We start from the raw sequence: 103365 nt of genomic DNA on the forward strand, positions 1-103365 counted from the left end.
GGATGCACCACTAGCTTAAGATCAGGAAAACCTTTCTTCTCTTGTCACACTCAATATCACAAACTTTCAACTAGCAACTTTGTAGAGATTATTTGCCCTGAATTTCAAATCAAATAAGACAAACAAGAAGAAAAGGAAATACAGAATTTTGGGGGGGTTGGTTTGGTTTGTTTTTGTTTTCTTTTTTTTTTTATTTTGCAGGTGAACATTGTATGTACTTAAAACTTTTGAATGAGAATTTTTATGCTTCTTGATTAGGGAGATATTGATGTCTCAGGCTAGATAGTAAGAGAGGAACATGCATTTACTTAGATTCCAGTAGCCAGACTCATGAAGAGAAAGTCTCAGATGCAAATAACAGACTGTGAGGTTGGTGCCTAATTGATTAGAAACAAAGAACTGTCAGGTATCTGGAGTGTGCAAAGTGTAAGACTGGCCTCTAATTTCTCAACTTTGGCAGTTTTGATGCCACTTGTACTTTAAATTAGTATTAATACTTGGAGGTGAAATGCAACCTTTCTCTCTTTAATCTTTCTCTCTTTAATCAACACTTTATAAATGCAGAAGCACATTTCAGATGTCAGTAATGCATTTTTATCTGGCAGTTGATTAGTGTGCATAATAAGATGGATAGGCCTGTCTGCTGAGATGCTGAACAGTGACACACAGCATAGTGCTACTTGAGGAGGAAATGATCTTTTTTTTATTATTTTCATGAGGGCTCATAGCTTTGGAAATCAATAGCTGCTCTAAGATGGATATGACATACTGCGTGGTTGGTCTAGTTCGTGTAACTTATGTAAATATTTGTTGCTAATTATTTTTGAGGAAACATCCTTTCTATGCAGAATCAGCTTTACAATCAAAGCCACTGTTGGGAGGAACACCCTGATCAGATTATTAATCAGCCCGTGAGGAAGTGGGGATTTGAAACAGGAGGTGGCAGCCTTGAGTAGTAACTCAGTGCTGTCTCTACCCAGTTAGGCTCAGATCCAAATGGAGTCAGAGCTGGGCACAAATAGCTCAGCATCTCAGCCCTTTTTCTTAAACATCACCACGGCAAGCAGCCTGGATAGTGAAGATGGCAACAACTAGCTTTGTCATTTTTGCTTGGTAATTAAAGATGTAGCTAATTAATTTAATACTTTTAATGTGAAGCTGTGAGTTTTCCTAGATTTTTTTTAATGTTTGGATGAGTGGTTGTAGCAGGAAAGATCGCAGCACACTGCAGAGGCAGAATTTAATCTGTGTTGTTCTCCTCTGGATCTGTGTCTTCTAACTAGGAAAATAATGTTGCAGACAAGAATAATTAATAAAATATGGAGTCGATTTATTCAAATGAAAATTGTGCCTATTTCTGGTCTCCTTTTTGGTATCCTGGAATGTTGGGTGGTTCTTCATCCCCTAACTGTGGTGTACAAGCAGGTCATGAGGTACTTCTATCTTCTTCATGAACTACCACACAGTAATGCCAAAATAACTTACTTTTATTAGCAATATCACTGAAATTTTCCAACCCATAAATCAGCAGAAAACCTTGCAACTACACAGTCTCAGCAGACAGAGGAACTTGATGACATCATTGTTTTTCCCCTGTGAAAATGCTTAGTTGGAAAAAGACAAAAAAAGATTAAATGAATCAGAGTAGCTCCATGCAACCTCCCACTTCTAATCTTTTTGAAGAATGTGAACAGTACCATTCACTGGGAAAAATGTAACTAAGAGAGTTCTGCAGTGTTGTTAATTTCTGCTGGATATTCATAGTAGGAATTGTACTTGTAAATTTTGTGTATGTATTGATTGATTTTTTCCTATAGCTCCACATTTTAAAAAAAATTTTTGGGGCCAAATTTCAAATTACAATTTTTTCCTTCAGATGCATGTGAAAAGTCTTCATTTGAAAGTTTGCTAAGCAACAAATCCTTCAAATAGAACAGCAACTCTGCTCTGCCTTGAAAGCACACATGCATATAAGTATTGATCCATAACAGAACTAATTTTCTGAGCTTGTTTTTTTTTTTTTTTGTCACAGTCTGTAGGCAAAAAATAGCATTTTCCTCTTTTCCCCTGTGGCTTGAATCCTGCAGTTAACCTGTGCATGCACAGATCTGTCTGCTGCACACAGACACCATTGCCTGGATGGATCTCAATGAGAGACCATGTTTTCTGTAACAGTCCAGTCCTGTTAGGCACAGCAGACATAGTCAAGGAACCTTCTGTTTAATCTTTTTATTAAGCAAATATTTCCTTAAGTTTGCATAAGCAGTTGCCCAGCCATGGCTTCCACACAATCCTTTAATAAGTGGCAGGGTGTGGTGATTACATTTCCTCAGAGGCTTCTCCTCCATGTGACTACCAAAAGTAATTTATTCCTCAGTTCATTTGTTTTATTTTTCTTCCCTTCCTTTGTCTGTCACAGGCAGGCAGATCAGGGAGTTAATAGCTGTCTTTTTAGTGCAAGAAGTGGGTGGGGGATGATTATTTGAGCCGGATTCCCTAAAGAAATAAGGCCTGTGTTATCATTCTCTGCCTATTCCAACCCTCAACGTGCAACACTAATAATGTGGAACCCCACCGGCCATTTCACTTCATGTGGAAGAGGAACAGGGGACTCCAGTCTTCCAGCTTCCTAGCAATTTATGGAAGTGGATGGCTGGGGGGAGAAAAGAGAGCCAACTACTACCTCCTAGATTAAGGTACTTGTTACATGCCAAGTTTTGAATATCAAAATACCAAAAAATTTGAGATTTATTTGGAGTCAAGATGAGCACCTCCCTTTTTGTGTGCGTTTGGCCGCTGAAACTGTGAAAGAATGTGCAAAACTTGCTTGATACAGATGATCAGTACTGGTCACTACTTTTAGGTTGAAGGCTGAGTCATAACAGTTGTTCTGTGCATTAATTTAATTTTCACTCCACAGCATCTATGGGATTGAAAAATGTGCCAAAAAGCATTTTGTTCTATGAGGAAGTGCAATAAACTTGGGCCTTATAATGTCTTTGTTGCTGGTGAAATATGCTTTTCTCTTTTTTTGAGTAGGTAGTTTTGTAGTCTTAAGGGCTCTCTTTCTTATTTTTGCTTTCTTGGAACAACAGTAGCTGCAGCCTTGGCTGGGTTAGGACATGGACAGATGTCTTGTTACAGATACAGCTGTGCAGAGGAAAGAGGTTTTCCCTCCACAGCCAAATGGGTGCTTCTAGCTGCTAAAAGCTGGCCTGTCATGGAGAAGTTTTTATGGGTTTTCCCCAATTCATACTAAGCACAGAGGTGCATCATTTTAAGCGGTTTAAAATCCTGGTCTGAGGCATGGCAGCTGGCTCTGCCTCACCTGAGTTAGCAGTACTGGCATGAGCTCTTCTGTTGGCACTCTGAAGAGTGGTCAGGAACTTCTGAGGTAGTTAATCTCACCCACTGGCACTTCTAGATGTAGAAGAAACCACCTCTACATAGCCTGAAGCCCTTTTGGTAGTTCCCAAGTATATGGCATCATGGGCAGGACTTCTGCCTGCACAAAAGGTGACTACCATTTGGGGCTTTGAATATCTGAAACAAACTGAAAGAAAAACACTGACTCATATGCTTTTACAAACCAGTTCCAGAGCAGAGTCACATTTTAAATTGGGCCACATGTGAAAATGGTTTCTTATGGTGAGAAAAACTGTAGATGTGTGGAAAAGGTATTTGAAGAACTATTTAGTGGTTTGAGGCACTAAGGAGATCTATTCTGAGAGCAACTATGACAGTGAATGGCATGAACAGATAGTTGGGGAACCCTAGCCTTGTGGGTGGCAGAAAAGTCTAAAAGAAATGAGCAAAAAGTCCATGAATAATGGAATCATTGAAGCCTGGTTTCCAATGGATTTGTGCTTCATGCAAGTTCTCCCCCTGGCCTGTGTGGTCTTTGTCTTAGATGGATTTTCTGACGCCTGGTAAGAGTGAGGCTTTTGCTACACTCTTTTCCATGACTGGAGACACCATCTGGATCTCCTCTTTTTCCAGTTAGCTGCCTACTTTCACTAAACTTGGGATGATTTTGTGTCTTGAAACTTCTGATTCATTTTCAAATTTAGTTGAAAATCAGCACTGGATTAAAATGTTACTCTAAGAGGAAGTGAAGACAGCAGAATAGGCACTCACACACAAAATATGATGACAAAGCCTTTTTTTTCCTTAGGGAATCAGAACAGTTGGAGAAGGCACTTCCTTTATATTTAGTGATTTCCAGCACTGGCAAGGTTACCTCATTGGGACATAGAAAGGGCAAATGGAAGCAGCTTTCTAAACTTAAACCTGCTTTCATCTTGTAGCCCTGTTTTATAGAGAACTGAGGGACAGGATTACAATATTGAACTCTTGTGCAGGGGCTTTGTTGGCATTTATTTGGAAGTTGGTTATTCATTAGGTGAAAATATGCTAGGAGTTGGTCTATATCTATATGTAGATTGCATTTTTAAACTGTTTCTTACATCAATATTAGTGATAAGATTAATTTTGCTTAACCTGCTAGTCATTCCAAAATCACATACATTTGTCTAGTAGGGATGAATGAGAAAACAAAATCCAGTAGCAGGTGCACAAAGCAATCTACCTGAACATGTAGGTCAAGTTTAATAGGTACGTTTTGTGAACCAGGACAATTTTCTGTAGCTCTTATCAACGTCTTCATCTTTGATCTTCATCTCAGTAGGTAAGAACTCCATTGTTTTGCTAGTGCTTTGGTTGACTTGAATAATAGTTTTCCTTTGACTATTTGAGAACATGTAGCTGAAATATCTGGTAGTGGCAAGCTGTGCTTTTGTCCCAGGGAAAAAACACAAAAGCTTAAATGGAAAAGGAAAGAGGAACCTATCAGAAGAACTGTTCAGAATAAACAGCTGTGCGCATGTCCTCTCTGTCTCTGAAAATTTCATTTAGCTCCAGGCCTGGGCTTGAATGATCTACCTCATATTTACTAGCACCAGCTAAAAATTTATTCTACACAGAGAATGTACACCTTTTTATCCTACACAGGATATGTATGTATCAGCCTTGGTAAGAAAGAAAGGTGGGTTTCATGTAGATTATGTCATTGCCTGTAAAAAAAGATACATCTTGACTGCAGAAAACAAAGGGGCTTCATCTAGGTGCTTAGCCAAGTGCAAATGTTTTTCCACCAAACAGAAAATATCTGTTGACATAACTAGGATGGAAGAATCTGTACACATAGGTGTGATAAAAAACCTCCATTGCCTCACTGAAATTCTCAGTAAAAATGTACCTTTCTGTAGGGCTTGCAATAGAATAATATTTCAATTAAACGAACTGTAACTTATGGTTCTAGAGAGTAATAAAGCTTCTACAAAAACTGTATGTACAGTACACCCTAGGATGTGTTGTCTAACAGCACAGCTCCTATCCAGGGATAGGTACTCCTTAAATCTGAGGAAGTTAATTCCTATTCCCTGCTTTTATTTCTTATATTACTCTATGAGATAGCAGACTTCTGCATTAAATTCCTGCCTTCTTGGCCTTACTTTTCCCATTTTAATAGGCAATCAGTTTGCAGGTCATGAGCCCTTCTTCCAGCAGTCCCAGTTTATAATATTGAATACCACTGAGGCAGTGAGAGCAGTATTTACCTCTGTAAGGAATTCAGGGTGCTGTCAATCCTGCCAAATGACTTTCACAACGCTCTGATACAGGTGGTGTGACCGGGGTTTGAGTGACTCCCGCCTGAGCAATTCTGGCCTTGTAAACTAGCACTGCTCAGATCTGTGCTTGCATAACCATAGCCAACATCTGAATCAGCTCCAGGGCCAAGAAGGGCAGTGGTGGTGGGTTTTCCAGGCTCCTTAGGCTGTTTTCCTGCATGGGGTATTTGCCAGCAGGTTAGAACTGAGCCTTGTGTATCATCTATGAGTGCTGGGTAGGTATGGGAAACAAGAGCTGTCTTCCTGTACAAGACCTCCTTTAGATATCATGAAGCTCAAGTGCCTTCTTTGTGTTAATACCAACAATTCATCTACAACTACCACCTGAATCTAAGTCGTTTGAGGTGATCTTTGCACTTATCAGACTATGCAGATAAACTGGTTTTTCTGATTCTGTGAAGGGAAGGGGCTTGTTTGAGTGACCTTGGGAGCAAACATGGGTATGTGTTCCTGGCTGCAGGAGGAACAAATGGTTGTGGAATTTGGAGACTGGGAGTCTGCTTATGAGAAGTACTACTACACATTCATCCTATCCTGGATAGCCTTTCTTTGACACTGTATATTGGAAGTGTCTGTGTCATGGAAAACAAGTTTTAACCACAAACTTGTGTGGAGTGTGACACTGGTGCCTGAGAGCAGAGACCATACCCAAAGCAGCTGTGGTCTTCCTCTTAACATGCTCAGTGTAAGTCACAGCATCTCAGGTCACATTTTCCAGTGCTATTTTCAATGATCCTTGGGTAGTATTTTGAATATTATCAGCTTAAAAATTAACTGTTGCCCAAGAATATTTCACTGATTTCACTGGTGAATATCTAAGAAAATCTGAAGGCTACAGGGCAATCTTTCATTTAGTTTCTTTTTTCTTTCCTCCTTGCCCTATTTTTTTCCCCCTTGAAGCTGGCACAGCCTCGAATATAGAGATTTTTTACTCTCTGATCTCATGCCCTGAACTATGACCTCATCACTCCTGACCAATTTCTGGTAGTCATTTAGCAGTACCTCTGCTAAATGGGGATGTGTAAGTTAACTGTGAGGATAGTGAAGTTAAGAAAAAGCATGTAGTTTAACTTCTAGAACCTAGACTAAAACTTTAGTGCCAAAGCATGGAAACTCCGGGTTTTTCCTAATGAAAATGAACAAAATGAATTATTGAGACAATAAAGATGATATTGTACACAGTTTTGCTTTTCTTATTACACGTTCTATTCACTTTTCTTATTGAAGAGAACAGAAGTAATTGAGAAAGTAAAATGAACCACCCTCCAAAGGCCAGCCAGCTTCTCTCACCAAATGGTCAGTAGGCAATAAACAGGCAATTCAGAAGATAATTTGTTCTCTCCATCTTTGATACCCATTTCAGGAGAGAGGAACTCGTCCCTCAGAAGAAGGAAGAGATGTAGTTTTGTATGTGCAGCTATCACTGCTTAGCTTTCAAATTAACACTAACAACCTTATCCAACCTGTTTTTGTGACTAGAACCTAATGAAAATGCAGTCAATATTTGCAAATGCAAAGCTCTGCAGCACTATTAGTGTTTCTACTATATTTCACCCTGCTCCACAGAGCAGCAGAGGAGATTTTTAATTTACCCACTCAGAATAAAGTGCTGATTTGGCTCTGTGCTTCTTGGAAACCATCTTTGCTCTGCTATTTCCTGTTATTTTCTCCAGTTTTGTATTTCAGAAGAGAATGGGGACCCACTCAAAATCTCTTTGTGTTTGTGGCAGTGTGAGGTTGGAGAGATGTAGACAGATTCCTTGGACACATGTAGATGGGTGCTATTTGCAGGTGAAAAGGGAATGAAGAGCAAGAGCACTGCAGAAAGTTTTCTCCTTTTAGCTGTGAGGCTTTGATGCCCAGAGGCCAGCAGTCACAGCAAGCAGTGCCCGCAGTGCTGACCTTGCTTGACACGTTCAGCAGAAGCTGCTAAATCTCGTTTCCTCAGACTTTCAGCATTTTTCATGGCTGTTCCTCCTTTCGTGCGGAGACACAAACTGTAAGCTGGGTCGTGCTCGCTCTGGCAGCTCCTGTGACACCTCACCTCTGTAGGTGGCCTTATTTCAAACCTTTCTGGATGCCAAGTTGAATTAAGTGCTTCCAGGATCTGCGGATGGCCTGGCAGCAACTGAATGATTGTCCATAAAACCATTTGCACTTTATGTCTTGTGCCCTTGACAGATCAGTGGTTGGGAAATTTGTTCACATGCTATCTGCACCTGCTAGCCTTGCCATGCAGGAATAGGTAATTTCCTTTCCAAACATGATTGGCTTCTGATATCAGTGGGAAATTGGCAGCTCTTCTATGAAAACAGTATCCAGTTTCCTCTTTTTGATTTCCACCGAGATAGGAAAGGAGTTGTTATTGTTATGGTCTCAGTGCTCTGTCCAAGTTCTCTTCCCCACGTAACTGCTTTTTCAGTCATTCAAAGCCAGTTTGTCAATAGTACACAGCATTGTATCTTCTACTGTGTATGAGATTGTTGCAAGATCACTTTTTCCCCAATATCACAGGCTTCATTCTAAACAGAATTGCACAACCTACAGTGAAAAGATGTCCTTCTTCTTTCGTCTCTTGGTCTTTCTTCCTCATTTCTATGAAAGAATAAGAGTGCAGAACGAAGTGTCTATCTGGTGCTAGAGGTAGGGCTTAAGAAACAACATTATGGAATTGAAGTGTACTTTTCTTTCTATTTCATTGTCATATAAAAGCATTGATGCCAAGTGTCACTCACAGTGCTTTCAGTTTTCTTCTCAAATGGCAGGAAGCTGTTGCAATGACTTCTTTGTAAGGGGTGTTTAAATCAGCAGATAGGGAATCAGTGGTGCTGGGCAGAATGCAGGCAATTGCCTCATCTCCAGCCTTAAGTATCCCCTTTGCAGGAGCTACAAAGGAGTTTTTTTGCTGACAATAAGATGGTGAATTTTGTTTCCACTCTAAACAGCATAAAGCAGCTGTGTTGGCTTTACAAGTGACTCAAAGGTTTGCTCTCCCTTTAAGTTAGGGTAAATTTTTTGGACATCCAATGTGTGCCATATATCTTTTTCCTCCTGTCAGTTAGTGGAAGTGGAGATAAAACTGTGGTTTTGTCTGTGCTTTCATGTAACATTATTAATGAAACAGGTAATCCTATTTGTCTTGAAATCAAGGCAAAGATCTCTTGTGTTCTGTCCATCTGTTCCAGACACCAACAGCATGCCCATCACCATGGTATTGGAACAGTCTGGTACACAAATAGCAATCAGCAGTTATTAACATAATATTGTTACTTGGTCCATAAAGCTAATATTGGCAGAGATGCAAGACATCACTCACTGTGAGACAGTTTCTCGGGTGATGTACTTTGTTCTGCCAGAATATGATAATATCTGTATAAAGTCAGTAAAAGGATGATTTTTTGTTTGTTTTTTGTTTCATGTGAGCAGGAAAAATTGCCAGTATAATATAAATATATCAAAAATTTGTCTTTACATCCAGTAATTTACAATCCATTGTTATCTGGTTGTAGAGCAGAATTCTTTGGAAAACAAAAGGGCTTTTTTTAATATGTATTAGATCAAATCAAACCACTAAAAGTTCCCCTTTCCTTCCCTTTTTCCCAGTTGCTGATATAGACTGATACCGGACTGGCTTTTTGCATGCAGAACACCATTTATTTCAAACTGGACCTAGACAAGTTCAGGTCTATTCAGCAGGTAATCTGTAGTGCTGAAGGACTGGCATGTGATTGCAGCCCACCAGGAATCTCCAAATCTCCCAAAATATCCTGAACACCCACAAAATTTGGATACTCCTTATTTGTCCTTACTCCCTTTCATACATCTAATTTATACATGTTCAAAAGCCCAACTTCAAATGCCTCCTTTTTGTTTTGTCACTTTTCCCTTTGATGCAACCTAAGGATTTTTTTCAGAGTTGAACACACCTGCGTTTAAAATCCCTGGTATTTAAATTTCTGGTTGAAAGGAGTATATTCCTCTGAAATGGCACATTTGTGCCAATTCAGTTACATTATTAGCCCGTCTATACATCACTTTTCTTCCCTTCTTAATCAGAAAATATACCTGGGAGACCTGTTTTATAAGCTTGTCTACAGAGACTTCTATATCACAGCAAGATGGAGCCTTTTGATCCTGCAGCTTCAGAGTGGCAGGGTTGCAGCCATGAAACAAAAGTGAAACCAAGGCATTTCAGTTCCTGGGTTTTATACACAACAATCTTTGCTTGCTCTAGAAGGCAAACTGCTGCCAAATTAAAATTTCTCTAAGCATTATAGTGCCCATACCAATGCTGCTCTAATGAGAGGGAACATCTTTACCTGAGCTGGTTGTGATGATGTCAGTAAGGATGAGCAGATTGTGTCAGCAATTATTACTCTTTCAGGGAACACGAAACTTAAAATGGTCATGGTGTTGGTTCAGTCTCCATTTTTATATCAATGACTTCTTTTTTTTTAAAGTTAACTACAATAACTAACTACTATTAATAATTAACTATTAACTATCACAATAAACTAATTTAAAAATGTAAATGGATTCTTAAGGATGTTGTTGCCAAATGGAGCCATCCATTTGTTTGGAAAGGCCAACAGGATCTTGTTATAAGAAAAGATCATTTTCTGCAAATCAGCTCTGTCTTGAACACTACTTGTGTTTAAAACTAATAAAATTAATAGAAACTAGCTTTTGACTCAGCTGAGGGAAAGAGTCTAAAGTACTGAGTGATTCTCATACATATCTAGATGCAATGAAGGGCAGAGGGCAGCATTTTTATCCTGTCATTGCCTGTTATCATTCTTAGTTATTAAGCAAGTGGTGGGTATTAACATCAACTTTGCCTCAAACATTTAGTAGATGTTACTTACTAGACAAAGTGCAGGTGCCCCATGTTATTTCTTTCAGGGCCCGTCTCTGGATGCATGCCAGATTGTCCTTTGGGATATAGCCCAGAGAGCAGAAGAAATGGGTTTGAACTTGGCAAAATGGCAATAAGCATAAAGGTACAGTTGGAACTTTCCTGGAATACTCTCTCCTGTCTTATTATCCTAGATCAGTATCTTGGCTCTCTGCAGTCAAAGGCTTTGGAGCAGTGTTATGGAGAGGAATGAGTAATTTCTGACTCAGTTTAGTGCATTTATCAGGACTGAAAAGTTACAGCTGGACTAAATGCCATGTCCACAGCTTGTTTCATGAAGCTCTTTTTGTCATGTACAGTGACTGCCCACCAATAGAAAATGAAGATGCATTGCTTCAGCTTTTATAAGAAAGATCTGTGGCAAGTTGTGTTGTATCCCTGAATACAAAAAGTTTCCAGGGCCTGTTAGGTCTCTCTGCTGCTGTGCCTGCAATGAACATTGCAACAGTACATGTTGCCACTGCACAGTCTCCCCTTGTCCTCTTCATTTGAGATAGGCTGCATCCTCCTCGGTAATCTTTCAGAGTTATGACTTACAGCATAAAATGTAACCACTAAAATAAGGCACAATTCTGAATGACTAGTTGAAGCAGGATTTGGGGGAGAATGTGTCATAGTTTTGTAGAACTGGATGCCTTTCCAAATAGCTGCTCAGAGTGTGGTGCTCATTCAATTCACCACGTGTTGCGCTGGGCACAATCTAGAAAAGATCAGACACTGCCTTGAATTAACAAGGAGGGCTGGGATCTCTGATATTGCTAGTTATGTGCTGGTGGAAAGCACAGTAGCCCATTGTGCTTTCTGAACTACAGTATTAGAACAAAAAAAAAAGCAGTGAAAAGTCATCACTGCAGAAGCTGTCACCCTTGTTCCCTTGTGTGCTCTGTCTCTTCTACGGGGCGGTCTCGTGGATACCAAAGACGAAAGCAAATGTAGTTGTCCTGATTATTTCTTGATTCTTCAAATCCCATCACACACAATAATCCTCTGTGGCTTTCTGCCCCACACGATGTTTTGATGCTCTTGATTTAGGTAGGATGTTGCTATGGCTTTTGAACCACGCATTTTAGCAGATTTTGTATTTGGACATAAAAGCCCAGATATGGAATGCATATTACACAGGGCAATATTGTGTTAGAAAACAGGCAAAATTAAGTAGTTAATCTCATGTGCTCAAACTGTCACCCTTTTTTGCAGGGTACAAAAGGAATCTCATTAGTTAATGAATAGAGGCAATGCATGCAGTGTGTAGGGAGTGACTGCATTTAACTATGAATTACTTGATCTTTGAAAAGCTTTTTTCTTAAGGTAAAAGGATCAGATAATTTCAGTACCTTATCTCAAATAATATTATTTGTAGTTATTTTTCACAATAGCAAGTGGAATGTAAATAGGTAATGGTGAATTTATAGCTCCTGAAATTATATCTGTTCTCTCTCCTTTTGCTTGCTTTCAGGAAGAAACTGGAGAGCTGCTTCATCAGTGCCAATCCAGACTGTGGTTGGTCTCATGAAAAGGATCTTATTGATGAATTAGTGCAGCTACCCTCCCAGCCATGGAAGAATACCTCACACAAAAAAATCCAGAGGTGACTAATAGTGGTAAGCAGCCTGTGAGATTTGGGAGAAACATTCTGGTTTACCTGGAAATCAACCTAGATCTAAATTACCTGCCATTGTGGATATTTTAGTCTTAATTGATGCTTTTCCACCACATTTCAGAACGTATCCTTTATCTGAACAGCTTAGTTTTCTTGTTTGTTTGTTTTTTATGTTTGTCAGTCATTACACAATACTATTTAGAATCAATTTAGCACCCTTCCATGTGTTGAGTGATTGTGGTGAGTGATGATTGCAGGATTAGCCTGCTAGTAATTAAATGTTGCTGCCTTCAGCTTGAAAATGAAGCATCTCTATGGAATTTAAGAGTTTCTTGCTTTATTTAGGTTGGGCATGTCTAAATAGTAGGGATAGATTTACCAAGTCAGAGCAGGCACAGTGCAATCATAAAATAATAAATTAAAAAAGCAAAATGAAGAAGGGGGAAGAGTAGAAAAAGAGGAAGAAGAGAAGAAGAAATTGAGAGAAGGGAAACAAATTCAACAAATCATTAAAACTTTGAATTGCATGGGAAATTTTCTACACTTTGCTGAATCTTGGGTGTCATTTCCTAATCTTGGCTTTGTGCTATCCAGATAAAGGTTTCCTGTCTGGACTCATTTTTACTCACAGATGGGTCTTCAAAATTGTGTCAAACTGTGTAAAATAGGACATGTTGCCTGTTTGTTGAAGCCTAGAGGGCTACCTGTCTCAGTAAAGTAGAGTCTGAGTTCCTTACCATTTGTGAACCCACTGAATGCTTGATTTTCATATTGGCTTTACTACTATGAAGAGTTTTACCTCTTGAATTCACTGATTAATGTTCTAAGCAGAATGAAGCCCTTTTTAATTTTTCTCAAAATCTGCTATCAAAAATCACATTATTTTGGCATTTAAAGACAGTTCTTTGCTTCTTCAAAGACTTATTAGACTGATCTGTCCCATGCTCCTCACAGGACTGTAGCAGTGTAACCTCATATCATACAAATGCTGAGCTTCTGTTTGAAATACTAGGGATGATGCCTAATCTTGAACAGACATCAGAAGGATTTTGAATAAAGGTTGTCACTGAGAGGGTTGTAAGCTGCCCTCTCTTAGTTCTGTCTGGCCTGTGTTAGGGTGGAGATAAAGGCATTTGAATGTCTTAATTGAAGCCGTGTGAGCTTTTTACCTTTAGCTCTTGTTACATTTAAGTATTCATGCTGAATAACAATAATAAAAGATTAATCCCATCTGGTTTTCTGTTGATTGTTAGTTTAATATAGTGCATGACAACTCAAAGTTTAGTCTGCCAGCCAACGAAGGTATGCAGTTATCAACATTACTGATAGGATAAACCAATTATGTAAGCTTATTTTCAAATCTCCCCAAATCCCAGAATACTTAACCAAGTAAAACCCTTGAGCTAAAATGTACCTGTTTACAGAAAGGTACAACATCAAATAGATGTTTCATTCAGAACTTTGGGTAGACTAATTGGCCTTGTTGGCTGCTTTTTTTTTCTCCTCTCTTGCCATTTTTAGGTATGAAATATATCAAACTGAAAAGAAAGTGTGGACATGAAAAACACAGTTGTAAGAAAGAATTTTGAGAGTTTTCAGAAAGATTTGAGAGTTTTCTTTGCTTGCAAGGCTGTGGAGGCCCAAGCTGTGAACAGTATGTTCTGTGTCTTGAGTGTCTAGTTAGTGGCTGCATCTTTGAGCTGTAACAGTATTTCCCAAACCCTGTGTCTAACCATTGTCTTGGCAGGACTCCAGACTAATCCTGTGGGGAGAGGAAAGTGCCTGTGGAGCTTGGCAAAAGTTGCTTGTCCTTTCCTCCTGAAGATATGCATTTGTTCCTGGGTAGTGTGGGAGGTGGCTCCTCCTTCCTGCATTTGTAGCCACCATGGAAACAGATAATTCCAGAAGACGGTCTAATAATGCAGTTGCAGACCCAAATGTCATTACAGAGGTCTGAGACTCTTTCTCCTGACACTAAATTGTACATACATCTCCTGACAGCTAAACTGTACATGCATGTGCAAGCAGTGTCACAAACCAGCTCATAAATGCCCCAAACCAAGTTAGACAGAGACTCCAAGGGATGAATAGGAGGAGAACAACATGCCAAGGGCCAAGAAAGACAAAAAGCACAAAGAGATTCAGAGTTTAGATCATGGAAAGAGTGAAATGATATTGTCAATGTCAGGCCATGAGACAAGGGAGGCATTCTGTTGTTGAATTGCATGTTGCAGGCCCCTGTAAGCATGCAATACAGAAAGTATTGAAGATGCTCTGCAAGGCAGGTGTGTGTAAAAAGGATGAGCAAACAGAGGAGGACGGTGAGCAAAGAAAAATGGAGAAGAAAGTTTTTAAAAGAAGAGGTCAGAAGAGAGCCTGGTGTCACAAAAGCTGATAGGGAAGAAAAGGGGCATGACAGCACAATGAAGGCTGAAAGAAAGCACAGCCACTGCTTTAATTTGCTGCTTTTCATTGGAAATATATCCTTTTGCCAGTTCTGGGTGCCGTGCACATGTGTAAGAACATACAAGCTTTTCAGCTTGCCAGGGTGAAAGTGCCTTCCAGAACTCTGGTGTCAAAGGCACCTACAAGACCCAATGAAACAACCTTCAGTGTGAAATCAATGTTCAATAACATCCGGTGCCAGGCAGGGAGAGGCCAGCCCAGCTGGGTGAGTAGGTGCCAGAGCATTTGGATGGTAATTGGCTGATGAATCGAACTCCTAAACAAACAGATACCTAGGCAAAGAGCAGAGCAGCCAAATTCCAGGGAGCACTGCCCTGCTATCTCTGCTGTGTTGCAAAATCTGTGAGTCAGAGGGAGAAGACAGCCCTGGGCAGCACCTGCAGGGAGTACTCTGACCCCCCACTTCTGCAAATCTTGTGTTTCTGTGAGCTTCCAGGCAGGACTCTGCCCTGATGTCTGTGAGGAGGTGAACCAAGGTCTGCAGCAGGAACAAAGGGTTCATTTCCAGGAAGGAGATGAGTGCTGCCAGCAGGACATCAGGAGACAGCACCCTCAAAGCCCAACCTCCTGTTGCAGAGTTGTGGTCCAGAGTCTGAGCTGTCATTATAAAAACAAACAGGCTAGATCCTCAGCTGGCACAAAGCCACAAAAACTCAGCATAGTAGCTCAAGCTGCATCTTCTTTATTGCTTGGGGCACTGAAGATTATGATTGAAAAGATGCCCAGGATGTAACAGATGAAGTAAAGTGTCCTGGATTTACCAGCAGCCTTAAGTAAAAGCCTAAGTTGCTTAATTTATCCTTGGAATCATTTTAGCAGCGAGCTTTTTTTACCTTTCTTGTGGGTGCTGCCATAAATGGCCTGTGGGAACAGTGGAATTGTCATATCTGGACATTTTCAAGAATATCACTATTGAGATTCAAATAGATGCAGCTGAAGCAGAGGAACTTGAGTAGAACATCTCCTGGAGTCCCTTCCAAACTTCTTTTTTTCATAATTTTAGCAAATCTGTTCAGTTGCTGTCCTAAGCTGGCAATATTACCCTGCTTCCAGAGGCTTGTGTCCCAGAAACTCCAGCTCCCAAACCCCTCTACTTCCTCCATGGCCACTCATACAATGAAAATGTAGTTTTGTCAGTTTTGTAAAATATTGTGAAATCAAGATCTGAACTGTGGCAACAGTGTGAAGTAAAACAGAAAGATACCAAAGTTAATAGGTAACCTGCTTATTTCAGTGTTTCATGTCCTGCTCAACATAATTTTCTACTTCAAATTTGGCTGACAGTTGCCCTAAAAACACAAGTGTGCTCACAGCAATACTGAAGCAAACTAGGCTTGAAGAAAGGAACCAGAACAAGGTGCTAGATCTCCTTCTAGGAGTTTTCCAAAAGAGATTTAGCTCACCACAGTTGGACATCTGCTCCCAGAGCATCCTGCTATATAACTGTTCTGAGAGGACTCCGACAAAGTAGGAATGATGAGGAGGACTCTATTAATATCAGAAGGTTAATTAATTACTTTATTATACTATATTATTTTATACTTCTAAAACTGACTTTGCTAAGCACTCAGCCCTGCACAAATGGTACTCATTTCGTGACTGTCTGCTGACAGTCCCAGCACACACACACACACACACACACTTGGCCCTGATAGGCCAAGGAAACAAATCACCATGACTTTGGGTAAACAATCTCCATATTGCATTTTACTTTTGCACAAACACAGGCACAGCAAATAAGACTTGTTTTTCTTTTCTCTGAGGTTCAGAGAATGTGAATTTCAGAAATATTCTTGGGAAGATGTGCCTTGCTTTTCTCTGTGAAGAGAAATGTGGGGCTACACTGCTATCACTTCACATCCAAGTGCTCTTGACACTCCACCCTGCCAGTACCTCTTGTCTCCTGCCTGTGACTGGGACCAGTGTGAAACCTTGGGCTCCATTCCCCTCGCTGTAGGAGATGAAAGCACAGGCCAGATGTCCAGCCAGAGAGGTAGAGCTGGACATGAGCTGGTTCCTGGTGACTCATAAACCACTAAATTCCCTCAAAGCAATGTGTGATAGTGGACCAGCTCTGTTAAACAGTTCCAGAACACCATTTTCCTGTCCATTATTATTTTCCAGACATCTTACTTCATCTGAGTATGGGTACATTTGTACTTTCCCTCCCAGGGGTACCACAGGTCCATCAGCAACTTCTCCCTTGCCCTTCAGTTCCTAAATCAAGAATTAATAGGAAGAATTTGTTGACACCATTTTAGGTGTGCTGCCAGCACATCTGAAATGGCCTGGTTGTATTCTCTAAAAACCACTGGTAGCTGACAAGTCCTGCAGAGAAATGCTGCACATGGGAGGACTGAGCGAGGCGAGAGAGACGCTGCTATTGATAAGCTGCAATCAGTGTTTGTTCCCCAGCACTCCCAGCACCCAAACAGCCAGCTGCAATGGTGTGTGCTCCTGGTGCCTGACCTTCTCCTGAGGCTGCTGTGCCTCTGCCAGCCTGAGAGCTTCCCATTTCACAGCCCAGACACTGAGAAGGGGGAGGGGAAAGGCAGGGAAAGGCAGGAGGGCAAATAAATACCTGGATTACTTTTTTCCTGATTTTATACATAGTCCAGGGAAAAGGACCTAGCAGGGGGCAAATTATTTCTGAGCACTGCTGTGCTAACATGACAGCTTTATGGGGAGGCAGTTCTGGGTCAATTCCTCCTACCTTTGGTTCAAGAGCTGTTATGCAGGGGAAAGAAAGACATTTCCAGGGTAAAATTGTGGTAGGGTGCCAGATAGCACACCTGAAACCTTCCTTTGCCCTGTGACTGTGTAGTGTCGTTATATAGCTTAAAAATATGGATGATTTCCTAAAAAGTAAGGGCAGAAAAGAAAGGCAGAATGGATCCTGTGCAGTTTGCTCCTCTCTGCAGGTGGTGCCATCCCAGTCTCACTGCCAGCCCCATGGCAGGGGGGGAACTGGGGCTCTGTACTGCAAAACCTGTGCTCATGCAGCTGTAGCATTTTTCCTCCATCATCTGTACTATTTTTCCTCCTTCCTTTCCCCCCTTACAGCTGACTGCAGCCATGGAAGAAGCTTGCTTTCTCTCTCCCTCCCATCCTCTGTCCACTTGTCCCCTCATTGCTCCTCTGGCACAGGCCTTCTGTGGCCTGGGGAGGCGAGAGATGGGAGCAAGGGAGGGCAGATCACCTGAGTGGAACCAGGAACCAGCAGAGTTCAACCTCAGAAACACGAGTTAAATGGGTCAGGATGCTGCCCCGGGGTGAACAGGACTGAGGAAGTTGGTTACAGATGGAGCCAGTCTGTGCTCATGGCTTTTCCTTGGCTGCTCTGGTAGAGCCCTACAGCCCGAGCTGAAGGAAATTCTGCAGCTGATTTTACCAACAGGATGAAATAAACCTCTCTTTTCACAGGCAGAATTCAGCTCTGAAGGTACGTGAAGAACGTCCTCTGAACTGGCATCTGATACTGCTCCCTGCATTAGATCCTGTTAGCAGGGAAACAAGTGAGGCCCCTGTGACCTCCCAGTGGTTGGTGGTGTTCAGAACAAACCACACATAACCCCTGAAGGCAGGAGGAGGGACAGGAGAGAATGTGGTAGAGGGGTATAAATCATCACTGTGATCCCAGACAGAAACCAGGCAGGCAGGGGTCCTGAGCCTGCTCATCCAGTCAGACAGGCATGCGTGCAGACACTGGGCTGCAGACAGTGACACAACAGCAGCAGGTGACCTCAGCCCACCACATGGGAAGCAGAAAGCCCCCCCTGCACCTCCTGCAGAGCTGGAGGAGACACACTTCTTCCTTCTGCCCTTATACCCTGCAGCCATGGGCTGCTATGGCTGCCACGCTGCCCCGACAGTCACACGGATTAAATACACTTTTAGACATGGAAGCTGTTATTTCTCTGAAATTAACAGCTTCCCACACTCTTATTAACCCATGCCCTACTTCAGAAATAATCTAATTTGGAATTTCATAGTTAGCTGGTGCTGATGTTGGTTTGTCCCTGTGTCTTCTCTGATTTGTCTGGGTACATTTAGCAGCACCATATGTGGCAGAGTCCTATTTATTGTGGCTTGAGAGCATTATTCCTCACAACAGAGTAAGGAATTGGGGTGGTTGGAGCTTTTTGTTTCATGGGGGTAGAGAAAAGTTAAAGCACAAATGTTTAAAATGTGAGCAGAGAATCAATTGCTGTCTGCTAAATGAAGTTTGTCATCTGGGGTATTCCTGCACATCTGGTCACCTTCCATGGACTGCCTAAAGAGAACTACCGTACCAGAGAGGAGAGAACATTTCAAAGGACTCACTGCATTTCTGATGGCAAACATCAAACAAAACGGGCATTGTTTCACAGATACACAAAGTAATGGAGAAAGGGAAGTGGAAACTTCAGCAATGACCCCCACAGAAACAACAGAACATACAGCAAGTTATGTGGTAGATTCAGCTGCAGATTGCATTACCCACGCAGCAGAGTGAGAGAGCAGAGGAAACCCAAACCCTGTGCAACCAGCACTCAGTGTTTCCTATTGCAGCCACCACACTCGGCTGACTTCGTGTAAGAACTGAACCTAACTAAAACCTCGAAGATGTGTGCAGCATGAGTGGCTTTTCTTCATCTTCTTGTGGGGAGAAAAAGGGGCTGGAGTGCAATTTCAGTTCCTCTGGGGCTTCAGCTCTAGTCTGATGCTGTCCAAGTGAAAGACACCCATTCCTGTGGGTTATTCCAGTAGTCCCTGTGCATGGAGCACCTTTAACACCTAGATGTCTGCAGTAACACCTCCCAGCTTGTAGCCCAAGTCCTGCACACACACCCCTGCACAAGTGTTTCAGTGATCTCACAGTCCATGTGGAGGTTGTTCCTCCTGTCCTTTGAGCTGGTTGGAAGATAAACTTTGGTCGTGTATTATACTATGCCCTTTGTAATGAAATAACGTCAGGTGCTGTGTATTAGTGGTGGGATTTAAATTCCCGAGCTGATTACAAGGAGCTGTTGTAAGGTTTAGCAGTGCCCTGCATGTGAGTCTGGAGTGATGTGTACTGTTCTGTGCTTGTGCTCTCTCTGATGCTGTTGAAAAGGCCAGGGCTTTGCTAGGAACAAACCTGAGAACATCAACCACTGAAGTGTCAGCAATGCAATTCGATATTCAGCGAGACTGTTAATAGTGGTTGACCAGAAACCAATCTCCCGTTCTGTGAATCTTCCAGCTTTAACAGATTGCTTGCTCGGAGATCCCGGGCATGTGGCAGTCTCTCCATGCCCACTTCCCAGCAGTCACTAGAGCACAGAAATATTTACTGTGCCTAAAGAATGTAGTGAAACGTGATTAATGCTTGTAAAGAAGTTTTGATAATAGATGCAATGGCAGATTTTTTTGATAAAAGATGCAAAAAGGGACAGTGACTTATAAATTCACGTGAAGAACACAGGCCTTAGAGGAGCTAAAGATGCCCTGTGTTGCTTCCCACGTTCAAAAAGTGGGAAAGCCTCAGAGTGCAGAGCCTCCATCGCTGCCCGCCAGCGGCGCGGAGGGGAGCGGCTGGAGGGGCTCCGGAGCGAGCTCTCCCTTCCCTGGCCGCCTCCCGCACCGCATTCCCAGCGAGCCTTGTTCCGCACGCTGCGCCCTCCGGGCTGCCTCCCCCGGCCCTCGCAGCCCCGGCACAGGCCCGGGGCTGGGGCTCGCAAAGGGAGCCATCGGGAGAGAGAACGCCCAGCCGGGAGGGACCCAGGGCTGCCGGCAGAGATGGAGGAAGGGACGGGAGGAGGGATGGGAGGAGGGACTGGGACAGCGATGGAGCCCGGGATGAAGGCCGGGATGGAGCCCGGGATGGAACCGGGGAATGGAACCCGGGATGGAGCCGGGGATGGAGCCCGGGATGGAACCGGGGAATGGAACTCGGGATGGAGCCCGGGCGCGGCCCAGTCCAGCCCAGTCCAGCCCGGCCCGGCCCGGCCCGGCCCCGCCTCGCGCGCCGAGACCCCGCCCCCGCCCCGCCCGCGCGCTGACTCGCCCGAGCTGCCACGTCTGCCCGCTGACGTCACCCGCGGCCGGCGCCTCCCAGCCAATCAGCGACGTCGGCCGCCGCTCCGAGCCGACGGGGCCGAGGGAAGAAAGGCCGGCTATCGCGCATGCGCCGCCGCCGCTGCGATGGCCGCCGGGAGAGCGAGTCCGCCGGAGGGGGCGCGGCCGGGAGGAGGCGGCGACGCGGACTCGGTTTCCCGTCGCGCCCCTCGGCCGCCCCCCGGCCATGTAAGTGCTGCTCGGCGAGCGGCCGCCCCGTTTCCTGGTCGGGCTCCGGCGGCCATTTTGGGCTGAGGCGCAGCGCGGAGGCCGCGGAGCGGGCGCGGGCGGACGGGCCGAGCCGAGCGCCGGGCGATCGCGGCTCCCTCGGACCAGCGCACCGCGGAGCGCCTGCCTCGGCGGCGGGAGGTGCCGCCGCACCGCCCCCTCACAGCGCGCTCGCCGTCCCTCGGGCCGCGGGCCCCACGGACATGTCCAGCATGAACCCCGAATAGTGAGTGCGGGACGGGGCGGCCCCGGGGCCGCGCTGGGGGCGCGGGGGGACCGCGCTGGGCTCGCGAGTCCGAAGACCCGAGCGCCCCCCGCCATACCCCCGCCCCCCGGTCCCCGCGGAGCCGCGCCCGGGCCCGAGCGGCGGCGGGGGAGGAGGAGGAGGAGGGGTGGAGGGGCGGGAGGCAGCGCGGCCGCCCGGGGGTGGGTCCCGGCGGGGTCGGGGGGGGAATGGGGTCCCTGCGGGGAACCGGCATCCGCCGCCCTGGCAGCGCCGTGGGGCGCAGCCGCGGCGATTTTCCCGAACCTCGGGAAGGCACAGCGGGGCCTTGGCTCCAACAAGTGACCGGGGGGACACCGGCGCCCTGTGAAAGCCGATCCCCCCGGCCGGTGGCGGCTCCGTAGCCAGGGGTCCACCCTTCGCTTTAGCTGCAAGTCATGTGTGTGTCACATGGCTCTTGCAAAACACTTCTTGCCTATGTAGATTTTGCAACGCTGTGACTTGATAATAGAACGCTCTTGGGGCTGTTTCCAGCTGAAATAGCACTTGCTGAGAAATCCTGGTGATGATACGAGGGGTTTTTGGGAGGGTCGTTGTGTGAGTATGGCCTTTTCCTTTAGTTGGCCTGCTCGGGAGTTGGGCTGTCTGAGCTCTGTTCCCCGGAGTTGTCACTGTTCTGGAAACTCGGGGTGCTGTGTCCTGCCCACCAGGCTGTCGGGAACAATAAACTTTATTTTGTTCAAGACTTTTTTTGTGTGAGTTAGAGGAAGGACTTGGGCTTAATTTAGAAAGTTAAAAAAAATCGGCTGCTGCGCTTCCAACCCTTCAGCCTTGTAGGGTGTGTTTAGGATCCTTTCACTGATGCTGGCTTTGCTGGCACCCCAGTTTGGGGTGGTGAAGCCACTGTCACATCTGATGCCACTGGAGTGGCTCTGGTACTAAAATCCACGTGTGGTGTGACTTTGCTGCTCTGGATGTCCATGAACGCTGCTCTTGGAAGACACCCACAGTTTTGTCGTCTCAGCTGAGGCTCCTGACTTGTGTGGCCATGGCTCCTGTGCTCTCCACTTACGTCAGTGGGGTTGGTTGCAAGCACTCTGAGTCCATGAAAATCACCTGAGGAGCAAACAAGTAGTCATCGGCTAGTGAGGGAGGTGGTGACACCCAGGAGGTACAGCCAGGAACTCGAGTTACATCTTGGCAAGATGACATCACAAACTTGCTCCTGTAGCTTTGGAAGACACCAAAACAGTAACTGGAGGTGGGAAGTGGATGAAAACCCAATAAACTGCTGGTGCCCTATGGTCCTAATGGCTCTCAAGAGTTAAATTTACCTTGCAGACTGTTGAGTCCTGTAGTGGGAAAGCTGCCTGCAGCGAGTTAGGCCACTGAGAGATGAGTTAGAGGGGGCTTTTTCCATAGATTTTTTTTCTTGCCTTTCTTGCAGTCCGCCAGCCCTCTAGACTGATGCAGAGGGTGGTTCCCTGCAAGGAGGTACTGAGTGCTGAGGTCAGTGTTTTCAGAAGGACTCATTCTCGGTGAAGAGTGCTTGGTCCTGGTGGTGAGCACAGCTGAGTTCTTGAAAGTGAAACAAAGAGGAAAAGCTGGAGTTGGAGATTAACTCGAAGTGTTAAATTGCCACTTCCTGAGAGGGTGGTGTCAGCAGGATGAGGGGAGGAGATGGGAAGGGTGTGGTGAGAGGGACAGAAAATACCTGTCACTGTGATGTGTGTACTTGGATCCCTGTTAAAACAGGAATAAGATTTAAGGGATTATGACATTGCTGCTTCTGTTCCCTGTAAAGAGATAGGTCCATTTGCCCTCTCAGAAGTGCCTTGCCTATAATGTAAGACATTCTCGCTTCCCTATCCCAGCTTCAGATCAGGCTGCAGCCCCAAATCCTTTCTCCTGGGCCAGAACTCCATCAGAAGTCAGTGGGATAACTAGTTAAAATTTCTAACTAAAGACCTACTTCCTTCAGCTTTCCTGATAAAGCTACCGGGTTAGGTCCTGCTCGTGCAAAGGTTTGAAGGGGAGTTGTGCTTCTGAGAGCTTCCTTGGAGCTTCAGGGCTGTGGGACAGCCAAGTGGACTGTCAGTTTTTAGATTGAGTGAAGGAGCTGAAGAGGGGTGGATGTGATTCTAAAATTAGTGTTTGGAAGCTAAATTCTGAAAACATCTGCCCACCCAGCACTGGGATGTGTTCCCTGTGTTCCTCCCTCCCTGCCGGTGTTTGAGTGAGCAGAATGTCAATATTGACTCTGTTGTGACTAGATCATGTCAGGTTCAGCATTTCCTGCCCTTCTGCAGCTTGCATGCAGCGTAAACATGCTGGGGGGTGCCCGGTCAGAGCAGCCAAGTGGGATCAGGAGTTAATCTTGATCAGATCTGTGTTCTGCCTGGACCTTGTTCTAGATACCTTCCAGCACAGATGAGGAAGCTCTGGGTTTTGGAGCAAATCTTGGGGGGGTTCTTTCTGCATTCTTCAGGAGTGCTTGGGAATACCAGTGAGGTGGGTTTCAGTCTTGGGTGATGGTGGTTAGTAGATGACAATTGAGTGACAACTCCTAGGTTGCTGGAATCATCTGAAAGTGTTTGTGTTCTAACCTTTCTAAACAGCAATCTGCCATGCAAAGTGGCATTGTGTCTTCTGGATTCTGTTTACTTACACAGACAGAGTGTAATCAGAGTGACAGTCATGCACCTCTTCAAAATGTCTGGGGTGGTAGAACAAAGAGTGGGGCTTGAGGCTGCTGTGAGTACCTGTTTACAGTAAACCTGCAGCTGACATCAGTGATTAAAGCCAATTCCAGCACTTCTTGTTGCAGACAGGTGACTACCTAGCCTTGTCTGTTTTGGCATAAAACCTTCCTGGCATTTAAAAAATCCCCACATGCCTCCTTATGTAAATTAGATAAACAGCACTATCTTAGAGGCCCACAGGTCCCTTGTTCCACACAGCTTTGGCCAGCTCTGTCCTCAGCTTGATTTGGAGGTGCTTTTTTTTGGCAAGAGGCAGTTACATTTAACATCTTTGTCCTTTATCTCTCTGGCAAGAGGAAGTTATGGGGAGGATTTGAAAGCCTCACTCTTACTCACCGTACCCACCTGCCTTGCTGCACATGCTCTTCCAGTGTGCTCCTTTAAACGACCCAAGTATGACTGGCTTATGTAAATGGTGAGAAATAATTGAATGATTAACCTGAATTCCCACTGTCTCCCAAGGAGCATGGAGAGGGCTGTGCTGCATAGCTCAGCCAGCTTTATGAAGGCTCCCTAAACCACAGGAGCTGAGGAGTTTTATGCTTCCAGATTTAAAGAGCAAACTTCAGTGGCTTCAGAAATGTTTGTGTGGCTCTTCAGGAGTAAACATAACATGTGTGGCTTGTTGGATGCATTGCTACAGTTGAACCCCTTTTCCCAAATATTCTGTTGGTGTAGCTCAGTCTAAAAATAGGCTTCTGCAAAGTTTTATAGCTTTTTAAAATTTTATTTGATTTAAACTGTTGCTGTACCCAAGTGCTGTCTCAAGCATCATACTCTAACAAACTGCACATTTGGTTCTTATGGCCCTAAATAGGCACCTGCTATATTTTAAAAGGTCTTGGGAGCTGTACATTTTAAAGCTTTAAGCTGTACTTGGAAAGGAAGGCACCACAATATTGGAATATGGAGTGTTCTAAAATATTAAAACCCTAAGTTCCTAGAGTCTTACTTACACTATTCCCAAACTGATGAAAGTCTTCCCACCAAAATTAGGTTTTTGTGACACAACACCCATTTCTAAGGTCAGAGACAGAGCTAACTCAGTAAAGGCTGTTTCCAGCTGTGCACCTGGTGCTGGCCCTGGTTTTGGTGAGGCTGAGGCAGGTAGCTTAAGACTGCTGTATATCTCTAGGATTCTGGAAATACTGAAGCCCAAAGTGAGAGGACAGCTCAATAGCAAAGATACCAGATCCAGTGTTTAAGGCTTCTGAGGTCTCATTGTGTTAGCTTAACATTTGTTCTGTGTACCCACTGTTACTGTTCTTGTTTGCTGCTGAAGGGTGAGAGATCTAATGGGTAGGTTTAGCTGGGAGCTGCTTTTAGCACGAGGAATGACAGAGGAAGAGAAGTTTTCATGTTCGGGGCCTGGGGAAACCTGAATTACTCTTGGAAGCAAGTGGAAGTTTTTAGGGGATCTCAGACCCACAGCTGAAGCCTTACCTCTATCAGGAAGGAGTTACTTTTTTCCCATTAATTTTACTGAAGGCAATACAGTGCTAATTTTCCTGTTTTTATATTCTCAAGGGGATTATAACATGCTACAAGCTCTACGTAATAATTTGACTTCAGGTTTGCTGAAAATTCTGTGTTTGTAGGGAACTGAGCAACACAAACTTCCAGCTGAAGTTGGAAGGAGCTGAGTGAAAGCTGAGGCACAGTGGTGGGGAAAGAAGGCAAGGCATAGGTGTAACAGTGGAGCAGCTCCTGGAGCCCTCTTACTTTACTTTGGTCTCCAGGTTGCAGAGTTTCTCCTGCTCTTGGGGACCAAACGATTATTGGGGGTGAGAAGTTTTCTGGTCTGTAGTAGTGCTTCAGCCAACTCAAACCTACTGAGATCTGTGGGTTGTGGGGTAATGTACCTTAGGTCCCCTGAACTGTTGGGGTTAGTTATCATTCTCCTAAAGCCATCTTGCCTTGTGGTAGTACATGATTTCACAGGTGGAGTGGTGAGTTCTGTGACTGTAAACTGCTAGGTATCCTTTGACCTTTTTTTTTTTTTATCCCTTTAGTGCTTTTAGCTGTACATTTTTAAGGATTTGGTCATTAGTTGCTACATTTAGCACTTCTGACTCCTCTCTAGTCTTGGCAGGAGTGCTGCAGAGACTGGAGGTTCCAGCTGGGTGTGTTCTGCAGCCTGGGCCCAGCCAGGTGAGAGGCACTTGAGCAGAGGAGTGGTGAGAGGCTGTGGTCGGCCATCTGCTGGGCAGTTATCAGCTGGGGATGGATGCAGTTTCCTGGCTGGATTCCTGCCAGCCAGAGACAATGGCGATTCTAAGGAATAATAGATGGGACAGTGGACTTCAGGCACTTCACATATCCTTAATCTTTACCTCTCCTTGCTTAAGTGAACATAAAAATATGGCTGTTGTGGTTGAGAACAGGACTTTGTCCTGGGCCATTACAGGGCCAAAGAGTTGTCAACTGAGAATGAGTTAGTGTAGTACTTGAGAAGCAAAATAACTTGTGTAAGTGGTGGGTTGTTATTTTTCTCTGTTACTTGCTCTCTAGCATGAAATTTCCCCATTAGTCTTAGGACTAACACAAAACCGCATATTTTGCCAACAGTGAAATCTTCACTACTCTTTGAATTGTGAATATAGGCTGGTCGGTGACTCTATGCTTATTCTTTAATGTTGGGAAAACTCAGCATTAAGCACAAGATCTGTCAGTTCTTCCAGTGTATCTTGAGAATTACTAATACCACACCTGACATCCCCCAGAGATGTATCCTCATCTGGAAATGACTTGAGCTTTGCTTTAATTCCTGGAAGGCAGGTGTGGTATTGGTCACTGCTCATAGTCTGTTGTGGAAGGTGGGTATTCAGTTGTGCTGTTGCATTCTGCTGGAACTTAAAGATAGTAACTTGAACTGAGGAAAGAAATGGCTGCATTTGGCAGCTCCGTGGTGTTGGTGAAGCTGGGCAGTGGAATCAAACATCTAAGTCCAGAGAAGCAAAGATAATGGCCCTGGAGGGCAGCAGGCTGTTACCACCACCTGTGTGTAACCAGAGTTCCTCAGCCGAACAGGGGGGCTTGCATTCAGTTGCAAGGCATGGTTTTCATCTCAGCTAGACCACAAAGGCTGAGGCAGGACTGTGCTACTGCTGCTGATAGTCCCTCTCTTATCCTCAGAGTAACTTCCCAGGGAGGCACAGTTCCACACAACAATGCTGTGCTCAGAGCATCTACCTCACACTTCCCTTACCGAGTAAATTGTGAATTTCTGAACTGAATAGATGAGCTTGGAGTTGTAGGTGATTTCCCTAGCAGTGAGTTAATTTACCCATCTCAAAAGTCATAATATACTGGCTGTAAGGAACTTCTTTCTTGACAGTGTTTTTCATTAAGTGACCTATTTTTTTTTTTTCCTTCTGCAGTGACTATTTATTCAAGCTACTTCTGATTGGAGACTCCGGTGTTGGGAAATCTTGCCTTCTACTTAGGTTTGCAGTAAGTGATCATGCTTGGCAACTGTGTAAAAGAGGTACTTAGCAAGAGCTTCCCTTCAGGTAGCAGGGCTGATGTCTGACAGGCCTGATAATACCAAAGAATAAGTATAGTATTGCAGACTCCTCCTGTCTTTTAAATTTGTGTCTATCTGATGTAATTGTTTCACTAAATTGGAAAGAAATAATATCAATAATATGTCCAGCTAAGATTAATTCTAATTTTCCTGTTACTTGAGAACAAGGTACCTTAATTTAACTTCCATCATTACAGTAGTGGTAGAATGCTGAGGATGGAAGGAATTCTGGGGGTGTGCCCTTAGGCATGAGGAGTACAGACCTTGATCAGTTACTACTTGATAAGAACATTTCAAGCAGATGAAGTTTGATATCTGCAGTAAAAAGACCTACCAGTTGTTTAGTCAGAGAAGTAATGTAAATAATACTCTAGGAATAATAAGGTCTTCTGCTTTCTTTAGTGAATGTTAAAATTGCTGGTGAGCTGTTCTGGCTCTAGTTTTCCTGTCAGCAAGAAAACGTAAAATGGGTTTGATAGCTCTTAGTAGAAAAAGCTGAAGTCCAGTGAACTTCTTATCTCTGTCTGTGCCAAAGGGCAGCTTTACGTGTCCCTGGGAGGAGAGGAGGGAAGCAGGATATGGGGCATGAACTTAGAAACTTGAGTGTGGCACTGCTGCAAGATGATGGCTTTGTTTTCACAGCCTGAGCAGTTCCTCTGGGCACCTCTGGAGTGAGCCTGTTGTACCTGGTATTATTAATGTGAATTAATAATTGGTGTGTACAGACAGCCTTGGTTAAAGCCATTATGGCTGAAGTTGGTAGCAGGACAAACAGTAGGAGGCTGTCCCCTGCTCTGCTCACAGGATGGAGGCAGTGGGTTGGAAGTGACACCACAGCTGGAGCAGTACTCCCAGAGTGGTCTAACCTGCTTCTCTTCCAGATACTTTTGAATTCATTTTGGCTTCATGTGAATAATCCAGCTTTTCTTTTTTGATAGCCAGCTTAAGTTTGTGCTCTGTTATCTGATGTTTCTTCAGCTGAGTAGCCTTTTCCTTTTGAGATGTGTTTTTCCAACTAAACTCTTTTACCCTGACATAAGGAATTACCACAGCATACTACACCTGTTTTCTTGCTGCTGTAGGTTAAACTTCTTCAGGCTTTTCAAACATACTCTTTGGAGTATTGAAATGCTAAGGAAATAAATGTCATGTCATTCTGAAAGGCTTAATACTTTATTCTTACTTGGATGTATTACCTAAGATGTCTTCCATTCACAGCCCAGAGGAATCCCTTGCTTTTTGTGATACCTACTGGTTGCATAAAGTCTTTTGTGGTACATTGTATATGAAGTTCTACCCTTTGGGTACTTTAGGAGTAGAAACCTTCTTCATGCTGACAAGCTGACAATCACTAGAAGGTAGCAAAGACTGACCCAGCAGTTTCTGTGTGCCTTAAGGCCTGTGGGAGACTGCAGTCAGGTCCCTGCAAGCTGCTGAGGCAGTGCTTTCCCTCCTGTATCCACACAGGCTGCAGAGCAGAGGCCTCAGCACAAGCACTCCAGCTGTAACTCTAACCTGCCTTAGCAACCAGCTGCAGCAGCAGAGGATCTGACACTCATGTGTGACTGAGACAGAGCCTCTGACTTGTTCTAGGTAGCTGCTGTGTAACACAGATGAAAAACTATCAAAGGAAAATAAAAATGTGATGTGTTTCAATAACTTTAGTGGTTATTCCAAGTAGCTCTTCAGTCTGCCACCATGAGCAAAGACTGTTTTTTACACTGCAGCTCACAGGGACTTGACACTACAGGATTTCCAGAAAAGAGGCTTTTTTGGCTGGTGCTGATTGGTGCTTTTAAAAGCTGCAGAGTTTTTGAAAAGTAAATACTTGGTGGAAATGCTTGGCCATCTCCTGGACTTTGCCATGAGAGATCAGGCTGGTTTTACAAGGAAATTAAGTACCTTTGTCTGACTGTGCATAATGAAGTAGGTGGCTGCAGAAGAGGTGCAGCTGCCTTGACTTATGTTCACTCTCTCTCCTAGGATGATACGTACACAGAAAGTTACATCAGCACGATTGGTGTGGACTTCAAAATCAGAACTATAGAACTAGATGGGAAAACAATCAAGCTTCAGATAGTAAGTAGTATTTTTCAACTCCTGTGTGCTTCAGTCTCTTGGAGCACGAGTTATGTCCATAGCTATTGGTGGTCATTTTGTACTTTAAAACACTTCCAAATACAAGGGGTATTTTCCCTGTTACAAGAGGCGAGGCAGTTTTTTGCAAGACTTAACTGTCCTTAAAGAAGGGTGCTTATTATCAAGGCTGTTTGCCTGGAAGAGGAGATTCTGTGCTGAAGTGCTCTCATATCAAAACTGGTGTAGCTCTACAGTATTTTGCCAGGATTTGTGTAAATGCAGGAATACCACACAGTTGTCCAAGATGCCTGAATTCCACAGCAGCTGTTACTACCAAGCTGCACTGTCTTAAGTGCTGGAAACTGCTTTTGTTGACCTGAATGGAAAAACTGACACAAAGGCTTGTAACTGGCCTGGCTGCCTTAGCACTGGGCGCTGTTTTCTGGTTATGCTTTTGGCCTTTCACTTGGAATAAACAGGGGAAGAGACTTGGCAATTCTTTAATCTTGAAGCACTCTAAAAGGGTGACTGGTGTGATGAAATCTAATATCTGTGCAAGGTCAGACAATCCTTGTCAGCCACTGCTTCCAGCTCAAGCAGAGGCTCTCAGGACTTGAAGGCAATGACTCAGGGATTCAGTGTTGTGGAGCAGAGTCCAGCTTACAGCCAGAAGCTTGAGCTTCCAGTCTCTAATGTAACTGTCCTGAGTACAGGGCAGCCTACTAGGAATGCTGTCACTGCTGAAATCTGTCTATGAATTCTGTTTTTAATACACAGCCAGCCCTATTTTTGACACAGCTCCAGGGAGAGAAATGTTTGGGTGAGTCCTGCTCCTGTCCTGGGTGGGAAGAGAGGTCAAGTGCCTTATGTCCTTTCTTAACTCTGCCAGCAGGAGAAGGGAATCAAGTTTGGTTTGAGTTGTTGCCTTTAAATACCTTTCCTGAAGCCTGTGTGCCAAGGAAATTGAAGGGAGTGGTCATGTTAGAGACCTGCAGCTCTCTGACCTTATTCCTAGCAGGTTTTCAAGTCCTGGCTTATGTTTGCTCTTCTAACCATTGAACCGTGGCTTCTTCATGGGTCAAAACTGCTTAATGTTTTTCCCAGATAGATCTCTTGACTACACTTGGCTGAAACCAAACAAATGAGCACTTTAGAAAAGTACGTACGAAGTGTAATTCTCAGCTAAAATACGTGATCTCCTCGAATCCTGTTTGATGTGTACAGCTTCAGAGCCCCGGCTGTGGCTGTGGTTATAGTTGGATGGCTGCTCTGCTGAGCCATGTTTCTGGAAGCTCATGTAGGGCTCTGGCTCAGCCATGCTGCAGGAGCTGACCCTGTCACTTGTCTTGCAGTGGGACACGGCGGGACAGGAGCGGTTTCGGACTATCACTTCCAGTTACTATAGAGGAGCTCATGGCATCATAGTTGTGTATGATGTTACAGATCAGGTATGTGTTAAACCTGTGCCCGCAGTTTCTCCAGGCTGATGAGTAAATTGGGAATTTAACAGCTGGCCACCTCTTAAGGGAGACAGAGTTCTACAGGCTGTGTTAAGGCTTATCAAGCTAAATATATGTTTTTGCCTCTGGTTTGGCTGGAATAAAACACAGAAATAAAGAGCAGTGGGATTTGTGGCTCCTAAGCAATTGTATCTTAGGCTTAACCTAAAACTTGGTGAACAGGTAACTGATTGTCCTGTGTGAATACCTCTCACCTTGCCTTTGGTAGCAGGAAATCTGAGTTACTGATGGAAGTTGTTGAAAGATTTCTGAATGTACTTGAACTGTGGTCTGCAGTAAAGACTGGCATTTGGAACAGAAAATTGTCAGCCTGGGTGCAAGATACAACTGAGCCAGTGTTTTCTCTGAAAGGATCTCTGAAGAACTGGTGCAGTTGTTTGAAGGGCACTTGGGAAGTATAGGGTTTCCTGAATTAATAGAAAAAGAACACTTGTGTTCAGTCACTAACTGGATTATCAGTCCAGCATTTCTGGAGTCAGAGGTTGTTCCAGCATATCTGCAACAAGGTGGCTTGCATCTAACACCTGATGGTTAGTAAATATGTGGGATCCATCCAGTTTCAGCTGTGTGCCACATCTCTTATCTCTGCTACAAGAGGAGGAAGAAGAGCCCCAGATGGTGGAAGATGTAGAATATTCAATATATGGAGCAGGGAAGAATAATAGGGGGAAGAGTGCAGGAAGGGCTGACTGTGTAGGGCTGGGAACAGGAGCTGAATGGCCCCGGTGGTGACCAGCCTGTCCCAGGGCCATCAGGGGAGTTGGGCAGCCTTAGAGTCCTCTCCCATGGTTGTGAATCTATCATATGGATCCATCACTTATCCATCACATGGATAAGTGCAGTGCTTCATACTCTTTCCTGGTCATGACCAAAGGGATAGTGCTGAACTTTCCCCTTCATTAAGGGCCTTGCTTACAGTTCTCTTATCTCGTAGGAGTCTTTCAATAATGTCAAGCAGTGGCTGCAGGAGATAGACCGTTATGCCAGTGAAAACGTCAACAAGTTGTTGGTGGGGAACAAGTGTGATCTGACCACAAAGAAAGTAGTAGACTATACAACAGCAAAGGTATGTCGGGACTCGTGGGTTTGCTTGGCTGAGCCCCTGCTCTGGTTTGTCATGCACAGAGGTCCCAGTGCAGGGAGGTGTCCTGATGCCACAAATGGGGGCAGTTTTAATGACCTCCTGCCCTGCAACTCATCCTTAGACTGGACATGGGGTGTGGGGTGGGATCCAGGAACTTGTGAGTTATCCAGTGGTGCTCCAGGAAATGAGGTGAGGTATGAACCTGTGTATGAGCTTACTGTTCACTGTTTCTCAATTTGCAGGAATTTGCAGATTCTCTTGGAATTCCGTTTTTGGAAACCAGTGCAAAGAATGCCACAAATGTAGAACAGTCTTTCATGACCATGGCTGCCGAGATTAAAAAACGAATGGGTCCGGGAGCGACAGCTGGTGGTGCAGAGAAGTCCAATGTTAAAATTCAGAGCACTCCGGTCAAGCAGTCTAGTGGAGGTTGCTGCTAAAACTTGCCTCTCCCCTTTTGTCTCACAACAATGAATTTGCAATCTGAACCCAAGTGAAAAAAAAAATTTGCCTGAATTGTACTGTATGTAGCTGCACTACAACAGATTCTTACCGTCTCCACAAAGGTCAGAGATTGTAAATGGTCAATACTGACTTTTTTTATTCCCTTGACTCAAGACAGCTAACTTCATTTTCAGAACTGTTTTAAACCTTTGTGTGCTGGTTTATAAACGTGTAATCCTTGTTGCTTTTCCTGATACCAGACTGTTTCCTGTGGTTGGTTAGGATGTATTTTTGTTTTGATGTTTCTATTGGCATGTTTAGATGTCAGGTTTAGTCTTCTGAAGATGAAGTTTAGCCATTTTGTATCAAACAGCACAACAGTGTCTGTCACTTTCCATGCATAAAATTTAGTAAGATATATGTAAGATCTGATTTGCTAGTTCCTTCTTGTAGAATTATAAATGGAGAGATCACACTATCTGATTAATAGTTTCTTCATACTCTGCATATAATTTGTGGCTGCAGAATATTGTAATTTGTTGCACAATATGTAACAAAACTGAAGAAATGTTTAATAAATATTGTACTTATTGGAAGTAATATCAAACTGTATGGTGATAAATATTGTCTTAATTTATATGGCTGAGGGGGAAATCAGGCTTGCATTGTGCACAAAACAACATATCTGTGTGTGCAGCCATGGCTCTCAGACCTTCCCTGCAACTCGCCCAGTGACTGTGGCCCCAAAGCCTGAGCTGTCATGGTGCTCAAGGCATGAGTGCTGTACCAGAAACACCCAGCCAAGGTTCATGAGGCATAATGCACTCTGAATGTACAACAGTTCCCTAACTTAGTCTTGGAACTTAATTTATTTCTCAAGGACTCTTTGTAGGGAATTCCTGTCAGCATTGCACAGCAGGGGAGAGAACAGTATTTCCCTAACATGAATGATTTCAGCGAAACCTTGAGGAGGTATGACTTTCTACCAGTATATTATGTCTTTTCTATATACTGTTAATTCCATCCTCTTTTAATCAATACCTTCTGACTTAGTGCAACAGCTTAGCTTCTGTTCCCTTCTGCAGCAAGGCACCAGGAGGGTGATATGGGGATAGCAAGGCCCCCACCATACTGTTGCTCAAAGTAGGCACTTTCTCAAACAATTTGGAACTAACCAGCAGCCAAGAGGTTTTGGATGGTGTGTGATTCTTTGTACAGAGCTAATCAAATCATTAGTGCCTGATGTCTAGCTAAAAGCCACAGGAAAGCTAGCCTATAACACTTCCTATACATGTAAAATTGTTCAGCTTTATCTAAACTCAAATGTTCAGCCTATTCTGTAAATAGTCTCATGTTTGAAAGACCATGTAACATTCCCCTAGTAGTAAATACACCCTGTGATAGTAAAAATATAGCCTAGGTATGTTGTGAGGTATAAACTAAAATTGGTGCAAATATCCTCTGATTTTTTTTTTGGGGGGGGTGACTTTGGCTAACAGCTTTCTTCAACATAGTTGCATAAATCAACAGGCAATTGTAATACATAAAGTATTGTCATGGTGAAGTTGAACTCTTCCACTTGAGACCTTCACAATAAAGTGATGTGCTTTCTAGTAGAGATGTGCTTGTTGGAATAATTCATTATAAATGTGACCTGCTGCTCCTCAGGAGCAGGAGTGAGTGAGTGCTGCTGAGATCAGGAAGTGAAGCAGAAGGAGGTGTGTTGAGGGTAAAACATCTTCCCTGCAGAGAGTGCACAAATGAACTTCAATGTCGAGATGCCTGCTACATACTATCCAAACCAATGTTAATATATACAGTAATAAAAGCATTGCAAAACCAGTTGGGCTACACCAGGTGTTTGGTGGTTCTTTGTTTCCCCCTCAGTCACCAATGGGTCACTGGGCTGGTGCTGTTCTGTGCTGAAGCCTGGTGGTGTCAGGCTGAGCTGTGTGATGAGGGTAGAGCAGGCCTAAAACTCCTGGGAAAATGCACTGTTGTTTCTTACCTGTGAGCTGAAATATTGAATATTTTTGCCACAATGGGCCAGAATTTGCCCTTCAAGCCAAGGATGTAGAAGATAGGAGAATACCAACCCTCCCCCACACACCCCAGTGAATTATTTGCTGTAACTGCTTCAGTTTAACTTTGCTTTCACCTTCTACTTGTACAGAACAGAAACTTCTCTCTGTTCTGTTCATAGGAATGGGAGGAAATCATCGTGTTCTTGTGCAGAATACATCATCGCCGTTCAGGTTAAAGGTTAATTAAAGCCAAGTACCAACATTCTGTAACTTTTTTTTGGCCACTTACCTTATGCTGCTTCAGAGCTGCCCTTTTTCTGTTGGAGAAAGGGTGTGGAAACCCTTGATGAATGTTCTCAGCAGTGACTTAACTGCAGTAGCTGGAAGGGGGGAAGGCACAACTTCAGCCCAAGAAACCAGCGCAGCACTAACCCAGCTCCTGCCAGCAGCAGGTAGCAGCAGGTTACACAGAACCTGTCTTCTCCCTGCCTGAACTCGCTTGTTTATTATTTTATTTGGATTCATTATTACAGCTTTTTGTGTTTATGAATAACAAAATTGAAAGTTAAGTAGGCTCTGCTTCAGCAGGGAGTGGCAGTTATAAAGAGGCCTTCAGTTTGCTCCCAAGAACCAGGAGTTGCTATTTCTTGGCTTCTCGCACCTATTTTTGACGAGCATAAACAAACCATGAGAACAGGGCTATTAAAATCACACGGCTTTACTTAGCGAGCGCACGGCACACTATGGATTGCTCAGTTAAAAAACTGCTCTGATGTTTTGCTAACACAGAACAGCCCACTTCAATAAAAAAAGGGAAGCTACATTAAAAAAACAAACCAGAAAAGGCCAGCTATACATTCCTTACACAACTCTGGACATCCCAGCACACCTGCTGTATGGGGGACCTTTCTCAAGCCATGGCACAAACCCATGCTGAAATCAGCCCCATGGGCAACTGGACACAGATTTTGGCATCTCTGGAGAGGTGATGGAGGTGGTTTGGTGCTTGCTGCAATTCTTCTCAGCCCTCCTGAGATGGGCTAACGCAGCCTAGGTCTGACAGAGGCAGCACCTGAAATAAAATGAGGTGTTTGTGCTGTGCTTAGCCTGCAGTCTGACAAAGAAAGAAACCCCCATGCTCTATTCCCACATCTCACCAGTGCAGAGGGTACAGCTGGGTAGAGGCAGCAATTCAAAATCCACAACAAGCCAAACACTACTTAAGACACTGTTTTTCTCTTCTAAGAGGCTGGCACCCCTGAAACACTTGCCTCCAGTTTTCTTTGAAGGGAGATGGTCAAGAAATAAGCAAACAAGTTTTCCAGCCCCTATACCTGAAATCACTTGCTTCCCTTTCCCACCATTATACCGCAACCAGACTGTTTCTGAGAAAATACAAAACCAAAATGTATCCCTTCCTCATCTCCCCAGTGCTGTGCAAGGGATCTGGGCAGAGCAGGTGTCTGTGCTGGACTTCCGCCATCCCCCAGACCTGAGTGACAGGGACCTGCCTGCCCAGTCCCTGCAGAGCTGCCATCGCTCCCCTCATGCTCTTGGGTTTCATCAGCTGATTCACCCGCACTGCTCTTTCCCTGACACGGTTAAACACGACCGGGCATCTATTTTGAGTGTCCCTGCTGCCTTCTCAGGCTTCCCAAACAGAATCAAAGAAATAACAATGGAGCCTGATGTCTGGTGTTTGCTAATTCGAGTGTGTCTCTTCCTGTGCTTCCTCCCCTCTCTGCCCGCTGCAGCAAGGCTGGTTTGCCCCTGCTTACCCAGGGAGCAGCCGTGTGCTGCACTCCCCTTGTCCTGCCCCACGTCCTTGCCCCGCACGGGGCCCACAGCAGCCAGGATGGACTTGTACAGGTGCTCTGCGTGGCTTTCCAGCTCTTCTGACTGTTTGGCAATCAGAGCCAGCGTGTCTTTCAGAGCTGGAAAGCAAAAATGCCTGAATGGAGGTGACAGGAATGCGATAATTCAGTGTCTGTCAGAGCTGACAGTTCTGCTCATCCAGGCAGACTTCGGAAGGAAATCAAGTGTTAAAAATCAATAATGTGCTGTTCATCCCATCCCCACTGTCATGCAGCATTTGCAAGGGGTGGGGACTGACCCAGGAGGCTCCAGGTTCATAATGAAGATGCAGAAATAGGGGGTCTTAGAGAAAACCTTTGGAACTGTGCAAGAAAGCCCATCCATAATGTAGCACTCGACCTCTAAAACCCTTTTGGTGACTGCAGCTACAGCCCATCCCTTAGAAATCCCTTCTTCTAAATCACTAGAGCAACCACTCTGTGTGTGCTGTGGTGCTGGCCAGGCTGGGTCAGGGATTTTGGGGGGCAGATGCCCTGGCCAGCATCACCTGTATCCATAAGCAGCCCCACACAAGTGCTCCTCCTCACCTGGTGAATTCGATGCCATGCAGTCCAGGAGAGCTTCTCCCCTCTCCAGCACGCTCTCAGTCAGGCTCCGGTGGTCAGCCACATCCTTCCTGAACTCCTGGCACGGCAAGGAGAAGAGCAGCATTTCTTAGAAGGGTTTTTGAAACACACACCTGTGGCAGGTTGCCCAGGGAGCAGTTTCCGCCAAGCAGGTTCCTGGTGCTCCCAAATTTGTCTTGGCAAACGCAGAGCACCCTGGACCATTCCAGTGATGCCTGGCTTCCCACTGCTTGCTGCCTGCAGCACAGGAAAGGGGAGGAAGCAGAGCAAGGGTGACACCCACCAGGTAGTGGTGCAGCGATGCCAACACGCTCTTGGCATCCGGCGAGGGTGGCACCCAGCTGCCGGTGACATCCACCACGGTGTACAGCCAATGGATCAGCTCTTCCAGCTGGCAGCAAAACATCTGCTCAACAAAGCATAAAAAAGGGGTCACTGATCTATTTCTGCAACAGAGACAGCGCAGGGACATGAAGAGGTGAGCCAGTGGTGTTTTGGAAAGCACCTGTTCCCCATTTCTCTCTGACCCTGGAACACAAACATCCCTAAGCTTGGGAAACCAAGGGTCAATGGGAAAAAGACAAAAAAAAGCTTAAACTCCCGAACAGTTCCAGCATTCACTGTGTGGCAAGAATTGAGGGCCACCATGAAATGTCTGCATGGAGAGGTGCTGGAGGCTGGTAGCACCCAGGCTGAAGGAGAGGTTAGCCTCCACCTCACTGCCCAGGAGGTATCCTCATCCTCTTCACCAGAGCCATACAGTTAATTTGCAGCTGGTTTCCCCAAGGGATTGTCTCGTTCAATTAAGTGCTTTCATTTATTTTTAAAGCGTCTCAGTAAGGGATTATTTTTGTAAGATGCTGCATGAAACCCAGGGGCCTCTGCTGGCACCAAAATCAGGCTCATGACTTGTTCCTGCTCCTCAGGAGTTTGCCATAAAGCAGTGCTTTCCTCTGGCATTGCAATTTGGCATGACAAATACAGAGAAGATGCTTTTAAATCAACAGAGTTATTTCCATACCAGAGGAGGAGATGAGTTTGCAGCTATGTGCATGATAACACTCCTGTGCACACAGCCCAGCATCGTTTCCAAATTTGTCCCAGCACTGGGGTGGGAACAAGATGGAGAGGAGGGTGGGAGCACAGTGCTGGGACGAATTTAATAATCCACAAAACAATCAGGAAGCCCTTCAGAGGTGCTGCAGCTCCTGCCTCCTGCCCGGTGCAGCAGCACTGCAGGACGTGTGGGCTGAGGGACCCAGCCGAGTGCCACATCTCCACCCAGCCTGGCCTGTGACACTGAGCCCCAGGGAAAGCGAGATGGGCTCTTGCTCTATCAGAAGGAATTATCTGCTCTGGTGAGCCCCCCTGCATAAATTACCACCAGCTGCCAGGCAGGACACATCATGCAGAATGGGAAGCTTTAATTAATCCTGCCAGAAAGACAAGCACATTTTATGTGAGATCTTCCCAGAATAAACTTTATTTCTGGTCTCAGCCTACCTTAACACACTGGATAAGGGACTCGCTCTGCTGGCTCTTCTTTGGATGCCCCTTGACCCGTGGTTCATTCAGGCACATCCCATCCAATGTGTCCCTGAGACCAGCTGGCAGATGAAGCCCGCAGGGAGGATCCCTGTGGATCCAGCCATACGATTCTGTGTTTTCCCAGCTGGGCTTTCGGGAGCTGCGGTGTTGCCACTGCCCTGCAGAACCCTCAATATTCCCTCTGTCATCCCCACCTCTCACTTCTTCAAAAGGAGCCAATCTGGGTGAAAGGGGCTCCTTGCTGGTGCTGTGATGTGGAAGGTTATGGTGGTCATGACCAGGCATCCTTATAGTTAAGGAAAGATTGGACAAAAACTGAGCCAGCCTTTCCAGCTCCTTCAGTCTCGGAGGCAGGGAAAGAAATTCTTCATCAGTCTCCCACTCCTTCCTCAGGGGGAGCACTCCTGTGGTGGGTAAAAACCTACTGGTGCTTTTCACCTGCCCTGTGTAGTTTGGGCAGGGGCTTCCTCTGGTATCCCAGCTTCTCCCATCGGCAGCAGGGCGCCCAGGTGAGCTTGGCCCAGATGATTCCACCCTTACATCCTTAGCAAAACCTCTGGAAAGGTGAGAGGAAGAACTCCTTCCAAATGATGCTTTGGCAATAGGTGAAGGTTCAAAGCATGAGACAGCTCCTGAGCAGCCTCTTTTTCCAGGCCTTGGGGTAGAGAATCTCTCTGCAGAGGCCACGACCTCCCAAAGTCCGTTTTCTCTGCTTCCCTGAGCCTGCCCAGCTCTGCCGTAGATGCTGGTGGACCTGGACACGCCCTCAGGAGAAGTAGAAAAGCTGTCCAGACCTATTCCTGAGTCATGGAGGAAAGGCTCCGGTATCCTTCCCAGCTTGTACCTCGGTTTCAGTGGGTAAGCATAGTCCAGCAAGTCCTCGTACTCCTTGTGGGGGTTCCAGTGGGGTGAGCTGCGGTCCGGAGATGGGGGCAGTGAATCCGGAATGGCACAGGCCCAGTAATCGGCTTGGTAGGAGGAGATCTCCCGGATGCGCCCCACGGAGCCGCGGTAATCGAGCAGAGCGCCGGGGGGCTCCCGCCTCTGCAGGGCCCTGCCTTCCACGCCCCATGGGCAGCACAGGTCCTGGGCAGCCGTGCTGGCCGCAGAGGGGACATCCGTACTGGCTGGCAAGCTTCCGGACGGCTCCTCGGAGGGGCCGTTTCCTTCTGAGGACAGAGCAGACAGGCTCAGCACGGAGCGGCTCCGCAGGGCACTCTCGGGGCTGGGCGGGGTTTGGGGCCGCAGGAGCTCTGCCGTGGAAGGACACGGGGACTGAGCTCCCAGACTTTGTCTCCGACGGCCAACAGGGGCATCATGGCGGCTGCCAGCAGGCATGTTCTCCTCGGCAGAGCTGCGCCGGCTGGGAGGGCTGGACACCGGGTCCCAACCGCCCGAAGCCTTCACCTGCTCAAGGACGGGATGGAAAAGGAAAGGGAGAGAGACATGCAGGAAATGAAGCACAGCATCCAGACAAAAAGGTCTTTTGTGCTGGGATATGGAGATAAAAGCCCAACCCTGGACCTGCCATGAGCTGAGGCTGGAAGTGGAACCCTGTTCCCTCTGTGGGACAGCCTGCAGCTGCTCAGAGCAGGGCTTGCTTTTAAGGAAAGGCATCTCAAGGGCTTGGGAAGCTGCACGGGTCATCCAGCAGCAAGAGGCTTATCTAAAGAGCACTGTCCTGAGCAAGTTCCCAGCTCTGCACTGGCGACTTGGAATGGAAGCTACAGCTTGGGTGCTGGAGCCCAGTTCCCTCCCCACCATACATCTCAGCCTAGGCAGGGGTGGGCACACTCTGTCTGGCAGAGATGGAAAGCCCTTGCTGGGAGAGCCCTGACAAACAAGTCCCCACCTCTCTGAGACTTCCTGGTGGTGCAGCAACACCTGCAGGTACAAACCCTCTCACCTGCTGTTCTTCTGAAGAGAGGAACCAGTGGCCAACTCGACCAGGTACAGGGCCACCATCAGCAGCTCTATCCACCAACAACCCTTTCCCTGAGGAGTTTGCTCTCGCTCTGGGAAATCCAGGTGCAGATGCTGAAGACGCTTCTGGGTGGCAGCTGGAGCCTCCGTGGGTAACATCAGTGGCCTTGTGACTGTGTCTGCTCACTGCCACACCCTCTGTCCCTTGCAGGCTGGGCTTGGCTTCCTCTGTCCCCAAAAGCTGGTGCAGGCTCCCTGCCAGCTCCGGGAAGTCCATCTCTGTGTCTGCGCTGTCCCACCTCCCATCGCCCTCGGCCTTCCCGCTCAGGGACTCCTCAGAAGGCGATTTTCCCACATCCACGGCCATCAGCACAGAGCTCCTTCCACAGGACGATGCTGAGCCTCGGGCTCTCTGCAACACACAGCACACAGCAATGGCATCTCAGCGTCCCCCCTTGTCTCCACACCAAGAAACTGGGTTTGCCCAATAACAAAGAGCTGAAGCATGATGGGGGTGAGACCCCAACATTCATAAAGGAGCATCTTGGTGCACCAGGTGGGACAGTGGTAAGAGCAAACCCTCACATCTCAGCAGCATTTTCTGCTTCCGAGGATGTGACACACAGGGAAAATCTCATTCCAGCTCTGGCCGTGCCAAGAACAAACCTGGGCTTTATACCAGGCACCGGAGCCCTGCAGTGATAGCCAATGTCCCCAACACTCTGTGCCCCATGAGGTCACTGGGCTTGAATGAGATGTCATTAACCAGGACATGAAGCACCTCCTGGCGTGGCTGAGCCCTGAAGGCTGTTGGGGTGGAAAGCTGAGTGTTTTCTAAAGATACAAAGCCTAAACCTTCAAGCAGAAGCCACCCAGAAGCAAGAAGCAGCTATAAAAAGTTAGAGAGGGAGGTAGGAGGCTGTAAAACTCAAACCTGGAGCTCAGCTCTGCAGCTTCTGCCTCAATTCATGAAATTAACTCTTTGGGAAATTAATTAATGGAAATACTTGTACTGACTGGGCTTGAGTGAGGAGCTGCTGCAGGATAACCCGTGAGCCAAATGAAGGAGACCCAACACAGCCTCCTCCAGCAACTCAAGCCCAAACCAAGGTGCTGGCAGCAGGGAAATCTCAGCAGAGTGGTTTTGCTGGTACTCCCCCAGCTGGTGCCAGCAAAGAGACCAGCCAAGGCAGCAACAACAGCAAACTCAACTAAAATGAAATTTAAATTATTAAAAAAAAAAAAAAAAAGAGGCGAGAAAGAATTCCCAAACAATACTTGGAAGTGGGAAACAAGATGATACTCACTCCCTCCTCCAGCTCTTTTGTCAGAGTCTCGTTTTATGATCCACCCCTCCCTCGGATAAGCGGGGTTTTCCCGCGGGCACGGGAACAAAGAGCGGCGGGAGGACGCGCCGGGTCTCCCCGGGAGACCAAACCCCCAGCGCAGGCACAACCTGCGGCAGCCCCGCGGCCGCCGTGCCCTGCCAGAGCCGGCAGCTGATCCCGCACGGCAGCGGCTGCCCGGGGGACGAGCAGAGCCCCAGCCCGCAGCTGGACCCCCAGTCCAATCCTAAAACTGCTGCCAAAGCCAACTCAACGCACATCACGTTATCTGAAATGGATTGCACTGCTCTCTTCTGCCCTCGGAAAGGCTGTATCTCCACACAAAGAGGCGGGGTTGTTGTAAAAAATGTCACCAGTAAATCTGCCCTTGTTATGTGACTTAAAATATATATATATATATATATAAGAAAGAAAAGCTTAATAAGGCATCAAAGCTGCCTCTAAAGTTTAAAAATGAATGTGCTGTAACCAAAAGTTGGCCTCAGAACAGCTTTATTTTTAAGGTGCCACGTTAAATTCAAAGGGATTTGAACATCGTTACCTCCACCAGATTCGGAGGTTTGGGTCAGGTGTCAGCCCAGTAAAAACAACTGTAAAAAACATCGAAGTTTGACCTTAAATCTGAAAAACATGCGTTAAGCAACATAAAATAAAACTTACAGGTCATGACCCATCTGTTATTTTCCTGACTGTGTGGAGGAGGGCAAATATTCTGAAGTTAAGATCATCTGTTATCTTATGGAGGCAGCATGCAGTGATTTACATTTCTACCATGCCATTGGTCTTTAAAAAAAGAGCAAGTGCTGGTTCACAGGTTCATTAAATCTCCAGAAGCTAATTGGATGCTAAAGAGAAACCAGGAAACCTGCCAATACACAGGAGTGAGAGTAAATCTGCTTACTGCAGGATTTCTACGGGTATTTAAAGGGACACCAGAGATCTCACTGCATTTTTCCAAAGTCTCTAATTCAGGCAGCGGATTTCAATTAACTTCAGAGGCAGCTTAATATCCAAACCACACCCGGACACAAACGAGAGGGGGATGTTGCACACACCCCACACACAGAACAATCGGGCAAAAAGTCATATTTAACAACAAAAAAGTCATATTTAACAACAAAAAAGTCATATTTAACAACAAAGCGAGAACACTACTGCCACTAAGTGCAACTCCCAGCTACACGAACGTCTAGGGAACGAGCTTTCTCACCATTTTCCAACAAGCCCAAAAAAATTCAGAGGTCAGATTGCCAGTGGCACCGACGCATCCAGATTAACCCTGGCGACAGGAAGAAGCAATCCCAAATCCTCGGGCAGGACTGAGGAGGGATGCAGGACCACAGCTATAGGCACGGTGGAAACTTTCCACTGGCCTCAAAAACGCAGGAAAACAGCCCAAACAGCCAAGCCCTCCATTGTCTCACAGAAATGATACCCGTGGCCGTGGTCTTAGATAACAGAAGACAGTGGGGCTACTTCATTCATTTCAAAGGGAAGGTCCGCAGGGATCTCTCCTGAAAAGCGATCCCTGAGCTGTTTCAGGCCGTCAGAAGGGACCTGCCGGCCAGGGCGCCGCACAAAGGCCGGCGGACAAGCAGGGCTCTGTCCAAGGAGCGGCTCCCACCGCCCCTGGGATCGCTTGGCTGATGGAATGCACTGAGCGCAGCGGATGCTGATGGAATTTCCGTCTCCCGCCAGCTCCGCTTTGGCTGGAGATCATTTCTGGGCTTGTTTTGGGGAAAAACCCACACGGCTCTCGCCCCTCAGGCCTGCGGGATTCTGAGGGTTGCTATTTTCTGCTCCTCTCCTTGCCCGCTTTCTGTCCGCCGCTGGAAAAAAACGGCAGTTAACCAAAAAGACAAGAAGTAAAGGCAAAGAGGCCGAGGAGGCGCCGCACCCGGGGGTACCGGGGTTCCAAAGGGAACGAGGCCCGGGACCCCCAGGATCCCCCCCGGGACCCCCCTCACACCGCGCCCCGGCCCTCACTCACCGAGCGCCGGCCCCGCCCCGCCCCCACCGCGCCCGCAGCCAATGGCAGCGCCGGGTGCGTCAGCACGCGCGCCCCCGCCGCCCGACAGCCAATGGGAGCGGAGCTCGAAGCGGCCCCGCCCCGCGGCCGGCGCTGACCCCGGCGCGGGAAGGGCGGGGGCGACACACGCTGGCCCCGCCCCCTGATCCGCCCTGGCCCCGCCCCGGCCCCTCACGGCCTGGTCCGGGTCCCGCCGGGCACCGGGAACCTGAGGAGCGTCCCGGGAGGCCCTTGAGGAGCTCGTGTCAGCAACAGGATGTTTCCTTGTACCCCCTGTTGACCTTCCCGAGGCGGAGCTGTGCCCCGGCAGTGTGACCGCGCAGCAAACCGACTGAAACGGGCCCTGCGTGAGCGGCGAATGCCGCGCCACGGCCAAGGGGTCCCGGTGTCCTCCATGCACAGCTGCGGGACGCGGTGCCGGTGCAAGGCCTCCCCTAGGGGTGATCCCTGTGGGATGCCGGCCATGCCCTGCCCTCGGGACAGCTTTCTGGGAAGATCCCCAAGCCACGCTTTAAAGCAGGCTGCTCTGGGGTTTGTACCTGGCCAGACCCTTCCTTGGTGGCTGGAGTGGACATACCCTGACAAGTTCCCATGCCATGCAGAAATACAAACCTTTTTCCTTGTTGCTGTCCGTTGGCTGATTCTGGTTTCTGTCCACGTCATCTGCTCCTGGAGATTATTTCTTAGCTAATGCTGCGATTTTCTAGAGGTCAAGTGTCTGATAAAGCACTTTATGGACAATATTGTTCCCAGCTTTAGGCCAGGAAGGACCAAAGAGACATCCTGGATTTGCTTATCAGTTTGGCAGCAGGGTGAGGGGAACAGCACAGCTATCCCAAGTCCCTGGCTAGTGCTTTGGTCCTGAGCACACTCCCTGGCCCTGCAGCCTGCTCCAGGCCTGCCATCCCAGTGTTATGCTCCCGATTCCCAGTGGCTCGGAACTGGGTTTATTCTGCTGCACCCACTGGAGCCAGCCCCATTTACATCCGGGAGCTGGCCTGTTTACATTTTTCTCCCTGGAGAACAGGGCTGCTTCAAGAAGTGGAGCTGTAAGTCTGCAGTAAAACGTGGTGGGTGCTCTCAGAAGAACTCACAGCCAGGAAAAATCCAGGATCATCTCTGTTCCTGTGTAGTATTTCTGTATTTGGGATTTCTTTGATGAATGTTACAGCAAGTCTTCTGGCAGGCTGCACATCCCTCTGCCCCGGATGCACACTTTCTAGAGTTGCCTTTTTATTGGCGTTCACACAGGCAAAGCCCTTGTGAAAGAAAATCGCTCTAGAACGTTGTTTATTGCTCATTCTCCAGGGAGCCGCTTCCCTGCCAGTAGGGGCCGTGCTGATCTCAGGCCTCTGAGTGGAAAGGCGGAAGCAGACGCGGATGGGTCATGATTCATCCCCAGGCTGGGCTGTTTTTAGCCGGTTTAAATTCCTCGGGAGCTGCCAGGCATTGTTCTGGGAGCTGAATAGCACCCGGCCCCGGCAGGAAAGGTCTGCGTCCTGTTCTGCCCCCATCAAACAAGTGCCAGGATGTCTGCAGGAACAGCCGAGAAACCTTTCCCCTCCCCTTGGGCTTGGGCTGAGTGGGTGTCAATAAACAACGGGGGAATCAGCTGGTGATCTAAAGGAGAGGTTTTTTAAGAAATTCAGGGGGACAATACCGATTTTCTTCTGCTGGCATCTGGCCGTCTTTGTTAGGAACTTTGCTGAAGGGAAACTGGCTTATTTGATCTATTATAGAGGTCAACCAAACTCCCACCCAAGCTCACTCAAGGCTGGCAAAGAACAACAAGAATATTTTCTTACTGATTTGAGACCTCAGTATTCTTTCAAACTTGGGTTTTTCCAGCAAAGACAATGGATTTCTCTGCACCTGTGGATGCAAAAATTCAGCAGTAATCTCCATATCTATGACATGAACTAGAGCTTCCTTATAATGATCAGATGTGAAAGCAGTGTACTTCTGATATATGAGAAGTTACCTTTGTGGTGAGAATATGCATGTTTTTTGCACAGAACTGGATCCATCATGAACACCAGCTGTATGTATTCAGTTTTAATATGCCCCTAAACTGCAGTGACCTGCAGTTATCCAGCGTCTTTGGCACGTCAGTGTGTTACTTCTTTCTACCCTGAAAGGTTTCAAGCTACAAGGCAGACAGTCAGCTCTCTAGGATGAAACCTGAAGCCTTGAGGTGCACCATATGTTCTTGCATAGCATCTGCACTATCTTCAGCATCAAATTTCAGTCTCGTAATGCAAATGTTTGGGATGGATGAGACATCAGCAAATGCAGGGCTTGGACCTAATCTATCTGTTCCCTGACTGATAACAATATTAATTAGTCTTTGTACAAACTGCCCAGGACTCTGTTTGGGCTGCCTAACCCTTCTTTGAAAGGTGTTTGCAGGCGTCTGTCCTTCTCTTCTCAAGGCTTGTTAGCCTTTTCCCCAGAGGTCAGGATTTCCACATTTTGGACCATTCTCTCTGTTCTCACTTCATTCTCATTCTTTGGGCCACATTTCTTTGAAGCTCAACACTGATCCAAAGCTCCAGCATGGGCTTGGGTGTACTTAGGCAGAACTGGTGGGGTGTTTCAGGCTGTGATCCTGCTTACACACCCTGGAACAGGATCTGCCTTGTTCACAGCACAGGACTCCTGCTTCTGACTGCCTGTAACTTCCTGATCCTGCTCCTTCACCTACCGTTTCCCACCAGCAGAAGTGCAGGTAATTACTCTTATCTAGGTTAATTATTTCCAGCCTCTGTTTCCCAGACTCTCACTCAATTTTTCTGATGTTGCTGTGAATTTCAGCCCTGCACTTTTCCATTTTCCCAGACCTTCTTCTCCAGGTAAGTCCTGCAGATTTTCTCTGTTCTGACATTTGATGTCACTAATCAGCTACTTATGGTCCTGGAACTACAGTAGGAATCCAGTCATTCAGCTGGACAGCTGCTCTGGTAATGCTTTCAAAAGCAGGTTCAAGCCCAGCCATGTTGCTCTAATTTCTTTATAAAGCCATGAGAAGAATTGCCTGAAGCCTACACATTTCCCATTGCTCCTCTAGAACAGCACTGCACTATGACTGAATATTTCCTAAAAAAGGTAGCTGCTGCTTTTTCTTCCTGGCTTTGGAGAACCACCTGAAAATACGATTTAAGCATAACCATGGCAGCTGACAAATGAAATATGTAAGGCAGGATTAAGGAAGAACAGAGGGAAAACTGGAGTGGCAAGTATTTTAACGTCAGCATGAAGTGCTGAGTTGGGTGTGTTGTCCAGTGCTAGCAGCTGGGCTATTTGAGTCCTTTTACCACTTGTTTGCACAGCTGGACCGAGTGGCAGGATTTAGCTCAGGGAAAAGGTCAAAACCAGAAAGTGCACTTCTCCTTTCTGGCCACACGATGTGCCCATCACACCGCGAACACAGCCCGGCCAGCCCGCCTGCAATTGCAGACGTAGCCACAAAGGCAGGGGGGGTTCCAGGGGTTTGTATTCCCTCACAGCACCTCCTTACCTCTAGCCAGGCCCCCTAAAACACTCATACAGCTGCAGATCAGGGCCAGTGCCGTGGAGCAGAAGGTGGTGAATGGGATGGAGTTGGTGTGATCCAGATCCACCTGCCTTTGAGGAAGGTGACAAGCGCTGTGAAAGAAATAGGAGCCAAGTGGTCAAGAGACAGTGGCAACTCTTCATCAATTATTGACTCTTCGTCAATAATTCCAATTATTCACTGCCCAATTATAATGGGCAGTGAATAATTGGAATTAAGTTTACTTACTAAATGTGATATTTACTTCTGCTTTCGGTGGGAAAATGTGAGCAAGTTCTTTTTCATTCTAATTGCTGGGATGTCATGGACCTCTGTCATTTGTATGTTCTCTGAGCAGAACCAAGAGGCTCTTCAAAATTAGAGCTGGCACCTGCAGGAACCAGTCATCAGCATAGAGTTTTGTAAAAGAAATATTAGGATTAGCACAGATTAAAATCTGTTTATGTAAGTGCCAGAAGAAATAACAGAGCTGGGGGACTATGAATGACTTGAATTTATAACAAATGACACCAGAAAAAAATTTGGGACTGATAATTTGAGCCATTGCTAAGACCATAGGAGAGAAAACTCACTTGAGGGAGAGCCTCCTCCCTGACAGCACAGGCTAGACATCTCCCATTTCCCTCCCCTGCAGGCAGGCAGGAAGAGAGACTGCAGCAAAGGATCATCACAAAACAACTATTGATTGTTAAGGATTATTAAACAACTGCCCCACTAACTGGGATATTTAGTGAAGAATTCACAAGCATCACCCCTTGTGGTTTATGTTGCACACAAATGATTGGGGCTGGACAGAACTTATTGCATGAGAGTGAATGAAATCTGTAAGAGAACCAGTGCATTTTATGAGCATAAAATGTAAATAAATACCATAGTGCCCTTCTGTAATATCTCCTACAATGATTCAAAGAGATTTTAATGCTTATAATGGGGACATAGCAGAGATCTGACTTCCAACAAACCTACACATTTTAAAGGTGACCAGTTAGTGCAGCTGTACCACACAACCTGTGTGAATCAAACCATTAATTTCAGGGCAGAATAAATGAGATTGTCTTCTCTTTAACTCACAAGGCACTTTCCTAGAGTTCTGTCTACCTTAATCAGACAAACTGGGGATTTAAAAAAAGGACTAATCTGCTCATTGGCCATAATTGCATTTCCTCTGCAAATATTAAGTTAGAACAATAGCAGTGGCTTTTGTAATAAATTTACTTTTAAATGCTTTTCATGTGAACAAGAGAAATGTGTGTTGCCTGCCTAGAGCTTAGAAGGAAGAAGCGAGGAGCATTTTCCCAAAAAATGCTTCAAAAAAACCCAACAAAATGAAGAAGTTGTAAAGCAGGTGGCCAGATTTGTAGGTGGTGGTAGAAAACCACAATAAAATCAATAAACTTTAATTAAAACCTCTCCATCTTTTATATCTTTTTTGAAATAGTATAGGAAACCATCTCTTTATCCATAATAATGCCTAACAAGGGCTAATAATGTCTGGCTGGAGGCACCTGGGACTCAGTCTAAGGCTTAGCTCAGCTCTCATTAAAGACAAGCAGTCATTCCACCTTTTCCACAGGTCTCACAAATCTTCATGGATTTCATATGGCAAATCAATATGGCTCTGCCAACCATCCCAGAAGACTTCAGAAAACCTGTATGCAAAGCTGACATGTGAATGGCTCCAGGCTCTGGTCCCAGAGGACCAGAAGTGAGCTAGTTCAGCTAGGAAGTGAGAAGCCAAAGACACAACCATGGAGTCAGATAGGCTTTTTGGAAACCACCACATTGGTGGTTTTGTAAGATTTACATTCCAGGGCATAACACCAGTCACAATTTGTAAACCATAAATGGGCAGGTCCTTCAAATTCTGCTTCTTTTTTTTGGTGCTTGCAATTCTTGTGAATTTTGCCCCCTTGTTTATTTATTCTGGGAGATAAATAATTGAAGCTAACCCACCTACCCTTACATAGTAGATGTTTTTCCCTGAATTTGTGATGTTATGTGTGTGCATCTCAGGACAGACTCACCCTTTGGAGATATGTAAGCTTTTAAAGGAAAAGCTGTATCAAACCCACTTAGGGCAAACCCAGGCCCTCAATTCTGAGACCAGCACATTGCTTGGGTGGCTGTGTGGCAAATCAAAAATTACCCTGAACTTACCAGCCTGGCTGCCTATTGAAAAGCATTTCCTAATGATTACTCCCACTCTTCAATCCTTCTCCAAGGAACGAAGTCAGGTGGCTTGGCCAAAGGCAGCAGGTGTGTCTGTCAGCCCTTCCACACCACCACTGCATGACTGCTAATCCAGGCTCTCCCAAAGACCCTTTATAGCCCAGTACCTCTGCAGAGGGCTTGGAGAAATGCCAGCAGGGAAAGGGTTAAATGCTGGCAATCAGTGACACCAGCATGCCAGCAATGGGCAGGATCTGGGAAAGCAGAACCAAACACCAAACTGCACCATTCTCATGCAGGGGCATTTCCAAAGGAGTCTTCCCTCAGGTGACACAGCCTGATCCAGCAGGATGTCCCACTGCCTCTGCAAGGCTCATCCAACTAAAAGGCCAGGTCTTCTCCAAACAAAGATGGAAACATGAATTCTGTTTGGGGTGGGTTTTATTTTAGATTGAGAAGCTACACAAAGAGAGAACAAATATACATTTCCATGAGAGAAAGGAAAAAGAGTATCCCATTGTGTCACCCTCCTAATACAACAAACCATCCCAACCTGAGCCACAGGACTGGTTGCTCCCCAGGTAGGCAGGGAGTCCTTACTCCAAAGGGTACAGCACACAACAAACATCTGTAACATCTGCCTCAGGGTCACACATCCCAAGACACAGCGGTATGGTCTTGTCTTTGCATATGTGCACATACATCTGTTCTTGGCAGACAATGGAAAGGCTGATACAGAGTCACATGGGAGAAACCCACAGCTTTGAAAGAGGAACAGCTACTGATGGGCACAAGGATCAACACACCCACATGGCACAAACATCTCTTGGAAGGAGCGGACACTCTAAGCACAAGGCAGATACATTTGTATCACTGATACTGGACTGTACTGGAGTAGATGGCAGTGAATTTCAGAGTTCATCTTTCTCTTTATTAAAGTAATTAATCAAACGGTTTAGCATATAAAAATACAATAATACTTCCTCCTAATCAGAGCAATTTGTGTTCAGCTAGAAATAAAAGCACACACACACATACACACCTCAGGATTGCTGCTAGAGAGCTCACAGGATAAAGAAAAGAAAACCATTTTCCTTGTCTCACACCAGGATATCCCATTTTCCCTCCTGTCTCCAGGGATAATGGAGTCTTTCAGCTTTGGTGCATAGTTATATTTGAAAGCCAAACAGCAACTTGGAATTTGTCCTGAAGGGAGCCAGGACAAGGCACCTTTAAGGATAATAAGGCAGAAGGGGACTCCTCATGTGCAGGGGTGGTCCTGCTATCCCTGAATCCGAGGGATTAATCAAAATCTAATCAAAGTCTTCACCCTCACAAAGTGTGAGTGAGTCAGTCTCAGTTTGCTGTAACCAAGAAGCAGCTCAGGAGCAGAGGTTTGCTCAGCTATTTGCAGTGCTACACATGATCTCCATCCCATACAGCACAACCTTACAAGAGTGCAGTCAGAACAGTAACTGAGGAAGTCTAAGTAAGATTGTGTCCTTAAAAGAATGGAATTCTCATGGATGGCAAACACACCATGAAGTGAAACACATGTGTGAAACACATAATGTCTTCCCACAATGGCCTTCAGGGAAGACAAGTCAACAGAGCATCTGTTGTGGAGTAGAGCAGGGAGGCAGCGACAGCTGGGCCACCTTGGTCACAATTATTTGACTAATTAAGTGTAAAATGTCATTAAGGTATTGCCTTAATGAAGCAAGGTTTGTTCAGTCAGACGCTCTCCGAAGCTGAAAACACGTATTTGTCCCCTCCCAACAGGACAGGAAACAGTCCATGGCCTCAGATGGGGCCAGAATATCTTTACATTTGATCTATGTACTATAGGAGCCTGATCCTGCTGGGATCTGGGCAGACTCCAAGGAGCAAACAGACTCTGCAGGAGGGATACAGAGAAGGCAAACTGAACAAAACATGAGGAAGTTTCCTTCTGCTTCAACACCAACCACTAGGAAAACACTTTTTTATTAGAGGCACCACATCATAAGCATACTCTGAGCACGTAAAATACCTTTAGTTACAGCCAAGAAAGATTGCTTTAAAAACATTGCTTTACTGCTGCTTTGTTGATCATGATCATCTTAAAAGGCCCAGACCATTCCTCTATGCTCCTACAGAGATATCTCCATCAGAAATCCAGAAACCACAGAAAGCTCAGGAAATTACATCAATGCACATCAGTAAAGGCCCTGGCCTGTCCTCTTTGCAGCGTTCCTTCTGGTTCTAAAAAAAGCTACAATCCAAACCAGTTAATATCTAGAGTATTTTTTATGGTTAAGCACAACTTTTCCTGTGGGAATGTAATCTGGGGGATTCAGTTATTGTAAACAGTTCTTTGAGAGAAGAGTTCCCTCAGTAATTTCCTTCTGTAACACGTAACTGCAATTAAGTTGCACGCACATGCCATATGCAGTTTAGTTTCAATTACTACATGCATGCTTGGCAAGGAAGAGCATTACTTTCTCAGTGTTGTTTTACCAGAAGGAGCAAGTGAAAGCTATCCTAAGGAACATCCAAGACCAAATTTCTTGGTCTCTGTGGCTTAAAACCACACCGTTAACTTTGTATTACAACAGAGTTGGCTCAAAATCCATTTCCTCATACTGGTTCCTGTTGGTAGCCCTGCTTGCCTTGCAAGCAATATCTGTGGCCTTGGGAGACAAGTATAAATGTTTCTTGAGCAAGATTTTACATAAAAGCTGTGGGCCAGTTGAAATGTCCACAGTCCTCACCTCCTGCTGGCACCAAGATCTGAGGTTAAATCCAAATGAGATTTCACAACTGTTAAGGATGATGCATCTGCTGACACTGAGATATAATTTGATTAGTAACCACCCTGTGAACTCTTGAATGAAAGATTTTTTTTCCCTCTCCTATTAAAATCTCTGTATGGAATCAAATATATTTATAAGCCCTCAGATGTGGATTCTTTTAAGGAAGTGATAGTTGTTAGCTAACAATGAACCTGGCTTTGGGACTCAGAGTCTGCTCCTAGCCAGCTTGGCAACTCTTCATGTGACTCAAGAGAGAGTTCTTTCACCTTTTTCTGTATTCATTCACTTGTGCAGATGTGAACTGATGCCTGCTGGTCACAAATGCCTGTAAAGACCCCATGCAGAGAATTAATTCTGTGTTAACATTAACTTCCCAAGACAGTGCTCAGATGCGAAGACCTACGTGAGCCAAATAAGGCTCTGGATCACTTATTGTCAGAGTTAAAATATTCAGGGGCAACTGTCTCAATGTGTTGCCCAAAGTCTGGAAGAAATTTTAGATCATTTGTCAAATGATCCTTTTTCCTCCAGCCAGAAAACTGAGGCAGCAAGTGAGCATGGCTTCCATCAATATGCTCCCATAGATAACAAGTTGGTCTTTGTCCTTGGAGAATAATGGCCTCCATGCATTTATCTGAGGAGCATTTGTCCTAGCTATCCTGCAAGGAGGAATGTGGGTCAATCCCTGATCCAGAACTGTACTGCTGTTCCGCTGGTCATGGCCAGCAGCAGCTTATCAGAGCTCCATGCTGGCCCTCTGCATGCTGCCTTGTTGCATTTCAGAAACCTGAGCACTCCTGCCTCTCCCTGCAAATCCCACCCAAGCAGCAGGCAGGGATTTGCGTTGTCTCTGCTACGTGCCAGACAAATGCCTGCAACCTCTTTGATCCTATCCATATCAAAATGCCAAGGAAAAGATGCTTCTTTATCCTCTTGCTTACCCTGTGCCTCTGCAGCCTTCCAGCTCTTCCTTCTTTTTCTCCACCTTTGTCACCCATACTGACAACAAGACAACTTGTTCTTTGAGTTGAAAAGCTCTTTCTCCCACTGAAACTAGTCAGGAGCTAAGCTGTCAAGACTCCCAATTTAGATGTTGAATCCATGGTGATGTCTGTTAATTTACCTGAGCCTCAGCTTTCATGGCATGTCAGGTGGAGATGGAAGGAGGCAGATAGAACATGGCATTGTGTTGTCCTTGACTAAGTCACATCCCCTTTCTGAACTGCAGCTCACACTGACACCAGCTCCTCCTGAATTAGCCCAGCAAATGCATCCACCTGATCTCTTTTCCATCAGTCATTCCTTCTCTAGCGCAATGCAACTCTGCAAAATTTCATTACTTGATTCCTTTAAATTTTTTGAAAAGTTCATTATTCTTCGAGATTTACTGCTCTGTGTCTTAAGAGTGCTTTCCAAATATTGCAACTCGCTATCTTCCACACTATGGTCTGTGAGAGACATCTAAGTATCTGTAAACCTAATTTACAGAAAAGGAAGCACAGGTATAGGACTTACGCAACCTGCCTAATTCTGTGCTGTTCATCTGTCACCAGGTCAGTCACTACAGGCAGCTCTGTCATTATGAACTGCCAAGGCTCTGTTAAAATCAGCGAAGATGTAACAATTTTTCTTTGGTGAGAGTTTGTATTTTGGTCTTTTGACTTGGTACCTGAGGCCCACTGCTCACTGCCTGTGGAAGAGTCAGGATTAAAAAATTATCATTTCCAACAGGATGATGCTTTACAGTGTCTGCAGAAATGCTCTGTGTTAGCAGAGGACCAGAGTGAAGATTCAGCCCAGACTACTGACCAATGCTGCAAGTCTTTGCAGAAGAGGTGGTGATTTTGGCCCTTTTGTAAGCTCTTGAGGACACAACCTACAAAATATGGCTGGGTGGTCAGTCACAGATGACAGGACTTTGACTTGACAGAACGAGGAACTGTGTAAACACCTCAGATTTCACTGTTCTTGCTGCAGAATAAGGAGGAATCACAGGAGAATAGGAATGATGACACTGGGTCAGGTCCATATCTGGCACTGGTCACAGGAAATGCCCAGGGAAGAGTATGGGAACAGAGCAAGCAGCAGGAAAGTCTGCCCCTCACACCCTCCCCCCAGTCTCTCACCACCTCAGGGCCATTGCCTCCTCAGGGCTGCCCAGAAAAGACAAAGCAGAGATTGTTTCACCAACCCATGTGGTACTTTGGCTGGCTCCACATCTCTTATATCTGAGGGACACTGTCCCATCTGTCACATCCTGACAGGGGAAGCCCTGGGATTGGCTCTAGTCCATTCTCAACACAAAAGCCATCCTGACTGCAAGAGACATCCCCAGAAGGGGTTGAAGCCCTTTGCAATTACCCAGTCTTGTAGAGCAACTACCAACACCAAGACTCAGCTAAAGCTCAGTTCTTTGGAATACAAGTTCTTTACTGAAAATATCCTACAAGCAGTCAAGTCCTGGCATCTTCCACTGCTCAGTACAGTTTTTCAGGCATCTACACCCACATCTCACAGCACAGAACAAGCACCTTTCTCAATATGAGAGACAGATACTGCTTGGCACTCTCAGAGCAACTCTAAATTACCAAGGCTCACAAACCTCTGCTGAGTCCAGAACAGGAGCAAGGCAGAATGCAAACAGGAGCCCTCAAAACTCTGTCCACTCTTCCATTTATTCCTGAGCCACTGAAACATAAAAAGAACATAGGGTATCCCAGGAAACAGGATGAGATCAGGCAGTGATAAATAAGCATGGAGTGAAAAGTCAATCCTAGAGAAGAAATAAAAGATGGTGCAAAATGGTCAAAGAAACTTCGCTGAAAAGAAAGGCTTGCAGACTCTTCAATATTTCATAGAATCCACTGAGTTGGAAGGGACCCATGAGGATTATCGAGGCCAACTCCTAGCCTTGCACAGGACACCCCAAGAAACACACCACGTAATTTCCATATCTTTCTCTCAAAAAGCAATTCCTGTACTAGAGGGCAGGACATGAGCTGAGGAGAGAACTTGCACCTTCCAGAAAAAAAAAAACAAAACAAAACAACAAAAAAACCCCAACCTAAAATCAAATAGAAAATAGTGTTTTCTGAAAATAGTATTTTCAATACGGAATTTATTTCCTCTTAAAAAAAAAAAAAAAAAGCAGCAACTGACTAAAGGTTTCCAATTACAGTTATGCCAGGAGGACAGAAATATACGTCCAGTCAAGAGACATTGGAGTTAAGTACCACACTGGCACCAGATTTGTGGAGTGCCTGGGTGAGAGCAGAGCAGAGCAGGTACCCCTGGCTGCACCCACAAGGCTCCTGAGCACCTTCTCAGCTCACAGCCTCCTGGAATAGGAAGCTCCTAGTATAACACATTACACTGCAGGTCAAGAACAGCATCTCAAATGTGCATCCCTCAACTGCTCTTTCATTGTTCTCCCAGCAGCCTGAAGACCCTGACCACTTAGAGCAAATGTCAAGTCTTCTATCTCATCAGGCTTACCATCAGGGTCCACATCATTACAGTGACAGTTGTTGGAATGCACCACATTTTTTACAGTCTGGGAGAGTGCAATACTGGATCTTTCATATTCCTACCTAATGAAAACAATCTAGGTAGAGAGTTCTAGGATGCATCATGGCTATTGTGAGGAATGGGAACATCACAGAAAAACAAGAAATGTAAATTCTGACACAAATGATTAAAAAAATGACCAAGAAGATGTTCTGACAAGCAGTAATTATCCAGCACTACTGCTTCCATAGATCCCTCTTGTTGTGCACAAATAACAAAAGACCTGGCACATTTTAAACTCTAAAGTAAGGCTTCTGTAAGACTACAGATTTCTGGCAGGTTAAGAGCTAAATACTCATGGTTCATATAAATCTTATCATACCTGTCTCCAAGAACAGTAGTATTAGATTTCCTTGATTAAATTCCTGCTATGAGAATGATTTGACCTCCTTAAATCCAACTGCTTTAACAAGCTTTATATGGACAGTCACATCGATGCAAAACAGGGCAACCCATAGTGGGCACTGGGAGAGGTGTTCAGTGAAGACTGATCTTCTGCATTGCTATTGGAAAATACTAATACTGGGGTATTTGCTTCAATTTTCCATTTCCTGGGATCCCCTGTCAGAAACAATGTGCCACAGCCTATGGCACACTGCTACAAGGATGAAGCAAGATCCAGCTGCAGCACCATAGGGAATAAGGATCGTATGGCAATGGCAAAGTAGTGCCTTGAAAGGAAGCCCAGCCTTTGGGTTTGCCCAGGGCAGTACTTCTTCCTGTGGGCAACAACAGCTTCAGGGTGAAAAAAAATTAAAATTGTGGTTTCTTCTCTGAAATGGTGCTGTGATGCTTCATGAATTGTCAGGTTAGTACTGCCCTCATGCGCTGATCCTAGCTGCATGTGTCACAGCGAGGGACAGCAGCATAGAACCACCAGTCACAATCCCCCTGACATGTGCAGGGACACCTCCCACTAGACCAGGTTACTCAGGGCCTTATCCAGCCTGGCTTTGAACACTGTCAGGGTTGGGGCACCTACAATCTCCCTGGGCAACCTGTTCCAGTATCTCAGCAAATTTCATCTCTTTCAGTTTGTATCCATTGGTCCTTGTCCTACCACTACATTTCCTGACAAAGCCCCTCTCTGGCCTCCCTGTAGGCCCCCTGCAGATACCAGAAGGTTGCAATGCAACCTTCTCTTCTCTGGGCCGAACAACTTTGCCAGCCTGTCGTTGCAGGGGGTGTGCTCCCATCCTCTTTGTGACCCTCATCTGGACTTGCTCTTGACAGTTCCATGTCCTCCTTATGTTGGGAACATCAGAACTGTACACAGTATTCCAGGGGGTCTCACAAAAGCACAGGAGCTAAACGTCTGATGAGGGATAAAATTAAACTACAGAACCCAGCCCACAGGAGACAGTCAAAATTTTCAGCTTCCTTTAGACATCCATACACTATTTTAAAATCGAAGTATTTGGGGTTCTGGTGCACTCAGATATTTCAAAGAGATACTTAGACCTAAAAATGTGCTTTTGGTTTCCTGAGTTGAAAGGAGTCGGGATGATTCTAACAGAAGAAATGCAAAGTTGATCTGCTGGGAAAAGACATCCCTACAGAACTGTGTTTGTCTCCTTCCATTTTGAAGGTGAGCCAAGAAATGACCAAATTTTGTGGACATGGTTACAAATAAACTGGTTAAGAAGAAACTCCACCTGCAGTTTCCCAGAGGGCTGACTAATCCTTTCCTACTTGGATTGTCTGCATGGCTGCAGTGACTGGATTAACCAGCCAGTCATGACACACTCACAGCACTCCCCCTCAGGGGTGGCCACATCTCACTCTGAGCATCCTCCTGCAAAATTGTGTCCCTCTACCTGGAGAGATGCTTTGCAAAGGAAGGCAGCTGCTGCTATGGAATTGGAGTTGCCTCTTCCTAGTGCTGATATCTTTCCAAGATAGATTCCTCTGAACCAAGAGAGGAGAAAGTAAAAGGGAGACTTTAGCATTATGTTATATCAAAGCTAAGTGTAAATATATATTCCTGAATTAATATATAATTGTGTGTGGAGATGGACAGTATGCAATCTCTTGTTGAAGCAGCCAAAGGAAAATATCACAAGTCCGGGCAAATCTTGGCATGCATAGTCATAATTTTCTAACTATTAGCATCCAAAGAGCCAAGATGAAGCAACAGGATCTTTGTAATGAGTTTGCCAGACTTTGTTCAGGTTTGGCATGTAAATTCAGGAAGGACAAAGTAAAGGCAAAAAGAAGGAGTAAGAATCCAGAAGCATTTCACTGAGCTTCAAGCAAAGGTTACCACCTGCCATGAAAGCATTACCCTGGCCCAGCACCACCCAGAATTACTACAAATAAACTGCTGCCAGAAAAACATCTATGGCAGGACCAAACTCCTACCAGGAACAGGTAGCCATCTCCCACACAGAGATCACTGGGGTTATAAACTCATCTCTTCTCTTCCCCTTTCAAGCCAAGACTCAGAGTTGCCTGTCATCAGTTTTCACATGATGTGTGTTCAGAATTTTTCTTTCCCTATTCAGTTTTGCTGAAAAGAGAGTATGACTAAAGTTGTTTTGATTGCCCCATTAAATAAACATGAGCAGGATGGGGCATGCTAACAGAGAATCATGTGTGTTTTCATGAATGGAACTGACTTCTGGATTTATGGATGTTATAACAGGCAAGCCTCTTTCAGACATACTAATGCTGGAACAGACTCTACATTTTTTTCAGCTCCAAAGGGATTACTTTAACAAAATTTGTTCTTCCTCTGGATTTTTTCCTTAACAGCTTGGTTAGAAGAAAGGAGGAAACCAATCCTTGATCTGCACGAAGATGTCCTCTGTTTGGTCCCACAGTTTGGGAGCTACTAAACAAGGAAAGCTGCTATGAGCTGCAAGGTAGAGAGAGAATGAAACAAGTCCCTATGAACTATTAATTTAGGTATGAAACAAAAAAAAATTAAAAATAGAAAACAGCTAGTTTTAAGGACATATTCAAGGTTTTTAATGGATCGGAGAACATGAGAGGAAGGGGAGTGGGAGAAAAATGTTGCTTCATATCATGGCTGTAATGGTTGGTAAGTGTTTCCACGCTAGAAAACAAATTTAAGCAACATTTTCACCCACTCTGGAGTTTTTAGACTGCTTCTCCATTCAAACAGCAGCAAAGTTTTTTCCCTACAATAAGCACATACTGGGTTTGTCTACCTCCCTATCTTCAACCCATCTGAGCCTTCACTAAAGGAAGTCTTGTTAGACCAGAAGCCTCGATGGCAGTTCTCATGTACATGTACACAAGTGTGTAGCACAACACGCATACATGTACACACAAACTATCAAAATACTATTATAAAGCGAGTGTTCCTCCTCAACACCCCTACTCTGCCCACCCCACCTCCCTCCCCCTTCCCCAGGCCAGCATATTTCAAAGCAAACTGGAACTGAGCACTTCCAAGAGCCATCCAGCCCCCAGTCGCACTGCGAAGGTCTGGGTGCGTTGCCAAGTCCCTGGGCCACCTTGAGGACTGGTCTTGACGAGCGGCCTCGAGTTCACAATACTGATTCCTTGGAGTCAGGGTCTGCTGTGCTGCTTGTGTTGGAGACTGGGTTTTTGTGGGTTACCAAAGGTGACGTTTCTGCTTCAGACTTGCTGTTAGCAACTGCTTCTACGGTGACTTCCTTGAGCTCCTGCTCTCTCTCTTTCTTGTCTTTTTCATTCAGGTAATTAAGGATGCCTGCTCCCAGGGCATCCCCTTCCACATTCACAACTGTGGTGGTTCGGTCCCTGGTGAAGATGAGAAACAAAAACCAAAGCAGCAGGGTTTTAGTTTTAAGAGAGTTATAACACAATAAGGGGAGCTGATTCACCCCTGCAGAACCACTAACATCAGTGGAACCAGACAAGGGAGATGTAGTTATCACAGGTCTTTTCCACAGAAGTATCATCTCTATTTCAGAACTAAAAATGTGCACCAGAGCAGGTTTAAGGTCAGTCAAACTTACTATCAGCTGGTTCTGGTCTCTCTGTGGGTTGCAGCAATGGTACTACTCTTTCTCAGGCATCCTGCTTTTCACAGCTCACCTCCTTCCTCTTCCCTTTCCGCAGGCCAGCATTTTTCAAATGCATGTTCAGAGCAGGAACTAACTTCAGGCTTACTCAGTAAGTGACTCAGACACCCAGCTCTCTTTTTTAACTATTGTGACTGGTATCTTAATCCAAGCACCTACTTAAGGGATCCTTCCAAAATCAGGCAGAATGACTTGTGTTCTCTGCATTTGTGCCCCGTAGCACCTGCCCTAATTTTTGGTCCTATAACACAAAACTCGTGTGCCAGGGTGTAATGGAAGAGATTTATGAGTCATAAACATGAACAATGTTTTCAGGTTGCTTTTGAGATTTGCTAGTCATTCTGCAGCCTAACTTTACAGAGGCTCAACTTGCACTTGTGGTCCTCTCTGGTAATTAAACAGTTGGCATTAAAGCAAGACATGGAACTCCTTCCTCCTCCTTTTCCCCTTTTGTTACCTCAAGGCTGAGCTCCTTGACTTGAACACTGTTGACCACAGAGGGATGCTACCTATTTTAAAATGAAGGCAACCAGCACAACACAGGCTGAGAGCAGCCCAGAGTGAAAGGACGGGCAAGTTTTTCACTCTTGCCTTAAAGCATTTGCAAGTATAGGTGTGGAACACCCAACCACTACTGTACTTCCTTAGGAAGACAGGATAAAAAGGGCTAGCCAGTGCTTTGCCTGTATCTCCTGTCCTCTGGAGATGGCTGATCCCCAAGAGGTTACAGTAAGAAAGAGTGTGATGACCATAAGGAAGCTGTAGGAATATACTCCACAGACACGTGCTGTGTGGGAAGGGAAGATAATACAGCTGCCATGTCCCCCAGTCTCTGAAATTCAAGGGTGTCCTCAGGCATCCTAATTTCCACATCTGCTGTGGGAATGCACCACCTATACAGAGAGGCTGGTGTTTCCAAAAAGCAATGCTGAGGCATTATGTGCAGTCCCAACCAGGAGCTGCCCAATAACCCACCAAATGGAAACAAATTACCTAAGCAGGATTCAGATCACTTAACCCATAGTGACCTCTAACCTCCTTCCCCAAAGATGGAAAGGAAAGGTGGTAATACTGTCTGCTAAACTTGTGACACTCAGCAGTGTGTTCCAGCCATGACAGTGCCCAGGGCAGTCCCAGGTGTCACAAATCCTCTGTGTCCCTGCCCTGCCAATGGACAGCACCCCTCTATGACACTTGTGCTGGTGCTTTGACCAGTCTTGAAACTATTAAAAAAGTTCAAACAATAGCTGACAAGAGCTTCTGATGGAAACTGCTTCCCACACATGACTAAGGATGTTTTCCACAAGTGATGTTCAGACTCAATTTCCTTTGTCCTCCCCTGCCCTTCTAGCATCCAAGTAATTTCCAGCAATATCAACACATTCTAAATGGACTTTTAACAGCCATTCTAATGGGAATTGAAGCCAAGAAGAAATACATTTCTACAAAGGCTGAATAAAAAAAGCTGAAGAGGGATTTCAGCAAACTGACTGCTTTAAATGGGAAGGCACCACCTTTTCCATTCGCCATCACAAGCTACCTGTCCCATAGGGTCTTATTTTCTACTAAGTTACATTCTGTACTTTGACCACATTTCCAGCTAAACATGCTACAAGGATGCTGTAGTGACATGGATGTCACTCTCTGTTCTAACAAGTGAAAGGATGAGAGGAAATGGCCTCAAATCACACCAGAGGAGATTTAGATTCGATATTATGAAAATCTTTTCATGGGAAGAATTGTAAATGATTTGAACAGACCGCCTATGGAAGTGGCGGAGTCCCTATGACACAGCTTAATGGTGAGCATGGTGTGTGGTGCTACACTGACAAAATCTGAACGTTTTTTTCCAGCCTTAGCCATTGTGTAATTGCATGTTTCCATGCCTCCCAAGAGCAGGTAGGTGGGGCCTGCAGTACTCACACGATCCAGTCCACGGCCAGTATGAGGGACAGGTCGTTGGTGGGCAGCCCGATGGCCTCCAGGATGATGGCGATGGTGAGGACGCCTCCGGCAGGGACCCCGGCTGCTCCCACGCTGGACGCCGTGGCCGTCACACTGCAAAGTAATGTCCATGCCTGGTTAGAGGACTCCCAGCTCTCCTCTGCTGCACTCTGCCACCTGCTTCCCCGCCATGGGAACTGTAAACAAACGCTCCAGCATGGGACACGAGGAGCATTCGCTTCCCAGGCAAACCCCTTCCTGCCTGCTGATGCAAAGGAATGGGTACAGAGGACAGGCTCAGCAGGGATCCGCAGCAGTTACCGTGGCGATGGCTCTGGGGTCAACACCAGGACTGCCTTTCAGGATAAGAAACAACCAACACAACTGTATCCTGCTGCCTTACTAACACTCCCAGCTCCAGTATGCTGAGGGACTTACAGCTCCTGACCCCATGTGTATAAGGCAAACTCTGCCATGCAGGGCACAGCACCTTCTCTGTGTCTCGTTTGCATCCCAACACAGACCCTAAACCAGGAGCTTGAAACCTGCAGTGCCTGTGCTCAACACACCTTTTTGTGTGCAATGTCTTCAACTGAGCTCTCCTTGGACTATCACTGCATCATCCTCAGACCTGTCTTCACACCTGATTCACTTAAGAGTACCTGAAAAGCTAATTTGGCTATCCACCCAAAAAAACCCAGTGCTGCAGCCCTGCCCTACATAGACAAACAACATACTGGGAAACACAATCAAGAAGAAAATAAAACCTAGCCAGGAAGGGTAAAAAATGCCAGGAACCAGCCCTAGGAGGCATGTGGTGGCTGCTGGGCACAGTGAGGAGTCTACAGAACTGCTTGTAGCATCCTCATTTAAGGGGTTTTGATAAAAGAAATGAAGATAATGACACTTCATGGGATATGGGGCATTGGAGGATATTCCAGGCATAGAGGGGAGAGAGTCTTAGAGAAGGAGGTAGTACTGGGGAGGTGGAGGGGATAATGGAGCAAAGTAGTTAGGAGGGGAACAGGAGACCTGATCAGGAAAGCCAGCAACGTGATGGTAGGAAGGACAGAGAAAAGCAGGAACAGAGTCTTTTGTACAAAATTCATGCATAAGGAACCAAGGAGCTGGCAGCAGAATTTTCTAAGACATCCAGAGGGGGAATCAGGGGCTGCTTTCTGGGCAATGCAGAATGCCTCAATTACCCAGCCTAATGGTGACTGAAGGATGGAGGAGTGAGATGCTTAAGGAAGGAGAAGAATTTCATGTGAGAAAGAGCTTTAAACAGCTCAAAGACTGTTTCAGAATTCAATTATCCCTCCCAGGTTCCACCTTTCATTAAATCGAGACTCTGGCAAATCTTGTAAAGGTTTAAAGACTCCATCCTTTAATCACCCTATAATTATGTTACATAGCAGTTTGTAAGCTTTAGGTCAGAGATGTGGAATGCTAACTGTTAGCTATTAACAGAGAGACCACAGTTTGAATGTGTCTGGGGGCCAGAAGAATGTGGTTGCAAGCAACTTACAGAATTGTGAAGATCTGCCCAGGGTTGAGGTCGACATTATTCAGCTGAGCAATGAACACAGCTGCCATGCACTGGAAAATAGCAGCTCCATCCATGTTTACAGTGGCCCCAATGGGAAGGATAAACCTGCTGATCCTCTTGTCAACTCCATTGTTCTCCTCGATACACTTGATCATGGACGGGAGCGTGGCTGAGCTGGAAACAGAACAGGGAGAAATGAAACAGAGCACCAGGGTGTTCTGAATGCCCCATCACCGTCCCATGGCCTCCATGTTGCTGGCATGCTGCAGACAGGACTGTCAAGGCACCAATGCCATTTTATAGTCCCTCTCTTGCATGATGGAAATGAGGGACCCTCCTGGTTGAGTTTTGAGCAGAGGTATTTAATTATCTGCTTTCATCCAGAAATAGCTGATAAGGACTTTAATCTCCCAGAAGCAAGAACTCATGACTTAACATAGTATGGAGCCTTACATGGCTGTAGAATGAATAAGTCTCAAACTACAAACATGCAGTAACAGATGCAAATATAGCAGGGGAGGTTGGAACTAGATGATCTTTGAAGTTCCTTCCAACCCAAACCACTGTATGATTCTATGATAATATAAACACAACAGATGCAACAGCAATCTCTGTTAATGCTGTCTTAGTACCTTCTCAAATGAACAGAAAAATGACTAAAAATAAAACATCACTCTTGGATTTATTTCTTGCATTATAAATTAGATGGTTTTATTCATAAACCCTCTCCTACTATGCAGAAGGAAAGAGTTTATAAATAGTACTTCAGCTCCATCAGCGACTGCTTTTGGGAATGACTGGAAATGATTTTATATAATATGTCATTTGATCAGGTGTTTGTACTTGAGAAAAGTGTAAGTGGCATGCTCAATCATTTGGTTATGACAAATAAAAGCTGATCAGGCCAGATGTTTGAAATAAATAATGTTAAATGCCTTTACACTAACAAGCAAGTCTGCTTTGCTCCTACAAAATTAGTCTAAACTTGTTCCAGGTCCTTCTGAACTTAAAAAGTAAACTTCTGAGGACAAAGTCACTCACTACTTCACTAAAATTGAAAATTGAAAGGACAGCTGGCAGGATCATTTAAAGAATTTTTTTCCCCCCCTAAGATATTTCCACTTAAGCATCATGCTATGGCCCCAATATTTGAGGAATTATTTTCAACAGCTGATAATCAGCACATGCTGCGTGGCAGGCTGACAACAGCAGTGAGAATCTCTGTGCTCAGAAGACTCAGAACTCTCTCCTTTCTTCAATCTCAGGAACAATAGTCACACCTTAAACTAAAACTGGATACAGCCAGTTTAGGGCAAAAAACATACCCAGGCTATAGTCTCAGAAGTGGCACAGAAACCCACCTGGAGCAAGTGGCAAAGGCAGTGGCAAATGGTGTGATAAGTCCTAAGAGAAAACGATATGGATTTTGCCGTGTGGCTGCAAAATAAATAAGCGGCAGAATGATTCCTCCGTGGATGACGTGGCCCAGGATAGAGGCAAAGATGTATTTTCCCAGACTGGTCACCAGAAGCACAATATCTTCCATTTCCACAATCTTGCTCCCAACAAGGAACATAATGCCAATAGGTACATACCTGTGTAAATGAAATATTGGCTGTCATTAAGTAAAAACAACAAGCCTTGGAAAACATGACATTTTCTGTCCTGGAGATAATATTCCCCTAAACAATCTGCTGCTCCTACTGAAGAGTAGTTCTTTATTCACCACACACTCAGGTTAGGCAAATTTGGAAGGCTTTTTTAAGACTCTTGTTTGGTGGATGGTAAGCACTCAAATTTTAAAAGGTCTGTTCGCTTATGCCCTCAGAGACAGGTCAAGAAGAATGCCAAAGGGAAGGTGAGTGCGAAGCAGAAATGCTGCCAGGAGCTACCAGGACAAGACACCAGTGAGGAGAAGAGGAAAGGGAGGGGAAGGGAAGGGAGCAGCATCACATCACTGGAGTACAGAGAGAGGTCAAAGAGTTGGGTCTTAGATGCACAGAAACTCCCAGCATGAGTACAGAGTCAGGTCACTAAAATCACAGACACAGTCGGTGCCAGCTCCGTGGAGGTTAAGAAAAAGCTGTGCACATACCAGAGAGCTCAGCTAAAGGCTGCTGATGCATGTGCCAAAGACAGCAATTAACTCTGCTATTTGCCTAAAAAGGACTAAATCAAATGATCAGGCTTCCAGAGCTTCCCCCAAGCCAACAGCCAGGCACACACACATCCATGCCTCCTATCTAGAAACATGCCACGTCAGCATTTGTTTGAAGTTTCCTTTGTAAAGAACACGTGGAGCTGCTCCAGGGGAAGGGCCACCTGCAGGCTACAGCCACACCTCTGGTCCCAGTAGCCCTGAAAAGACTGAACTGCCCTGGCACCAACAGCACAGCAGCTCTAAACACACTGTGTGAATCACTGCAGGCCCAGGGCCGGCTCCTTCCTAACTCTACTGGGATGTTTGTGTCTGAGTACCCCTGCTGATGCTGTCCACTCTTCATCCCTTTCTTCTAAGACTAAGAAATACTAAAAGACCATCCAGCTCCCTAAAATCCTGCCCCAGGAAAATGTTTGACTAAAAAAGATTTGCCTGTACATCTCAGGAATAAAGAATGCAATGCCCATGTTCAGAGAAGCTGATTTGTGGAGTCAGGACCAACTTCAGAAGGTTTGGTTAAGCATGCAAAGGTCTGGAAAGGTGGGCAAGCCTTAAGGCTGCTCAGATCACTCAGTTTTTCCTGGCCTGCCTCTCTCTCAATGGTTCTGCAGCTCCTCTGCTCCATGCAGAGAGCATCTCCCTATCCTCCCTTGACCAAATCTCTGGGGGGGGGGCCTGTGGAACATCCCCCACTGGGCCTCTGCAATTCTGCCTTTGAACTGTGTTTCTGAGGAGCCTGATTAGCCAGATCCAGCTGAGCCTGGTCCTGCACAAGCTCGGAACACTGAATTTGTCCCCTTGAAGAGGGAGGCTGGAGAGGAAAGAACTGAAAGTTGAGACCCAAGTGCTGCTAAAACATAAGAGTGGCTGTTGAATGGGACCAGATATGAGCTCAAGCTGCCTTTGCTCCTGGTAGTATTGTGTCACCATTCCAAGGTATCCCTTGGGAAGCACATGCAGCTTTACAGATTTTGAACAAATACCAAGACTACACAAGAGCCTTAAAGAAGGAAAGAGAACAAGTAAGGGTTTCACTGTTAGGGTCAGCAGTGGCCCCTATAATCCACACAATAAAGGATTACATACCAACTGATTGGCTTGAAGTGCTAGCACTGTAATAAGCTGAATGCATGAGCTGCCTCTTATCAGTATTCAGTGTCCAAGGAATTACACTCAAGAGCAAAAAGCTTAAGCTGCTTGGAGACTGAATTTTTCAATCCCTTATGATAGCAACTAACACAGAGATCTGCCTGTGTAAAATCAGGTATTTTGTTATAACCCTTCTACTTCTTAGAGAGAGGACAACAGTAGGAATGAAAAATGCAGAATGAAGGAAGAAAGAAACATGTTTAAATATACATTTAACATATACACTTAAATATACATTCAATACATTAGGTACATTTACAGCTTTCTCACCATCTTTGGAAAGGGAGTGAGAAATGTCCCACTGTTAATTTGTTTGCTAGCTATCTTTATGAATATGAATATTTTAAGGTTTGTTTGTGAGGTATGAGTACTGTTGGTTTCAGAGGAGCAGTCTTAACTCCATACAGCTACCAAGGACAGCCAGGATACTGCTCTGAGGCCCAGGTTCATCCCACCTGATGGAAAACCCAGCCAGGAGGCTGCTCCTACCCCAGCTTAGATAGCCTGAACCACTCTCTAGAGGTGCCTGCCTCCTCCAAAGCTGGTTTCTTGCCTAATGAGAAAGTTTAGTGTGTTCCAGCTCCCAACTAAGAGATTTTTTTTGCATCAAAAGCTTTGTGGGATTGATCAGAGCACTAGTCAGCCCATAAACTTTTCCAGACTCCAAGGAATTAAGTGAAATAATGTATTTGCTTATTAATAGGCAAGAGAAAAAAATCAGCATTAGGGAATACTGAGTTTTCTTTCCACTAAATAATCAAAATGGAGTCCTGGAGAGGATTTATAGGCAACCCTTTGAAGTTCTCCAGCCTGATACCTTAAGCTATGAGTGACTGTTTCATTAGAGGGCATAAGCAAGGAGAAGAGACCCCATGGTGCGACATCACAGCATTCATTTTTGCTGGGATGAGGGATCTCACAGGAAAGAGCTGGACAGAGATGAAATGTGAGTTTGCTGATCTGAGCATAACACTGCAGTGCAGATGTCACACACTTACCACATGATCCAGGTAACCAAGACCATTGTTGCCTCATTGAATGAGTTAAAGAAGCGAATCAGATCCTCCCCCTCGGGGCCAAGCTTTTTCAGTGCCACTCCTAAAACCAGAGCAAACAGCACCAGTCCCAGGATGTTCATCCCTCTGATATCAGTACCTACAGGGACCTGCAGAGACAAAAAAAGAAGGCTTGTTACATGTGAGAATAGGACAAAACCAAACAAAAGGGTCGTTTTGTTGCTGTCTGATCGATCTGAAATCAACAAGCAGAACCTATTTTGGAAAGGCAGAGCCTACTCTGTCAAAGGGAATCAAGGAGATCTGGATGCAGCTCAGGTTCAAACCTCCCTCGTTATGAGCTGGCATGGATTCACTGAGAAGGAAAGGGCCTGCCCATGTGCCCTTCAATATAATAGTTGTCTTCTCAGTGACCTGAACAAGAAAACTCCCCAGTTTACTCAGGACTTTAGTGCAATGATGATACCAAGGTGAAAAGCATGAGAAAACAACCAATGTTATGAAGAAGGAGGGGAGAAAGGCAGAGAAAAGCAGCAAACTGTGGCAACCTACTCATTCATTTGTCCATGTCAGCTGTGGGAGACAGAGAACAGAACAAAGATACCTGTTGCCCTTCTCAGAAATCCGTCACTGCCTGGAAAAGAGAATAAAAACAGGATCCACCTATTGACAAAAACTAGTCTACCCACAGGTCTGCTCTGTGGTTAGTCCTTCACGGTTTGCTTCTCAAAGAGAGCCAGAGCTCTCTTTGGCAATGTAGTATCATATGAACTGAATGAGTACTCTTGTGGCTACATAAAAATATAATTGTTTTGACAAACTGGGTTTTTTTCTCTCCAACTTGGCAGTACAAACATGTCAAATCGTTGTTTTATTTGGAAGAATTTCTATAACAGATGAAGTTTGTGTACAAGTTTTGGCCTTTTGGCTAGTTTAAGTGGACACTAGCTCAACATTAGGAAAGAAAAATACATTCTGAGCTAAAAGTTTGAAATTAGTATCGACTGAAGAACTCAGGATACTGATCTCCTAAATCTGACAAAACCAGCCTGCTTAAGATTAATGTTTTTTCTGGAAGTACACTGCTGAACTGGACTGTCTCTCAATGGCAGGTGGAAACAAAGTCCTGCAGGGAAAGGGATAAAATGTAAATTATACACAAAAGCAGGAAGATTAAACTGCTGTTAAGGGAAGTGTTTACAAACAGTGAAGGTGCTGGTTTTTTTTATTCACTAGGTTAAAAAAATAGATATACAAACTGCAATTTTTATGGTATTTGCTTGTTCAGGGTTAAGCTGCCACTATTTATTTGATTCCTGATTGAGAGAACTGAGAACATAGACAGATATTAAGCATGAGGCACAGTGTATCTCCAGAGATGTCTGAGGAAACATGCTGTCACACACACAAACACTTTTCTGTCTGGATAGTTTTGGCTATATTCTGTTTTTTCTGACTGAAAGCTCTAAACTCTTCTGTGGCTAGAAAAGTAAAGACAAAACAAATTACCCTCTCCTATTAATTAAACAAACCATCTGTGTACATGGGATGTTATTTTATAATATATATCATTTTATACTGGGTTTGTTTGATACAGGGGTAATATGAAAAGTTCAGCTGGAACAGAATTTTACCATAATGGGCCCAAACCATTCCTCAAAAAAAGTCCTAAAAACAGTGAATACTCTCTTGTTTTGGTTCCCATTCTGAAAAAAATATTGTATAAAATTTTACCATAAAACAGAAATTCAGTGTTTCAATGCTTTAAGAGCCCAGCATTCTGACCTGGATGTTGCTGGGAGAGAAACTCTGTACTCTCTAGAATGACAGTACACGGTCTTCTTTCACCCTTGGAGAGGTCTCTGTCCACCTTGCTCCCAGCACTGTGGTAACTGCTGCTGCTGTTCTCCAAGTGCTCACACTCACCAGCACTGCAAGCCTAGATTTTGTGATCTGGGGACCCCCTGACCTCTTGCTGACCAGAAGATGACTGTGTGTGCCACTGCTTGTGGGCTGTCTCCCTCTATTTGCTGCCATCCTGTCCCCACTTTCAGGCCTTGCTCTCCCCTTGTCTCTCACTGATTTCTTTACAATACACAGCACTCATCATCACTTCCCAACACTGCAGATATAAGCAGAAGATGCACCACTTGCCTAGAGTAGTAACTTATTGCAAGAACTTTCTCCCTGCAAAGCCAGGGCACGATCCTCAGCATTGAGGGAATTCTACCTCGTTGCGACACCACATGGAACGAGTCCAGCAGAAAATCTTCAGCGGAAGATCCTCACAATCCCAGCCTCTAAAACTGGCAGATGCTGAACAGCCTTTTTGTACTCTCACACAAGAGTGCATCACCCCAAAGGGGCAGCCAAACCAAGCAGCATTGTGGACACCAAACAAAACAGGCTTTAATGAGAACTTTGTTCCTGGACAAACTACGGGACACGTTATTGTTTGCCTGAAATTATGCATTCTCTTAGGAAGATTCATGGAGCTCTTCTGGTCCTTGAATCTCTCTGAAGATCCCATTGTTTTTTAGCTCTTGAAACAAAATGCTTATCAAGGAAACAACTGCTGACATTGAACAGTCCCAGTAGTAGGTGGCTGAAAAGAAAATGCAGCCATGTGATGTGAGGAAGAAGAGCAACCACTGGTTTGTGTATTTTTACTCCTGTCCAAAGAGGAACTGAGTCCCCCCAGGCTCCCTGTGCTGCAGATGGTAAAGTGAGATAGTCTGTGCCCCAGGAAATCTTGCTGCCAATGAGACAGAGAGGATGTAGCCATAAAAGCCGGGTAAACATGAGGTGAGCATGTGAAACAACAAAAAAGGACATGGCTGAGCAAACAAGTGCATGTCCCACTATTCACTTCATCAGTGAGAGAAGACAGAGCCTAGTAACCGGGGGGGAGGGGGCAGGGAATATAATCAATGGAAATTTTTGCTTTACGCTACTCATATGGAAAGTTGAAGGAAAATATTTCTCCTCTTCACTCAAATATTCTGCTGATGAAAGAAAAAAGTAGATAGGAATATGATCTTATTCCTCTGGAACCAAACTTCTGTCACTATGATATCCAAAAATCATACTCTTCTTTCCAAACTTAATCCTCATCTATCCATAAATACTATGGCCAGACCAGTACTAAAACTGAGCTAACAAAACTGAGATGATGCTCTCTTTTTATTTGGTCTGTTCTTCCCTAGAGACAGTAGGGAGTCTTCTGGAATTAAAGGAGCTCAGTCTAGTATTGCTCCAACAACTTAAAAAAGGTTTTGGAAAAATAATAGCAGAAATAACCTTTACATCATCACTACTGTTGGCAAAAACAGACACCAGTGGCATATTCAGAATATTTTTTCTAATGTTACATCAAACAGGAGACCGATAAGCAGGAAAATGGAGAGGAAAATGAAAAAAATAATGTTGCATTTTAAAGGGCCAAAAGATGCATTCTTATCTCTTAAGGAAAAGTGATGGTGTTGAACAAGCATTAAAAAAGTACTTGACAGCAGCACCATTTTCAATGGATATGGTTAGCCTTAATCCATGCTTGGTTGCTACAGAGCCCATATCAAACCTGACAGTGAAGATAAATAAAAGACTTACTCCCATTTCACTTACCCTTGCTTAAATGTCAAATAAGTCAGCACTCTGCAACAAAAACACAAATCTAAGTGCACGTTGCTACAGCCTCTCATACCGAGCGTGTTACAGCAGCACAAAGCTGCAGGGGTGTGCCCTGCCCAAGGGCACACAGACAGAAAGTGCTCCTTTGGGATTCCCGGTGACCGCTGCATCCGTGTCACGCATCCGTGTCACACGGGGTGACCGCAGAGCCGGGCTAATGCCATCCAGCAGGCATGCAGGGGGAGCTGCCTCCTCCCCAGTGGAGCTGCCCACCCTGGGATGCCAGGCTCTCAGGCAAGGCACAGCTTTGTCCCTGCTCGGTTCCTGCGTCATCCCAGTCACCTGTCACCCTGTCTCCAGGGCTGGTGAAAGTTCAGGTCAGGGCTGGAAGCAGAGTTCACAAACGCTGCTCTGCATCACCTGCTCACACACCACACATGGGGAGGAGAAAGCAATGAAACCAATGCTTCTTGTGCTCAGGGATAGGCTCGTGAGTCCCTCTGGGTGAGCATAAACTGCTCTTTCCTTGATGGTTTTACAAACTGGTGGACAAACCCCAGTTGAGCCCCTCCATGACAAATGCAAACATTACAAGTCTCTTGCCCTAGGGGAATTCAAATCATATTAAAAACGTATTTACCCAACATCTGATACTGAGCTCAGACAGCCAGAATGAGCCTGAGGAAGAGAAAATCACCTTGAAAGTAATTTCTCAGACCAGTGTCCCAAAAACCCCATGGCAGCACATGAGACATTTTATTTGGAGCAAGGTGACACCTTGCAGGCTGGGACCCTGGGTCTGTTTCACAGCATGCTGCTTGTAAGACAACAGTAATTATTGCTGGGCCTGCAACATGTTGGCTCTGGCCAATAATAAACATGTTTGATAGCCCTGTCTGCAGGAGAAATGACACATAGCGGGATACAGAGCATCTCTAGAAGTCCTACCATCTACATATGGAAGGTGCCACTCTCTACTTTGTCTACACCTACACACCAGGGAACCCTTTTTGACACCATTGCAACAGTAGCCTATTGGTAATGTTCTGTCTGTAATTTTTACTTCTTCAGACCACTTGTTACTGCTTCAAACAAATTTCAGCAACAAGAAAAAATTTTCAACCCAACAAACCTCTTTTTTTTAAAGAGACTAGGGTAGAGGGATAAAACCTCATTCTCTCCAAACTCTTAATGAAGAGTAAGGTTTAAGGGACATACTCAGCCAGCCTGATTGCTATTTAGCTCCAAGTCTACAGAAAGTTATTTGGAAACATTAGGTAGACTGACTAAAACTTAGATCAAGTGAGACCAGGTCTAAGAAAGCATGGCCTAGAAAAATAAAGTGTCAATGGTCACATCAGTTGAGCTCAACTCTCCTCTTAACCACAGCTTCCTGTTGTGGCTGTGGGTTACTCATTCAGCTTGTGTGTGTCTCAGTTCCAGGAAAATAAAAGCACTTGTTTCTTTCTCAAGACTGCTGAAAAGGATTAAAGGCTGTGAAGTAGTCAAATATTACTGACAACAATTTGTTTAAAAACCTAAGAAATGACCTTACCTTTTCCCATGTGATATTTCCAGAGGTTGTGTTCCTGAGCAGCAGCTGATAGTCTGTTGCATACTGCAGGTAAGAAATAAAACACAACCAAACAAAAATGGTGAGGCAGGCATTACAACTGTCAGCAAAATATCTAAAAACTAGGGCAACAATTTACTTTGATAAACAAACTAGACACCTCACAAAAGCAGGGCACTTCTTTGGGCTTGTTTTCTTTCAATATGAAAGGAGGGAAGGAAAAGCCTCTGTCCTTGTCAATTCCCTGTGACAACAGCAGCAGAGGAAAAGAGGACTGCTTTATTTCATCCCTGAACACACACAACCCTGACACTAGAGGCATCACAAAATATCCTTTTCATGGTGTTATTTTTGTACTGCTTCTGGTTTTACTCATGGAATATTGACTTGTACTGTATTATATATTCATGTAATATGGAACTTGATTTTAAGAATTTGCCCCTGGTTTTGATACAAAAGCAAACCCACCATGAAAGCAAAAGCCATTATTTTGCTCCTGTATCATCAAGAACCATTCTGCCGTACGACAATATTCTCAACACTCTCTATCCTGACATATAAAATTAGCATTGACAACTAAATCAAAATCTTTTTGGAGCCCTACAGCTCCCATCCATCAGTTTAAACCACACTATGTTCTGGTGCCAGTTACCATCCCATCACACTGTCTCTGCTGGAAGGGAAACTAGGCTGAGTAATTAATCCAGCAAGGGATACAATGGAAACTACTGAATAAAACCATCAGGCAACATGTAATGCTTACACACATGGGAGCCTAAAGGTCTTCAGCCTTGTCTGTTCTAAGCCCAGCTCTAAACTACATAGCCAAAGGATTCCCAGCTAGCTCTTGCAACATGGTCAGCAGCCTGGCACAGGATTGCCAGTGCTGCCTAGCATGGCACCTAAAGTTTAAAGAATATTTTTGGTGAAGGTAGGAAAGATGGGCTTTGAATATGCTTTTGTTTGAGGAATATTTTTCAAATAATTTACCATGGAAGTTTGTCTGACTATATCATGTGCTTTTAAAAACCCTACCTTCTGTAAGTAAACTAACTTCTGGTATTGTCTACACCATCTTTCTAGTTCTCTTCCAATAAAAGAGCCTATGCACTGTAGCTCATGTCCAAAGTCCTCACAGATCTTACCGTTTCAAAAGCTGCAGCAACAAGATTTGCAGGGAACAGGTTTCTGTAAAAGACAAACAAGAAAATGAAATATGTCATGGAGAACTTCTAAATTAATGCACCAATGTGTATTACTCTCACACAGAATGCCTTTTTCAAAGGCAAGCACATTGGCACTGGAGAAGTATGTAGCACAGAAGATTCCCCAGCAGCATGGAGCTTGCTATGTGTCCAGAGGTGTGGATGACATCTTCCTTGGCTCACATGAAAGAGATGACAGATGCTTGCTGCCACACCTCACCTTCTGGGCAGGGCCACCAGAGGCAATCACACACAATGCTGGCTTTACACACCTGTTGCCCAGGGCTACGGAAACTGGTTCAGCCACACCACCTGCAGCACCAGCTTGTGGCCTCCAGCATCAGGCAGGTTTCTAACATTGCTCATGTGATTACTCTTCACTCACAGCATCAACATGAAGGACAATCCAATCAGCAAAATCCACTTACGAGAATGGCTTAACCCCTCAACACAGCACAGCCTGCTTCCCTGATCACCAAGGCAGAGCACAACAACACCACAGGCCAGACTTCTGTGCAAGGACTTGGACAACACAGGTGGAAAGTACAGGCAACTCCTATGGAACATCTTAATCCAGTAGGGCCTTCACACAGAAATGCCAATCTAGCATCAGGTTAGTGCAGAGAGGACAGCATGCAAAGTGATGTACACACTTTCTGACCATCCAGTATGTATCTGCATACAGGAAATTAAAATAATGAACTGGACCGAGCAGGGCATTCTTCCAAGCTTCTTGTGGTATCTTATAGTTGGTTTTAATGCTCTAATTCCTTTCTCACCTTATGGGCAAAGAGCATGTGTTCCCCTAGCCTAATTACACCTCTTGGTTTTCTGTGTCAGAAAGGAAAACAGGAATAAAAGCTGATCTCTGGGGTCATGGCAGGACCACAGCTGGCAAAAGCAGGAACGTGATGGGTATCAGCTGAAACTACTGCCAGCAGAAGGCATCACAGAGGCACAAGAACTCTTATGGTAAGGAAACAGAAGACCTTACCCAGAGCCAGTTAATTGTGGTAAAAAACATTTGGATAGCTGCTCCCCATCCTTTGCTCTTTGTGCCGCTCTGAGGAAGCTGCAGCTTCCTCCAGGCTGTGCCCTGCTAACTTCCCCCCATTTTTGCCACAGGTACCCAGGCAAACATTAAACCAGGCTGTGGTCATTTCACGAATGGCATGGAACGTGCAAATCCAAACCAAAGCAAGAAAAGGAGCAGCAGAGTCAAATCTCTGAAAGCAAGAGGGAGATTAAAATGTGGCCCAGATAAGGACTTTGGCCTTTCTGGTTACATGGCTCTGTTCTCTTGCCACACAGGGAGTTTTCCCACAGCCTTGACAGCAACTGTAAAGTATATGGAACTTTGTCAAACACCTGTCTGCTGTGAAATACCTCAGCCTCTCTCTCTCTGATGCACCACAAGTGTATTAGGAGGACTGCTGCAAGAATAATTTGTTTTCTGGAGTCTACATTCCACCAAGCATGAAGGAAACAGCAACTTTTTCTCCTCATAAGTTGACCATACAGCTGTCTGAAAGCAGGAGAGCGAGCTCTCACTCAGCAAAGACACTCAAGAATTGGCCAAATAAGATCAATGGAACAGCTAACATGCATCAGTTCTTGCACAGCTGGAACTCTCTGGTGGATAAAAACCTTGAGTAAAGTAAAAGCAAACTTGCTTTTATCAGGAGTAAAATATCACATATACAAATGGGCTCATGCTGTTGGGAAAAGATATTTCTTTTCAGCTTTTCATAGCAGGATGATTATTTTTCTTCAAAAAAGAACTGACTGGACTTTGAAGAAGCAAAGAGATGAAAAAAAACTGAAAACCAACCAGAAATCTTTTTTTTTTTCTTTAAATCAGCTTTTCCATCCTGATGAAAACAAAACCAAAGGAAGCAATACTAAAGCCTAAACAACATGGTTCTGCAATGTTTAAATGCGGCCAGGAAACCAAACCCTCTGTAATTTGCACAGTATGTCAGGCATGGGCCTCAGAAACTAAACATTAACTTATCTCCAAGCGTATACTTAAAGCACACAGTTAAGTGATGCCAGCAACCCTGTTACAGCAAGGCAAGGGGCAGGTTCTTACTTCAAGTGTGAATAGTGCCAAAAAATAACCTAAAGTAGACACTTTGCTTTATTCCTCCAGCACCAGTTGCAGGACTTGACAATTCGCCAAGTAAAAAATTTTGATCTCAAGCAGCTCATAAGGAGTTTTATGCTCTGTTCAATCCAACTTCTAAGTACACCTGACTGCCAAAATACCAAAACCACATAAAATAAAAACAGCTCCTCTGCTTCAAATCCCAAAGCTTAAGAACAAAATGTGTCAGGTCATAAAAAGCAATCTACAAATAAATGGCTTATCTTGGAGGCACGAGGTCTGCACAGACTATACTTATTGCTCACCTAAGATCAGCCAGCATGTGAACTAAATTAAACTTTAATTACAGGTGGGTCAGATCACAAGTTCTTACCTTTGGATGGATTTGTGGAAGAACACCACTGAAGTGCCTGAAAAACGGGGCAAGATGCTGCCTGCTTTGGGGAGAGATAAAAGCTGGCTGGTGACCTGCCTGGGCCCATCATGGACTTGTGCCTGCAGGGTTTGCTCCTCACGCCTGGTAAGGTGAAGCTCACCCATCACAGAAACTCAGACACAGCTCTGTCCCTGTGAGCAGAGGAGCTGCATGGGGAAGTGGGGACATCCCTCCTGTGAGGGTGAACCAACAAACAGGAAAGCTGATGAACTGGGTAATTGGGCATGCAAATGAAATTTGGGTGTCTGCCAGTTGTTTTTTCTGTGAGGACCAAAGGTTTAGAAGGTTTTTGTGCTTTGAAAGCCTGTAGCAAATGTGAACATGGAGTTTAGGGAAATCACCCTGGCTGTAGGGCTGGATTGTTGACTGGTTTTGATGGCCCCATCCCCATGCCCTGTGCCAGAGAACACGGTCGTCTTTCTGAAGCAGATGTGGATTATCACAAGAACAGGGTGCCGGCCAGACCCTGGGTCTGGGTGATAAGGAGCCCAGTACAGCAGTGTGGGATCAGACAGCCTTGGCCCCAAATGCAGACAGACAAAACTTGCTGCACGTGGCACAAACCAGACAGGCCAATAACACACCACCATGGCAGGGGGATAGATGTGCTGCCTCTATCCCATGTGCTCCCCTGCTGCCAGCACCTCGCTCCACGCACACACAGACCCCAAATCCTTTGTGCCATAAAAGTGAAGTAGGTGGCACAGAGAGGCTTTACTCCCCTCACCAAGCACCAGGCAGGAAAGCCTCTCTCTGCCTGCTGCAAGCTGCAGACAGCCCCAAAAAAAGCCCTATCAGAAATCCATCTGACAGCTGCCAAGAGGGACAGCTGTGTCCTGGGGCTGAAGCAACAGCTGGGCTGAGCCAAGAAACCTCCATGTAACTGCACAACACACAGGGTGAGAAAGCACTCTTCTCAGATCCTCTTAAAACAGGAACGAGAATGTAGCAGCACCAAGGGCAGGTGTTCAGTGTGTATTTCCTGCTTGAATACTATGCTCATCACACCATCTCCCTGTGCACAGCTGGATAAATGCACCTTTCTTCCCATGAAAAGCTGCTCCTACCAGTCAGGAATGGACCATTACTCCCCAAGAAGATCCCACTGTATTTCTGCTGTAATAGAAATCTTTAGTTTAGCTGCAACATCCACTCTTGGGAATTCCAGACAACTAAGGGAACCTGGAGCTGGCAAATGGAGAAGAGGGGGGCTATAATGCTCCTCCTTCTCCATTTTGATATTATGGCCAAATTGCTCTCTTCCTTACAGGCTGTATCTTTCCACCAGCGGGATGAGGATTACACACGAACTCCTCCATTGTATGTGTAAGGGATTGTTATTAACAACTGTTTCTAAATGATCGTTTGCTAGAGCTCTGCAAACAACTTTGCTCTGGCAGCAAAAGCATGAAGGGAAATCCAGGCAAATGGAATGAAACCCTAAAATACTATGCATTCCTCTCACATTGCTTCTTACAAAAAGGTTCCACTTCTGAGGCCAAAAACCTTGGTGTTGAAAAACATACTTTTTTGAGGAAGTCTACAAAAAATATTCTGTGTTGGTTACCTCCAGTTTTCAGGGTTTTTTTCAATGGTACAAGTCCAATTGCAGCAACTTTATTGCCATCTGTGGCAAAATGCCAGAGCCCAGTTTGAAATCCTCCAGTACCTCTGTTTTTTTTCTGTACAAAGATTTTCCTTCAATATCACACAACAATTTTCTTCATCTGCTTTTTGATATGCGGATGCACAACACATGCCCTGTACATACTCATATTTGTGTGTGTGTGCATTTGTTTTAACACAGAGAAACTTGAAAATGTGTTTACTTATAGCAGATACTTGACACTCTTTTTGTCTTAATGGTCTAGTCTGTATTTTTGATGCTTGCAAAATCAAACATAACTGAGGGGAGTCAGTTGTAAAAGGCAACAAATGAAAGGAGCAGAAATGTTCAGAGGCTTACTAAAAAAGTCCTGCCAGAGAGTGCAGGCACATGAATGAAAACAGAGTTCTTCCTACAGAACTCATTCCAGACCCAGAAAGTGACACAAGCAAACTGGGACAGTTGTCCTCACTTTAAGAACCAGCCATCAGCTTCAAACCCAGAGGTCAGCCTGTCTCCAGGTGTAACTGCAGCCACTGCCGGGACACTTTTTATTCTGTTTATGAATTCAAAGGTGGCATCTCCCCCTTCTTCTCTAACAGTCACATTTTACTGTCTTTCCACACTGGGATTTCAGAGATGGCCTTCATGGCTGCTAGTTTTGGGCGACTCACTGGGAAGACCAAGGCTATAAGGAACAAGTGCTACTGGAGCAGCTGGTGCCCAGGAGGGGGTCACTGCCACTCTGGCCACCTGCTCTGCAGCCCAGCCAGCAAAACACAACTGATGCTTCTCCCTGTGCTCATGTCTGCCTTCCCTACGGCTCTGAAGACACTTGGAGCAAAGGAAGAGCTTGCTGTGGGTGCTCCCTTTGGCAGCTCGGCTGGTAACATCTGGCAGACAGACAGAAAGGGCATTGAGAAGCAATAAAATTTAAATAGCTTTTGCAGACTTGCCTGGCAAACTGGGAAACCCTGACCTTACTGCTTGGAGCAGACGTGTGGACCTCTGTGCACTCTTCCTATTAAAAAACAGGGATTACCTCCTTCCCTTCCCAGATTCTTACAGCTAGGGTTGGATTAAAAACAGAATTTCCTTCTCCAAAGCCAATTTCACAGTTGCAAAACATGTTTTCATCTCAAAATTGGGCAAAGAAAGCCTGTTTCAGATCCTTTTTTCCACTAAAAAAAATTTGTAAAATACTCTGTTGAAATGTTCCTTTTTTGATCAGTGAGATTCTCTACTTAAGTCCTTTGTATAAAATGACAGCAAAACATTGACCTCACCGAAATGAAATGCCACAATCACCCACTATGGAAATTTTGACAGGATCAAAAGGTTCCTGTGAATCTGTTCAATTTTGTTGAATCAGCAAATACAAATCAGAGCTAGAACAAAACTCTGACCTTACTGAAACATTCAGTCGTGACAACTGCCAATCAAAAGTGTTAACAGATCAATAGATTCTTGCAAAACACTTGATCCTGCTGTTCCAACAGCTTTCCAGCAAGCTGCAGCTGGGCTGTGTGAGCAGGTGGTTGGAGTCCCATCCTTGGGACTCCCTCTCCCTGGTTACATGCCGAGCACAAGCACAGCCAAGCTGGCTCCTCCCAGTGTCACCTTCTCAGGTGGGGGCTGAGCCCCAGAGCCCACCACGTCCCAGCCAGGCCCTTCCTCCAGCTGCCAACCACTTCAAAATCAAGCTCACAAGCTCTCTTTATTCTCTATTGCTTTATCTTTTCCACCAAATACATTAGTAAGGGAAAATCCCAGAAATTCCAAAATTTCCCTTCACTCCCCTCATCTTCTGCTGACAGACTGAAGGAATTCTAAGATCCTGCCTTGAGTTCAGGGAACACCTCACTTTCTGGGTGCCTTTTTTAAAGCCATCAGCCTTGTGGAGGTAGCTGTGAACTCTTGCTGGATCTCCTCCCATGATCACTGCCCTTGGCCATGCTTGTCTTTAGGAATCTCCGAGGAGCTGTCCACATGACAGACCTGAGATGAGATGAGCCATCAGCATTCCTGCTTCGGGGCACAAAAGCACCTTATGGCAGCTCTGCTGTCCCCACCCATGTCCTGGGGCAGAGGACAGTGTGCCTAAGCCCTGACTGGACATGCTCAAGGCTCCTTGCCTCTACACTTGCCAGAAGGGAAACCAGGAGGGTGCTCCAGCACCTCCAGCCAGACAAACCAGACCTGGAGGTTATGGCCAATGGACAAAACCAAACAGAGACAGCCTTTGGGTTCACCAGTGAGTCATCTTTCATTTGATACCAATGCCCGAGATGAATCTTTTTTCCAGAGGTCATTTGTCCATGCCTAGATGCATGTTTGTGGGGAAGCTTTAGACTTTGAAAAGGAAAACCAAGAACTAAGCTGGCTTCCAGACATCACTGCAACAACGAAAAGCAACACCTTGAATCATACCTAAAAGACTTCCCAAAGGCAGAAGTCATTTGCAGAACCAAATAGTGACACACAGCTGTGATTTCCTCTTTGCTGTTTCTTCCTTGGGTCATGTTTGACATTGGTTTTCAGTGCTGACAGGGGACTCAGTTTACCCACTTGCAACTCATTTTTACCTCTCCTCTGAAACCAAGCAGCAGCAAAGCCTTGAAGGACACAGTCTTGTGCTACACTGAAAACAGAGTTCTCTTGCATGAAAGAGGAAGTTTCATGGTTAAATGAGATAAAATGAGAAGCAAAGAGGAGGATGCTGTAAGACCCACCCACACAAAAAGCAATCATTTCGACCCTCCACGCCCTATAGAATCAAGGCTTTGTTACCTCAAAATGAGTTCAATAAGTTTCATCACAGCAGGGACCAAGTTCAGTGCTCAAACCAGAACACCCAGGTTTTCAAGAACAGTTAAAAGAATAACATTACACAGCAGAGAGATCTTATTTCCTGAAAATCACATACTCTCTCCATCCCTCGGTCTGTCAGGGATTTGTGCTAAGACTGAAAGCTTTAGTGATGGCTGTGTCCAAACACAACTTTTCTGGACTGGATTTCACTATCACTGCTGTAACAACCTGACAGCCCAACAGCGTGGCTGCAACAGCCCTTCCTTGGGGTTCCAAGAAAAAGCTGTATTCACAGCCCCCCATACATGCACTGGGGGAAGTTACTGTCCCCTCATGTCCAAGAAGGAAACTCCTCTGCAACCCACCATGCTTTACCCAAGCCTCATCATTATGAGCTCTACTTTGGAATTAGGGACTCAATCCCAGCACCATCATAACCCCTTTGAAGATGAACTCTATACCTGTATTTACAGACCAGACCAAGAAACAGCTGTCTCCTCTGAACTTTAGATATATTACCCACAGCCTGAAGCTCACTGGAACATCCCTGGCCTGTTCCTCAACTCCATCCTACTCCATGCTGCCAGGTGACACAGGGATGTAACACCAGGATGCACTGGGGCAGCCACCACTACAGGCATCTTCCCAACTCTCCCAGGTGTGCCTACTCCTTTTATTTTTTTGGCAATTTTCCTTCACCTCCCTCCCCTCCATTCAACAACAAGTCACCACCACAGCCAGACTACCTACTCCCATTGTCTTGCTATTCCTTCTTTTGCTGTCAGGAACTGCTGGTCCTTAAGAAAGGTCCTTAATTGTTGGTTCTTAAGAGAGGGAGAGGTGAGCTGAGGACAGAGTACATGGCTGCCAAAGGAACAAACCAGACTTACTTTCTATCCAAAGGGAACATACTTGTCTCAGGGGGAGAAAAGAACATTAACCTGAATTTGTAAATACAGTTCTGGGTTTGGGGTCGGGTTTGTTTTGTTTTAGAAAATCTTTTTATCTTTATTGAGACATCCGCTTGTCCAGACAGCAAAAACATACCTCAGCTGAAAAACTGGACTCATAAAAGCAAAGCAAACAATCAAAATAATTTAAAAAAACCCACTCAGCTTTGTAATTATTGGGATATCCACTAAGCTCAACTTTCCAGCCACTTCACTGTGACCCACACAGGTCACCTCCCTTATTCTTGTGTTTGTACCTGCGCGCAAAGCACAAGGAAGTGGAGTTGGAAGCCCAATACTCAAAGCACCATCTGGATGCCTAACTCGTCTGTGTGCTATCTTATTTAAAAAGCCAGACAGATCTCAACAAGACATGGGCTTTGAGAAAAACAAAAAAGGTGAAGTTTGCAACTTTGCAAGGAGGAGTACAAATACACCAAAACACTATCATCTGATTAGAAGTGGAAGCCTTGTTTCCAGATAGATTTGGGGAATGCAAGTCTTGTCTTTGAAAGATGCAGAGGTAAGAAGGGAAGGTCACAAACCTACAGAGCATCCTTACACTGGACTATGTTTAGGCTATGTCCTCCATGGAATGACAGGGCTGCGTTTCCACGTGCACATCTATGGGAGGGCATTCTAAGAGGCAGGCAGGCATTTGGGTGAGGAAACTGGGTAAAGTGTTGGAGAATTAAAGAAAAAAGTGTGTGTGAGGGATGAGAGGAGCTGCCCAGCCCTGCCCTGCCTGCAGGAGACAGGCAACAACAGGCAGCAGGGCAGGGGAAGGCGCCAGGGAAAGCCTGCCCTGCAGCCGGCACCCAGGAGCCGCTCTCCCTCCAGGCAGAACCAAAAACGGGCCTAGGCACCCAGAACTCTGAGCAAGCCTCGACTCATCCTTGCAGCCACCCAGGCAAAATTAAAAACAAAGCGGGGAGAAGCAGAGCACCAAGCCCTACACCGGACCGGGCTGCGGGTACTTGGGCAGAGAGCCGTGTTTCTGGAGAAACCTGGATTAGGATGAGAAGGATGGTAAAATGAAGGAGATAAAGAAGGAGGTTAAGGAGAAGGAGAAAAATATGGGGAAGGTGCAGAAAGATGAGAAGGTGCAGGAGGACAAGATGATGAAAGAGGTTGAGAAGGGGGTGGAGGGCTCCCCGGCTGCAGCGTGCAACGCTGCCGGGTCTGTCATCATCCTCCGGCGGCGGGAGGGCGGGGGAAGGAGGGGAGCGGGGCGGCCTCACCTGATGAGGTCGAGGAAGGAGTCCACCGTCTCCTTGCTCTTGGGCAGCGCGCCCGGCAGCCCCAGCTGGGTGTTGAGCGCGGAGGCACCGGCGCCGGGGCGAATGATGAAGCCGAGGGCGACAGCGAGGCCTGAGGCGAGCAGCGTGGTGCCCAGGAAATAAGCGACCGCGATGCCACCCAGGCGGCCGAGCGAGCGGGTGTCCAGGCTGGCGGCGCCCGATACCAGGCTGCAGATCACGAGCGGCAGGATCACCATGCGCAGCATCCGCAGCAGCAGCTCCCCGGGGAAGGCCAGGTAGGAGACCTGTGCCGGGCTGAGCGCCGCGCTGCGCACGGCGGCCCCCAGCGCCACGCCGGCCACCACCCCCGACACCGTCAGCAGCACCAGCGCGTTGCGCCGCAGGAACCCGCGGCAGCCCCGCAGCCGGGCCCCGCCGCCCCGCCGCTCCTCGGCCGCCGGGCCCTCGGCATGGCCGTTCCGGCCGTGGCCCGCCTTGCCCTCACCCGCCGCCGCCGCCGCCGCCTCCTCCATACTGCGCCGAAGAGCGGCTCCGCGTGTGCCGCTAGCGTGCGGCGCTCCCGGCACTGACTGAACGGCGGGTCCGCCCCGCCCAGGCCCGGGAACGGCACCGCCCCGGCCGGGGGAGGGAGGTGCAGCCCCCGGCCCGCCCCGTGCCTGCCCAGCCCGGGCTGGCTCCGCGCCATCGCCGGCTCAGGGCCCGCGCCGTCTCCCCGCGCCCGCCCGGCGTGGGGCCCCTCCGGGGCCTGAAGGACCCTCCGGTTCCCCGCGGTGTCCCAGAGATCACGCGTGTCTACCCACGGTTTACACATATCCCCATCACCTTCCCGTCCGCTTTCGTGTCCCTGTGGGTCACACGTGTCCCTCCATTGTCCCCCCTCCGTATCCCTATTGTTCGTACACACCGCCGTAGTGTCCCCATAATTCACACATGTCCCCTCCATCGCGTCCCCTCAGTGTCCCAGGGCTCACACATGTCCCCTCACTGTCCCCCCTCAGTATCATCATGGTTCCAACACACCCCTGCAGTGTCCCCATAGCTCACACATGCCCCCTCAATGTCCCTACAGCTCACACATGTCCCCCTCCATGTTCTCGTGGTTCAGTCACGTCCCCTCAGTGTGCCTGAGGCTCACACATATCCCCCTCAGTGTCCCCATGGTTTGCATATATCCCCATCAGTGTTCACACAGCTCACCTGTCCTTTCAGAAACGCCCTCAAATTCTTCACAACTCACACATTGTCCCCATCAGTGGGGTTCACCTGTGCCCTCAGTGTCCCCCTCTCCTCTCCAGGAACCTCTCACAGGGGCAGGAGCCACCCTCTGCACCAGAACAGGTTGTGTCTGTGTCCCCTGTCTATATGGTCGAAGCCATTCAGCAGGTCCGTGGGTTCATCCAGGGCAGGGTGACATGAACACAGGGACTCTGAGCACCCTTCCTTAAGGAAACCCATGTCTCACCTCACAAGCAGGTTGTCTGAGAAGCAGACAATGTCAGTGATGATACACAGAGCTGAAAAAGGACACTTGGGACTTTCAAACACACAAGAGCCTCGCAGGTGCACCAGTGTCATGTTCGCTCACAAGGGCACTTTCAGGAGCTCCAGCTGGTGTTTGGACTCTGTCAGGGGCTCCATTTCAGCTCATTCCCTTGACATCAGCAAAGCACAGCCTAGCAGAAAACACGCTGTGAAAACAGCCAGCCACACATCTGCTTTTCGAGTAGACTGCACTAATTAAGGAGACTGACAGGGTGTGATGCAACAATAATCCCGATTTAATAAGGCTTTTCTGTTTTCCAATCTCATGGATAGGTCTGAAGATCGCTATACCATGGCTGGAGCTCCTGGGAATTGTTTGTGTGTAAATAGGTAACAACACCACTGACAAGCAGCTGTGTCCATGACCATCCACTTTAGACCTTGATGAAAATTCTTGATTCACTCTTGCTCTGAAATTAGACTCATGATACCAGCACATTCTTATTGATTTTGTATTTTTTTCCCTCATAACTTTCCCTTTGAGTAACACTTGGTTTGTGGAAGTCTGTGAATCAATGTCCCATCAAATTAACAGATATAGGACACAGAGACTAAACAGGAAAACAAGTGTCTGCAAACACTTTTAAAGACATACAAATCCACAAACCTCAAAAGGAACAAAAAATTATGAAGATCTTTTAAATTTGGGTTTGAATTCTTTTCTGCAAATAGGTATGTGAATAATAAACAAGCTCCTGTCCAACATAACTGTTTCTTTCTCCATCAGAAGCATTTCTAAAATGGTTTTTAATTAATATTTTCAGAGCATTCCTTGTGAAAATGTCATGCTTCATTTTTTCCTTGCATTTTTCCCTGCCCTTCTCTCCTGATCTCACCTTTTTTCTTTCAATTTACCCATGAAAAGGGAAAGAGAAAAGCAGAAAAGAAATGACAACAGAAAATTATAAAATAAATATAAAAATATGGAAATCTATTCCTTGTTTCAGATGAGAAGAGATTCTAAAACCAAACAACAGACATAAATGGTGTTCCCTTGAGCAAACTGAAAGCAAGGGGAGAAATTCAGGAAAGTGTGAACAAGAAGAATGTATTAAATCAGAAAACTCATTGATAGCAGCTCATGTATGAGACCAGTGCACAAACTAACAGAGAACCTTTTCCACCATATGGCAGTGGAGTCCTTCTCTCTTGGGGCATCCCCCCCCCGTGTCCTTGTGGGACTGACCTTGCTCAGAGCAGTGCTGTGAGAACAGCCAGGGGGCCTGCAGGAACACACACCTCCAGAACTGTAGATCCCAGTGAAAGTTCTTGAACCCATGCTGAGGCTGTTTGGTGATAGCCAACACTTCCAAAACAACACTTTGACACAGGGATGCTGGTGCCAAACTTCCTCATCAATGACACCATGAGAATTCCCCTAATTTCCCCTTCCTTTTTTCCCCTCTCTTGATTGTTGAATTCAAATACTGAACCAAACAGTTATCCTTCCTCTCCTGACATATCTCCAGATGACAATGCTTTTGCCAACAAGAAGAGGACAGAGCACATGAACCTCCCACCATACAAATGGACATAATCCCAAAGATGTTCTAGGCAAAGCTAACTATTTTTCCACCCTGTGAGAGTTCATGGATGGCTGCAGTGATTAACCCTGAAGCCCGCTGGCTTATTCAGTAGTAATCGTTGACTGATCCATTGTGTCATGTTTTCATTTCAGCGCTTGTAGATCTTCGGAGCTTTCCAGTGAGTGAGTCTGCATGTTTCCAATGTCCACCCCGCTGGTGCTTCTAAATTAGGGTTTTTGACTTTCTGTCTTGGAACTTGAAGATTTTTTTTTTTGCTTAAGTGGCTTTCACCTTCTTAAGGCTAGGGTGCTTCCTCCAGAAATCAGCAGAGGGATCATGAACAGGCAAAAATAACAAAACAACCAAAAAAAAATCAGTTACTTTTAAATAAATTTTTCAAAATCCTTTTGCTTTCAGTGAAAAACCAGCCAATATAGTTTTCACCACTGGCCCAGTAGGAAGAAGTCATGCTGTTTTCCAGTCAAATTCAACTTGATACCAGTTCTTGATGGTAGGTATTTGAAATTCTGGCCTCAGTGGAAAGAATGAAAAAATCTTAATGGCTGTGAGGGAACCAGGTCCTTCCCTTCTATGTTTCATCTGTACATCAGTGCAGCTGGATGCTGATAATAACACACTGGAAGTGTAGGATTGTAATGCCCCTAGGAAACAGAGATTATTGTTTCTCACACCTGTGGAAGGTCAACACAAAGACTGGAAGAAATCAAATTTGAATTTCTTTGCTAGGGGAGGAGAGGACAGCCTTTGAAGAGCTGTTTGCAGCTCCCTGAGTCTCATGCCTGATACATACAAGTCTCAGCAGCTGGTACAGGTTAGAGTAGCCCTCAGGCCACATTTCCTACAAACCTGCATAGCAGCAGGAGTGCAGAGAACACTCATTGTGCCACCTCCGCTTTCCCGTCTTCCTGCTGCTATTTCCCTCTTCCTAAGACTGGCAAGGTCATCTGCAGCTTTTTCTGGCTGCTGTTTGCTCTCTGGTTTTGGGAGACCCAATAAAAACATCAGCTGGGTTCCAGATAAGTCATCCATCAGTCATCTCCTACAACTGCTTTGATTTGAAGTAGTTTGAAGACTGATGCATCAAAGGCATGGTGGGGAGGAGGGAACAAGATGAAAGGGAAGAGGGCAGGAAGGGGTTGTATTTTGTAGCTGTGTTTTTCAAGAGAAGCCTGAATAAAGGTGCTCCCAAACTTCCCAACGGAGATGTGCTGGACAGCCTGCAGTGTCCTAAGGGGCTGTATTACAATGTGGCCTTTTTCTGAGGAGGATTCATGAAGAGCACATGGGTGAGATCTTGTTTTCTACTGAGCAAAATGAAGTCCTCAGAAGAGCCATAGCACGTGAGCTGAGGCAGGAGGGCCTAGAGCACTTTCTTGGTATGCAGACTTTAGTTTGGCAAGAAGATTTTGTTGGGCCTGGGATGCCGAGCAATTTGGAGCAATTCCATCCCTGTTGCAGAAATCCTCTCCGCCTGCATCTGGGAGGAACATGAGATGTGTTCCTTGGCTCTTCCCAGTGCCCCTGGCCTGCTCACCTCATTGCAAGCTGGACACAGGACCAGCCACCCATGCATAGTTACCTGGATTTACCAGAATGAGCCAGATTTCAAGACATCTGAAACTACAGAAAGAAACCCCCTGGCCTCCTGTGATGACAGAACCAAAGAATATTGCTCTGGTCCTGTTTCATTTAGGTTCCTGGCCAGCAACTGAAACAACACAGTCCCAAACACAATTCTACCACAGTGTCACATGTTGATTCAGCATTTCTCCAGGCTGGGTAAGTGTTCACACCTGATCAAAAATATTCTGAGTAGGAAAAAAAAATGTTGTCTGTTAATGCATTTTCTAATAGCAGAGGCAGACAAGGAACTTTGTAAATACCACTTGCTTGCCCAAACTCCAACAAAATATAAACTCTGCAGACAGGGATGGTTGACCTAGGGTAAATATTTAACTTTATCCTTCAAAGGTACATGCAGTTTTACCAGAAAGAAGATGAAAAATATAGAATAATACCCACACACACATACCTCATTTACTCTAAGGATCCTTTGAGGGGTCTGGAAACAAAGTTATACTGCGGCAAGAGTAATTTTAAACTGTATGTGTTATTCCCTTTTTCAAAACTATTATAATATGAAAACATGAAGAAAAACCAATCACTCCCCAAGCATAGTAGAATTTTTTTCCTTCATAAGCTTTCCCTGAGTTTTTCTTTGAGTTTAAATCAAGGAAAAGTAGGGAAAAGTAGGAAAAAAGGGCGAGAACAAGAAGAGACATTCAAGATCTTGGATAAGTGACAACCTGTCCTAGCAGGGGGCATTGCCTCTAGCTGGTGGGGGAAATTCAGGGTCAGGCTTTTCAAAACAAGCTGGGCTGATCTGAAAACAGGCAGTGAGGCTTTGCTACCGAAGAGGCGAGGGAAGCGACCAGAGCGTCTGCCATGGGAAGCGTGCTTGAATGAAGAGCTTGAAAATGCTCCAAGTGCCTGCTGATTTTTCCCATGGTAGTGGGTTGATAAAGTGCCTTGCCACTGGCAGGAGGTGGATAAGTTGGACATCTGAGGGTTTGCCTGGCATTCAAGGATCCATACACAAGCAGAGCCTGCATTGATTCACATCAGTCCTATGGAATATGCTATAAAAAGCCACATTAGGGGAAAAAAAAAGCGTGAGCAATTCCTGAATGCTGATTGTGATTCAGTGGCTAAAAACAACAAAGAGAATCTCTATCCTTACATATTTTATCCCTGATTACAGTATGACAATGAATACTGTATCCCTGATTATGGGTGACAGTAAACTGGGATGACAGCAAACAGGAATGACAAAGTTTCTGCCAAGAAACATAGGAGAGCAGGCAGCTGCCCTTCGTCCACTGTAAGGCTGCCTTCCCATGCCCCCAGCTCACTGCAGGATGTGACAGTGGCCACACCAAGGAGCTGTGGGAGCCAATGTGGACCAAGAACATCTGAGAAGTAACTGGAAAAGAACATAAGTGTAAGCAAAGCAAGAATGTGGTATTTTCAGAGAATACTTTCCAAGTAGCCAACAATCTGCGTAATTCCAGGTGGTCCTTTTATTTAAAAGCCTTCCATTAATTTTCCACCTGGAAATTTGTCTGCTGTGTTTTTTGAACACCATCATCTCTTATCCAGAGAAGTGGTTAATCCTCTGCAGAGCTCACTATATGCTTCTGTTACCCTCTGCACCTCTCCTGGTGGAGACAGGTAGCTACCAGGACTGCATCCACTAAAAATCTCCATGTTTGCTACAGTCTGTAAAATACAGATTTAAGAAGGTGTTGCAACCTTTTGCCTCTGTCGTCCAAGGCTGCTGTTCAGCCACCAAGTGCAATTCCCTCCTTCATGAGGAAGGGAATTTGGCATTCTGGCTCAGGAGACGTTATTAGGTTCATGAGTCTAAAAAGGTTGTATGTCTCTGAGGCTGTCAGTCCTTGAATTTCTGCTCAGAGATAATTTCAGGCAGCTCCTCAGCGAGGTTTCTCTTCAGCCAACCTGCCCATTTTTTTTGGAAACTCACAGAAATACACTTTCTGTGAGATTTCTACCCCTCAGCAAAATATTCAGTAGAATCGCATGTTGGAATCAAGTGCTGTTAATGAGGGACAGGTAGATGGAGTCAAGCAGACACACATCTCCCAGTGGATGTGCCAATGTACCTGGCTAAAACTTACCTTTATGTTTACTGCTGTCCCAACTCTCCATGTGACTCACAAAGTAGTTCTGATCTGGGAGAAAGGGCTGATGCAGATTTTCCCTTTAATCCTGAAAAGACCCATAAAATATGTGGAAATACAGGGCAGTCACATATATCTCAGGAAAATGGTAAATGCATACTCAAAAGAAAGGAGAAACACAGAAACGTGTGTGATGAGTCTGCAGGTTAGTATGAAAATAACCTCAAAGTCTTCAACATCACAGCAGGGTGTTGCATTGCTACTCTCTCCCTTTTCTCCCAACATGTTTGCCTCATGGAAAATGAGCTTTTTGCTGCTAAAGTCCACAGTTTCGGACACATTTCTTAGCTAGACCTAGGCAAGTACATAGGTATCTGATGTTTTCAAGTGATCTCAAAGCCTTTGAGAATCTGAGCTTACTTTATCTTTTGTACAATTTTCAAAGCTGCCTGGGCTACTGTAGGTGTGTGGGATACCTGCTGGGAGCTCCAAATGCCCTTTTACTTGCCTGAACTGAAGCAATTTTATCTCTCTAATGAAGCAGCATCATTATCAAAACCATAAAATCATTATATTATGTGAAACAAAACAAACAACAACATACCCGTGCAGAGTAGATTATGCACCACTGTGACTGTGTAACACTCCTGTTACTGCAGGTTTTGGGTTAATAGCCCAGCTGGGAATTAAGATAAAAGAAACAAGGCAGGAGGAGTGTGAAGGTTCCACCTGCCTGAAGTCAGAGCCAAGACCTGCATCAGGGACTGCAATTCACCCCTGGCACAATGCAGCCACAGAGCAGGGAGTCAGCCCCAGGGTGAAGTCCCTGATCCTGCCCTGGGGCTGCTAATCTGAAGAACACATGTGCTTCTGGCGGGAAGGTGAAGAGGTCCTACTTAGCCTTGTTACCCCCAGCTTGCAAAGGAGCTTTGAGAAAAGTGGAGAGAGGCAAAATCACCCTCCACTCCTTGCTCACACGCCACCTTTTTTCAGAGGTGACAGAGTGGCTCTATTGGCAGCAGAGGGTATGCTGAGCAGAGCCACCACATCTTTCTGGTGGATAAGGAGAGGCAGCAGAGGCGGCTGCTGGAGCACACTGTAAGTTTTTTCTGAGTGCCACAGGAAAAGAAACCATTATGAGTGTGCTAAAAGCCTATTCATTGCTAAGGAAAGGGCTGCTGAAGAATGTGGGATGCCTGCCGAAAACTGCCAGCCGGAGCAACAGAGAGATTATTAAAGCCCTTTGCAAAGACCCCCATCTCCTTCCTTTGGCAGTGGCAGCTCTGGACATGGAGTCGTTTGGGCCCTACCCATTGAAATCCTGTAAATAGCTGTCTGCATGGAAGCAGGAGCTGGGTTACAGCTGAGGGGCTTGTTGGTGTGGGAACTGTAGGTAACAAACGTGGCTGTTCTGAGCTGTGCTCCTCGGTGGGGAGCGGTGCTGACCCTCCCCGGGCTGGCTGCCTGTGCAGGGGCTGTGCACACAGGAAGCTGGGGCTTGGAAGCCTTTTGGTCTTCCAGTAGGAATATCTTGCCCTGAATCAGCAACTACCTGTTCTGGCAAACCTGAGAGCTGTCTCCTGCTCTCTCTGTCCCATTTTCTGCCTTCCTTGCCTGCCTGCTCTTACATTTCTTTCTCTTACCACACCTTAGCTTTTTATCTCCTCGGTGTTGTTTGGGATGAGTGCCTGTGAGACAAAGCCTAGCCAAGGGGAACCCATCCAAGGAACAAAGCCCTGGAGCAATGACTCCTACAAGACAGGCTCTTTGGTCTCTAAAGTGAAGCTGATCCTGTGAGATTGGTGTGCCCATAACTATTTTGTTTTAGGACCTGTTGTTCTCCCTCCCTGCACACTCAGCCTGGTGGGAATCCTGTAGTAGTAGGTGCTGTACAGACACACCAGGGAAACCCCCCCACAGCAAGGGTTTCTGCAGGATGAGTAGAGAAGTGGAGGCACAGGAAGGTAAAGAGACATGCCCAGGGTTACTCAGTACACCCATCTCCTTCATCTGCTTTGTCCCATGCTGTCCCCTCTGGCACCTGTATCACATATCAGGATGCCATACCACAGCTCCAGGCTGTGAGCATTGCTTTCCTGCCTCTAGGAATGGCATGGCAGGGGACCAGCAGGAAGGAGGTGAGGCTCTACCCTCTGGGAGTTGAGATGATCTATTAACTACTCCTGGCTTCAAGGAGACTCCAACATGACTGTTTCCATACCCAAGGGTTTAAAAGTCATGAGTCAGGTCCCTCCAAAAGCATGAGACTTCATCATTTCAAAAACATGAGGTCTGAAAGAAAAATAAGTGCATGCTCTTATTTGCCTTTGGTACTGGAACCCTTGGATCATATTTTTGAGGTTTTAGCCCAAAAATCAGTGTTTATTCTGCCATTTGCTTAGGCAACACAGAGCATCTTCCTTGTCTGCTCACTCAGACATATTCATGAGACTTTTCAGAACCTGAAGTCTTCGAGCCCTCTGGCCCTCTGTCCACCTTCATTAAATTTCGTTGATGGGTTCAAGTTGTGGGGGAATCAGCAGCTATGTCCACACATAGTACCCTTAACTAAACTTTGTGTCCTTAGAAAACGGGACAGAAATAGAGGTGTCCGAGGTTACTGCTACCTTTTTACCATGACAATGAAATCTTCTTGGAGTGGAGGAAAGACATGGAAACACTTCATGTGTTGGAAAAGCAGCCCAGAGGCTGGACCAGGAGTCTCACTGGAAAGAAGAAAGCACATTTAATAACCAAACTCAGCTGAAGCAAAACCATAGAAAACAAACTGCCTGCACAAGGAATTTGGGGGAAGAGCCAACATTGGGAATGGGGGAGAAAAGAGTGCAGGGTATTATTTAGTTCAAGTAAAAACAGAGCCGCGCATCTGAAGAACATAACGGGGAGGTGCGTGTTACAACTGGCCAGGATGAAAAGAATCAGAAAAGAAAGGAGAGGCAAAGACTGCTTTAGGAGTAATGGCAGGGAGATCAGATTTTCAGGCAGAGCTCAGACATGTCAGCTAAGTGGAGCCTTGTGAGTGCTGCATATGATGCTTAATCCAAAAGGCATCCCAAATTCCAATAACAATATCCACCTCAAGCCAGCAGATGCACTGCTTCACCTACAGCCTTGGGGCTTGGAAAAATACTGGTGTTTGGAGGTTTGCCCTTCCTTCCCTTCATCCATCTCACATCCTGACTTACCTTTGCAGGGGCCGCAGCTCCTAACAAGGCAGGAAGGGAGATGTTCAGCTGGACTCAGCTAATGAAGGGTCAGAGATCTGCCTGCCAAAGCCTCGTGGCATTTTCACCCCAGTGCAACCTGGAGATGGAAGTACAAGTCACTTTGATCTCTCTGCTTTATATCCCCAGAATTAAATGAAGGTGTTCTTAAAATTTCTTCTCCAGGAGACTGTGTGCACTGTCAGGAAGGGTTCAGATCCCCCCGGTGCTGCAGCACATTAATGCAAGTAGTACTTGGTAGTACTTGGTCTCTTAATGATCTGGTACTGAGCAGGAAGACAGGGGAGCAGCAAGGGTTCTCCAGGATGTGCACAAGGATGAACTCTGTGAGGGTAATATTCAAGGATATAATACTTAAGGATGACTCCTGTGAGTCCTGTGCTGGGAAACTGGCCACCCCTTGCTGCCAACTTGAAACAGAGAAAGTGTTCAGGAGATCCAGCCTGAGCTGAAAAGGGGAAGCTAATGGGGACAGGAAATCACTATGGTGGGTCTTGTAAGGTAGGTAGGAGGTAGGAAATTCCTCCATGATAAAACACCAATTCCTTCAACTTCTGCTCAATCCAAAGTGCAGCATGAGCGGCCGGGCACTGCCATGTCCCACCCTTGGCAGCACAGTCGCCTGTCTTGTTGATTCAGTTCATTCCCAGTGGGACAGGATGGGGCACGATTTGGTTCTTTGTCTCTAGATGTCTGTCCAGTCTGTGGGCTTGCAAGCAATGAACTGTAAAAAAAGATGAGTTGACAATTAAATGCTCAAAATCTACTAGGACTTTGTCCAGAGTGGGCTAAGCAAACAAGCACAGATGGAGCAACCTATGATCTGCACAGTTACATGAGCTGTACAGTTAAGGGTGTACTTTATGCTGCTTAATTGCTTTAATCATACTAATTTATGACCCAGGTTTCTTGCTTAATTAGTGAAATGAAGAAAGAAAAGTGAATACATAGAATTAAGTCTTGACTTGTTAATTTGGCTTATAACCTCCATTACTGGGCTGGGAGAGCCGTGTTCATTTGGTGTCTGGATGTTAAATGTGGTTGTTCGCATGGTTCAGAAAAATGGTGAGGAATCAGCAAAGAAAGGGACTGAGCTGATCAGTAGCCCTCAACCTCAGGGCCTCTCAGGGAAGGCTGAGTCAGTGACCATATGATGTCCTTGGAAGGACCATTTTGGGTGAAGGGGGATGCAAACTTTTGAGGTGCTGCTGCTGTGCATGACACCAGCATTTGCCCACATACCTGGAGCGAAGTTCCCACTTCATCCCCAAATGGTTCCCCCAGAACTCAGCATCTTTCACGGGAGAGCATCACCAGCCAGCTCCAGCAGGTTCTGGATACATTTTCCTTCATGGGATATTGACCACTGTTGTTCCCACTCATGTGGAACAAGGCAGCACCATCTCTCATGCCTCCAGGGGCCTGAAGAGGACCTCAGGGAAAATGGCACAGAATCTTCCCTGCATTAGCATTTTCAGACAGGAAACTCTTTTCAAAGAATGAATTCTAGTCATAAGGTAGGGTTGGTTTTTTTTCCCACTCTGAAACCAATGTTTTTCTAGCTGCAGAGGGTTGTTCCCACCATAATGTCAAATGGGAAAATTAATTTTTTTAAAATCTGATGCAAGTGCCTCTGTTTTCTTTTGTCCTCCCCTCTTTTTTCTTTCTGCTGCTTTTAATTTTTGGACTTATTCTATTATTGGATAATTGCATTGGCTAATTGCATTTAAACAGTTTTAGCAAGATTGGGTAATTAAATTCAGAGCAATTGGGCTGAAAATGCACAGAATCTGGTAGAAGTATTTCACAAGAGGCCGAACTAGATAAACAAGAAGGGATGTGTTAGTTTGTGTAAGGGTACACACACATACTTAGAGTACATGGGTCCAACTCCCAGATAGGAAATGCCATATTCGTGACTCTGGGCCCTTCCCCAGGACCTGGAATCGATGGAAAACAATTTTGACTGGCAATGGAGGGAATTAGATTTCATTAACACCAGATAAACCAATTCCAGAAGTGAAAACCCCACAAATATCTTAGGAGCTTCTCTTGTCACTGTATTAGAAGCCTCACTGGCAAATACAGCTATTATTTCTAAATGCATCCAGTGAAATACAAATTTCCAATAATTCAAATTTCCAATAATTAAAAGGTTGCAGCCAGGTGTGTAGCTGTACTCTTGGCTCTCTTGTACACAGCAGGAAAACAGCAATTTTCTTTTAATCTTGTTCATATTCTGAAATAATTTCCTGTGAGCTTTTCCCCCACCATGTGTGAAGCAGGTATCCATCAGGAAGGGACATGTGACACATGAAGTTTTACCCAACTTCTTGTTGTTGGCTCCTTCCCTAGTCCTCCCTGTGGCTGCTTACTTCATGCAGAGTTTCCTCCTGCAGATCTCAGGCATGTGGGAAAGCTGGTGGGAAATGCAACAGATTTTGGTGAAGGTTTTCCCAGGCAAACCCAGCACCCTTGGTGATGGAGCCCTGTGCACTTCTCATGGCCGTGCTGCTTCTCAGGCCCCCACAGCACACAAGAGGGAGGAGTTATTTCCCCTTCCTAGCGCTGTGCCTTGGTCCTGGTGAGGAAATGAAATCCTCTCATTTTCTGCTCAGAGGGAAGGAGCAGCCAGGAATTGCTTGTCTAAAGCCCACCACCAGTGTCTCTAATGTAGCTAAAGCAATTTGCAGAGCCTGGAATGAAACTTGCACCAGTCTGCCTATTTACCCATCCTTCCTCTGTCTCTCTCTCTCATCTGAAAGCAAGACACAAGTTTGTGAGTCACAAGCAGACTAATTTCAGAAAAGCCACTTCTGAGAGCCTCTGGCTCCTGGATGAGACACCGGCCCCGCTGGAGCAAGGCTCCCGCCAGTCCCAGCAAGGCATCTGACTGAGATAAAACAGAGCAAAGCCCTTCTCATTAAATGACCCTGGCCAAAATAGTTTCATAAAGGGCATCTTACTGGTGGCAAGGACTTCAGGCCAGGCCTGTGAGTCTGCCACACCAACCACAATGTCCAGACTTGGCCTGATGAGGAGTGATGGTGAGCAAAGCCAGGAGAACAAGTCTGAGCCAAGCGCTTCAGCCTTGGGCTTTTCCGAGCCTTGCCGCCTGTGTGGGCACTGGACAGGCGCAGGTCTGGGCAAAGTCTGACAGTTCCCAGCTGCAGAGGCACAATTTCATATTGCCACTAAAGGCACATGGAACTGAGGCACATGATGTATGGGAAGGGGATGGTGGGAACAGATCTTGGGCGATGGGCTTCTGCTCCCATTGGAGGAAGAAAGATGGGAGACTGGTGGGGGGAATCTCAGGGGAAACTCTAGAAAATCACAGGACACCTCCAGCTTTGACATAGATGACAGGGCCATACTTGCCTGACTTGCCATAAACCCTCACAGATTTCACTACCAGTGCAGATGTTGGCTTTTCCACCAGCATATAAGCATATGGACAGCAACCACGGCAGCAGGTGGTGTCACTCAGTGCTCTATTGCACTGGCCTCCCAAGCAGAGAAGATGCTGTGAAGGAGAGGGTGAAGGTCTAGCCCATGTGGTTCGTACCCCTGAGCCCCAGCTGCTCTGCGAGAGGGAGCAGGGGAGCAGACATTGTGTTGAGGTCTTTGCCTGTTCGGATCCTGCAGTGTACAGTCAGTGTGCCTCGGGGAAACTGGTCTTTTCTCACACCCAGGCATCTCCCCTGGGACAAGAGGCTCTTGTTTTTCCCTCCAGTCCCACTAAGATGAACCTTGCTGGAGCTACACTGCATCAGGATCCGACTGATGTACAGACACTGTAGAATCTGAAGTGCTGGCATAAAGCCCACAGAGTCATTTACTTTAAAATAAAGAAGAGCAGGGTATGGCTGTGAAAGGAGACACACACTGTGTGCACAGAGGGTTTGGGATTGGTCACGAGCCAGCATCATAGCAGCTGTCATCTGTCACGCTGGTTTTTTAAGATTTTCTAGGCCTTCTGATGTTGACATTCTTGTGGTGAACTTTCTCAGACATTTTCTGTAAATAACTGATTGTTTTGTCTCCCTTTATGGAGGAGGAGAAAATTGATGGACTGTTGGCTTGACCAGTGTAATTGGAGAGGTGTCACTGTCACCCTCCAACCTGCTATCACTTTTGGAAAACTATAAATGTTGGAGTCAGAAAATAAACTTTCTCTTTCTTCCTTCACCTTGAGAACGGTGGTGTGCTTGTGTTCTTTCGTGTCCTATAGAGACGGTCATCCCTTGAGGTGGACATAGAGACAAAAGTCACCCGCTGTAGCCTGCAGAAGTGGAGTGTGCTTTGCAGTTGCCAAAGAGGTATCTTCTGGAAGTGGAAAAAGCAGGGCTCTCCCATCACGTTCATGTCCTTTTGGTGGTGTAGCACTACTGGGGTCTGCAGTGAGCGTCCACCATGTGGCACCAATCCTATGTATGCTTGCCCAGCCTCTCATGGCACCTCAGAGGGATTTTACAACAATCTGCTACTCTCCCTGCATGTAGGGACTGGGTTTCTGAGTGCTATGAAAGTCTTTTCTCTAGTCTGGGCCCCCAAAAGGGACACTATTACTCTTCCAAAGGCTTCCTCCAAACATCTAAGAGAATCATTAGCTGCTGCACAGCTCCAAAGCAAACTGTAGCTTTGTGAGGTCCTGGGGGTGCTCTCTTTGGGAAAAGAAGCTTGATCCCAAGTCACCACCACAAGCAGGGTCACCCTAAGCCTTCCTGGCTGCCAACACCAGCACAGGCCCCATTGCATGACATTGAGTATTTCCAGTTCAGCAGTCTCACTTTGTTTGCATTTTATTGCCCAGGCATGACTTATATCCCTGCTGATGATGTGTCCACAGTCAGTGTGCCAGGCTGGGCACAGCCTGTCCTCTAAACTGAGCCTGAGCTGCTGCAGGCACAACCAGCAGCTCCTGGGGTCACACAGCATTTTTGGCTCAGAAGATGTTTGTGTTGCAGTTTCCTCACTTGAATCCTCATCTGCCTCAGGGAAGTTGAACTGGCCAAGACTGACAGAGTGGAAGGGCCCTCGAATAAAATACCCTCCAGAGTGATGATGCGTTGTTATTTTACAAACCCTCCTTCAGCAGGGTACCACATTAACTTGGGCCGCCTGACTAAAGTGTTTTGCTCCTATTTAGGGATCATTTTCCTTAGGGTGAAGCCCTAGTGAAAATGAAGATGCACCCCAGGTGGGTATCCCCCCTGTTCTATTTGAAGAACCAAAGAGAAGTTTTAGTTCCCCTACTGACCCCTATAAACTGTGCTGCTTTTCTCTCTGGACCGTGCCGCTGTTGAAAGCTGGTCCCATTCCTCTGCTTAAGGCAGGAGCAGCTTTCCATTGAACAGATCCCAGAATCCCAGAGCTGCAAACTCTGAGCCGCTCTAAACTCTCTGCAAACACACAGAGCAGAGTCAGGAGACACTGACACCTCCTGGTATCGTGTATCACTGGGAAAAGACTTACCAGCCATTGCCTGAGGAGCTCTGCTTTGGGCTATACCCAACACAACACACTGGGCTTTACTCTGCTGCATGGGCCCCCTTGGAACCTGGTCTTGCTTTGAGGTGTCAGGAGATTCTGCATTTTTGTCATGAATACATGGTTATTTTCTCATTGTTTCTCTATCAACTCGTGGTTTCCCTGCCAAGGTTGTAGTTTAGCTTAAAAAAATCCATTCAGCTTTTAAATACAGTTTGCCATACAGCTCATTCTGCTATTACTGCAGAAATTTTCTTAATTTTTTTGAGAACAACATTTTTATACGAGTCCAGCCCAGGTGGTGAGCCCAGCAGTCCAGGCAAACATTTCTGTGTCCTTTCCCCTCATGATAAACGTGACTGTGCCATTGCTCAGGGACTCACAGGCCGCACTGTCTTACTGTTTTTCACATGACGTCCATTCAATTTGGCAGAGTTTTGCAATGGGAGTTAATTAGGGAAAGCTTGAAAGCTTGCTGATGAGAAAATACTCGGGCAGGTGAAATTCGGGCTCAACCACCTCCCTTGCACCTCTAACAGAAGTGAAACCCAAATGAAAATTATTGCAACAGATGCCAATCAAGTTCCTCACATCTTCTTATCCGGAGCAAGTCACGACGCTGAGTCTCAATATTTTGAAGTTGTACATAAGACAGGGAGTGTCACAAAATAACATCATCCTGGAAAAGTAGACTAGAAATTATTCTCCACGTTTAAAAAAAAAGGAGGGGGGGCGAGGCAAGCAGCAATCTTACTTTATTTATCCTAATAGATACTTACTGTTCCTTAAATAATAGAAGAAGTAATGAAGAGCATAGCTCAAACCAAGCTCAGCCTTTTTGAGAAAATTTACCATTTCTGGTTTTCATAAGGAAGCATCCTCCAATTCCCATCCTATGAACCTCAGCTTTCAGATGCTGTCGGTACTGACCTCCCTTATCCCTCCAGAACCGCAGGGCTCAGACCTAGGCGGGCTGGAAGATGAAGGCAGTGGAATAAAGAGAAAGCAAAGCTATTTTGATTGCACAGTGCCACCCACTGTCAGAGAGACAGACGGCACAGGGGCCGCTGCGCGGGATGGGCGGCGCTTGCTGCTCCCATCAGTAACAAAGATATTCATCTGAGATCGATCATTCTGAGATCTAAGAGAGCCAGACGTGTATAAGGCAGCTCTCTACATATAGTAGGATATATACACACAGATATATACATACTGCTGGGGTGAGCTGTGTGTATTTATATATATAGATATAGATATAAATATTGTCTACATCAATCAATGCCTGTGTACCATTCTGAGTCTTGATGGGTCACAGAAAGCTGAGCTGAAGTGAATGGAGATCCAGCGAGGAAAAGACCCTTCTGGAAAGACTTTGGATGTGTCTGGAGGTCACGAGTGTCTGGGAAAATACATCAGCTGGGTGCCAGCCCCCCTGGGTTGCCTGCAGGTATAGGAGGGATAGTCAAGGAGATGGGGAGGAGATGGAGATGTGGTGGTGCAGGGAAACAGGGACCCATGTGCATGCTTCAGTGAAGATGCTTAATTTGTTGTTTGCAATAGATACATATTTTGATTATCAGCTCCTTAATGTGTATCAGGATGGATGGAATTATGTGATGAATATCCTCTGTCTGGACATCGAGTAGAAAATATTTCACCCAAAGCACCGCGTCACTCTCTGGGTTATGCTGTTTTGCATCTACAGAAGAGAAGATATTTCCAACAGTTTTATGAGGAGCTCAGACCACAGCATCCCAAGACCCTCCAAGCCTACAGAACCATGTATCCTGGGAAAAGACTGAGCTGTATTTTTCTATCCACCCACCAGCCATGGCCAAAGGCAATCCAGGCAGCCGGAGAGCAGGGCGTGCTCTGGCCAGCTGGGAGCTCCTGCAGGATGGTGTTCTCTTCTGCAGAGATGCCCTTGGAGAAGAGATCTTTCATTAAGATTGTCATTTGCTACCGTTTCCATCTCCACAGAGGCTGCCTCCTCCTCACAGGCAGCATCCCCAGGGAGGGAGCGCTTGTGAAATATTCATACATCAGAAGAAATTACATTTGTAAGCGTGGACTGCAAAGTGACAACTGGCTGGAGGGGCGAGCAGGAAAAAACAACGAGAGGGAGGGAGAAAAAAAGGCAGAATGTGGGAAATGGAAGGTGAACTGTGATTTCTCCCTGCAAAATGCAGCACGGAGCTTCGTGAGGTCTACTGGGGTTCATTTATGAGGCCATGTGTAGGGAATAGATTTTTCTCCTCATTCGGGGATGTCTAAACAGTGTTCGTGTTCGTGCTTCTGTGAGGCTGGAGAAAAACCTCACCCAAGCATGTACAAGGGACAAAAATGCCCCCTAACTACTGGCACATCTGTGTCATGGGTTTGAATAGTTTGGGCATTTCTGCAGGGTCTACTCCAGTTTTAAAGAACGTTAAAAAATTCCACATTTGGGAATTTTTAGTGAAATGGGATTGAACAGCAGGAAAAAGGCAAACCCAATACCATTCAGCCCAGCATGTCAGGAGACTTCAGGCCCATGATCAACAGGAGGCACCTGAGTGCTTGGTGCAGCCTTTGGGTATCTCCACTGTGCAAATCTTTTACATCCCGATGGACCACTAATGCTCCACAAGCACATTGCAAGAACTCCTTGAGAAATACATATTCCCTCTTAAAAACCACCCTTTTCATTTTCTTCTTCTCTCTGTGTCTCCCCCTGAGGACTGGATTCCTTATCAAGATCCTGTGCCTAAGACCTCTAGCAGTGTCAGTAACAGTGAAAACTGGAAGAACCATTGTTTTTAATGCTGTGGTCATTAAGATCCCCCCATTGCTGATGCAGTCTGTTGCCCACTGCTGCTTAATTTATCCAGGTACCCTCTAGGTATAGGAAAGGGGACGGATAGCATCCTACAGATGTTTTCTTGAGATGATGGCTTCCCTCCCTGCACCCTTTCAGCCTCCCTACAACCTCCTAGCTGGGTCCTCTCCTCCCTTGCAGGAAGCACACGCACACTCACATGATGCAGGAGCAAGTTTTGACTATTTTAGGGCCTGAAATTTCCCTGTCGGCATGGCAACTTTCAACTCCTCACCTCTGACGGAAGCTGCTTAAAATAGAAAATCCAGAAAGCAAGCTTTGTGCTCCATGCTCAGCAAGCCCAGCTCCAGTATGGCAGGCAGGGCAGGATCTGGCCTCACAGGGCCAGAGGAATGCCAGGGTTAGGGAAGATGACCCACAGGCCATCACCACCCCCTGCTGCAGTTTGTAAAACACCACCTGAATCTTCATGATTTTTGCTGTCTAAAGGCATCTCCTCCCTATCCAGCCTTCTTAGCTCAGAGAAGCTTTGTTTCAATACTCCCAGACTTATCCACAGCCACTGAGCCTCCATCTTTCCATGGATACTGTCTCCATCTTAGATACATTTTCCCCCACACCTCCAGGCCTATTCACTGCCTCAAAAAGTGCCAACCCTCCAAGCTTACTTTTTATTTACTTTTTTTTTTCCTTTGCAAAACCCATTAATTTTTTACACTTACTCTTTTTCCCAAACCAATTTTTCCTCCAGCTCACACATAAACAATTGTGATTGCATGGGGTCAAGTGGGCGTGTGGTGTGTCTGCTCTAATCCCCGCTTAACCTAATTCATTTTCTGCCTAAGAACAAAACTCTGCGAGATTCATTCAAGAGTCTGGATTATGTCTCTCTTGGCCTACAATGCTCACATAGGATTAGGGAATAAAACAACCTAGAAGTCATTGGTGAGGCACTAAACCTGCAAACAACCCAAACACCTTAAAAATCCCTTTCTGTGCCTGGATTTGAGCTATGAGCCAGGATGTGCGGGAAGAGCTCCTCCACTGAAACGTCACTGCCAGCACAGAGTCCAGCCCTCAGGGCTATTTTTAGGTCAATGGGGATCTGGACCTCACTGTCATATTTTCTGCCTGAGGGTTTTTTCCCCTTATTTTCTCCTCTCTGCAACCCAAAGTTTTCTGGGGAGTTCAGCGGATGGAGCTGGGATGTCTGGGGGGCTTTATTTGGCTTTCATATGGGAAAAATAAAATCAATCTTCTACATCAGGGAGAAGGGCTTGTTTTCTACAAACACAATCACTGCTGCTTGTTGTTGCTTCTAGGGGAGCTTGTTGACATTTTTCAATCAAAATATTTTCCACTCTCCCTCCAATTGATGTCTTTTTCTTTTCTCCCCTCCTCCTTCTCCCCTTCAGTTTGGCAGGTGTTGTTTTTTTAAAAACAATTTATGCACTTTCATTTCTATGTGTTTTTGAAAGGGCAACAAACACCCAAGCATGTTTCTCTCCCTTTCTGCAGGTGGGCAGTGAGTATTAACATAAAGAATTTCTCTCTCTCCTGTCTTTATTTTATTTAT

At 45.7% G+C, this 103365-nt stretch overlaps 3 protein-coding genes across 7 annotated transcripts; 1 reads left to right on the plus strand and 2 right to left on the minus strand.

Moving 5' to 3' along the window:
• The first annotated feature begins 20817 nt into the window (after window positions 1–20817).
• Window positions 20818–34457, plus strand: RAB1A (RAB1A, member RAS oncogene family). The gene is made up of 6 exons (XM_030944555.1): window positions 20818–21203; window positions 27343–27415; window positions 29472–29567; window positions 30920–31015; window positions 32022–32153; window positions 32414–34457. Exons 1-6 carry the CDS (start codon window positions 20818–20820, stop codon window positions 32609–32611), a joined length of 981 nt encoding a protein of 326 aa, XP_030800415.1. The 3' UTR covers window positions 32612–34457.
• Window positions 34458–35366: 909 nt separating this feature from the next.
• On the minus strand, window positions 35367–43901 carry CEP68 (centrosomal protein 68). Of its 5 annotated transcripts, XM_030946609.1 has the most exons (8): window positions 43888–43901; window positions 43108–43726; window positions 40535–40963; window positions 38584–40035; window positions 37364–37486; window positions 37042–37138; window positions 36418–36573; window positions 35367–35711 (listed from the first exon to the last, which is right to left on the minus strand). In XM_030946609.1, exons 2-8 carry the CDS (start codon window positions 43108–43110, stop codon window positions 35680–35682), a joined length of 2292 nt encoding a protein of 763 aa, XP_030802469.1. In that variant the 5' UTR covers window positions 43111–43726; window positions 43888–43901; the 3' UTR covers window positions 35367–35679. The 5 variants fall into 5 exon arrangements, with proteins under 5 accessions (XP_030802469.1, XP_030802471.1, XP_030802468.1 ...); XM_030946611.1 differs by lacking the exon at window positions 43108–43726 and having other exon boundaries at window positions 43888–43896; XM_030946608.1 differs by lacking the exon at window positions 43888–43901 and having other exon boundaries at window positions 43108–43842.
• A 6170-nt stretch (window positions 43902–50071) lies between these two features.
• Window positions 50072–83986, minus strand: SLC1A4 (solute carrier family 1 member 4). The gene is made up of 8 exons (XM_030945024.1): window positions 83423–83986; window positions 74212–74254; window positions 73049–73111; window positions 67846–68012; window positions 64899–65132; window positions 63517–63711; window positions 61968–62102; window positions 50072–59760 (listed from the first exon to the last, which is right to left on the minus strand). Exons 1-8 carry the CDS (start codon window positions 83953–83955, stop codon window positions 59526–59528), a joined length of 1605 nt encoding a protein of 534 aa, XP_030800884.1. The 5' UTR covers window positions 83956–83986; the 3' UTR covers window positions 50072–59525.
• Between the last annotated feature and the right edge of the window lie 19379 nt (window positions 83987–103365).

This window comes from Camarhynchus parvulus, chromosome 3, assembly GCF_901933205.1.
Source record: "Camarhynchus parvulus chromosome 3, STF_HiC, whole genome shotgun sequence".
NCBI lineage: Eukaryota > Metazoa > Chordata > Aves > Passeriformes > Thraupidae > Camarhynchus > Camarhynchus parvulus.

What these genes read in the sequence shown, in the direction of transcription:
- RAB1A (XM_030944555.1), top strand. Translation starts at nt 20,818, where the DNA reads ATGCGCCGCCGCCGCTGCGATGGCCGCCGGGAGAGCGAGTCCGCCGGA. An exon ending in TCCAGCATGAACCCCGAATA is followed by an intron (nt 21,204 to 27,342) that starts GTGAGTGCGGGA and finishes TTCCTTCTGCAG; the next exon opens with TGACTATTTATTCAAGCTAC. An exon ending in GCCTTCTACTTAGGTTTGCA is followed by an intron (nt 27,416 to 29,471) that starts GTAAGTGATCAT and finishes TCTCTCTCCTAG; the next exon opens with GATGATACGTACACAGAAAG.
- CEP68 (XM_030946609.1), bottom strand. An exon ending in CATGGCATCGAATTCACCAG is followed by an intron (nt 36,574 to 37,041) that starts GTGAGGAGGAGC and finishes TTTGCTTTCCAG; the next exon opens with CTCTGAAAGACACGCTGGCT. An exon ending in AGCACACGGCTGCTCCCTGG is followed by an intron (nt 35,712 to 36,417) that starts GTAAGCAGGGGC and finishes ATTTTATTTCAG; the next exon opens with GTGCTGCCTCTGTCAGACCT.
- SLC1A4 (XM_030945024.1), bottom strand. Translation starts at nt 83,955, where the DNA reads ATGGAGGAGGCGGCGGCGGCGGCGGCGGGTGAGGGCAAGGCGGGCCAC. An exon ending in GAAATATCACATGGGAAAAG is followed by an intron (nt 68,013 to 73,048) that starts GTAAGGTCATTT and finishes TTGTCTCTGCAG; the next exon opens with GTCCCTGTAGGTACTGATAT. An exon ending in GCCTTTGCCACTTGCTCCAG is followed by an intron (nt 63,712 to 64,898) that starts GTGGGTTTCTGT and finishes TTCTGTTTCCAG; the next exon opens with CTCAGCCACGCTCCCGTCCA.